At 43.0% G+C, this 144,179-nt stretch overlaps 1 protein-coding gene across 12 annotated transcripts; it reads left to right on the top strand.

Moving 5' to 3' along the window:
* Positions 1-26,768: 26,768 nt before the first annotated feature.
* On the top strand, positions 26,769-143,277 carry TACC1 (transforming acidic coiled-coil containing protein 1). 12 transcript variants are annotated; one of them, XM_032329009.1, is made up of 14 exons: positions 26,769-27,049; positions 83,298-83,484; positions 84,438-84,553; positions 109,798-110,899; positions 114,491-114,551; positions 117,516-117,723; positions 120,229-120,281; positions 128,165-128,290; positions 129,877-129,953; positions 131,334-131,377; positions 133,218-133,378; positions 134,392-134,498; positions 137,291-137,411; positions 138,490-143,277. In XM_032329009.1, exons 2-14 carry the CDS (start codon positions 83,324-83,326, stop codon positions 138,556-138,558), a joined length of 2,406 nt encoding a protein of 801 aa, XP_032184900.1. In that variant the 5' UTR covers positions 26,769-27,049; positions 83,298-83,323; the 3' UTR covers positions 138,559-143,277. The 12 variants fall into 12 exon arrangements, with proteins under 12 accessions (XP_032184900.1, XP_032184903.1, XP_032184904.1 ...); XM_032329012.1 differs by lacking the exon at positions 26,769-27,049 and adding an exon at positions 53,879-54,070; XM_032329013.1 differs by lacking the exon at positions 26,769-27,049 and adding an exon at positions 53,880-54,070 and having other exon boundaries at positions 117,516-117,636.
* Positions 143,278-144,179: the final 902 nt, after the last annotated feature.

Below are 144,179 nucleotides of genomic sequence, written 5' to 3'. Positions count from 1 at the left end.
GACATTTTGCTTAACATTATACTCCCTAGCTCTAACCACGTCATTCCAAATGGCAAGATTTCATCCTTTTTCATGGCTGAGTAATATTTCTGTGTGTGGGTTTTGTTTTGTTTGGGGTGTGTGTGTGTGTGTGTGTGTGTGTACACACGCGTATAGACTACTTCTTTATCCATTCATCTATCAACACAGGCCACTTCTGTAGTTTGGTTATTGTAAATAATGCTATGATAAACATAGGGGAGATTATATCTTCTCAAGTTGGCATTTTCAGATTCTATGGGTAAATACCCAGTAGTAAAATTACCAGATCATATGGTAGTTCTATTTTTAAGTTTTCGAGGAACTTCCGTATTGTTTCCACAGTGGCCGCTCCAGTTTGCATTCCCACCAACAGTGCATGACGGTTCCTTTTTCTCCACATCCTCGCCAACATTTCTTGTTTCTTGTGTTTTTTATTTTAGCCATTCTGACAGGTACGAGGTGATAGTTCATTGTGGTTTTGACTTGCATTTCCCTGATGATCAGTGATGAAGGGCATCTTTTCATGTGCTTCTTGGCCATCTGGATGTCTTCTTTGAAGAAGTATCTGTTCATGTCTTCTTCCCATTTTTTATATCTTTTTTTTTTATTTTTTAGAGATTTTATTTATTTATTTGACAGACAGAGATCACAAGTAGGCAGAGAGGCAGGCAGAGAGAGAGGAAGGGAAGCAGGCTCCCTACCAAGCAGAAAGCCCAATGTGGGGCTTGATCCCAGGACCCTGGGATCACAACCCCAGCCGAAGGCAGAGGCTTTAACCCACTGAGCCACCCAGGTGCCCTCCTCTTCCCATTTTTAAGTTGGATTATTCAGGGTTTTTTGATATTGAGCTAAGTTCTTCATATGTTTTGGATACTAACTCTTTATTGGATATGCCATTTGCAAATATCTTCCGCCATTCCATAAGTTGTCTTTAGTTTTATTGATTGTTTTCTTTGCTGTCAGAAGCTTTTCATTTTGATCTAATCCTTGTGTTTTATTTTTGTTTTTGCTTTCCTTGCCTCAGGAGACCTATCTAGAAAAATGTTGCTACGACCAATGTCAGAGAAAGTACTGCCTATGCTCTCTTCTATAATTTTATGGTTTTAGGTTTCACATTTAGGTCCTTAATCCATTTTGAGTTTATTTTTGTGTGAGAAAATGGTCCAGTTTCATTCTTTTGCATGTAGCCGTACAGGCATTTTCTTTTTTTAAGGTGCATTATATTCAAAGTAAGCATATATTTGCATTTGGGATTTTATCTCCATTTAAATGGATTCCTCACGATAACATCTGATGTAATTATTTTACAGCAGTGTACCTGGGAATGAAACTGTGGTTTTCAGTCTTCCAGCTAGCCTTCCCAGCAGAGTGGATTTAGACAGAGGACGCAGAGTGACTTAAGTTATTTGTAACAAGATCCCATTTCTCTGGCATCAGGAGGTTTTCAGTAAGGGAAACTACACCTTTTTGACTCTGAAAATAATTACCTTGTAAAAATTAGAAACCCTGAGAGACTTGAGCATGAAAGTTCTGCTAAGTAGCAAAGTAGCAAAGTAGGGGGAAAAAAAAGAAAAAGAAAAAATTGGGTTCCAGGGAACACTTCCATCTCATCGTTGCCAGATTCCTGGCTCTACATTCCCAGTGAATTCAGAGAGGTAGGTTTCTACAAAGACAGCTTTACAGAGAAGTATAAACACTTAGCAATTCCTGCCGAGGGAGTCATGAGAAGATTAATCCAACATCGTTCCTTCTTTCTTCCAGTTCCAATAAGAAGGCAGTTGGGCACCATGAGGAATTAGGTTATGCGCATCATTCTGCTGCTGTCAACCGAAAGCCAGCTTGCCTCAGGCTGGTTGGGCAGAGGAGAGATGATAAGTTTGACTTCCACTCACTAGAAGCCATATCGTCAGTGATGACAAGAAAGAAAACTGCTCATTCCCTTTCCAGGTTCTTCTCTGTCCAGTTGACTCAACCAGACATGGCTTTGGATGGGGCAGCTGCAATTTCAAGTTTAAAAATGGAAAGGACAGCACTGACTCTCCTCAGACCATGGTTGTTTGTTGTTTTTTTTAAAAAAATATTTTATTTATTTATTTGACAGACAGCGAGATCACAAGTAAGCAGAGAGGCAAGCAGAGAGAGAGGGGGAAGCAGGCTCCCCAGCGAGCAGAGAGCCTGACGCGGGATTCAATCCTAGGACCCTGAGATCATGACTTGAGCTGAAGGCAGAGGCTTTAACCCACTGAGCCACCCAGGTGCCCCACACCATGGTTGTTAACTTTCATTTATGGTGCATTTCAGTGAGCCTTACGTGGTGGTTATGTGTGTCTTAACTCCCATGGGGAATAATTTTGCTTAAAGCCCAGAAACACACAGAGTCTGTGCAAAATAAAACAAGCAAAACAAAAACCAACCAAACAAACAAAAAAACCCCAAACCCCCAAAATAAAAATACCGTACAGACCATTGATCAGTTTTCATCATAGTGTAACATCATGTGCACCTACAGTGACCCATGAAGCATCTTTCATTTTCTAGGGAACTAGGGCTCTGAACCAATGAGGCCAAGGTACATGGTCACTTGCAAGTGGGAATGCTTTACGCATCCTTGGGTAGCCATGCTCGGCTGACCTGGGTCTGGAGTCTGATGTGCCTGAGATAAGCACCTCCAGAGACTAAGCATCAACCTGGAAGGAAGTTTTGCACTGCATCCAGGCATCCCCCAGTAGACTGCAGGGTAGTCCAGGCCCCTTGAACGTGCTCATTTGAACTGCTGCTTTCCTTTTGTCCTCCATCTTACACTTGGCCTACTACCAGGGACAGGTCCGACAGGAGAACCGCACACCACTCTCTGTACGACTAATGTTCACTAGATAATTGCATTAGTCAGAGTAGGCTAAGTTGTGCTGGGATAACAAATGAACCACCAGATGCCAACATTGAAGACAAACAAGATTCATTTCTTGCGTATGTCCCTCGTAGGTCAAGGGTGGGGTTGTGTGTGCTGGAAAAATTCAGCTCCAGACATCACTCAAGGATCCAGGCTGAGGGAGGCTCTCTCCTCTGTAGCTGCAACACCTAGCACACAGGACCCCTTTGGTCTCCTCACCAGGGAGAAAGAGGCTGAACCTCTGACCTGCCCCCAGCGCTTCCACACTTTGGCCAGAGAGTGAGACATGTCACCACAGCTAACATCCTGTGGCCCTCAACCAGCCGCATAACTGTCTAACCACAGAGGACTGGGCAGTCCAGCCTTCCCTGCGCCTAGAGAGGAGAGCAGACATTGGCGAACATGCTAGTAATATTTACCACGATGTTTATGCTTTGCTCAGCCATGAATAATGTATGCGTGTATGTATGTAATGACTAAACAAGCGCCAGGCACCCGGAACAGTGAGGTGTTTTCATAAATCCCAAAAAGTTGGCTTCTGAACTTCAAGCTGGAATAGGCCAAATTCAGAGGGTTTTTTTTCTCCCAACTGAAGAGGTCAAAGACCAAAAATATTTTGAGGAGCGCTGTTTGAGATGGCCAGGCTGAACAGCAGCCACGAGAAAAAGCCAAAGTGGGGGCCCCACCACACTGAAAGGCCTCCGGCTAATTAATCCCGTGGCGGTGTGTGATTCCATCCAGCCGCGGGCCTGCGGGTTCAGCCTTCGTCCGCACTCAGAACTCATCTTGAGCGTGGCAGGCTGTGCCAGTTCGGAGATGCCAGAGTTTAACTTACTGGAACAGAAACCACATCAAAAAGCCAGTCACATGACAGCGCCAAGGAACTCAAACCCCACATCAGAACACTTTGGCGAGTGTAGAAGTCCTGAAATGAAATGTGTGTTCTTCACTGGAATTAAGAACATGTGGGCCCAGGCCTAAGTATAGCCCACCCTTGAAGTGTTTTTAATTAGGAATAGAGACACTGGGGCGTTAGTGGCCCAAATCAACCAGGCTCTGAGATGAAGGCTACACTTCGTGTGTCTAGTCTAGAGAACTTAAATGACCTGCTGACAGTAGGTATTCAGAAGGGCTTTTCTTCATGATGGTAATATGTTGTGTGGTAGGGATAAAACTCGGTTGAATTTACTCTGCCGGTTCTCTCAAGGACATGGGCACGTACGTAGTCAGGGGCTGCTTTAACTTCTGGGCGGTGAGCAGGAAAAGCTGGTCATTTTCAGGAGCTGAGAATCACCATCCGGTGTTAGTTATCAGCTAAACAATAATAATTTATACCATCCATTATATGGCTGCTCAGTTCTATTTTAAATATTTAATTTATTTATTTATTTGACAGAGAGAGAGAGAGTCAGAGATCCCAAGTAGGCAGAGAGGCAGGCAGAGAGAGAGGGGGAAGCAGGCTCCCCGCTGAGCAGAGAGCCCAATGCAGGCCTCGATCCCAGAACCCTGAGATCATGACCTGAGCCAAAGGCAGAGGCTTAACCCACTGAGCCACCCAGGTGCCCTGGCTGCTCAGTTCTAAGACATTGTCTGAAGAACTTCATGCACATAATTTCGTACATTATCTCTCATGCAAATGAGGAGACTGAGGTTTTTTTAAATTAACATATAATGTATTATTTGCTTCAGGGGTACAGGTCTGTGATTCATCAGTCTTAAACAATTCACAGCACTCACCATAGCATACACTCTCCCCAATGTCCATCACCCAGCCACCCCATCCCCATCCCCCTCCACTCTAGCAAGCCTCAATTTGTTTCCTGAGATTAAGAGTCTTTTATGGTTTATCTCCTTCTCTGGTTTCATCCCATTTCATTTTCTTCCTCTCTTCCCCCATGATCTTCTGCCTTGTTTATCAAATTCCACATGTCAGCAATATCATATGATAATTATCTTTCTGTGACTGATTTATTTCAACTTGCATAATACCCTCTAGTTCCATCCACATCATTGCAAGCGGCAAGATGTCATTTCTTGATGGCTGCATAATATTCCTCTGTGTGTGTGTGTGTGTGTATGTATCACATCTTCTTTATCCATTCATCTGATGATGAACATCTGGGCTCTTTCCATAGTTTGGCTATTGTGAACATTGCTGTTATAAACATTGGGATGCACGTGCCCCTTCAGATCACTACATTTATATCTTTAGGGTAAACACCCAGTATTGTGATTGCTGGGTCATGGGGCAGTTCTATTTTCAACGTTTTGAGGAACCTCCATGCTTTTTTTCCAGAATGGCTACACCAGCTTGCATTCCCACCAACAGTGTAGGAGGGTTCCCCTTTCTCCGCATCCTCGCCAACATCTGTCATTTCCTGACTTGTTCATTTTAGCCATTCTGACTGGTGTGAGGTGTGATATCTCATTGTGGATTTGACTTGTATTTCCCTGACGTCGAGTGATGTTGAACACTTTTTCATGTGTCTGTTGGCCATTTGGATGTCCTGTTTGCAGAAATGTCTGTTCATGTCCTCTGCCCATTGCTTGATTGGATTATTTGTTCTTTGGGTAGAGTTTGTTAAGTTCTTTATAGGTTTTGGATACTAGTCCTTTATCTGATATGTCATTAAAGAGACTGAGGTTTAAAAAATCAAGGAACTTGTTCAGAATCACAAATTTAAGAAGTGGAACTGGGTTCTATCAGATATGTCTGATTCCAAAGTCCACATATGTTTCAAAATAATTTCCTTTTAACACAACTAATAGCAAAATTTAAAAATACAAAACATGATGGGGTACCTGGATAGCTTAGTCTTAGTGTCTGCCGTTGGCTCAGGTCATGATCTCAGGATCCTGGGATCGAGGCCTGCATCAGGCTCCCTGCTCAGCAGGGAGTCTACTTCTCCCTCTGCCACTCCCCCTGTTTGTGCTCTCTCTCCCTGTGTGTCAAATAAATAAATAAAATCTTTTTAAAAAATTTTTAAAAATGAAGAAGGAATGAAAGAAATATCCTTCGTAATCCACTACCCACAGGTATCCGCTGTCACGATTTGGAGTATGAATGTATATCTTGGACTTTTCTTATTCAGATGTTATTTACGAGTGACTCGAACTTGCTTCAGCTACCCTTGTTCTTGGCCTGCAATTACCTTCAACACCTTTACGCCAACATTAGCTGGACTCATTCCCCAAAGAACACAATCCGACACCAAAAAGAATTGTCAGTCAATGCTATTTTACCACAGGGTTTATGACACCATGGAGGAAAGTCCCCTCAGCCCACACAGCAAAATTATCCCCGACTCACAATTTTAAACTAGTCACCCTCTCTGCCTCTGCGCCTTCATGTAGCTCTTCCTTTTCTCCTGAGAAACAAATTCTCATCATCTCACTTTTTCTAATTTGCTGCCTCTCCCGTCTCCATGCTTGGGAAAACAACGTGTTCTTCTCAGGATCCTTTCTTTTTTAACAGTAGCGGTTAAGATCATCAGTAGTGAAAAATTTAACTCTTGTCTCTCTCACACATATTTCCTGACAAAAGCGGGTTTGTACTATTTAGTAACACACTTTGTTTTCCTTCTTAAGGGTATGTGTTATGGGAGAAATCTTAAAGTTCTGTTTGTGATTATTTTACTTGATTAATGTGAAAGGCAAAGCAGGTGTCAGCCTGTACACTGGGAAATTTCTGGTAGAATACTGTTGCAATCATATTGTTTGAGTCATAAAAGTCATTCTGAGTATATTTAGGTTAATTTTCAATATATTTTAGTTTAGAGTACGCTGTCATAAAAGAGACATTTTTTACAAGGTCATCGGAACCAAAACAGATAAACATTTTATTTCTGCTATTAGTCAAACCATTTTATTCAAAAAGACAAAGCAATGGTGCCAGTAAGGGTTAAACTCTATTTTTCCCCATATTGTCCTGCATATATTCTTCTGTCTGTGCTTTTGGATTAAAAAAGCCATTAAGAGAAAAGCCTGAGCCTCGTCTCTGATGGAGGAGCTTTGAGGAGGTGCACAGTGAGAGCAGAGGAGCTGCTGATGGCTGAGAATCCCTTGTGTGAGAAAGCTGAGCCCCAGGCTGGGGGGCGGAGCTGCTGGGAGGCATTCTCTTCTCCTAAATTAGTGGCCTTCAGACATTTTTGATCACATATTATGTGGTGAATTAAAGATGGCCACAAAAATACCCAACGATAAATTTAACCGAGGAGGTGAAAGACTTGTACTCTGAAACTATGAGCCATTGATGAAAGAAATTGAAAACGACACAAATAAATAGAAAGATCCACTGTGCTGGGATTGAAAGAACACTATCAAAATGTCCATTCTTCCCAAAGCAATCCTCAGATTCAGTGCAATCCCTATGAAAATACTAAGAGTATTTTTCCCAAAACTAGAACATTTACTCCTAAATTTTATATGGAACTGCAGAAGACCCTAAATAGCCAATTATAAAATAAGTCATGGGGATGAAAAATGTAGCATAGCAAATATAGCTAATAATATTGTAATAATTTTATAAGATGACAGATGGTAACTAAATTTATAAGCAATTCATAATGTATGTAGGTAATTGTGGAATCACTATGTTGTATACCTGAAACCAATGTAATATTTTATGTCAATGATACTTCAATAAGAAATTTTAAAAAGTAGGCTAAACTGATACTTCTTTTTAAAATGGCATCTAATTTTAAAAACCATATTTTTAAAAGATTTTATTTATTTATTTGTCAGAGAGAGAGAGAGCGCACAAGCAGAGGGGAGCCACAGGCAGAGAGAGAAGCAGGTTCCCCACTGAGCAAGGGCCCCCAATGTGGGGCTCGATCCCGGGACTCCAGGATCATGACCTGAGCCAAAGCCAGCCTCTCAACTGACCAAGCCCCCCAGGTGTCCCTAAAAACCATATTTTCTTGCTGTGAAACTGAACATGTAAGTTTTCCATTCTTGAGTGACAGAATACATATTTACAAAGCCAGTCACAAAAAAAAAAAAGAGAATGAAATTTTAAAATTAAGATGGCCATAATTTCTTTGACAGACCATTCACTGAGAGATAGGTTCTATGCCTTTTTCCTTGACTCTTGAATGGACTCCTGAATAGCTTTTTAATCAGTAGAATATGATGGAAGTGACACATTGGTATTTTCTTGCTCTAGGCCTTAAGAGACTGGCAGCTTCTGCCTCCTGTCTTTTAAAACATTTCCTCTAAGGGAGCACCTGGGTGGCTCAGTCAATTAAGCGTCTGTGGTTCAGGTCATGATCCCACCACGGTCCTGGGATGGATCTCCTCATCTCTCCTCACCCGGCTCCCAGCTCAGCAGGGAGTCTGCTTCTCCCTCTGCCCCACCCCTCCCCTCGTGCTCTCTCTCGTGCTCTCACTCTCTCAAATAAATAAAAGCCCAGGTCTATTTGAGCAGATTTGATGGGATTTGGCCAAGCTACAGCTCTCTCTGGGTTGTAATGAATGGTGATTTGATACGATAGGAATAGGGTCTAGGAGCCAGGAAACCTAAGAGTAGTCCTCCCTGTTCACTACTACCTGTGGAAGCTCGCTGAGCTTCAGATACTTTATGGATCAAAGGGAAACATTAATCCCCACCTCACCTACCTCAGATGATTCTGGTAAGGCACAAATGAGATTGTGAATGTAAAAGTGCTTGCCAAAAATAAAATTTCATGCAAATATACCTCACCTACAAATAAAAATAAAACCAGGAAATCGTGTGTGTTCCCAGTTGTGGTTTTGCCTGAGCACCCCCCTGAGTGTCAAATGAAAAAAAGTTCATGTATTGTCGGTCTGAGGCCTCTACACCCCCCCACACCCCCCACCCCCGCCAACCTTGGCTCGGTCTAAGCTGTCCACTTTAATTGTGCAGGAAGTCATATTGAACTGTTGTCCTCAGGAAGCAGGAAAGGGTGGTGGCCATAATCACCGCTAAAAGTTGAAAATGGTACTGACATCACACTTGCTGGTGTCCTTCTAGGAAAATTTGTATCCTGTCTGTCTTTGCTTTCCGTCCAATTAACAAGTCTGTGACCTTCCCTAGCACAGGAATGACCCACAGCCCAATGGGAAGCAGCAGGAAGCTCCAAAGGGCATCTGGGCAGCCATGGAACTGAGGTCCTGCTGAATCCCAGTTCAGGGCAAGGCCGGAGAGAGGAGCCAGGCATGGAGGCTCCCTGAGAAGCTGAGGTCTTCTGCCCGGAATGTTCCTTTGGAAGTAGCCACCCACAGTTATGCACGAGGCCTGTTTTTGGCCCAGTTACCCAGGGAAACCTGCACTCGTTGCTGTCCACCAACAACATAGGGTCATTTGTGGGAGACTGTCCCAGATAGCCCTGCTCGCACAAGCCAGGATATGCAAGGAGATGAGAGACCCCACCGGAGGGAGTTACCTCCAGCCTCAGACCAGGGAATGCGCATGCGCAGGCAACTCTGCCGTGTGGTGACTTGAGAGGTGTCCCGACTCCCAAGATTGATCTCTCGCCCCTCCAAGCCTACCAGGCTGTTGTCTGAAATGCCCACAATTCAAACAGTTCTTTTAGAGGTTACAGGTATTCCCCCTCCCCTCATATCTTAAAGTAGAGTGTTCCTATGAAAACTTTTATAAGCTGAAATGGTGTAAAGCAAAAATAAATAAGTAAATAAATAAAATCAAAAAATAAAATCCACCCCCCCCAAATCCAATCACCGTAGATAAATTTGAACATTCCCAGACCCTGAAAAGAGCCTATCTTAGGCTCTTCTGGTACCTTAGGACACATTTAGGTAATGAATGTATAAATTAAATCAAGATAAGCCCAGATGTTCATAGACATAGTTCGAACTCTGGCTTCTTGATGTTGAGATGTTCAGTGTGACCCCTGGGGAAGGCTCTGAGTGGGGCGGCTCTCCTTGCTCAGGCGGGCACCGCCTCTAACGGCTTGCTGCAAAACACACATTCAATGCTATTTATTATTTCACTTTCCACCTTCATTAACAAAAGCAAAGATGCTCTCGATTTTTTTCACTTAGTGGGAACAGGTCTTTTTCCTAAAAGCAAGGTGGTATGAGGTGAACTTTCTAAAAGCAGGAACACCTGTATCTTCTAAAAGCCCCATTAAATGTCAATATGGCGAGACAATAAGGTAGTTGAGGAAAAAGATTAATGGGAAAAAGATTAAGATTAAGGGATGCCTGATTGGCTCTGTTGGTTAAAGCAGCTGCCTTCACCTTACTTGCATCATGATCCCAGGGTCCTGGGATCGAGTCCTGAATCAGACTCCCTGCTCAGCGGGGAGCCTGCTTCTCCCTCTCTGTACTTTCTGTCTCTCTCTCTCTCTCTCTCGCTGACAAATAAATAAATAAATAAATAAATAAAATCTGACCTCCCCCCAAAAAACTAATGAATCATTTTTTTTCAAGAGCAGAAATCTGTGGCGGCCAGAATGAGGGCCCTAGATATTTGGAGGGGAATGAAGTCTTGAAGATAAATCTTGCCTGTGAGGCCGGGCTCCACGTATTAAAACTTATTTAAAATGCAGCACCGCAGACTATCACATCTCCACACACTTGGTCACATCTGACCTCATGTCTTGACTTCAATAAAGAGGACAAGACAGATGACAGCCTTCGTCTGTCACTGGGACTGCGGATTTTGCTAAATGGTTGTTTATATCTTGGTGCCCCGTTGGAGACTTCTGAGGTTTGAGAGTCCCTGGCTAGAACTGGTTTTCAGAGCCAATCTGTAAAAAACAAAATCTGAGTTTTGTTGATTTCCAGATGGTATCCGTTAACGTTAACACTGCTGCCTCAGGAACGCTTTCGAGCTGATTTTCTCCTCCTAAACAAAATGAAGTTCGGGGCCCAGGGGCAGCTTCTCTCCATTTTGGGCCCCTTCGATTCTTTGCTGCCTGGTCTTTTGCTCTCTCTCTCTGCAATTGCTTTGCCTCTGATTAGTGACCAGAACTGCATTTGGTGACGGTCACGTCATGGCTTTCATTGGCTGTGGCGCCCCTGTTCAGAGACTCTGTATTACCTCATGACATGTGGCACAGTGCACACTTTGAAAGCTAAGAACTGGAAAGTTTCTCTTTTGGCAATGTTTCCGCCAGTCGCCCAAGCAATTTCCACATGCAACACTTTCCATACTCATTAAGCACAGAGTTGAGAGGGTTTGAAATAAAAGACTCTTAGGTTGGCAGGCCTGGCTGAAACCAGTCGTGTCCCCCAAATGCCAGTGTAACCGGTCCGCTCGAAAGATTAGGTCCGAAGCATCGTTCCACATGGGGGACCTCCGGGGGCTCGTGTCTCATTCAGTGGGTAGCCTTAAGAGCAAGTTCCCCCCGCCACACCCACCCCTACCCCCAGACTGACATTTAGCCCAGTTATAAAATCAAGCAGTGAGACGGTCAACTTTTGTAACACCACTGCCTCTGCTACTGAAAAGGAATGCGACCAGCAATGTTGCTGAGAGAAAGACAAGAGTTATTATCACTGGGATGGGTGCCCCGTAGCCAGGGCAGCAGAGCTGAATCTTGGCACTGGAAGCAAAGGGCAGTCACAGACAGTCCCCTGAGGGGCACGCGGCAGGCAACAGGAGAGCCAAGTCAACTTATTTGGGAGTGCGCTGAGCTCTGGTCAAGCCAAGAGAGGCCAGATCACGTAATGAGCAGCCCCTTTCACCTGAGAAGGCCCTCGGAGCAAGTAGCCACCAGGAAGACACAGGAAAGTGAGGGACCCCCCAGGATGCTGAGGACGCCCTCTAAGGCCCTCCTTCTTGTGAGCCATACCGGGCTTTTCCTCTGTGACTCAGATGCTGTCTTAGGGTGAGATGTAGGACGGAGGGTGTTTTTATCCACAAGGACTGAATTCTACTCAGAGGGGACTGTTGAAATTATGGAAGCTTTAAACTAAGTTGGGGGTGCCTGGGTGGCTCAGTCGTTAAGCATCTGCCTTTGGCTCAGGTCATGATCTCAGGGTCCTAGGATCGAGCCCTACATCAGGCTCCCTGGTCAGATGGAAGCTTTCTTCTCCCTTTCCCACTTACCCCTGCTTGTGTCCCCTCTCTCACTGCATCTCTCTCTGTCAAATAAATAAATAAAATCTCAAAAAAAAAAACAAAACCCCTAAGTTGGACAGTTAGTAACTTTTTCTGTCTTCTAAGCAGTGGGTGAGGAGAACTGAGGAGGACCAACAAAGTTACAGACAAAATAAAGTAACTGTAGCTTCTCCCCACAGCCCTGCCGCAGGGTGGATTGCGTCTGCCGGCCTATGACAGGAAAGCTGACAGGAAAGCCGGACTGGCCTCATTGCTCCTCAGCCCACACTGTTCCTACACCTCGACCTGAAAACAGAATTCTCTGGGCTTTAGCTCTGGCTCAGATCCTCCCTGTTGAGGACTGGCCATGACATCGCTCAGTTCACTGCTGAAGACGTGGGCTTTTGGGGCTCTTTTGTCCCTCACTTGTACTCACTGAGACCTGCTCATACATTTGGTGTTGGCTTATCTCCCCTCTGCACGTTCTCTTCCCCAATCTTGTCCCCTAGGGAGTTCTCCGATGTTCTCTTCCACTGTTCGGGGGCAGGGCCAGACCTACAGCTCCGACTGAGCCCACAGCAACGAATTCGAACGCAGAAAGAAATCCTTGAGAAGAGTGGCAAAGCTACACACAGACTGACAAAAGGCAGACTCCTTTAGGCCATCTTCTACAGAAACAGGGTCTGAATTAAGCCAACAAGAGATCTAGAATGAAGGCCACAAAAAGAAAAAGGGCTTATAATGTTTCCAAGGTTGCACTGCTAAGGACAGCGACCCCTCCGTAACCTCACCCTCACTCTACCCCTTCCTGGCGAGTCATCCTTCCTTTTTGTTTGCATATTTTGTTCCCAAGACTCTTAATAAAACTAGAAACAATAGCTAACTTAGTGAGCACTTACTATGCACCGGCTCTATGCTAAGTACTTGTCGCATGAAGCCACATAATATCGTCTGAGGTTGAAAAAATACTTAGGATTGAAAAATAAGCAGCGGAAACTGTTGTGGGGGGTGTGGGAAAGCAGACGGAAGCTGCTGGGTTGGAACACGAACAAGACACATACTCACACACAATAATGCCGGACTCTCCCCCTTTCTAGCTAATTTCCAGACTTTCGTATCCCTTTTGCTGCCAAAATCCTCCACGTTGTGGCCGACACTCAATGCCTCCATCTCCTATTCCCTTAACCGCGGACTTCCGCCCCCACAATTCTATTGAAACCTCTCTTGTCAAGGTCATGATGACTTTCTTCAACCCAAACACAATGGTTTTCTTTCTTAGCCCTCATCCTTTGTGACCTCGTGGCAAAACTTAATGTTGTTAGTTACTTGCCTCCCGCACAGTCTTCCCTACCTTCTTCTTTCCTGCTTGCTTACCTGCTGGGTCCTCAAGCCCACCCCTGATTGTGGGGGTTCTGCCAGGGCTCCTTTCACTTGGGCATCCCTAGCTCCTGGTTTCAACCGGCAGATCTCTGTGTGACTCCCAGATTTGCCTTTCCAGCCCAGACCCTGCCCCTGTACTCCCAAATGCTCCTCTGGTTATCCCACACCCCCACAGCCCTCAAATCAGTTCCTCTTCCAAACGTGCCCATTTCCAAAGGGTGTCCAAGGCAAATGCAAGCCCAAAGCCTACTCCTCCCCCATTTCCATTCTGCACACCCAGACCTGTCTGCTGCTGCTTCTAAACGCCTCTCACTCCGACCCTGTCTCCCCTTCCTTCCTCTTGCCCTTTTTCAGTCTCCTCCCACCTCACACCCCCTTGTTACTTTGGCCTTCTAACCCATCTCAGAGCTTCTACCTCCCCTCGCCCCATTATTTTCCTAAAACATTTCACTGAGGGGCGCCTAGGTGGCTCAGTCAGTTAAGAATCCAACTCTAGATTTCAGCTCAGATCGTGATCTCAGGATCCTGGGATCGAGCCCCAGGTTGGGCTCCCCAACTTAACAGGGAGTCTGCTTCTCCCCTTCTCCCTCTCGTTCTGCCCCACACCTCATTGGCTCTCAGTCTCTCTCTCTCTCTCTCTCTAAAATAAATAAATAAATCTTAAAGCAACATGATTTTTAAAAAAAAAATCTGTTCTAAGGAAGTAATCTGAGATATGTGAGAACAAAGATTCACACACAAGAATATTAAGTGAGAACAACTTAAGTGGCCAAGGAGTGATGGTTGGTAAATACATTATGATGAGGCCACTGCCAGGGAACATGGGGCTGCCATTAAGAATCATGCTTTGGGGACGCCTGGGTGACTCAGTTGGTTAAGTGGCTGCCTTCGGCTCAGGTCATGATCCCGGCGTCCTGGGATCGAGTCCCACATTGGGCTCCGTGCTCGGCAGGGAGCCTGCTTCTCCGTCTGCCTGTGCTTGCTCACACACTCTCTCTCTCTGACAAATAAATAAATAAAATCTTAAAAAAAAAAAAAAAAAAAAGAATCATGCTTTAAGGGCACCTGGCTGGCCAGTCTTGATCTCAGGATCATGAGTTCGAGCCCCATCCTGGGTTGTGAAGATTACTTAAATAAATAAATAAACCTAAAAGGAAAAAAAAGAATCATGCTTCAGATGGATATTGGATGATAATGAAGAAACATTCACCCTGTATGGTTAAATGAAAAAAGCAGGCTATAAACTGGAAAGTACGCCATGACCCCCATCTCAACCCACTCTCCTCCTTGCTCATTACATCCCAGCAACATTCCTCTTCTTTCAGTTCTAGTAACCTCTTTTCTTCCCCAGGGCATTTGCACATGTCAGGGAAAACTGTGAAAGGCTTTGAAAGGAGAGAAAAAAATTCGCGGGTGTCCTGATTAGCTTCCCCGTTCTGGCTTTCTCCCTCTTTCACTTTCTGTGAGCTAGTTTACAACTCTGGAAACTGTAGATAACCGAGGGCAGTGCGAATGATTATTTCAATGTGCCAGTAAATTCCGTCCAGGGGAAGGGCAGCTGGTTTTTCTCCACCCAGTTTGGCACATCTATGTCTATATACTTGGAATTCTCTTGTGGAACAGTTGTAATGTCTTAATGGTTCCCTCATTAATGAATGAGTTAAAAATAATCTTTGGCACATGTTCACTTTATATTTGTTTGATTTACCTTTTATGTATTTTTAATTTTTTAAAAAGATTTTATTTATTCATTTGACAGAGAGAGACACAGCAAGAGAGGCAACACAAGCAGGGGGAGTGGCAGAGGGAGAAGCAGGCTTCCCACTGAGCAGGGACCCTGATGTGGGATTCGATCCCAGGACCCTGGGATCATGACCTGAGCCAAAGGGAGATGCTTAACGACTGAGCCACCTAGGCGCCCCAAGATTTTATTTGTTTATTTGAGAGAGAGCACACATGTGCATGTGTAGGGGGAAGAGGGCAGAGGGAGAGGAAGAAAGAGGCTCCCTGCAGGGAGCCCGACTCGGGGCTCAATCCCAGGACCCCAAGATCATGACCTGAGTTGAAGGCAGATGCTTAATCAACTGAGCCACCCAGGGGCCCCTGATTTACCTTTTTAAAAACTCTATTCCCTAACACACACCTGCCTCTTATGCTCTCACTCATCTCTTCACCTGTCCAACCCCTGCCCATCCTTCAGTTCCAGCATAAATGTCCCAGCTGCAGAGAGACTGCCCTTCTCTAGATCAGGTCTTCCATTTTTCTTTTATGCATCCATGCCTGCGCTTGTCACAAGTTTATAATTATATATCCTGTCTGTTTACACATGTCTGGGAGTCACATTATCTGTGATTTAAATGTTCTGCTTTATGTTTTTATTTTTACAAATTTTCCATAATGAATATGTATACTTTTATAATTTTTAAATGTTATCTTTAATCATTACTTTCAAAAGGAAAAAAAAAAAAAAAAAGAACCAGAGCAACTTTACTGTCAGTTGCCTCTTGCATCTCCAGTGAAGTCTCCCCTCTCCAGCTCCTCTTGCCCACCCAGATTGCTCCCTTACACAAACCCCCGCTGCGATCATATTCTGTTCTACACAATCACACTTTACCGGAGCATTCAGTACCAGCATAATGGGAAGGTAACTGTGTATACGACACTGTTCTAGAAGCTGTGTGAGTGTCTGTGTGTGTGTATGTGACGAGACCCTAAGAAAAGTAAGTTGTGCTTCCTACTCTGGAGGAGTTTCTAAGTCACAGGGTGATGCAGGACAAATTCAACAGCAGTGTGAGATATTCTTTAATGAAGTCTCAAGCTCGAGCTCACTGTGGGCCTTCTATTAGGGTCTCAGCCTTGCACGTTTGTTAGTCTTGTGTGTGGAACTAGAACACAGCCTTCCAGAAGCCAGGACTGTTTTGGCCTCTTTAATATGACCGACAGGACCTGACACAGCCTGGACACATGGCAGACGTTCTTGTCCGCTCGTTCATCTGTTGTCCATGCTAACTAGCTCGGTCAAGTCGTGGTACCTATTTATCTGGGAAATGGAGGCTCTACTGAGAGACCTTCCCCACCACAACAGAATATGTGTCCTGCTACCCAAGTCCAAGTTGTGGCAATGGTATGTGTTTGTGATTGTTTGATTCCTGTTGGGTCTGCTTAAGGAGAAGACAGACACTCACACAGAGGCTGATCAAACTGAGAAGTCTGAGGCTGGGCGGGGGGGTTTCATGAGCTCCTCCAAGCCTGTCCATGGACAGTGGGCAGAGAGAGCCACAGTGGGTGTTTCCTGACAGAGCTTCTGGTACAGCAGCCCAGTGCCCAGATGGCAAGAGCGTCTCCTTTGCTGAACCAGAAGCTGGAGACCAACCACCTTCCCACACCTGGTAGGGATCTCTAGTCTCTGGTCTGGTCAGAAGGGTGTCAACAGTTGGAAAATGACTTGCTTATGAGTCTAGTTCAGGAACACTGAGGGCGGAGCTTCACTGTCATCCTGTTGGTTCACCTCATGCAGAAAACGAGACTTCTCAGGGGCCTCCTTGAGAGTGTCCCCACTCTCCACAGTGGAACCGCTGTTGGAGACAACCCCAGCCCCTTCCATGCTTGCATTTGCAGAACAGCTTGTGACTGAGTAAGGGGACCTGAGGGACAGCGACTGAAGAGAGGGTTACTTTTTAATCAGAGTGGTCTACCAATATGCATACCCTGCTTCCCCCAGGAAGGTTTAGAAACTGGCTTTAAAGTGTTTCTTAACCTTTGACTTCAAACTAGTTTGCTACCTACTACATCCTTCCTCTCCCCCCCCCACCCCCCAAAACCTCCTGGTCTGCACAATCTGATCTTCCTTGTGAAATAAGACACCAACCCCGTGATATCTCTCCATTTCACTTTTTTCTCTCTCAGTTTTGGGAGGCATCCCTTCCCGTTAAGACTGACATCAAAGAAGTCTCTATATCATCCCCCAAATTTTCTATGATGCTGCTTTCAGGAAAGAGTCCTGGGAGGGCGGATCAGGGTCTACACTGGAGTGGCAGTGATTCGGTTCTGGAGAGGAACCACCGGGTGGAGATGCCGGACACAGAAGCCAGAGGGGCTAGGTGGCCACTGAGAAGAGCAGCCAGGGTCTCCAAAAGCAGACTCTGAGGCACAGTTGGAGTCTCAATTCCCTCATGCCCTAAGCACACGGTGGGTCGTCTCTTTCTGAACGTGCAAGTCCAGAGTGCAAGGAGAGCGGCCAGATGTGAGACGGGATGCCAGGGCCATGGTGCTCCCACCAGCAGCCTTTCATCCGAGGCCAGGAAAGGATCAAAAATTGTCATGTAAGTTCTGCAACTTGGCTATGACCATTTCCGCCTCATGTGGGTCGCATTGGGCTGGTTCTCCTGCAGATCTCTGGCGGTCATAGTGGTGTGGTGCCCACAGCCCTCACTGGCCCCCTGCGGGTCTCCCTGCCCGTGGGCTCTGGTGGGGGGGGGGCGGGGGGAGCTGTATACAGCCTGATTCATGCTGCCGGCTCTGCCCAAAGATGCCTGGGGGTGGGGGTGGGGTGGCATTGAAGTCGTTCTAACAGCGTAATTGATCACTTTTATTTCTCCTTTGCTGTGGACTTCCTGTTTACGGGCCCTTCCAGCTTAGACGAAGCCATTTGCAGCCGCACGACGTTTCAAGATTCTCTTCATTCGGGGAGAGCCAAGAGACAGAACTGCAGTCTGCCTGACAGAACAAAAGAAGCCGTGGTTCCAGAGAGCACAGGCTCCACGCAGCGTCTGACTCCCGGGTGCGGGGGTGGCTGCCGACCGCTTTGCCCCGCGATGTGATGATTGCCAGTTATGAAGCCTGTCTGGTGGAGCGGAGGCCAAGCGAGGAGCGGCGACAGCAAAAGGGAGATACAGGACTCCCGGGGACTAAGAACTGTGCAGACAAAACAACCACCACCACCCCCCCGCCCCAATCCCCGGCAATCCTTTGACAGTTCATAGCCAGGAGGATAAACACCACTTAATTTGAGAATGATTTGCCATTTGGAGATGATATTAAAAAAAAAAATTAAATGTCGCTGGAAGAAAAGTTTCCACCGAAATCGCGAGATCCTAGGCTGAGAACGTTTGTGAATTCCCGCTCAGCCGTCTCCCAAGCACTGCTCACAACCGGACCCCCTGGTGTCCAGCCCACGGGCAGGCTGGGTTTGTGTTTTATAACGACCCAGGGGTTCTCAAACCAGGGTGATTGGGTGGCTTCACCGCTCCCTTCCCGGGGGCATTTGGTGAGGTCCGTAGACATTTTCACGGCCGTGGGGGGGGGGGGGCAGGGAGACGTGTGAGTCCTGCGGGCAACCGGGGTGCAGAAGTCCAGGACGCTGTTAAACGTGCTACGATGCCCAGGACAGCCTCTCCCCAGCAGAGCGTTTCCAGTCCGACCTGTGAGCGTCGTGGGGATCGAGAACCCGCGGCCATCGGGGATCTGGAAAGCAAAAAGCAACAGAGACGCGCTGGCTTTCAGTTCTAACTTTCGACTGGGACAAAGACGGGTTCACGCGAGGAATCTATCCTTTCCGGCAACACACACAGAGCTGACATCTCCAGGGCCAGCACTGCCGCCTCCGTGCGACCGGCAGGTCCCGCGGGGCTTCCGATCTGCGCGAAGATGAAGATGCGGGCGCTCACCGCCACCTTCCAGGGCCGGGCCCGCGCGCGCAGACGGCCATGCGTGTGCAGCCACTGCCCCCTCGGGGAAGAAATGCGCAGGGCGGCTCGGCGGGGGTTCTGGTTCCCTGCGGTGGGCCGAGCCCTCCAAGCCCCTTCTTCCCTCTAGAGGTATACACGAAAGAACCCTAATTCTAGGGCTAGGAGGCCTGGCTTCAGGCCCCAGCTCTCACACGGGCAGACCTCCTAACCTCTCAGCCCCATTCACGCTGTTGGGACTTCCCAGGTTAGGAGCAGGGACCAGCTAGAAGGAAGAGATCTTGTGAACACCGTTACCCTTGGAGTATGGCAGTGAGGGCCCCTGCCCTGCGTCTCCTGCTGTGAGGAGCCCAATCACTCTCTTTACTTAACGCGGGACCCCAGGGACATGCTTTTCCTGCTCTGTCCCCACATGCAAACTAATTCAGAGAGAGTAAGCATGCAGATGCTTAGGTAAGAGAAAGAGAAATTAATTCGTTAAGCCCTGTTTCTCAGATAGCATCAGTGCAATAGATTGTTTCGTAAGGAATTCTTTCACAGGGGTGCCTAGGTGGCACAGTGGGTTGGATGACTGACTCTTGGTTTCAGCTCCGGTCATGATCTGGGGGTCCTGGGACTGAGCCTCCCAGCGCTCAACGTGGAGTCTGGTTGAAATTCTCTTTCTCCCTCTCTCTCTGCCCCTCTCACTCAGGTTGTCTCTCTCTCTCTCAAATAAATTTTAAGAATCTTAAAAAAAAAAAAAAAAAGAATTGTTTCCGAGTTTCTGAGCATCTCTCTCTCTCTCTCTCTCTTTTTTTTTTTCTTCTCTTCTTTGTGTTTGGAGATGCTCATGGATTACAGTAGTATTTGCAACTTTTGCACACAGTTTGGGAAGAACGTTTTACAGTGTTGAATAATTCATATTTCTCTTAAATTCCTATATATGTTTGTCTAGCAAGATGCTTGAAGCATACCAATTCTTTACCCGAACAATAATAATGAGAATCATATATTTAATAAGAATATTTAATGTAATTGGGTAAAATTTCCAAAAAATTCTTCAGGTCTATTTAAATAATTCTAATTTTAAAATTTCACACTTACTAATTATAAGATGCATTTGTTTACTTTTAAATAATTTTGAATGTTTTAAAAAGAGAACTTTTTGAAAGCTTATGTGAAAACCATTTTAATTTTTAACTTTTTATATATACCTTCAGCTGTGGTTTTTTATCATTTTTTAAAAGATTTAATTTATTTATTTGACAGAAAGTGAGGGAAAGAGAGAAAACACAAGCAGGGGGAGGGGGAAAGGGAGAAGCAGACTCCCTGCTGAGCAGGGAGCCCTTTACAAGGCTTGATCCCAGGCACCCCTTCAGCTACATTTTTAATGATAATACATTCAAGTTTTGTACACTTTGAGAACAATAACATTTAAAAAATCTTTTATATCATTCATCTCAATAGAACACAAATTATTTAAAAATGATTACATTAGTGATTTCACTTAAATGAAAACAAAGAGTGCATTTCTGTGGAATAAATATATAACAAATTATGAATAATGTATGCCTCTATTTTGTTACTCATTTAAATATCACCAGCCAGCCAACAGAACATTCAAATATGAGAATAATAATTAAATTCAATTGTCTTTTATAGTTTGCTAATTTACAGTCATGAAAACCATACGTTTACACATATTTTTCAAATTTGCCATTTTGAAGGCATTTGTCATGGTAAGAGGAGAGAACATACCTTACATAACAGTTCTTAGTGGTGTGTGGGTCCCCATTTATTTGTTCCCTTACCCCGGGCCCCACTAATGTTAGGGCTGGGCCTGTGTATGAAGATCTTGGGGAGGAGACAGGCGCATGTTCAAAGGCCCTGAAACAGCAGAATGTTTAGCATTCTGGAGGGGCAGAAAGGCCAGCATGGCTGCAGCCTGGAAGGTAAGGTAAGGTTGGAGAAGGAGGCAGGGGCCTTGTTCAGATCCTCCTCTAGTGACAGTGGGAAGCCACTGAAGGGTTTAAGCTGGAGAAGCTGGTTTTAGTGCCATAAAAGAGAAAGATGGCAGCAGCATAGGAATGGAGGCAGGCACTCAATTAGAAAGCTGAAGCTTTAGCTCTAGCAAGACCACAACGACTTTGATCTGAGTTCTCCCCATGAGAAGTGGTCAGACCAGGCATGACCGATTTTAATGGATTGAGTGTTAGAGATGGGGCTAGGAAAGAATGATGTCCAAGTCTTTGGTTTGAGCAACGGGTGCATGGTGGCGGGAAGCCCAGAGCGGGGTATGGGGAAGGAGAAAATACCCTGTATTTGGAACAGAAGTTCTGCTTCTGTTGAAGTGCTTGCATTACTGATAACAGCTAGAGGAGAAACTAACCAAGTAGGAGAAATTTACAAGCGTACCTTCTTACACCCCCCCACAGGGTCTCTTTGGGGCTTATTGGCCAGCTACCATCAGAGCTTTCCCGTTCTAGTTGCCCACCAACCACCCCTGCAAGGTTTTGATGGGATAGCTGAGGTGTTACCTCTAAATTCCTTTCTGGCCCCGAGAAATCCTCTGATTTTAAGGTAACACAAGGGGGACCCAGAAGTCTTTGACTTTTAAAAGAAGACTTTTTAAAGATAGAAGAGGAATCAGTCTGTAATGATAGAAATGTTGGCATGGCAGTGACCGAGTTGGCCACCCTTGCTGGCATCCTTACCCACCAGCCTTGTCTCTGTACATACCTGTGTGTGTCCTCTTTTCAGAACGAGCACGTAGGAGGTGCTGAAAGGTATCTTTCATAGGAATGAGTGATACAAATGCATCATAGAGATTCTTTGCCTTGTTTTTCTCCTTGAGTTTTCTCTTCTTTGCCAGACCCCACATCTGACTGGCTGGGGCATAAGGGAGGCGAGCCCGGAGGGCTCTCCTTCGCAGTGTTGTGCCTCACTTGTCCTTTCATCCCCACAGCACCCTTGCAATCAGTATCACAGGTCTGTGAGCTCTGAGTCAAAAGCCAGGTGTGCTGAGGAACGCTGATTGTTTTTCAGATTTGAGGAAGCTAATTCTGCATATTGTACCTTTTATTAGATCAAATCCACAGTGGGTGGGGGGAGGCACTTTGTAATTGAAATATATAAACCCTTTTGCAGGGAAATGTAAGAACATTCACACTGAGAAGGAAAATGCATCACTACAGGTCAGTTTAGGTCAGGTCTTGCTGCCAAGTGAGTTATGAAATGCTTCTGGTTTTCTGAGTATCAGGGTTTGGAAATGTCGACAAAAGATTCTGGATCTGGGAAATTCTCACTTTTTGGATGAGGCAGCTGAGGTCCAGAGAGACAAAGCAGCATGCCCAAGGTCACTGTACTAAGGTAAGAAGTCCGGATTAGGATAGGGCTGCTCTTTCTCTGGCATAATTCTGGACTGTTTTGTCCTGTCTGCCACCTGATGGAAAGGAGCAAGTGGCAGCCACAACTGGGGCTTAGCTCCTATACCAAGTTTGGAAAGAGTTTTCTTTCTGGAACAGCAATGCCTCCATCTACTGGACACATGCAGAATGACACCTGACCCTCACAGAGACGTGAAGTTTACTGTGCTGCTCCAGGATTCTAAAGAGCAGCTGAACTTTGTCTTCTGTGTCTTCTTTGTCTTCTGTGTGTAAATCCTATTTCAGGGACCAGAAAGCCACTACTTTGTTACCCCTACATAACCCATCCATTAAAATAAAACAACAACGGGGCACCTGGGTGGCTCAATCAGTGAAGCATCCAACTCTCTTGATCTGAGCTCAGGTCTTGATCTCAGGGTCATGAGTTTAAGCCTCACCTTGGGCTCCACTCTGGGCTTTCTCCACTTTCTTTGGTAAACTAAAGAAAAAAATTCTAAAAGTAAAACAAAACGACAACTACAAAACTAATGAGCCCTCTTTCACCCACTTGCCAGGAATTCTGGAGAGAAAGTACCTTGTTACCACACCTGCTTCTCCAGACATTCCCCACACCACACACTCATTGCCCCCCTGGGGTCCGTATCGCACCTGTATTTCCCATGATAGCACCTGGAGCTGCCAACTACATTTGTTTGCTTGCTTGCTTCTTCTGCCGTAATTTCAATTCCTGCACCTTTCAGGGTACTCAATAAGTAGGGGTATTTGAGAGATGAAAAATCATAATGAATTTATTTCAATAGCCCAAGACAACCAAACATTTGCTTATTAGTTCAATGCACACACAGTAATCCTACAGTAATTAGTTCCTAAATCTCAGAGTAATTACACTTTTAAAACCCTTGCCTGAATATGAGTGTTGGTAGGGGACAGAATGGAAAGAGCTTGGGGATATCAGTCCCTAAGAAAGCACATCGTCAAAGAATCACAATAGGCAGAATAATTGGCTCCGGTAAGAATGGGTTCTTGCCTTGAGTCTCCTAAACCTCGAAGTGAGTTAGCCAAGGAAATAAGAAACTGGATGTGAAATACGGATGGCACTTTGCAAATTTGGGTCGACTAAACAGATGTATTTCCTTTTTTCTTTTTTTTTTTTAGGCACATGTATTGTTTTTTGCAATAGCTTTCTTTAGATATCATTCACGTACTGTAAACTCACCTGTTTAGAATGTACGATTCATGGTTTTTAGTATACTCACAAAGTCGTGCACCTGTTGCCACCATCAGTTTTAGAACCTTTTCATCAACCCCCGAAGAAAACCTGTGGTTTTAACTACTAACCCCAACTCCACCACGACCCCAGCCCTCCGCAACCACTTCACTTCCTCTCTGTCTCTGAAGATTTGCTCATTCTGGATATTTCACATAAATAAAATCATATAATAGATGGTGTTTTGTGTCCTATTGTTTTCCCTTAGCATAGCACATTCTAAGTTCACCCATGTTGTAGCATGTGTCAGCACTTATTTCTTCTCATGACCGATATTGTATTGTTACGGCCAGGTCCGTGTTGTTTACCGACTCATCAGTTAATGACCGTTTGGCTTGTTTCCATCAGCAGCTGAGATGCATAGGGCTACTAGAAATATTCATGTATAGGTCTTTGTGTGGACATACATGTTCAGTTCTCTTGGCTATGTACCTAGGAGTAGAACTGTTGCGTCCAATGATACAGAGATGTTCCTTTCTGCCTCCTACCAGATTACAAACATCTCCAGGGCAGAGTTTGAGGTCTTCATCTCCTGCCCCAGTCCTACGTACATAAATTTTCATTAAACATTCATTGACTGGAACGAAGCAGTGAATGTTATTTGCAGTTCTAACATGGAACATGGAACATGGTAGGGAGTTGCGGGACTAGACAGGCAGCATGAATAAAGTGAATCTTCAAAAAACTTAAATCGTGGGGTGCCTGGGTGGCTCAGTGGCTTAAAGCCTCTGCCTTCAGCTCAGGTCCTGATCCCAGGGTTCTGGGATGGAGCCCCGCATTGGGCTCTCTGCTCAGCAGGGAGCCTGCTTCCTCCGCTCTCTCTGCCTGCTTCTCTGCCTACTTGTGATCTCTGTCTGTCAAATAAATAAATAAAATCTTTAAAAAAAAAAAAAAACTTGAATCGTGAACAATCTTTTTTAAAAAAAAATCATGAGCAATCTTGACACTGCCAAGTATAGTTGCAAAAAAACATCTTAGGACCCGAGGATCCCTTTTGTAAAATGAGAGCAACAATACCTTATGGAGTTGTTGTGTTAAAATCATTTTCCATCTGAGAAGGCCTCCAGTAGAGCGGCACACACACTCGGCACTTAACCGACCAATGCTATGGAGCCGGTTAAATTCAGTATGGTCCCTCACCTACAAACCAATCCAGACTCTGGCCTTTTGTGAAACCTTGTCAAGCTTTGAAACCTTTTAACCTTGAAAAGACTGGGTTTTCATTTCACCTTCGACTCTGTCTTTTGCTGCCCATAAAATTGTTATGCCTCTGTCTACATTCATATCAAATCAGTTAGTTTAGCAAGTGGAAAGAGATGTCTGACTAATCTAGTGACTCTTGATCTCAGGATAAGAATTAGAAATGCCACCCCACTGGGGTCACTTTGGGGACACCGTTGGTTACATATCTGACTCTTCGTTTAGGCTTGGGTCTGATCTCAGGGTCATGAGATTGAGCCCCATGTGTGGGTCCAGGCTCAGTGCGGAGTCAGCTTGAGTTGCTCCCTCCCTCCGCCCCTGTGCCCTGCTCTCTCTGTCTCTCTCTTTCTCTTTCAAATAAATAAAGTCTTTTTAAAAAATACCATCGCACCAATTCTGCTTGGCAACATTCCCCTGTCCTTGTGGCAAGTGGTGCCCATGAAGCAGTACACTCCATATCTGGGGAATTAGACTTTTGCCCTCATTTTGGGGGCATGATCAATCTTTTTAGGACGTAGTTTGTCTATTGTTTAGATACCAAATAGACTCAATTTGTCTACGTCTTTTCAGAGTGTGATTTTTGAGATCATTTGGGGACAAAAACCAAGTGAAGGAGCATAGTATATTACATATACTATTATGTTAAGGTATGTTGGAAAAAAATGGGCATCTAGTTAAATAATGATGGGTCAAATTTTGTTGATTGGGATTATCTCCACACTAAACCAATACTGAAAGGACAGAATCTCTAAATTTCAGAACACGAATGCATTTCAATTACTTTCAAGGTTAGGTGCAAAACTCAAGCTAGCAACTGACCTACATCAGTCTTGCTTTACAGCCTAGATAAAAATGTGTTCTCAATACATTAAATCGAAAATCTAAAAATTGCTAGCCTCGGCCTATTATGTATGCAGCATAATCTTTGTAAATGAAGGAGACTTCTAAAACATCTGAAATTTTCTAACCTCACAAACTGGCAAAAAAATTTTGTTCTTATCTGGCTTACACCATTAATTTATTACTCACCTTCTCTTAATAAGCAGAGCAGAGGGGATGTCTTCATTTCCTGTTTGTGAACTAATCCCCAATTAGCACTGTGAGAACTACCAAGTTTTATTACCAGGGTCAACAAGTACCCTAAAAGTTCCCAATTTGTGGTGGCATTTGACAAGGCACAGACATGCCACCCTCCGGGCAATTCCCAACAGCTAAATCTTACTTTAGATGGCTTCTCAGCCCAGGCACCCCCCACCCACTGCCTCCAAGAATCACCACCAGCAATGTTGCAGCCCCATCCCTGAGGGGTTGAGGACGTTGTGTGTGCTTGGAACTGGACCCTGTTTGGGAAAGGTAGGTAGTTCCTGTGTCCCCATCATAGAAAGACCTAGAACTAAAAGCGGGTCTTGGAGACCAGCATTCACCCTCTTACCATATTCCTTGCACCCTGAGCTGTGGGCAGAGATGTGAGCACAGAGGAGGCTGACCTAGACCCACAGTTTAAGGACATTTTCACTATAATCTTTTTACCAGTTATTATTGTTGTTTTTCCATTCCAAGGGAGGGGAAAACATATTCAAAAGGAATATGGGTGTGTATATTTCTTGAAACCCAGAGGTTCAGATGAAAAAAAAATCCATCAAAAATGTTTTGCGAACTTTTGTTCGCAAAACAAATAGCCTTCTTCTTCTTCTTTTTTTTTTTTTAAACTGAACTTTGTAACAGGAGAAATTCTCTCACAAGGAGAGAGTGTTCCTGAGCCAAGTTTAGGCAGAGGAAAATTTTTCCAGCATGTCAGGAACGAAGCTGACGTTCCATTAAGAAAAAAAAAAATGTGCTAAGGGAAAGAGTAAGGGGGAAAGGGGTACCAGAATTCAGACGGAGCTTTAAATTCCAGGCGGGGCGACCAGGGAAGTCCTCCTCCTAAGGGAGATCGCGGCACATTTCTCCCTGGAGCTCCCAGCCCCAGTGGACATTTCCTGTTCTGCCTCTGGAAAGTCAAGCCAAAAATTACAAAACATCCTTTTCCCTCTGACCAAGTGCTTGGTTCGAAGACCATCCCCTTCCCACGGGGACCTCAGCGCCTGCCCTCCCCTTCCTTCCGCGGAACCCCTCCCTGAGCAGCGCCGGCTTCCCAAGGAGGGATGATGGCTCCGCGGTAGCAGGTGGTGCAAACGGCCTCGGGAAACGACCCTGAGGACCCCTCCGGGAGAGGTAGGCACGGGGGACTGGACATTCTGGCGATCGTTTGACATTTACTGAGCAAAAGGAGGCACTTGTCCTTTAAGCCTTGGGCTGAGGGCGTTCTCTTGCCCATGGCTGTGTGCCGTGGGTGGGTGGACGCTCAGGCATAAGGTCAGACATTTCTTTTCCCTCTGTTTCCAAACTGAACTTTAACTCGTGGGCTCCCGGAAGCCCACGTTTTGTTTGAGTTCTGGTATGGAAAGTGTTGTGGCAGAATTCTGACAGTTCCCTGAATTCTGGAGTGTTATTTTTTGTTTTTTCTTTTTGAGTCCCTGGAATGTCAAGGGACATTCAGCTCTGGGGAGACTGACGGAGAGGTGCGGGGAATGCCAGGACCGGACCAAATGTCCTGCTGGCTCCCGGGGCTCTGTCCTCCTCCCTCCCCACCTCCACCAGGGGCACACTCTGGAGTTGGCCCTCCGGATGTGGCACATGCCCCGGTGGCCCTGGAGCACCAGTGCTGTGCGATTCTGGGCAGAGCCCAGGTGCAGTTGGAGACCCAGGTGACAGTGGCAGAGGAAGCCCGTCTGGCCAGGAGGCTGCATGGGGCGCTGGATTTGTTAGGGATGCGCTGCCGGCAGTCGGTGGCTGGCAAGTTGGCCTTGGCACCGCACGTGCTGACATTGGACTGACACCGGGAACTCAGCATGGCTTCGTACAAGGAGTACTCAAAAATTTATGAAACAGTCATAAATGAGGCATTTCAAACGCCCTTAGCTTGAACTCCTGCTCCTTTTACTTATCTGTACCGCACGTAGAGATCCGTAGCCACACGTGTATCGCCTTGCACTGTTGTCTTCACAGGCCAGATCAGTGAGAGGGGCATTGAGCAAATAGTCATAACTTACTAGTGGGTGATCCCAAGACAGCAACGCACTCATGCTGGGCACTGGCTGTGTGCCAGGGTATCATTCTAAGGGCGGTAGGCGTCATTGTCATCATCGTTATTTATAGATGAGGATGTTGATGTTGGAGAAACAACCAGTCCATGGCAGAGATGGGACCGGCCCTGAGGTAGCCTCGGTCTCAAGTCCCCCCAGTCATAGTCTGAAACCAGGCAGAGCGAGTTTGAATCTTGGGTCCAGCAGTGCCTGGTAGAGTGGCTCTGGACAAGTTAAATGTCCTCGGCTTCCTCATCTGTAAAATGGGATAGTAATAACCCCACCTCATAGAAGTGTTGTGAGAGGTAAGTTGTTTTAGATTATTTTACTGAAGCTATTGAACAACGCAAACAAGCTCTTCCCCACGTCTCTAGTGTGTGGTATCAATGTAGAAAGATCTTGTGCAACTGGAAAGCCTCAAGGTTCTGTAGGAGCCAACAAGAGTGCCGTGCTAGGATTTGCACCTTCCACAAGGGACATAGGAATTTACATGCCAGCCTGTCCAGGACTGTAGCTGCCAGCTCACTGGACTCCAGGCTCCCTAAGGGGAAGGTTCATGTAGTAGATGTATTCGTTTCTCTTACAAAATGCTTCTCAAACCGTGGTCTGAGGACATCATTGCTGTTAGAAGCTACCCAGGGTCCTTTTGGGGGAGGAGTTCAACCAGGAGCGTGTGAGTGCTCCAGGAGCCTCCTCTTCCCACGTCCAGCAAAGCAGCTCTGCCTTTACTGACATATGCTGGGGTACCCAGTTGAAAGAAAGTTTTGAAAACCGTTTTCAAAACTACTAAGCTGGAGTAACGTGTCTGGGGTGAAAGTGACTGCTTCTGGAATGGCCTTGTTCACAGCGGGATTTCTACCTTCCCAGCTTAAGCACTCACTTGGCCCTCTCACTCCCTCCTACTTCACAATCATCTCCTGCCCCGGGACACCCAGTGGAGCCCGCCAGCCAGGTGTGGAGATGAACCCTTCCATCTCAGGCAGCCCCTCCTCACGTGCAGGGACCTCAAGGCGCAGAGCCCCCGAGAGCTTACGTTGCAACCTGGCTGCTCTCTGAGTCTTTTCTGAAGGTGCCCTTCTCGACCCTGCTCGCAGTTACGGACGGCATGATCAATAATTGTAATAGCTGTTATGGGTCTTCCTGAATGACAGCAGCTTACTGATTGAGCCAGGCACTGTGCCAAGCACATCACATGGATTAACTCGTGTAATCCCCCACAAAGGCCCTATAAGGCAGTTGGGCACACCCCCCACTCTGCTAATAGGGCACCTAAAGGTAGAGACACGAACTGGCTTGTTCAAGGGCACCCGGCCAGTTACTACTGACAGTGGGATTGGAGCCCCATCCCGAGTCTGAACCACGCTGCCTCGAATATTTTTGCAGCCCTGTTTGACAGAGGTAAGAGGGATATTTGTGGTAAGTGTGTTTTGTTCATAGTTTCGGCAAAGGATGCCCCAGAGAAAAGGCTGGAGGGAACAGAATGACAGGGTCAGGACAGAATGTTCCATGGAAGGAAGGGTACTTCTGTGAAAGAGTGGAGTCAGTTTTGTTCAAGAGATATCACCAATAAACTTCACTTCTTCTCTCAGAGGCGGTATGGTTAATTGGGAAAAAGCAGCTCTGTAGCCAGACTCCCTGGGTTCACATCCCAGTTCTACCACGTATTAGCTAAGTCATCATAGGCAAATTACCCAAGCAATGCTATCCCATGTAGAGGGACGATAGTAACAGTATCTATCTCACAGAGATATTATTACGATACAATGATTTAGTTCACAGAAAGCATTTAGAGCTGTGTCTGGCACATAGTGAACACTCAGCGAATTATGTTATTACGTGTAAAAGAGGTTCTTGGGTTAACCTTAGGTAGTTGGGCAGCCATCTGGAAATAAGTAACTGCTGTTCAAGACTATAAAAGGGACACTAACAATTTCAGCTGTAAGCTCGGGGGTAGAGGGCTGTTCCTGGACCCCAATGAGAAAGGACCAGGGTCCCTGAGAGATAGCTTCGGACCTCCAAGAAAGAGCTGAGATGTACTCCCAGAGATTAAAGAGGTAGAACTGAAACAACTAGTCTTTAGGGTCCCCTTGTCAAATTGGACCCTTTGATTAAAAGAGGTATAATCTATTTGTCTTTGAAGTTATGGAAATTAGTCCCACCTCTGACCTGTTATTCGTTCTTTCTTTCTTTCTTTTTTTTTAAAGATTTTATTTATTTACTTGACAGACAGAGATCACAAGTAGGCAGAGAGGCAGGCAGAGAGAGAGAAAGGGAAGCAGGCTCCCTGCTGGACAGAGAGAGCTCGATGCGGGGCTCAATCCCAGGTCCCTGGGATCAGGACCTGAGCCGAAGGCAGAGGCTTTAACCCACTGAGCCACCCAGGCACCCCAAGACCTGTTGTTATTTCAAAAACAAATTTGCTTGTTTTTTCAGTAAGTAAATGCCATTGGCCAAACCACTTGTATTTTTGGAAGGATGACTTTAGGATTTCAAGCTGAGATACAAAATTTAAGAGCTAAATATAGCAGATTAAAAAAACCAGTAGGGAGATCATGAATTACAAAAGAATTTTGTGGCTTTTTCAAAGAACAAATCTGTGAGCCTGGCTTAAGCCTCTATTAAATTTGCAATGATTTTGAAAGTTGTGCACATCAGTTTGCCAGCCTTTACTGGAAGTAAAAGCAGGAAAGAAATAAATTAATAATTGACATTTACTGAGCACTTACTAGGAGCCAGGCCTTATTGCTAAGTGCTTCATCTGCATTTTCTCATTTGTTTAATCCTCAAAACTGCATATCGAGTGAGGACTCCTATTATCTCCCATTTACAAATGAGGAATGCAAGGTCTAGAGGAGGAGAAATATACACAAACACACATGGCTGGTAAGCACTAAGGTCGGCACTAATTCAAGGCTTGTTGGCCTGTGAGTGCTTTAAGCTTACAGTTTGGTTCTAGAAGATCTCCCTGACTTAGTCCATTTCTGTCTGTTTGAAACATGCCATGTTTGGAAGAGGATGGAGGGGGTGGAAGCCCCACAACATGAGGTCTGAGAGCAGCACTCAGGTGCTCTGGAGAACAGCGGGCCGAATATACAAAGGGCACTGATACTGGGGCGGGGAGTGGGGGGAGCGCCGTGGTGGGCCTGGATCTAAGCAAGCATTCCATCAGGCAGGGCCCGGTGTGGGGAAACCCGGAGTGGGTTGCCGTCTTAACCCCTCTCCATGCTCTCCCAGAGGCCCTGTGTCCAGGGATTCCTCCCTCCTCTTCTGCAAGGATCTCTGTCGCTTTCTGTCAAGAGAGAGAAAGTCCCAGCTGCGGCCTCCCACTGAGCCCTGCTCTGCACCTCATACCCTCAGTACCCTGTGTCTAAAATTAATCTTAGTTTGGGGACGTCTGGCTGGCTTAGTCGGTTAAGCGTCTGCCCTCCCCTCACGTTATGATCTCAGGGTCCTGGGATTGAGTTTGCAGTGGGCTCCTTGCTCAGCATGGAGTCTGCTTCTCCCTCTGCTTGTGCTCTCTTCTCTGACAAATAAATAAATAAAATCTTAAAAATAAAATAAAATATAGGGCTCCTGGGTGGCTCAGTGGGTTAAAGCCTCTGCCTTCGGCTCGGGTCACGATCTCAGGGTCCTGGGATTGAGCCCCACATGGGGCTCTCTGCTCAGCAGGAAGCCTGCTTTCCCCCCCCCCCTCTGCCTGCCTCTCTGCCTGCTTGTGATCTCTGTCTGTTAAATAAATAAATAAAATCTTTTAAAAAAGAAAATAAAAAATAAATAAAATAAATCCTAGTTCTTGTCCATCAGAACTCCCTTTGAGCAGTGCATGACTTTTAGCAAACCACCGGGAAGCGACGAATAAATGAACTGAAATGCAGGTTTGGCTCTAGTGGGAGACATAGATTTTGCAGCGGCAATGAATAGGGGAAGCATTTTGGAAGAGGAAGACCACCCCCAGGCATCCCCTAATTATATTCCACTGTTGTAATCTACCCCATCACTGGAAAGGCTTCTGAGGGTCTGAGGGCCACAGTGCAAGCTTTTCTTGTGTGCTTTTTTTTTTTTTAATTCCGTTAACCAACATATAGTACATCATTAGTTTCAGATATAGTGTTCAGTAATTCATCAGTTACATAGAACACCCAGTGCCCATCATATCACGTGGCCTCCTTTATGCCCATCACTCAATTACCCCATTGCCCCACCTACTTTCCCTCCAGCAGCCTTCAGTTTACTTCCTAGAGTTGAGAGTCTCTCATGGTTTGTCTCCCTCTCTGATGACTTCCCATTCACTTTTCCCTCCCTTCCCCTACGATCCTCTGTGCTGTTTCTTATCCCTTTTGTTCTTTTTTTTTTTTTTTTTAAAGATTTTATTCATCCATCAGAGAGAGAGAGGGGGAGAGAGTGAGCACAGGCAGACAGAATGGCAGGCAGAGGCAGAGGGAGAAGCAGGCTCCCTGCTGAGCAAGGAGCCCGATGTGGGACTCGATCCCAGGACGCCGGGATCACGACCTGAGCCGAAGGCAGCTGCTCAACCAGCTGAGCCACCCAGGCGTCCCTCCCTTTTGTTCTTGATAAAGAAGCTGTTTAACTGAATTCTCAGAAGACATTTTTAGCACCGACTCAACTGGGACAGCTCTACCGGGTGGTGTGAAGTGGGTGATACCCTCCCTCAGTGCCCAGGGCCCTCTCTCTGGGTCCTTTGGTCCTTCCTGGTGGCCTCGCTTGCACCCACCTTCTCAGTTTCTCACAGGCTCGCTCCTCTTCTTGCCTCATCTCCAGTAGGACCTTGGGGCCCTTAACTCACTGAGTAACCTTAAATCACACAGTTCCCCAGAGTGGGTGTGCATACTACGAGATCCCAACTGTTTTGCTGGGAACAAGATGACAACGGAATTTAGGAATCAGCAGTTTGGGGAGGGTTTTTAAGGATTTAGGGATAGAGGTCCTTGTCAGACCCCCGCCCCCACTCCTAAATGACACACTTATAAACCAGTGCTCATGTGGGGTTATGGAACGTCCAAATTAATGATGACGGGTGGGGGTGGGGGCAGGGAGGAAGTCTGTTGTGTATCCCAGGCCACCCAGGGCATAGGGAGAGGAGCGGAGGGGCGGGTACTTTACTCCAGCACTTTCAGGCCTGAAGGGCCCATGAAGATACTCTCTTCCCTCCATTTTGAAAAAGAGGTTGCAAAGAGACAGAAGCAGACAGGAGTCGTTGAAAAGGCAGGCATATTACAGAACAAAATGTCTCAAGGCGGCAGGGGAAGGCTTGGTGTATGTTCTTTGCTCAGTGTGGGGCTCTTCTGGACCCTTGGAACTTTCCATAGTTGGACTCTCTGGCTAATTATTACCATCTGTGTGGTTGCTGGCAGCCACCCCTCTGCTGGGCCTGCCAGTGAGTGGCCGGGCCAGCCCGAGGGCCGTACCAGCTGCTGCCAGCTGCTGAGGGCCCCTGGAGTTTTCTTGAGGAATGAGCAGACGCACCCACTGACCGTGTCCCGGCCATTGGGTGAGTGGTTTGCCTTTCTGCCTGCCTCCTCCCATGATGCCATTGGCTGTCCGGGGCCCACTCACGGTCCCTTTTCCAGCATGCCTGTGACATGTCCACATTTTAAGAGAGCACAGCCTGCTCCTTCCCTTGAAGCAGCCCGTGACCAGCATGTACTGCTCGTCCTTGCACAGATGCAGAGATGCGTCATGGAAAAGAGAGGCCTGCTTCTATTTTAGTAAGTAAACAGCTGTCAGGACTCTAGACACATGTCAGCCTCAGCCTGGTAAGGCATCTAGTCAGCTTCTAGAATCCCAAGCATCAGAGTTGAAAGGGATCTTAAAGACTTCCTAGTCTGAATCCTTCATTTTACAGATGAGGAGACAGAAGGCTCGTGAAGTACGGACTTGCCCACAGCCACGGAGCTAGGATGCTGGGGGGTCCCACAAAGCCTCTCTCTCTGATTCACAAAGCCAGTCTGTTATGTGGACAGCCATGAGAAGGAATTGATATTATGTGGGTGCCAGATAGTTCCACTTGCTCTTATAAATCCACTCTCCACTCTTCACTGTGTCCAGGAGGCTGACGTAAATGGCTTCCTTGCATTTAGGACCAGAGGCCACTGGCAGGAGATCAGAGCAAGGGAAGAGAGTGGTATGAGGAGCTTATTCCCCATGCTCCTCTGCTGTGGGCCGACTGTGTCCCCTGACTGCAGGCCACGGCTCCTGTCAGACGGCCCTCTCTCCCCCCACAGCTCTGTCCCCCTAACCATTGAGGTCTGGGGTGGTGCCGGCGTCTCCCCCACGGTCAACTCTGTGAGAGGACCCTCTCTTGAGGTCTCTCAAAGTATACTCAGTCCTTCGTATACAGTCCCTTCATTAAGCTCTCAAGCGGGGGAGGGTCCTGACTGATGCAGATGGGTGGCTTTGTTTGTTATGGACAGAAAAATCTATCTGAAAGGAAGGTGAAATCTAGGAAGATGGTGTGTAAGTTCCCTGTAGCTGCTATAGCAAATGACCTCACATTCAGTGGCTTCAAACAGCAGAAATGTATTCTTTCACCGGTCTGGAGACCAGAAGTCCAGAATTAGTGTCACTGGGCAGAAATCGAGATGTCAACAGGGCCACCACCGTCTTCCAAAGGCTGTAGGAGAGAATCTGCGCCTCGCCTTCTTCAGCTTCTGGTGGCTTCCACTGTTCCTAGATCATGGCCACATCACTTCAGTATTGGCCTCCATGGTCTCATTGCCTGTTCGTTCTTCTGTGTGTGAAGTCTTCCTCCCTTTGATAAGGACTCCTGTGATTGCATTTAGGGCCCACCCAGATAATCCAAGATAATCTGTCTGTTTAAATATCCTTAATTACCTTTGCCAATAAAAATAACATTTTTCTAATTAAGGTCGGTTACAGGTTCCAGGGTTGGGACCTGATATCTTTGGGATCATTGTTCAGCTTACTACAGAGAGAGACAGAGGTGCTGATGGATCCCTTCAAAACAATTTTGTTTAAAACGTTTTATTTTATGTTTATTTGAGAGAGAGAAAGAGAGTGAGTAAGAGTGAGAGAGAAAACAAGCAGGTGGAGGGGCAGAGGGACAACCAGACTCCGCACTGGACAGAGAGCCTGACCAGGGGCTCCATCCCAGGACCCTGGGATCATGACCTAAGCTGAAGTCAGATGCTTAACCAACTGAAACACCCAGGTGCCCCTAGTTTTGCATTTTACATTTAGGTCTGTGATCCATTTTGAGTTAATTTTGGGAAAGGTATAAGGTCCAGTTCTTCCAGCACCGTTTGTTAAAAGACTATCTTTGCTCCCTTGTCTTGCCTTTGCTCCTTTGACTGTATGTATATGGGTCTATTTGTAGGTGGGTCTATATATGTGCTCTCTGTTCTGTTCCATTAATTTGTCTATTCTTTCACCAATACTACACTGTCTTGAGTATTGCAGATTTATAGTCATTCTTGAAGTTGGGGAGTGTCAGTCCTACAGCTTTGTTCCTGTCCTTCAAAATCATATTGGCCATTCTGGGTCTTGCACATCTCCATTTAAACTTCAGAATCGATTTGTCGATATCCAGATGATTTCCATGGTGGTTCTGCTTATGAATCTCTGCTCTGGTAAGCAATGACTTTCTGTACTTACCTGTCTATGTCTCCAGTCTCGGGTGCAGTGGTTTGCCTGATGTCCTTCCCTCTCCTACAGATCCAAGAAGAGTTGTTGATTTTTCAGTCTGTTCAGCTTTTCACTTGCTGTTAGGACAGAGTAGTAACTTCCAAGCCCTTTACATGCAGTACCAGAAAACTCCAGAACAATTTTAATGGCATGCATTTATTGATACCCCTATGTCTTGATAAAAGCATTGGTCAATCATTGGGAGACAAATATTGCTGAAGATACCTTTCAGCAACCATTCCTATACCTATACCCTAATTCCCTTATCTTTGGGTCTGGCTGCTGGATATCACCGTGACATTTCTGTTCTGAAGCCGGGTGTGGCGTCCAGGCAAAACGTTGTGGGAAACAAAATATCAGCAGATGTGATGGGGACATGCAAGTTGTAGAAAGGCTTAGCCTAGGAGCATTTAGTACATGGAAGTTGTTTGACTCAAGGATTTAAAACCTAGAGCACAAAAACTGAAAGAAATTACCTACTTCCATCATAGATAAAGAAAATGCGACCCGGAGAGGGGAATTTCCCTACCCACAGCTGGCGAATGAGAGATCCGGGACTAAAACAGAGGTCATCGGACTCCGTCTTAGGGCTTCTCCGCTATGCTACCCTCTCCTCTCTTCTCACATCTTTTTACCAACTACCCATCTCTGGGCAATCTTTGACTATTCTTTGTAGGATTTCTGCCCTGAGTAGTTCCATTTGCTCCAAGTTGGTTGACAGCAGGAATGAACAAGACATCAAGTCTATTACAACCCAGAATAAGAAAACAATGCTGAGAATTGTGTCTGATTTCAGTGCTGCTCAGAGAGGCAGTCCACAACAAGATGAAGAGCTGGTCTCAGAATGGAAACCAACACACCGCTTCCTACATTGAGAAGGTCTTGCTGTGAAAAACAAACCAGCTGAACTGAACAGTGCCCTTAGTGATATGGTTGGTTTATAGTCTACTACAAGCTCCTTAGCTCATCACAGACAATGTGATAACCACTGGCGATGAGCACTGGCTAGAGGACAGCAGTAAAAGCATGGCTTCACTGCTGCTTAGGCACACCTGTTCCCCAAACAGGTCAATGATGATAGACAAAGACATCAGAGAAGGTAATAGTTCCTTTGTCCAGAATGCATTTCATCGTACAGTCCAGATCTAGGACCATTTTTAAGGGGAATAATGACATTCCAGAAGTCATCCAACAATGCCTGATTTATGGAGCATAAATTTTGTGTGAATAAAAGAGAAGCTATTTTTTTTTAAAGATTTTATTTATTTACTTGACAGAGATCATAAGCAGGCTGAGAGGCAGGTAGAGAGAGAGAGAGAGGCTGAAGCAGGCTCTCCACCAAGCAGAGAGCCCGATGCGGGGCTCGATCCCAGGACCCCGGGATCATGACCCGAGCTGAAGGCAGAGGCTTTAACCCACTGAACCACCCAGGCGCCCCAAGAGAAGCTACTTTTAAAGTGCTAACACAGTGCACAGCATAGTAAAGCACTATATAAATAAATAAATAATTTTATTACTACTGTATCATCATCTGGTACCAGGTGCCTATGTTAAGTGAGAAATGTGAAGAATCTAGAGGTTTCCAGCTTGAAGTAAAGAAAACTTGGAAGGAACACGAGTCCCTATGTTCAAAGAGCTTTCATGTCGAAGAAATAGACCCATTTGTTCATTTTTTTTCATTTGTTCATTCAACTGGTAGATCTTTTTGAGTGGTCACTGTATTTCCAGACTGTTTTCCAGGTACTTGAGAAGATTGTGTGGGCAAGAATAATGAGATTCTGGGCCTCGTGGGTGGGGATGGTTATAAGACCATACGTAAAAATAAAAATAATTTCAGAAGAAACCAAGACAAGGTAAGAGGATGGAGTGGGGATTGAGAGATAACTTTTCCAGACTGGGTAGTTAGAAGTCCCCTCACTGAGGTGGTGATGTTTGAGTTGGGTCCTGAAAGACAACAAAGGCAGCCACATGGAGATAGATCTAGGGTAGGAGGGATCTAGGAAGAGGATCAACAAACATCACTCAAGGTGGTAAGGACTCTTGGCAGGCAGACGTTAGCTAAATAGAAGAAAGTTAGTTTTAACAATATAAGGGAGAGTTTTTAAAAACAACCTTTTCATTTTACAACAGTTTTAGATTTACAGAAAAATTATGAAGATAGTATGGAGTGCTTTACTATAACCCACTTGCAGAATCCCCTGTAATTAACATTTAATATTTGTGTGGTACATATGTCACAATTAATGAACCAGTACTATTATTATTAAATAAAGTCCATACTTTATTTAATTTCTTTAGTTTTTACCTAATGTCCACTTTCTGTTCCAGGAACCCATCCATAGTGCCATATTTCATTTAGTAGTTATAATTCCTTTGGTTACTTTCAGTTTGACAGTTTCTCAGACTTTCCTTGTTTTTGACAACCCGGAAAGTTTTGAGGACTGTTATTCCCATATTTTATAAAATGTCTCAGGTGGAATTTGTTTTATGTTGTTCTCATTATTACACTGTGGTTGTGGATTCTTAGGTGGAAGACCACAGAAATAAAGTACTGTTTCCTTGCATCAAATCAAGGATACCTACTGTCTGGGACACCTGGGTGGCTCAGTTGGTTAAGCGTCTTCCTTCAGCTCAGGTCATGATCCCAGAGTCCTGGGGTTGAGTCCACCATCAGCTCCTTCCTCAGCGGGAAGCCTGCTCCTCCCTCTGCTTGCTGCTCCTCCTGCTCATGCACTCATGCTCTCTCTCTCTCTCTCTCTCTGACAACTAAATAAATAAAATCTTAAAAAAAAAAATACATACTGTCAATGTGATTTACCACTACTGGTGTTTACCTTGATCACATGGTTGAAGCAGTCTTTGTCAGATTTTTCCACTAGAAAGTGACTCTTGAGGCACCTGGGTGGCTCAGTGGTTTAAAGCCTCTGCCTTCGGCTCGGGTCATGATCTCAGGGTCCTGGGATCGAGCCCCCATCAGGCTCTCTCCTCAGTGGGGAGCCTGCTTCCCTTTCTCTCTCTCTGCCTACTTGTGATCTCTCTCTGTCAAATAAATAAATAAAATCTTTAAAAAAAAAAAAAAAAGGAAAGTGACTCTTTTTTTTCCTATTTCCATGTGGCACTCTTTGGAAGGAAGTCACTATGTGCTGCCCATGCCTCAGGAGTGGAAGTTGAGAATTGCCTCATTGAGATTGGAGTACCTACATAAGTTATTAGAAATTTTTCTTTAGGGAACATTTGCTCTTCATTTATTTATTTGTTAAATCATTTACTTAGATTGTAGAAACTTATGCATAATTATTTCATACTTCAGGTTATAATCCAACACTAATTTGTTAATTTCATATCTCAGCTTGTTCCAGCTTTGGCCATCGGGAGCTCTTCCAGCTGGTTTCTTTGTCCCTATGTTATACCTCTATCAGTGTGGGTTTTGGTGGTGTGTTTGCTTCTTTCTTGAGCACTTCTTTACTTTCTGGCACTATAAGATGCTCATCTTGTATATTTCTTGCCCCAGTCCTAGAATCACCCATTTCTCCAAGTACAGGTAGTCCCGGTTCCTTTTATTGGAGAAAGGGATTGAAAATCAAGCTCTGTATGTTTGTATGTTTGTTACTACTATGTATGTTTGTTACTACTGACGGATTTTTGTTTTTACACCCTCTTGGCTGATAGAGCAAGATACATGTGACTATACTAACTTGGATATATACACATATTTATAAATATTTCTATGTGTAACCATCTGAATCTATATTGAAAAAAACATGGATTCATAGTGATATCTTTAACTCTAATCTATTACCACATGGCTCTTTCTAGACCTCCATTTGCTTACCTGTAACTTCCCACTTCAACCAAGAAACCTGGCTTCCACCATCTGCCATCAATTTACTTCATTGTTCAATTGCAATTTACATGTATAGTGTTATTAGAATTATGAATGTGTGCTTCTGTGGGAAACAACTTTATCAGCCAGAATACAGTGCTTCTGTGTATTTGATGGCTGTTAGACTTACGGACTCCACTTATTTCCAAAGTTACTTAGGTCAGCACCTTTCCTCCCTCAACACCTTCAAGTAAAGGTGTTTTGTATATTTGTAATACAATTGGATTGTTTTGTCAGTCTGCATTCCATCCTGGGATCTCCTGACCTCCTAAGTGATTTTTCTTTTATACATGAAGGTTCACTTTGATGCTGTAAAATTCTATGGGTCTTGACAAATGTGTAGTGTCATGTTTCTGCCATTACAGTATTGTAAAGAATAGCTTATGCCCAGGGTACCTGGCTGGCTCAGTCAGTAGAGCATGCAACTCTTAGTTTTGAGGTCATGAGTTCGAGCCCCATTAATGAGCCCCATTAATTAAGTTTACTTAATTTAAAAAAAAGAAGAAGAAGAAGAATAGCTCGTGCCCTAAAAAAAAACAAAAAACAAAACAAAACAAAAAACATGAAACCGTGTTTCATGTATTAAGGTTTATTGAGGTATAACACTCGGACAGGAGAGAAAGCAAGATTGGGCAGGAGAGCCTTCAGACTGCTGTTCTGACTAAGTCTCCGCCAAGCCACTGAGGAGCTCCAAAGCAAACATTGTCCACTAAGAGGAGTACCATTTTGGGCAGAAGTGGTCAGGTCTTTATACTATCGCTTTGCTCAGCCATTCTCTGGGACCCAGAGAAGACTGAAAAGCTGAGGCGGACCCTGAAGTCACTAACAGCTGGAGGTTATCAGCTAACCACGTTCCTTGAAGCTGGGTTGCTAAGTCCTTTCTTGGAAAGGGATCTGAGTGCTGCAATTCTTCGCCTGCCAAAAATATCTCTGAAAATTGCAAGCAGAGGTTGGCTGATCATTGGTCATGATTCTCAAGCAGAAGATTCCTGAATCAGGTGGGATTTGGAATCAGATGATCACTGGCCCCTTTCAGCTCTTGGGCCCTATGACTCCTTCCTTCAGCGTGCTTTGATGCACGCAATGTGGGTATTGTGTTTCTCCCATTCATTCTACCTTGCTCAAGCCTCTGTTTCCCTTCTTGCATTTCTTATGCTGTGTTCCATCCTAGAGGTAGGATTGGTGTCTTCCTCCTGGGGACTATTCATGGGGAAGAGCCACTAGTGCCACCCATACTTTTGGATTCCCAAATGCTCAAGAAAATGGTTATAGTATCAATGGCCATGTGGATCACAGAGTTGAATGCAGATAAAAAAAACTTTTGAGCCCAGGCAAGAAAGTTGAAAAATTCAAAGCTGAGACTACTCAAAGCAAATCCTGGTCTGATACCACCCCTCCCCAGAGCACAGAAAAAGGTAAACAAGAGCACTCCCTGCTGATCAGTGCACATACTACATCTGGCCAGGGGTCCTATTTTATATTCTTCCATCCTCACTCCCACGGGAGCCCTGGATTTTCACCCACAGGTTCAGAATCATTGCAGTGCAGATCTGGTCTTTCTCTGTAGGAAGGTGGAAGACTCAGAGACTGCTTGAGGAAAAGGTGGCTCTGAAGTTTGGTTCTACCTGCGTTTAAGCTTCTTTGTATTCTTTTGTGAAAAGCCTGTTTTATTCTTGTAACTTGGCAGCTCCGGCTGGCTCACAAATGTCCTAAGATAAATAATTAAGGTCCCGACATGCCCTCGAAGGACACTCTTAACTTCTAAGCCAAAGAACATTTTATATTTACTTTGTCTCGCTTTAGAGATTTCCTTGGAATGTTTGCTTCTGCTTTGCAGCATTTTTAGGCTCCATATATCCTGGTGGTTTGCCCAGTCAGAAAACAGTAGCAGTTTTTTTTTAATATTTATGCTGTTATTTTGGTACAATGAACCATCATATTGATTTTTAATTCCAAATTTAATGCACACAAGTTAAAGCACTTCCTTGAACCCAGACCCTCAAGACTCTTGCCAACTTTCTTTCCTTTTTTTTCTATCTGCTTTTTCATTTCTTGGTGCAATGACTAACGTTGGAGCCTGCTGGGTCAGAGAGTAGAAATACAGCATACTTACCCTACTCTCCAACCCTCAGCACTAGTCAGTGGGGTTGGAATCCATGTTTAAGTACCCAGAGGTTGGGGCACCTGGCTGCCTCAGTCGGTAAAGCATGTGATTCTTGATCTCAGGGTTGTGAGTTTGAGCCTCACGTTAGATGTAGAGATTACTTAAAAACAAATACCGAAAGGTTTCTCCAGGTCTCTACCCCTGAGTTAGCTGAGACCCAAAAAAAGTACCAAGAGTTAATGTTCTAAGACGCTCAAGGTTACTGGGTCCAGGATGTTTGAATTACGGGCAGGTTCTGTCTCTGAAGACAATGTCAGGGCACAAAAAAATATCCTGCTTTTAAAACAAAATCAATAGAAAGCACACAAAGGGCATAGTCCCAGAACCATTATGTAGGAATAGAAATGACAAGTAAATGAAATAAAAACAAAAGAAGGTGTTTTTTTAGTTTTTTTTTTTTTTAAGTGCTTTCATTGTTCTCCTGGAGAATACAGATTGAAACTGTGAACTTGGCAGCTGTTCCCTCAGTAGGAGGGCAGAATCACAGGTCTGAAGCACAAACTTTATTCTGGAAACTGCCCACTTATTATGGATGACAGTTGTATCACCTTGAATCAGGGAACAAAGACTGTGTGTGTGTGTGTGTGTGTGTGTGTGCATGCACGTCAGAAGTCAGCTTTGCTAGTGCAAAGTGTAAGAGAACTGTGATACACAAAATGGGAGAACTGTAGAGGAATTTCTGAGAATTAGCCTTAGGCAAAAGGCATTTGGCTGGAAACTTGCACTGAAAACCTACCTTGTAAATAAGCATGTGACTTTCACCTGACTTAATTTTCTTCAGTCCCAAGGGCTCCAGTCAGAGCAAATGTCCTGGTCTGGGTTGCTGGCATGTTCACTCTTCAGGGTAAACTGAGAATAAATTCAAAGACATCACCAAAGGTAATTTCTTTCTTTGACACTGAGTATAACTGGGATGGTTTTCGAAGTGAAACATTCATATTTTCTAATCAAAGTAATAGATATGTAATCTTTGTATTTGGATTAAGTGTGAATGAAGGAAGTAAGAAGCGAGGAAAGAACAAAGGACTGGGCAGGGTGGGGAAATCTGAGTCCTGGTTGCAGGTTTGGCACTGTCTCTGTAACCTTGGGCAAGTCTCAAATGTATCAGGGCCTCGGTTCTCTCATATTAATAAAAGAAGCTGAAACTAGATGACCTCTGAGATCCTTTCCAGCTCTGTTCTAGAAATCAGTCTTAGTTTTAACTTTTTTGTTGAGTTTAGGCCGTGCCGTAACAATGATATGAGGTGGAATTAGGGTCAACAGGGTCATTGTGAGGCTGGAGGAAGGTGTCAGGCAACTCATGCCTTCCGCAACATTGTTGCAAAGGTGGATTCAGAGTAAGATAGACATCAAGGTAGGTGTCTGTATGTTTTTGTTGAATGAATGAGTGAATGAATAAATGAATGCATAGATAAATGAATCTCTCAGGGCAGGATTGAGGAAGAGAATGGAAACATTTGGTTGGAGGAAGTTTATTTGGGATAAAGCACAGATTTGCATGGGTGGCAGTGATGGCTGGGGCAGGTTTTATGGACACATTCAGCAGAAGCTACACTTCAGCCCTACAAAGCATTAGGCTTAGGGGCTAATTTACACAAACTTTTTTTTTTTTTTAAGATTTTATTTATTTATTTGACAGAGATCACAAGTAGGCAGAGAAGCAGGCAGAGAGAGAGGAGGAAGCAGGCTCCCTGCTGAGCAGAGAGCCCTAGGATCATGACCTGAGCCAAAGGTAGAGGCTTTAATCCACTGAGTCACCCAGGCGCCCCCACAAACTCTTTTTTTAATTAAGATTTTATTGATTTATTTGAGAGAGAAGAAGAGATGGGGGAGGAGCAGAGGGAAATGGATAAGCAGACACCCCACTGAGCATTGAGCCATTCTCAGGGCTCCATCTCACAACCCTGAGATCATAACCTGAGCTGAAACCAAGAGTTGGATACTTAACCAACTGAGCCACCAAGATGCCCCTAATTTACACACACTCTTTATCTAGAAAGCAGGTGGAATGATTGCTGGTAGGGTCACTCAGCATTACCATTCTTCCAGTACAGATGGTTCGACTACAGGGTAGTAGGACTTTTTTTCCTCCATAATTTAATGACCAGAATATAATTAGGATATGCTTGGCAGAAATCTGAAATATTGGTGGTTAAGCAATATGTAAGTTTATTTTTTCTCTTGTATAAAAGGTCTGTAGGACAGACTTAGGGGCTCCGTGGTATCAGGAATTCAGGCTCTTTCAACATCAGGAAGTATGGCCACGTGAACCAAGCTATCCCATCTACATACATTCCAGCCAGCAGGGAAAAGAAAGAGCCAAAAAGGGCTCACCACCTATCTTAGTCTCTTTGGGCTGCTATAACAAAATAACAAAATATCATAGACTGAGTAGCTTGTACATTTATTTCTCACAGTTTTGGAGGCTGAAAGTCCAAGAGCAAGGTGTCGGCAAAAGGTGAGGCTCTCTTCCGGAGTCATTAGCCAGTGCTTTCTAGCTGTTGTCCTCAAATGGTGGAAGGGACAAGGAATCTCTCTGAGCCTCTTTTATAAGGGCACCAATCTCATTCATGAGGGCTCTACCCTCATGAGTTAAGCACCCCCCCCAAAGTTTCCATCTCCTAATATCATCACTGTTGGGGATTATTCAACCTATGAATTTGAGGGAGACACAAATGTTCAGCCCATAGTACCCCCCATTAATGATACTTCATGTAAGTTGAACTTGGCACTTTCATCTTTATCGAATTGACCCAAACTTAGTTACATGGCCATACCTATATGCAACAGAGACTGGGAAATGTAGTTATTATATTTTTTTAAAGATTTTATTTATTTATTTGACAGACAGAGATCACAAGTAGGCAGAGAGGCAGGCAGAGAGGAGGAAGCAGACTCCCTGCCGAGCAGAGAGCCCGATGGGGGGCTCAATCCCAGGACTCTGGGATCATGACCTGAGCAGAAGGCAGGGGCTTTAACCCACTGAGCCACCCAGGCGCCCCTGTAGTTATTATTCTTAATGGCTAAAAGTCAGGGTTGTTTTTTATTTGTTTGTTTTACTAAGAGAGAAGAGAAGAACACATATTAGGGGATATTAGTCTCTGTCACTTTAAGATATTACAGATTTAGTGCAATTATGCTTCCATTGCTCAATGCCCTTAAAATTGTCTTCAGGGCACATAGGAAATTATTTTCAGTATTCTAGATGAGTGTTCATCCTGTGGAGGTGGAATTGATTTTTGAAACTCGGTCACACAAGACTACTGTGATGAGTAAGGTGGGTGATAAAGCTGAGAATTACCATCCCATAAGAAAAATATATGGGCTTCTACCTCTGGATATTATGGACCATTCTGGGTATTATGACCATCCTTGCAGAAACTAACTCTAAAACCTGGATATCATATATAAGTGACTACCAGAAGGTACTGAAGAGGAAACGGAAATAGATTCTGGTGTGGCATGAGCTTGAGTAATTTTGGTTGATCTATCTTAAAGTTTGTTATTCTTTCATTTAACATACCATTTGGTAGTTAAGTCCATCTGTTAACTTTTTTTCAGAAATTTGCACTTTTCATCTCTAGAATTTGCCTGAAGAAGTACATTATTAACTTTAAATGGGCTATGATAAGTTAAGGATGTATTTTGTAATTTATAGGTCAACTGCTAAAATAAGAATGCAAACACTATAGCTAAAAGGCCATCAATAAAACAAAAATGGAAGAATTTATGAAATATTAAAGTAGTATTTTTAAAAAGTCAAGAAATGGGAAATGGAGAAGCAAAGAGAAAAGTAGGAAACAAAAATATAAAATCATAGAACCGGGGCACCTGGGTGACTCAGTCGGCTAAGTGCCTGCCTTTGGCTCAGGTCATGATCCCAGGGTCCTGGGATCAAGCCCTTAGTTCGGCTCTCTGCTCAGCAGGGAGCCTCTTTCTCTCTCTGCCTGCCACTCCCCTTGCTTGTGGTCTCTCTGTCAAATAAATAAATAAAATCTCTAAAATAAAATAAAGTAAAATGATAGATCCCAACCCAACTATATCAATAATTACACTGAATGTTAATAACCTAAACACTCCAATCAAAAGACTAAAATTGATGATTCTTCTTAAATGGATTGAAAATGCCAAATGTAACACCTCAGTGAAAAGGATATATAGATGACAAATAAACATATGAAAGATGTGCTACATCATATGTCATCAGGAGTCTACAAATTAAAAGAAAGAGATACCACTGCATGCCTATCAGAATGGCGAAAATTCAGAACACTGGTGACGCTAAATGCTGGTGAGGATGTGGAACAACAGGAGCTCTCATCCATTGCTGATAGGAGTGCAAAATGGTCCAGCCCCTTTGGAAGATAGTTTGGTAGTTCCTTACAAATAAATGATATGATCCAGCAAAAACATTCCTTGGTATTTACCCAGATTAGTTAAAAACTTTTTTTTTTAAAGATTTTATTTATTTATATGACAGATAGAGATCACAAGTAGGCTGAGAGGCAGGCAGAGAGAGAGAGGAGGAAGCAGGCTCCCTGCGGAGCAGAGAGCCTGATGTGGGGCTCGTTCCCAGGACCCTGGGATCATGACCGGAGCTGAAGGCAGAGGTTTAACCCACTAAAAAACTTTTATACAAACAAAAATCCTCACATGATGTTTATATCAACTGTATTCATAATTGCCAAAGATCCCCTGAGTAACCAAGATGTCCTTTAGTAGGGGAATGGATAAACTGTGGTACCTCCAGGCAAGGAATATTATTCAGGGCTGAAAAGAGTTATCAAGCCATCAAAAAGACATGGAGGAACCTTAAATGCATATTACTAAATAAGACAAGCCAGTCTGAAAGACTACATACTGTTCGACCCTATTATGATGTTCCAGAAAAGGCAAAACTACAAAAACAGTAAAAATATCTGATTGCCAGGGAAAGGGGTAGTAGGATGAATAGGCAGAACACAACAGGTTTTTAGAGGAGTGAAAGTATTCTGTATGATGCTACAATGGTGGATACATGTTATTATATGTTTGTTAAAACTCATGGAATGTACAATACCAAGTGTGAATCCTACTGTAAACTATGGGCTTTGGATGACGATGATGTCAGTGTTGGTTGTAACATATGTAGCACTCTGGTGTGGGATATTGATATTGGGGACGGTGTGTGTGTTTGGGGGCAAGGGGGTACAAGGGAACTCTCTACACTTCCTGCTCAGTTTAACTATGGACCTAAAATTGCTTTAAAAAATAAAATCTATTTAAAAAAACAAATAGACATACTTTAAATATAAAGACTGAGACAGATTAAAAAAAATAGATGGCTAGAAAATGATTTATCATGTCAATAGTAAGTATGAGAAGGCTGGAGTGGCTATATTAGTATCAAACAAAAGAGATTTCTAAACAAAATGTATTACCAAAGATAAAGAAGGGCACTTCAGAATAATGAAAGTTTTAGTTAGTCAAGGTGACATAAAAATCACAAATTTGTCTGTGCTCAATAACAGCTTCAAAATATATGAAGCAAAAATTGACAGAATTAAAGGAAGAAATATGTAATCATAGCTGGAAAATGTAATGTCTCCCAGAAATTGATAGAGTAAACAAACAAAAATCAGCAAAGACAGAAAATACTATCAACCACATTGACTTAGTTGACATTTATAGAACAATTCACCCAAGAACAGCAAAAATGTATATTCTTTTCAAGTGTACATGATATGTTTACCAGGATAGACATATTCTAGACGATGAACAAGTCTCAGTACATTTTTTTAAAAAGATTCTAGTGTCAGTAAATTTTAAATTTGTTCTTTGACCAAAATTAAATTAAATTAGAAACAAGAACAGTAAGATAACTGGGAAAATCATAAATATTTGGAAATGAAGCACTTTACATATTCAATAAGTTAAAGAAGAAATGATAAGAAATTAGAAAATATTTTGTTCTGAATAATAATAAAAGTTTGCAGGATATGTTAATTCGTCCCTAGAGGGAAATAAGTCATAGCTCTGAATGCCTATGAGATAAAAGAATGCTCTTAAGTCAATTTTTCACCTTTCCATCTAAGTTTCCACCTTTAAAAATTAGAAAAAGGAGCAAATTAAACACAAAACAATCAGAAGGAAAGAAATAATGATGATAAGACAGAAGTCAAGGAAATAGAGAACAGGGAAAAATTAATAAAACTTAAAGCTGGTCATTTGAAAAACAATAATAAAATTAATAAATCTCAATCGCAGCTGACCAAGGAAGAAAGAAAAAAAGAAAGAAATTGCCATATCAGTAATGAAAGAGAGGACTCCATTATAGATCCTTCAAACATTAAAAGAAGAACACTCCATCATTATTATTTTTTTAATTTTTAAAGATTTATTTATTTATCTGAGGGGAGGGTTAAAAGGAGAGAATCTTCATGCAGAAGCCCACTGAGCACAGAGTCTGACTCAAGGATGATCTCACTACCCATGAGATCATGACCTGAGCCAAAACCAAGAGTCAGATGCCCAACCAACTGAGGTGCTACCCAGGTCCTCCAAATACTCCATTATTAGTAATCTGAGCATCTTTTGCCATTAAAGTGACCATTTAGGTGAAATGGACCCATTCTGGACAAGATATAAATTACAAAGCTGACTCAAGAAGAAACAGAATGGTTGGATAGTCTTATGACAAAGAAAGGAAATTTGGAATTTAACATTCTGACAAAAAAACTTCTGGGTCAGATGGTTTCACTGGTGAATTCTATTAAACATTTAAAGAAGAAATAATACCAATCCTACAAAAACTCTTCCAGAAAATAAAGGAGGAGGAAATACTTTCCAACGTGTTTTGTGATTTACTATTATCTTGCTTTCAAAATAAAATGAAAACATGTTAAGAAAGAAAACTACAGATCAACATGCCTCATGAATATAGATGCAAAAATCCTCAACAATGTATTATCAAATCAAATCTAGGAGCATATCAAAAGATTATATGCCACAATCAAGGGACAATGCAAGTTTGGCTTGACATCTGAAAATCAATCAATGTAATTCAACAAATTAATAGAATATAGGAGGAAAATAATATGATTTTGATAAGTACAGAAATGTAATTTTTTTGAAATTGAGTACCTTTTATCATTTAAAAAATTTGGCAAATTATAAATAAAAGCAAACTTCCCAAATTGATTAATGCAATCTACAAAAGATGACAGCTAGTGTCATGCTACAATGTGAACAATTCAATGCTTTCTACCTAAGATCAGGGAAAAGGCCAAGATGTTAGCTCTAACCACTTTTATTAATATTGCATGGAAGTGCCTAGTCAGAGCTAGGCACTGGTATATAGAGATAAAGAAAGAAGTAAAACTAACTTTATTTGCAACTGACATACAGAAAACCCTAAGGAATCCACAAAAAAACTATCAGAAATAGTAATGAATTTAGCAAGGTTGCAGGATACAATATACAATAATCAATTTTATTTCTCCATTTAAAATAGCATAAAGGAATTAAATAACATTTTCCTTGTGGAAGGAAAAAAAAAACAGCATAAAGGGGTGCCTGGGTGGCTCCTTCAGTTAAGCATCTGCCTTTGGCTCAGGTCATGATCCCAGAGTCCTGGGATGAAGCCCCACATGGGGCTCCCTGCTCAACAGGGTGTTTGTTTTTCCCTCTCATTCTGCCTCTCTCCACCGCTCATGCTTTCTCTCTCTCTCTTTCAAATGAATAAATAGAATCTGTTAAAAAAAAAAAAACTTAAAAATAGCATAAAAACCTTTAGGAGTAAATTTAGCAAACAAAGTACAAGACCTAGAGGCTGAAAACTATAACATTACGGGAAATTCAAGATCTCCATAAACAAGGCTATTCCAAGTTCATGGATTAGAAGCCTCAATGTTGTTAAACTATCAGTCCTCCTTAAATTAGTCAATAGATTTAGTGTAATTCCTATGGAAATCCAGACAAGGTGTTTTGTTGTTGTTTTTTTTCAAAGAAATTTACAAATTTATTTTAAAGTTTATATGAGAAGACAACCGAGAATAACTAAAACTAGAAAGAAGAGAACAGTGTTGGAACACTTACGCTACCTAATTTCAAGAAAAATATGTGGCTCTTGGGGCGCTTTGGTGGCTCAGTGGGTTAAGCCTCTGCCTTTGGCTCAGGTCATGATCATTATCTCTGCTCAGTGGGGAGCCTGCTTCCCCTTCTCTCTCTGCCTGCCTCTCTGCCTACTTGTAATCTCTGTCAAATAAATAAATAAAATCTTAAAAAGAAAGAAAGAAGAAAGAAAGAAAGAAATGTGGCTCTTGCAGAAAGACTATGCGGCCCTTACTAACAATATGGAGTAAACCTAATTTTATCCTTTTGGCTTATAAATTAGCATTTCAGTAACTTCCAAAAATGGAAAGGTGGTGCAGCTCTGAGATAAGCATGTGATTTCCCAGGATGGCTACTATGAAGGGTAACACTCATTTGGTATGATTGCTGAGGAGGGAAATCCATGTTGAATATGAGCTTTGTGATCAAGACAGAACTGGGTTTAAATACTGGACACACTACTTACCTCTCTAAACTCCAGTTTCTTCATCTTAAAATGGGGTGCACAGTATAAAAATTAAGGAAATACAGTAGAGGCTAAGCTCTGTGTTATAACTCCTGAGCTAACCTACCTGGCTTCTACGCCTAGCTCCTGCCGTTTTGTAGCTATGTGGCCTTAGGAATGTTTAACCTTCCCCTGCTTCACTTTACTCATTTGTAAACTGAGGATACTAAAGTGCCTTTAAACATTGTAATGGACATTAAATGAGTGAATAAATCTACAGCACTCCAAACAGTCTGACATATAAAAAGTACTCAAAAATCTGTTACCTACTGTTATTATCATTTCCCTGTATTATGAGGACTAAGTGCGGTTACTTTCATCAAGCCCCAAGCAAAGCCCCCGGTATCTACTAAATGCTGGCTCTCATCCTTCTGTGGAGCCTAAGAAGCATTCTAAGGGTAGGGTTTGACATTGATGAGTGTATTTCACAACATAGGGGGCAATCATAAATTTCCATTTCTTAAATTTTCTTTCTTTGCTCTTTTTTTCAATGTTTAAAGAAATGCCTACCGAATTATAATGCAAAATGGAAACCTTAACACTGGACATCAAATACTACCCTTCCAAGACTCCATCCCAGGCCATAGATCTCCTTTGATCCCAGTTGGCCATCATGTTTAGCAGTCTGCGGCCCGGGGGCTGCAAAATGCCAGCTGCCTCCCTCCTCTCCTCTTCCCTTTCTTCTCCGTCTCTGGGTGTTTTAGGCAGAAACTGCAGGAAACCATAAAACAGTCAGAAGGCTCTCTTCTCCCTTTATTCCATATCAAATATAACAGCAAATGGTGTCCAGCTGCTATCCTCCTGCCCTCCCCTTGAAGGACAACTCCTCAGCTGTGTGAACAGTTCTGAGCCCCAGAACTGGTCTTACTCTCTTGGTCAGTGGGTCAGATGACAGCACGGTCATCCACAACTTATCGCAGGCCTTTGAGGGCACAACTGCAGAACCACACAGAGGGAGAGGAAACACTTCCATCTGTTTAATAATTTTCCTAAGAGAAGGACTCGGATTGCAATGGTAACCCTTCTAATTCTTCATTAGCGATGCTGAACTTTTAAATGTTGCGTTCCAACTGAAATATAAAAAGCCAGAAGGATTTTAAACCAAGAGACATTAAGCAGAGGATTTGTAGATATCCCAGAGCCTATTTCTCTGTGGGAGATCTGCAGCCAGCTCAGAGATAGGGAAACAGAACTTGGCTTTGCTTCCATGTGAAGGGCCGGTCATAATACACTGGGGGAAGAGGGCTCTTTGGGTCTCTCAGGTCTATCCTGGGCATTTTCCCTGAAAAGCAGGGAAGTTTCCTAAGTTTACTTCCCAAAAGATAAGACTGCACCTTCACTGTCTCCACTTCCCTGGGTCTGGAGCCCCAGCTGCCCATCTCTGTTCCAATCAAGGCGGCAAAACCAGTAAACACATCATCTACGCAGAGATGCTCTTTGGCCCCCTCTAGACAAACTTTCTCATTATTTTGTAGACTCTTTTCCGCTTCATTGTCTTGCTTTCTCTGCATCACAATGGGATGTGGGCTTCACTTTTCCTTTTCTTTTAAACAAAAGTGATGTTTGGTAATGTTACCCTGTGCCTTTCTCCCCTAATAATAATAAAACTTTCCCCAACAGCCCACCTTATCTATCCAGTAGAAAGAAAATTTCCTCCTCTTTCCCTTCCCCTCCTGTTTTCCCCTTGGAAGGATCCACTGGGAATAAAGACCTTTCTCACTAGGAGAGGCTGAGTGCTCCTCTTAAAGGGACCATGGCTCTGACTGGGTTATGTTTGCATTATCAATGGCACTTCAATCACATTGCCAAACTATTCCAGACAGAACATGTGGAGAATGTAAGCTTTTTAAAAATCATCTGCCAAGAGTCAACTTTGCTTCAGCTATTTGAAATCCTTCCCACACGATCTCAATTCCCAGTCTCACTACACTTTTACTAATTAATGTTTATTTTCCCATTCCCAAATACTCTGTCTGTATATGCCTGCAATGTGGCAGCATCAAAACCTCCTGGCTGGGTTAGAGTGAAGATAATGTATAAACAGGAAGTCAAAATTCGACATAGAAAAGGATCCATTGTAAAAAGAAGTCTCCCTTATGAGTTTTCCCACCCTTTCTGGAAACATTAAAATGTAGGCACATACGTCTTTATTGCCTAAAGCTTCCAGTCAAGAACAAAGTTAATATTGAACACAATTCTGTGTGCTTTGCCACAGTCCTATTCATTCATATTGTGTATAAGGCAGGATACAGGCACTGTTCCAGGTACTAAGCTTGCATAGAGCTTATGACAAGAATTATAGAACTCATATTCTAGTGGAAAGACAGGCAAGTAAAGAAATAATTACAAAATAAGATCGGTAAGTGCTGTGTTAGAGGAATTAACACATGGTGTGGGAACACTGGGGAGGAAAACCATAACGTGCATTTATCAACAATTATTAGTGTCAATGATGCACCAGGCAGTGTTGGGGGAACGGGGAAACAAAACAATTCCCTGTCTTTGCAGAGTTTATATTCTAATGGAAGAAACAGGCAGTTAACAAAAAAGATGTACTATCTGGATGCAGGATAGTGTTACAGAAGGAAGGTCTGAGTTGGTCTGATGGCTAAATAGGTGTTAGCAGAAAAGGGCATTCCAATCTTTGTTGAAAAACAAGCAGAACAAAACACTGGGACGGGGGCACCTGCGTGGTTCAGTGGGTTAAAGCCTCTGCATTCGGCTGGGGTCATGATCCCGGGGTCCTCGGATCGAGCCCCACGTCGGGCTCTCTGCTCAGCGGGGAGCCTGCTTCCTCCTCTCTCTCTGCCTGCCTCTCTGCCTACCTGTGATCTCTCTCTCTCTGCCAAATAAATAAATAAAATCTTAAAAAAAAAAAAAAACTGGGACGGAGGAGAGATGGCTGGAGAGGAGGGATGTAGGAGATGGGGGTGGGTGAGCGAGGGCATGAAATATTCTGCAAAGGGAATTATTAGGTACATCATCAGTGGATCACAGGTGCGACGGGACGATGGGGGCATTTTCCACTAAGAGTTTGGAAGAGAAGTTATTCCAAACTGAAGGTCAGAACCAGAGGGAGCTTAGAGATAAAAATGAACATAGCTCCTCATCTTAGAGATGAAGAAGACTCGCGGAGGGTGAAGTAATTGTGCGCGCGCGCACACACACACACACACACACACACACACCACCCCCACCCCCCCTCACCCGCCCCCTACTGGTGCTTCCCTGCAGAGCCACCCCCGCCCCCCTCGCCTGGAGCAGGGACTCCCCCGGCGCCGCCGACTGCCCCGGAGCCGGGCGGGCAGACGCCGACGGCTTGCGGTCCCCGGGGCCCGCGAGGTGCGCCCAGGCCTCCCGCCCCCTCCACCTGTCTTCATTCGCCGCCAAGGGACTTCTCTGCTGGGAGTGCGGGGCCCGCATCCCCCCCGGAAGCGTCGCGGGGGCGCTCAGCATCTCCCGGGGCGGGAGTCCCGGCCGCCGTGCAGGCCGAGCCCTGCAATTGGCGGCGAAGTTGGCTGCGCCTCGAGCAACGCCCTTTAGCCGGCTTTCCCCGCGGCCGGGACCCTGAGGCCCCGCTCCCCGCCACCCGCCCGCCCCACAGCCCCACCACGCCACCGCCCCACCCTTCCTCCCCCGCCCTGCCGCCTCCTCCCCGCCCAGGGTCCGGTCCGGCCGGCGCGCCGCGAAGCACGGGCGGGCGCAGCCAGGGCGCCGAGCTCCGAGCTATGGGAGGCGCGCACTCTCAGAGCCCGCGGGGCCGCGAGCCGGCAGGGGACAAGCCCCCGACAGCCCGAGAGAGCGCGTGAGTCCCGAGCCCTCCCCGGGGTCGCCGTTGGGGGTTTGCGTGCCAGCCCGGGATGCGAGCGCACGGCGCCTGCCCCTGAGGGTTGGGAAGCTGGGGCTCCCGCCCGCGCCCGCGGGGACCGGGGGCTTCGGGGTGGGCCTGGTGGGACGTCCCGCCCTGAGCCTGGCCCTGCGGGGTCCCGGGGCGCCCGGCCACGACCCCACCGCGACACAGTCGCGCCCAGGCGGGGCCGCTGCTCTGCGCCTGTTCACGCTGCGCGGGTGGGAGAAGGGGACACCGAATTTTCCCGAATTCGTCCAAGCAGGAAAACACACGTGTCCTAAAGGGTTCCAAAGTATTCTCGAGACAGCTATTTGCAGCGGGGTGGAGATAATCAGAAAGGAGCTCGAGGCTCCGATGACCTGGCCAGTCAGTGCGGGCCTTCGGAGTCCAGGAATTCGGATGCAGTGCTTGCTGCTCCTAAGAACTCCCTCTCTTGTTCGCTCATGATGATCTCAGAAAAAAGGGCTGTATTGTAGCAGCAGCAATTAGGCTTTTGTTCTGGGACAAAAACAATTGGGGACACCAAGTAACTGAAATGCAAGCTGCGAAGGAACATTTTTAGAGAACGTGATTTAGAGCAAGTTAGCTGCCCGGTTGGAAAGGTGGCCATGCTTCTCGCCAGAGAGGATGCACTGAGAGCGCCTTGGGAACCCAACAATCATTAAGCTTTTAATTTAAAATAATTTTAGAACGCGTCTGTATCTTGGAGGTGAGGTCATGTTGAGGAATCCATACTGTATTTTAATTCAGCCAATGATGAAGTTTTTTTCATTTGAGAAAGATACACTTAGGCTTCCCATGTGTAGCCTGGGCCCTGGGAGGGCTTTTTGGTCGTTCTTTGGTTATCTTTTTGGTGATCTTTCCGAGGCAAAGTAGCTTTCTGAATTTCCATATGACAGACATGTTAGTTATGCCTCCTGATGTTTATGGTCACCGAACTTAGTTCAGGAAGCTTATTAATCATATAGATAGCTGAGAATTATCCAGCGTGTAAAATGTGCAAAACACTTACTCTGTTATTTAATCCCCAAGAACATCCAGTTAGTTTCTCTCATTGCCCTCATTTTACTGATGAGAAAACTGAAGGGCAGAGAGATTAAGTGACTTGTCCAAGGTCACACAGCTAGAAAGTGATGAGCTCAGGTTGGCTGACTCTAGAACCCTTGCAGCTGTCTTCCACAGGAGAGTTAAGGCTATCTTAGGAAGCCAACTTTTGTCTCAGCTGGCAGAATACATATCACTTTTTTTCTTTAATTCTTCCTGAATAAGGGAGAAACCTGAATTAGCCATGCTTAGTACCTACAAAGAGGAAATTGACAAAGTCAATTTAACCTTTTAAAAAGCAAACACAAGCAGCAGTGTAAGATTGAGATGAAGTTAAGAGTTCTGGAAGCATAGAGCCCTGGGTTTAATTCTAGGCTCTGCTCCTAGAATTATCTAGGAGCAATTATCTGTTTCTTAACTTCTCTGTGTCTGTTTCCTTATTTGTAAAATGGGAGTGAAAACAACGTCTGCTTCACATGCTGTTCTGAAGATGACATAAAATCAGGTATATATGAAAGACAAGTTATCTCTAAGCAATATAAATATCTCTAAGTTTATCTCTAAGCAATATATTGTTTTAGCCAAGGATAAAAGTTTAATCTTTGTGAACATGTTTACTGTGTAATTTGAAAGTAAATATTGGAATCATTCACTGCTAGCATGTTGAATTCCGTGCTTCCCTTGTAAGGTTCAGTGGCTAGGGTGAGGAATTTGATTGTTAGATTAGCCAGTGACTTAGCAATAGATAGAGAAGATCTCTCTTCCAGTGAGGTTCTTACGTGGACCTTAGATATTTAGCAAAGCTGGCCTAAATATGATCAACATAAAACCCATTTTTGCTCTTCACCTGGGAATACAGCCCAGAGACGTCCTTCTCTACTTAACTGAATACATTAAGAAGCACATAAACTCTTGTAGGCAGTGACAGGATTATTAGGTCCCAGATTGTGCAGACCACACTGCAAACCACTTGGTGTGCACCAGGTCAAAGACTAGAAATATGAGACTCCATTCCTGTAATATGAAAAGCTAAAAGTATGCCCTTTATCCAAGCCCTGCCTTATTTAGCTATAGAAGCCACAAGTCTCTACAGGGTCTGAGAGAGTGGGGGATTCATTGTTAATGTCACCCAGCCGCAGATTTCCTGCCGGACATGTGGCTGTCCTGGATAACACTGACCTCAAGGAAGTCTCCTACTCAAGCCTTTTCAGTTGCATTTTCAACATCTATTGTTCCTTAAAAAAATAAATAAATACATGAAAATCCCAGAAGGAAAGCGTTACTACGGGCCTTTGTCTTTCGAGGGAGAAACTATGTTTCAGGATGGTCACCATTAATATTGCAGAATAATTTCATCAAGTATTAAAATTAACCAGATAAACCCCTAATAGCAGAACTCTGTCATGAAATATAAAGAAGTATGGATGTACATGAAAAGAAATGTCTGGCTTTTGTTTGTTTGTTTGTTTGCTTGTTTGTTTTACCGAGTTCCTGTGCACAATCTGGCTGAAGAAATGCCCAATTTTAAGATTATGCTCATTACAATTAAAAATTGTAGCTGTCTACCTTCCCCAAACCCAAGGAAACAAAATTGCTGGCTTTGGTAAGAAGCAGGGGAGATTTTGCTTCATTTCTTCAGGGAGGCTGCACGATGTGGTGATTAGGAACAGAACCTGTCAAACGAGGCAGACCTGGGTGGGCATCCCAGCTAGCTCGCCTACTAGCTTAGCTTGGGAAGCCTCGGAAAACAATCACTTAATTCTTCTGTGGGGCAGAATTTCTACATCTTTAACATGCCAGTAATCGTGGGGCACCTGCGTCATTCGGTCTGTTGAGGATCCACTCTTGATTTTGGCTCAGGTGGTGATCTCAGGGTTGTGAGGTCAAGCCCAGAGTCAGCTTGAGATTCTCTCCCTCTGCAACAACCTCCCCCCCCCCCCAGCACCTTGTGTGGATGCATGCGCTCTCCAATAAATCTTTAAAAAATAAATAATTAAATAAGTAAAATGCCAGTAGCTGTTAACTACTTTTTGAAGTAGTATATATCAGTGCAGCACATAGTACTTGCTAAGAGCCCCTACCTGAGTTATTATAATGTTTCTATGTAAATGCACCTATAAACCAGAGGTTATGGCTGGGCTCTTTGGGATATACATTTTTGAAGAAGGCAGGGTCTTTTCTGAAGGGAAGGTTGACGTGTGTCCTAGTTCAGCAAGGCCTCTTAGAAAAGAAGCAAGTTCTCTTGAGTTAATCTTTTTTTTTGTCTCAGTTAATTTACATTTTCCAGAAAGAGCACTATTCAGAGGACAGATGTGTGTTTGGGAATATGGCCGTTTGGTGCGATGTTTGAAACCTCTGATTCCTTAGGTGGTTGGTTTTGGCAGATTTGTGGAGAGATTTGAAGAATGACATAAACAGAGCCTGTTATTCATTAGGGAATCCAGCGTGTGACTAATTCATCTACAGCTTGTTGAACTTGTCTGCCTGGAATGCAAGATATGCACCTGCTGTCAATCCTTACTGAATTTCTAGACCAATCTTTGTTTGCATTTGGACATCATCATGGGATAGGACAGTGGCACTGTTAGGAGGAGTTTCTAAGGTCTGGAGTGGTTTTGCCATGGGCCTTCCTGATCACATGAATTAATTATAGGTTCTACAAGGTTCTAGTGAATTGCAAAATCAGCAACAATTAAACTCAAGTGCCTCTTGATGGGCAAGTCACCGTGGGACAGATGTTCCTGACCTGAAAAGGAAGCTCTGGCTTTGAGGTTTTAGAAACACAGGACTCAAAATAAGTATATTTGGGAAATAATATTTCTGAAAACCATTGCAATTTTTCTTGTCATTAAAAATATTTAAGTTCCCGGGGCGCCTCGGTGGCTCAGTGGGTTAAGCCTCTGCCTACGGCTCAGGTCATGATCTCAGGGTCCTGGGATCAAGTCCTGCATTGGGCTCTCTGCTTGGCAGGGAGCCTGCTTCCTCCTCTCTCTCTCTCTCTCTCTGCCTGCCTCTCTGCCTACTTGTGATCTCTCTCTGTCGAATAAATAAATAAAATCTTTAAAAAAAAATATTTAAGTTCCCAATTGCTATAGATATTTTTTAAATACCCATGTTTAAATGGCCCCATTCCCTGTGAGGCCAGCACAAAAGGAAATGGTCAGAATTGGAAAAACAAGGGGATTATTTGTGTGTATATGTTGAGTTTAGTGATCACAACTTCTAGACCCTGGGGGTAATTCAGATAGTAACAAGGTTAATAAGGGAAGAAAAATCTTCTGAAAAATCATTAAAAGATAAAGTAGTTGGTCTATCAAGGATTGAAACTCTAAGGAGGTTCAGGTATAGTTTTGTTCCACAATTTCTTCCCTCTTTCAATTCTGTGACCAACTGTGCCCCACCCCCACTTCCACCCCACAGCTTCTCCCAGCTGGTACATGTTTGTACTAAAAATCGAGAAGAGAAGGGGCACCTGGGTGGCTCATTTGGTTAAGCATCCAACTCTTGAGTTTGGCTCAGCTTGTGAACTTGGGGATCCAGCCCCGAGTTCGGCTCTAAGCCCAGCCAGGAGGTGTAATGTCCGAGTTGGTTTGTAGACAGTGGGCTGCAGGGTGCAAGAATTTGTTAACCCAAGGTCAGGAGATGAACTGGTCTCATTCAAATGGCCACAGGACGTGGAGGCCCATCCTCTGAGGAAGCTCACTTAGGCTCTCGTGGGATTTTTTCTTTTTCTTATGGTGAAATACACGTAACATAAAATTGACCATTTAAATCATTTTTAAGTTTACACTTAAAATGAAGTGGCATTTTCACAGTGTTGTGTGTGACCATCACAAACACCCATTTCCAGGCCTTTCTTGGCATCCCAGACAGAAACTCTGCACCCATTAAGCAATAACTGCTCATCCTCCCCTCTTCTAGCCACTGGTAACCTTTATTCTGCTTTCTGTCTCTATTGCCTATTCTGGGTCCCTCCTATAACTGGAAGCATACAGTATTTGTTCTTTGGTGTCTGGCCTACTTAACTCAGCATCATGTCCTCAAGGCTCGTCCTTGTTGTAACATGTATCGGACCCAGAAATCTATAAAGAAAATAAATCATTCATAATTTCATTACCCAGAGATGACTGTTAATATCTTGGTACATATTACTCTCTCTTTTTTTCCCAGTAAATATATTTTTCAAAAGTGGGGTTACATTGTGTAACCCCACTTAACTTTATTAATATTTCTCTGTATCATTATACTGAGAGGGTACATTATCTACATGTACCATAGTTTATTCAATTTTTTCCTAAATGGTTGACATTTAGGTTGATAACTGTTCTTGCCCATGTAAATAACACAGTTAGTAAATATCCTTATAATTCATTGTACATCTTTGATTAATGACTTAGGATACTTTCCTAGAAGTTTAATTATAGGATCAAAGAATGTGAACATTCTGAATGTTTTGTTATATGTTATATATATTACTGTATATTGTCAAATTATTGCCCCCAATCTAGTATTGATTACACTCCTTCCCCCTCCTCAGCAGTATAACATCCTTTCCAATGCTAGGCACTATCATTTTGAATCTTTGCCAGTTTGATAAGAAAAAAATATATAATCTTGATTTAATTTTTGTGTCCATTATCAGTGAGAGTGGACTTTTTTCCATATGTTATTAGCCAACTGTAATTTTTAATTTATTTCTATTAACCAATTTGTACTGAAGTACTAATTTTTTTCATATTTAATTGTGAGGGTTCTTTATATGATGAGGTCAGCTAACATCTATTGAGTGCTTGCTGTGTGTTAGGAGAATGTTAATGTCTTAACATATATTAACTTACATGATTCTCAAAATAGTCCTATAAAGTAAGTACGATTTTAAATTCCTCTTTTATACATGAGAGATTTAACAATTTGCCCGAGGTCTCACAGCTAATGAGTGATATAATTGAAATTTAAACCTAGACAGCCTGAATCCAGAGATTTATATGCCTAGCTGTTATGTCATACAAATCTAATAACCCTTGTCCAGCATTTTTTTGTTGTTTTGAAGAGGAGGGTTTTTTTGATCTTTTTTCTTTTTTAAAGATTTTTATTTATTTATTTGACAAAGATCACATGTAGGCAGAGAGGCAGGCAGAGAGATAGGAAGGGAAGCAAGCTCCCCGCTGAGCAGAGAGCCCAATGCAGGGCTCGATTCCAGGACCCTGAGATCATGACCTGAGCTGAAGGCAGAGGCTTAACCCACTGAGCCACCCAGGCGCCCCTGGAAGGGGAGGTATTTTTAAAGATTTGTTTGTGTATTTATTTGAGAGAGAGCATGCACTCGTGCGTGGGGGTGGGGGAAGAAAGAGAGAGAGAGCGCGAGAGAGTCTCGGAAAATACTCCCTGCTGAGCACAAAGCCCAACACAGGGTCTCACAACCCTGAGATCATGACCTGAGCCTTAAACCAAGAGTCTGATGCTTAACCAGCTGAACCACCCAGGTGCCTCATGGGCAAGGTATTTTCTGAATTAACTTTTTATTTTAGAACAGTTTTAGATTTACAGAAAAATTCAACAGACTTACTGAGAGTTCCTATAGATCCCACACAGAGTCTCCCTATTATCAGTATCTCATATTAGTATAGTATTTGTTATAATTCATGAAACCATAGCTGATATATTAACTGAAATCTATCTTTATACAGATTTACTTAGTTCTTATTTGATATCCTTTTTCTTTTTTTATATAAGTTATTTTTATTGTGTGAAAATGTCATAATTCACGATGACATAATTCGTGATTATTCAGTTAACTGTCTGCCTTCCTTTTAGGTCATGATCCCAGGATCCTGGGATCGAGTCTTTGGTCAAGCTTCTTGCTCACCAGGGGGCCTGCTTCTCCCTTGGCCTGATGTTCCCCCCGCTGTGCGCTCGCTCGAGCTCTCTCTCTCTGACAAATAAATAAAATCTTTAAAATGAGTGAACGAATGAATGCAGCCTGAACTTACAGTCTTTTTCTATTGCAGAATCCCATCCAGAATACCACATTACGTTTAGTAGTCCTGTTACTTTTTAATATAAATAAACCTATCATGTTTTCCTGTAGGGTTTCTTCCACTGCTTTTATGCCTACTAAGTTCTTCCCTATCCCAAGATGAGATAACTATTTTCTTCTTGTAGTTTTCTTTTTAATAAGCCATTAACTCTATCTGAAATTTCTAGACTCATTAGTGAAGGTAAGGCTTTAATGTTTTTGTTGTTTGTTGTTTTCAAAAAAGCTAGCCAGTTACTCCAGTACTAGTCTTAAGTAGAGACAGTCCCTGATTTACTATGGTTTGACTTAGGATTTTTCAAGTTGATGGTGGTGCAAAAGTCACATATGTCCAGGAGAAACCATACTTGATTTACTATGGTTTGACTTAGGATTCTTCAAGTTGATGGTGGTGTAAAAGTCACATATGTCCAGGAGAAACCATACTTGATTTACTATGGTTTGACTTAGGATTTTTCAAGTTGATGGTGGTGTAATAGTCACATATGTCCAGTAGAAACCATACTTCGAGTTTTGAGTTTTGGTGCTTTCCCAGGCCTGCCTTAGGCAAGATGATCCTCTGTGATGATGCTGGGTTGCATCAGGGAGCCCCAGGCCTCGATCAGCCCCACGATCACGAGGGTACACTATGCCTATGCGGACCACCCTTCTGGTTCTCTCCGTCAGTCCACTGTTCATTCAGTCACAGGAGATGTTCAATGCTTTATTATGAAGTAAGCTTTGTGTTAGGGGATTTTGCCCAACTGTAGGCTAATGTGAGTGTTCGGAGCACATTTAAGGTTGACTAGGCTAAGCTGTGCTGTTCCATAGTTTAGGCATATGCATTTTTGACTTAATGATGCTTTCAACTTATAATGGGTTCTTCAGGACGTAACCCTGTTGTAAATTGAGGAAAACCTGCATTAAATAATCCCTCCTTTCCTACAGGTTGTAATACCATTTTAAAAATTGAGTATTAGGGGCGCCTGGGTGGCTCAGTCGGTTAAGCATCTGCCTTTGGCTCAGGTCATGATCCCAGAGTCCTGGGATCGAGCCCCACATCAGGCTCTCTGCTCAGTGGGAGCCTGCTTCCCCCTCTTCTCCCTGCCTATGCTCTCTCTTGCGATTTCTGTCACCATCTCTCTCTCTCTCTCAAATAAGTAAATAAAAATAAAATATTTTTTTAAATTGAGTATTATAATCTCTCGCTCCTTCCGTTTAACACTTGTTGGTTTTTCTCTTTCCATTCTTATCCATTCAACAAATATTAACTGACTACCTTCTTGTGTTCAGGCCCTGTGAATATTATTTATTATTTATGTAGGAATTTACATGAGCAGAGAAACGCATTTTTAAATATTTAAAATCTGAGTATTCATTCATAATTTGGGAGGCGAGACATTTGCCAGAGAGTCAGAGGAGAGTGGAGATGACTTTGGGAATGGAGGCGGGTGGGGGGCATATGTGGAACTTGGGAAAAAAGAATATTCACAATTGAGCTTTTTTCATAGATTTTACACTGATGTAGGTCAATCTGTGGTTCATTTGAAGGTTTCATTTTATTTTGTTATTTTTCTTTAAGATTTTATTTATTTATCTGACAGAGAGGGAGATCACAAGTAGGCAGAGAGGTAGGAGAGAGAAGGGGAAGCAGGCTCCTTGCTGAGCCGAGAGCCCTATGCGGGGCTCCATCCCAGGACCCTGAGATTATGACCTGATCCGAAGGCAGAGGCTCAACCCGCTGAGCCACCCAGGTGCCCCTGAAGGTTTCATTTTAAAAAGTTTATCTTCCTGTTTGGAAACAGTAGTGCCTTCAGATCCTCTCAGGTCATCTGCATGCTGTCACACACTTTCCTTGGACAGTCTAGACTTTATATTTCATGGTAATATGATATAAAGTCCTTGTGGGTTTCTATAAGGAATGGCAAATGATTAACCACTATTCTCTACTCATCCTTGATCTGCCAGCTCTTCTACCTGTAGAGACTTGGTAAATCCAGAGAGTAAGAGCATTTCTCACACTGACATTTCTTCATTTTCAGAATTCTCAATGCTAAGGATACTGTGGAGAATATATATATATTTATTGCCTGGACATAGTACAATTTTGCTTTGACCAATCTTGTGGTGTGCCTGCTGCAAATGCTATTAATAACAATTGTAGGCAAAAGAAATCATATTTGACTTGCTTAAATTTAGGGGTATTGCTCAGAAACTTTGGAGTCATATCTATTTTCTGAAAGCAGGCTAGTTCTGTTTCTAATTTAACTCACACATTTGTCTCCTACCATAAGTCCCCATAAAAGCCCAACAGCGTGGTATGTCACTGGTAAGGATGAGAGCCGATAGGAATCTTACAAAGATGCTGTACTCTTGAGCACCAGCTCTTAAAACTCCTTTGGAGATCACTTGATAATATGATAAAATGTCATGTAAACCTATGAAAAATGTCGACTTTTTCCAAATGAAAATACACATATATACAATATATAAAAGTTAGGAGTGTCAGGGATCCTGAAGCAAATGCATTATCTTGTTTAACCCTTTCCTAGACCTGGGGCACCTGGGTGGCTCAGTCAGTTGAGTGTCTAGGTTTGACCTGACTTCGTGACCTGAGCTGAAACTCTTGGTTTCAGCTCAGGTCATGATCTCCGTGTTATGGGGTCGTGATCTCAGGGTCGTGGGATCGAGCCCCATGTTGGGGTCTGTGCTTAGGGAGGGTCTGCTTGAGATTCTCTCTCTCCCTCTGCCCTTTCCCCTGCTTTCATGTACTCTGCCTTTAAAATAAATAAATGTTTGAAAAAAATATCCTTTCCTATACCCTATGAAGTAGATATTATTATCTCAATTTTACAGTGAGATAAACCGAGGCCTAGACAAAGTTAAGAAACCTGGAGGAGGTTAAGAGCCAGTAAATTGTGGAGCTGGGATTCAGTCTAATGCACCTCGCTGAAGCAGAAGAAACAAAATTACCAGTCATTTCCAGTGTCAGTTGGCCACATAGGCAACTCATTAACCAGCAGAGGCTTCCGTTTATCTGCTAGAAAATAAGTTTTTATGGCTTGGTCTCTGGTGATAACATAGTTTCAGCAAAGTAAATGTTTGAGAAACGCTGTCCTGCCCATCCTGTAGATAAATACCCATTTACTCTATTGCATTTACACAGAGCAGATAGAATGCTTTTCCTGGGTTTCTCCGCAGAATTATTTTTGTCTGTGAGTCTTGCTTTCCTAACAACTGCAAAATGTTATGTTTCTATGGCTACATCAAAATTGTTCTTAAATAGGGGTTTGAGAAAACAAAACTAGGAAGGCTTAGACATGAAGTAGTGATGGGAAGATGACTGACATTTTACCTGAGAGACATCACCTTTTAAGCATTTCTGAGTCCAGTCCCTTCCCCCATTCCTTACTTTGCCTTCGCAAACTCGCACATCCACTGGTTCCACGTGTGTGCAGCCACGGTTCCTGGTACAAGTCCAGTGGCCGGTAGTGATGACATTTGGGAACACAAGTCAAGTTCTGAAGAACATGGGCCACCTTTACAGTTGATACCTGAAGTGGTTGTTGGACAGTTCCCTTGAGGACAAGATTAGGACCAAGAGATGTGTCCAAATTTCAAAAGTAGCTGACAACAGCCGTGGGGGAGGGGAGCGGCAGGGAAGAGAGGGAGAGGTAGGAAGGTGTGGAGAGGGCCTCTTTCACCTGCTTCTTGCCAGGTAGAAGGCGCTGTTCTCAAGTCCTCCCACCAGGGGGCGCCATCCACCATCCGCTTAGTTCTTGGCGGCGGCTGGTTTGAGGTGAGATGGTTTCTTCAGGAGACTCCTTTGCTGCGGGGGATAAAATGAGAGTCATCTGATACCAACTTACAGTACATGTCAGAGAAAGGAACACAGGGACTGAGGGAGGATGAAATTGAATTCTTCCATACTTCTTTTACCTTCTGCTGGGTGGGATCCTGACTCTCCTGGGCGTGCATTCTTCACTCCAAACCCCATGGTTCTGAGCCTATTTTTTTGTGGCTTCTGAGAATTTGGAAGTCTTCCCTCTCCTTCATATATCGTTCATTGGTATGCAAGGGATGAATTGCAGGAGAAACACCCTGTTTTTGACACGGGGCGGGGGGGACTCATGGTGACTTTTTGTATTCATGGAAATACAAACCTTGAAGAAACTCTCTTTAAAAACTGTTTGTTGGGGCGCGTGGGTGGCTCAGAGGGTTAAAGCTTCTGCCTTCGGCTCAGGTCATGATCCCAGGGTCCTGGGATTGAGCCCCGCATCGGGCTCTCTGCTCAGCAGGGAGCCTGCTTCCTCCTCTCTCTCTGCCTGCCTCTCTGCCTACTTGTGATTTCTGCCTGTCAAATAAATAAATAAAATCTTAAAAACAAAAAAACAAATAAAAACTGTTTGTTGATTGAATGTGAGACAGAACTTTCTGGTGCCCCCTGGCGGTTGCTGTAGCTCCTGGCTGGCAAATCTGTAGAGCAGGTTTCATTTGCAGAGAGCGAAGGGGACCCTAGTGCTCCCCTCACCCAGCAAGATGCCCATTCTTCTCCTCCTCCTCCTCCTCTTTTGTTTTTTGGTGTTTTATTTTTAAAATTAATTATTTTTATTAACATACAATGTATTATTTGCCCCAGGGGTACAGGTTTGTGAATCGTCAGGCTTACACACTTCACAGCACTCACCATAGCACATACCCTCCCCAAGGTCCATAACCCAACCACCCTCTCCCTACACCATCCTTCCCTCAGCAACCCTCAGTTTGTTTCATGAGATTAAGAGTCTCTTACGGTTTGTCTCCTCCTGATCCCATCTTGTTTGATTTTTTCCTTACCAACCCCCAAACCCCCCCACTCTGCCTCTCACATTCCTCATATCAGGAAGATCATATGATAATTGTCTTTCTGATTCACTTATTGGCTCAGCATAATACCCTCTAGTTCCATCCAGGTCGTTGCAAATGGCCAGATTTCATTTCTTTTGATGGCTGCATAGTATTCAATTGTATATATACACCACATCTTCTTTATCCATTCATCTGTTGATGGACATCTAGGTTCTTTCCATAGTTTGGCTGTTGTAGACATTGCTGCTATAAACATTCCAGGATGCCTGTCCTTCTAAGAAGTGGGGTTAGCCCAGCTTTTGAAGAATGTATTTCAGAGCCCAAAACCCAAACAAAACCAAATCCAAGCTTGACTGGCGCTTTCAGTATCTCTTTTTCTCAGTCTTTGTTTCCCTAGGCCTACACTTTTTAATTTCTCCTTGTGTTTCTCACTTTGCAGTCCTTTCCCGGTTTTATGGTCTTTTTCTTTTAAGTGGAAGTTGTTTTTATACCCCTGATGATTGTCTTATTTGATTGATTCCATATCCCTATATGAATGAATGGTCAGTGGGGCTGGGGCTTGTGTCAGGACTGAGGTGTATGAGAAGTGCATATGCCTGTGTATGCGTGTGGCGGGGGGGGCTACGTGTGCCCGTGTGTATGTATATGTGTGTGTGTCTGTGTGTGTACCAAACGGGTGTGAGGAGGTGTGGATGGTGGGTGGCGCCCCCTGGTGGGAGGACTGGAGAACAGCGCCTCCTGGAGGGGTGTGGTGTGTGTGTGACAATGAGTGGGAGTAATTGTGTGTGTGTGTGTGTGTGTGTGTGTGTGTGATTCTGTCGTATGTATCTGTGTATGGTGTGCGTGTATGTGGGTCTCTGTGTGTGACTGTATGTGTGCAGTGTGTGTGAGGTGTGTGTATGTGGGGTGTGGGTGTGCGCATGTGTGTGTGTACACACAAACATGGGCCTGTGTGGCTGGCGCTGATTTTCCCACACATCCTTCCAGAGCTGTGACAGTCGCAGACATAGAGATGTCAGATGACTGTGGTTTCCCCTGCTGAGCTGAAGAGCTGTATTCAGGGCTGTCTGTGTCTTGAATAGAGTATGTATGAATACTCTGGCTGACAGTAGCAAATTCCAGATTTCTCATGTTCTGTACAAAGCAGAGAGGTTTTTTGATGCTACATTATTTATCAGCATGAAAATTGCTCCCCAGGAGCAGAATAATCTTGAGGGGAGCAGAGACTTGGGCTCACATTCCTCTTTTGCCATCAGTAACGTCACCGTGCTCGGGTTTCCCTCCCTTCCTCCCTTCCTCCCTCTTTTCTTCCTCTCCCCCATACTTTTCCCCTTCACACATTTGAAAACCCTCTATGGAAGCTGAATCATGGGGTTTCCTTTTTTGGTCATACTTGAGCTTTCCTCCACTTTCGTCAGGCAGAGGCTGGGGATGTGTGAAACAAATCAGTGCCTTGCATTATGCTGTTTATAATGTCCCTGCTCTGTATGTCGATTTCAGAGAGAATAAGCAGTTCCTTTGGCCTGCCTTGCCCATGCTGAGAGGCACTCAGTAGATGGTTTTGAATGAGTTAATTTTATGAAAGTGTAGATACTAAAGATAATTCTGAATATCTTATTTGAGGGGGGGGGAATCAACCCCCATAGGGAGAAAAGACAGATTCCAGCACGAGGACACTTTAATAATATCTGAGCGTTAGGGAGTTTCTTTAAATGTGGCCCTTGGTGGTGCTGGTGAGGGAAAATGAATCCTGGGAACATCTGAGGCCAATTTTTACCAAGCAGATGTATCAGGAGTCCTGGAATGAGGCTGAAGAATGTTACCACACAGACTCCTCATATCCTTTCCTGGCATCCACTAGCCTGGGAAATATGTCTACCAGCTGTCATTACTTGAGGCTTACAGAGCTTCTTAAATAAAGGGATTATTGAACCAAGAGGCCAATGACTAATGAAAATGCCCATCAAGTTGGCTAATCCCAGTGCAGAGTCACATTTGTGCACATACTGTCTGCTGACATCACTCTAGGATTCCTGCTGAATACACTGCAGTTACCATGGTAAAGGCCATCTCTCCTACAGTGGCTCCTGTGGGCAGCTTTCAGCATGTCTCCCTCCCTCTGGTTGCTGGCTTTTCTTCCGAATCCTGTCAGAGGGCCCAGGTTTGATACAGGTAACAGGAGAGATAGTGGTGACCAAGTTTAGAGAGGTTGTCAGGAGACGTAAGTTGGATGGGCTTGGGTTATGTGCCTTTTGCAGAACCAAATGTGGGTGGGCTGTGGTTGGGGGGGGGCGGTCAGGGGACTGGCTGTGGAATGTGGTGTTTAGTCAGGCCTGACTCACTCTCCCACTCCTGCTTCAGGAGCGGGAGACCCAAACCACAGGCCCTGAGCGTGGGAGGGAGTGGCTGCTCAAAGAAAATGGGACTTTTGCTCAGAGAATGGGTTCATGAGTCTAGGCAGATGGTACAGGTGTCATCTCGGAGCACTGTTGTGAGGTTGGTCCTGGTTATGCAGTGGGCTCCCGGGTCCTGTTGAGGTAGTTCAGAATATTTCGAATGAAAGGAAATGGTAAGTGCAATTCAGTCCACAAATACCATTTTGTGGAGGAAATATGGAATTTGCTGTTGATCAAAAAGCTTTTTTGTCTTTAGTTTGGAAGTTAGAGACCTATACCCTGTGTAGAGAGGGAGGGTCTGCAATGTGGCTGTTTTGCACTGGAGAGTACACAGAGGCTGTACCACCTTTACCCCCTCCCCCACCCCCAAGTTTCTAATTTGGCAGGTTCAGAGTGGGTCTTGATAATTTGCATTGCTAATTCCCAGGCAGTGCTGATGCTGCTGGTCCCAGGACCAGGAGGAACTACTGATTTAAGGCAAAGGACTTAAACACTCCATTTACCAAAGAAAGAAGGAAAGGGAGTCAGCCACTGGTTCAATAAATACATTAATGGGTGTTCAGACTTCCTTTAGCAATCAAATGTGTTCAAAGAAAACCAACAATGTCATTTCCAACCAATTGCCATTATTTCAGATGCATGGTTGGTTAAGGTTGAGGGACAAGGCTATCTCATACACCGTCATTTAAAAAGGTAAATTAGTGCAGCCTTTCTGGAGGGCTGTTTTGCTATATTCATCCAAATATTAAAATGTGTTTTGACACTACAGTCCCATATCTAGGGTTTTAACTCTTAAGAAATCATCGTCTGTGTGAAAAAATACATGTGTGGCGTTGTTTGTCACAGTTGCACTTATAATGAGGAACAGTAAACCCCCTGAAGATCCCTCCATGGGGAACAAATGGTGTAAATGTTGGTAGACAAGGGAAGGCTTGCTGCTGCAACTGAGGGAGAGAGCAGAACATGGGCTCAACGGGGTCAGGAAGGGCACTGGTTTCATAACCTAGTCCCCACTTCCTCCCCTGGGGAGTGGAGTTCCAGCTGCAAAGTGGAGAAGTTAGGGATTAAGTCCTCACCTCTAGCACAGGGTGGTATGATATTTAAATCACAATGTGTAAAAGTGTCTGTCTGTCTGCCTGTCTGTCTATCCATGCTTGTAAGTACATGCTTGTGTATTTTTAAGAGGAGTATTTGGAAGTTTGTGTCTATTCATTCAGTCGTCAAGTATTATCCGCAGACAGAGCAAGGTAGACAAGATGCTTTTGTTCATGGAGCCACTTCTAGTCAGGAATGACAGAGAATAATTAGAAAAATAGAAATAATTTGATGCCATATGTGCCTTGAAAAAGCTAAGAACAGGGTATATTGTTCACCAACATTTTAACGGTGGCGGTTTATCAAAAGCACAATTATGGGTGAGTTTTTCTTTCATCTTTGTTTTTTTGTGTGTCATCAAAAACTCACCTTTTTAAGACCATGTTCCGGCAGGCCCCCCACCATCCCCCTGGAAACCTGTGCCTTTCCTCCTCCACCAACAATATCTGGACAGTTCAGCCCCTCACTCGCTTTGCTTTGGCTACACTTATCTGAAGCAGAGGCTCCTTTTTCATCTGCCAGGACGCTGTTACCCTGACACTTCCCACATCCATCCCTTGGGCCTCAGCCTGTCCCCTCCCTGATTTATTTCCACTAGCCCCCCACCCCCCTTGGCCTTGACCTTGGCCCCTGTGCTGTTGTGATAAAGCACACTTCACAGTTTGTAAGTTACATATTTATTTCTTTTTCCTAAACTCACTAATGCCTAAGCTTATGTGGGCAAGGACTGGATTTGTTTTGTCATTTCTAAACTCTGTGGAATGATTGAATGAAATAATGAACATATGTATTATTTTCCCTTAAAGGTATTTAAAATACTTTTTAGACAAAGCACAATGTTATTTGTATAAAGAAATTCTTGGGGCACCTAGGTGGCTCAGTTGTTAAGCATCTGCTTTCGGTTCAGGTCATGATCCCAGGGTCCTGGGATCGAGCACTGGGCTCCCTGTTCTGCAGGAAGCCTGCTTTTCTGTCTCCCACTCCCTCTGCTTATGTTCCCTCTCTCACTGTGTCTCTCTCTGTCAGATAAATAAATAAATAAAATCTTTAAAAAAAAAAAAGAAATTCTTTGTTTTATAAAACAGTTCAAGTTGCTTTTGAGGATGACATGATGGGCTCGATGCTAGTCATGGAACTACTTAAAAAAATAAAATGAGGCGATTGTTGTTGGGGTAGCGTGGAGTTTTATCTCTATCCCACATACCAAGTGTGTATATCTGTTAGGGTTGGGGAGAAAGCCTAGAATTTATATTTCCCGCCAGAAAGATGTAAGTCCCAGTCAGGCAAATGTTGGTGCCTGACAGCACCTTGGGCAATCTCTAATGCCTCAGGGACTCAGGTGACCATCTGGAAACAAGGATATTCAGCTCAGTGACTTTGGCAAAGGTCCTTTCCATCTAAAAACTTCTGTAGTTCTGTGAGATCTTGGGCAGATGATTAGGTTTAGAGTCACTGACTTATTATCTGTTCAGAAAATGATTTGAAGCAAATACATTCTACTCAGTGGTTATCTGTGCCTTGGCAAAAGGAAGTAGAAAATCCGTACAGTCTTACCACAGCTTACATGATGAGGTACTGAGAAGAACAGTAAGGATGACCAGACTTATGGCTCTTCTGTAAGATAATACAACAAAATGACTGACTGACTATGAGTCTGCATGAAAACAGTTTCTAAAAAAATATTTTATGGGTGAGTACCGGAAATAACTCCGGTTGGAGTTCAAGCCAAAGAACAACAGTGATTAATTTCTTTATAAAATGTTGGTCAATTATGATTTCAGCCTTTGAATTGGCAAAATACTCATATTTATGATATAGTAGTTCTGGATTTGTCATATCATTTCCAAGAAATACTCAAGAAGAATTCAAGCAGAGACTATATCCTTCATACAATATCCAAATCCATTCTGCCTGGAAGACCGAGTGTTGACTTCCATTTCCCTTTAGCTTTTCATCCACACCTGTCATGTTTAAAGACATGACTCCCTAATTTCCGGAAAGGTGGTATTACAACTCAGATCATCACGGGAGAGGGAAGGGTGGGCCCAGTCTTGTATTCAGGGTAGTTTGACCACCTCATCCACATGGCAGGCTCAAGTCTCATGGCTGGACAATTTTCTGGCTTTAAGAAAAAAGACACCACTGTGATATAGGATGCATTTTGGAAAGAACCCAAATGTCATCTTTCTCACAATGATGTGGAATGACATTGAAGGCAGGTTCTTCCCACATTGCCATCTAAGGGAATTGAAGATGCTAAACACCCCAAAACAAGTTGTATTGTAAGGAGGAGGTGAGGTTGCTTATCACCAGGAGACTCAGTAGGGAGTAGCACAAAGATGGCCTTCTGTTCCTTTTACATAACAGGTCTCAGGTGTGTTGGTCTAGGGCAGCAGGCCACTCTGGTCCAGATGTCAGTCCAGAAGTCAGGCGTGGCTCCGTCCGTCTGTTCTGCCATCTCCCAAGTGTGGTCCTCGTCCACACAGTAGAAGCTGGTTCAGCATCAGCCCACAACACGGGGCAAGCACAGCCGTTTTCTTTTTAAGGACATCACCCCAAAGTCATACTTGCCACCTGGCTCACTTCTCCCGGGCCAGAACTAAGTCACAAGACCACTCCTGCCTGCAGAAAGGGCAGGGAAATGGGGCCTCTGCTCAGTGGCCATGTGCCCAGTGGAAACTCAGGGGGCTCTTTTACCAGAAGAAATAAGGAAATAATGGCTGTGGGAGGAAGTTAGACGCTGCTGGCATGGCTGTGGAAGTCCAAAGGATAAGGGTGCAGAAGGTGCATGATGCTAGAGAAGTATTACAGGTTTTTTTTTTTTTTTTTTTTTAATTTAACATTTAATGTGTTATTAGCCCCAGGGGTACAGGTCTGGGAATCACCAGGTTTACACACTTCACAGCACTCATCATAGCACATGCCCTCCCCAGTGTCCATAACCCCACCCCCCTCTCCCCACCCCCTTTCCCCTGAGTATTACAGATTTACTTTTTATCATAATTAAAATGTGTGTGTGTGTGTGTGTGTGTGTATTTACACTTGTACAGAAGCAATAGAACCATGAGTTAGGTTCCACACATTGTATAGAAGATAACTTTTGACCCCTTTATCGAACTTCCAAAAGTTAAAATTTTTCAATGCCTTTTGGAAGCTAGAGGAGGGCAATGTGATTCCTTCCTTCAATAGATGAATATTTTCACTTACCAAGTTGAGGCTTTGCTGGACTCTCCAGAGACACGAGGCTTTCTTTCACCCTCTGGGCAGAGTTGAATTTACCATGATTTAATGCAGCTTAAATCATGATTTAATGATTTAATGCAGCTTAAACTTCAGGACCCCTCACTTGGGTAGGTCCCCTGCAGGGTCTCCAGAAGGGCCCTCGCATTGTATTCACAAGGTCCTTTTTTTTTTTTTTTTAAGATTTTATTTGTTTATTTGACAGACAGAGATCACAAGTAGGCAGAGAGGCAGGCAGAGAGTGAGAGAGGGAAGCAGGCTCCCTGCTGAGCAGAGAGCCCGATGCGGGACTCGATCCCAGGACCCCGAGATCATGACCTGAGCCAAAGGCAGCGGCTTAACCCACTGAGCCACCCAGGCGCCCACAAGGTCCTTTTGTATTTTTCTTAAAAAGAGCTCCCCAGATTCTTTTTTTTTTTTTTTTTTTTTTTAAAGATTTTATTTATTTATTTGACAGAGAGAAATCACAAGTAGATGGAGAGGCAGGCAGAGAGAGAGAGAGAGGGAAGCAGGCTCTCTGCTAAGCAGAGAACCCGATGCGGGACTCGATCCCAGGACTCTGAGATCATGACCTGAGCCGAAGGCAGCGGCTTAACCCACTGAGCCACCCAGGCGCCCCAGAGCTCCCCAGATTCTTAAGCTTCCTGCTGCACAGAACCAGGCCTTGGCAACACTATCCACCATGGAGCCCTACCACTGTTCCCACTTTTTCCCAGATGGGAAAATGCCCCCACCTATCACCATAGTTCTCCTTTACCTACCAGAGATAAACCCCTTCCCCTTTACCCACTAGAGATAAACCCCCAGTGGATGCCAAAACTCATCCCAGTGGGTTCCTAAACCACAGATAGTACCAAACCCTATATATACTGTGTTTCTTCCTATACATACCTATGACTTGGTTTAATTTATCAATTAGGTGCAGTAAGACATTAGCAATGATAATTAACCATAAAATAAGTTATTATAATACCATACTGTAATGGAAGTTATGTGAATGCGGTCTTTCAAAATGTCTTATTGTATGTACTACACTCACCCTTTTTCTTGTGATGATGTGAGATGACAAAATGCCTTTGTGATGAAAAGAAGCAAGGTGAATGACGTCCACCTTGGGACCCATCGTAAGGCCGCTACTGACCTTCTAACAGTGTCGAAGGAGAATCGTCTGCATCTAGACCCTGGCTGACCGCAGGTAACTGTCAGATCAGGGGGGACTCCTGGAGTCCGGTGTACCTCATCAACATGGTTTCTTGAAAGGAAAGTACCCCAAAAGGAGAACACCCCAAAGAGACACATGTTAAAACAAATGCTTTTGCCCCTCCCACATAAAGTGCACTTTTGATATCCTGGCCCACTTTGGTGTGTCCTTGAAGATGCTCAGGTGTGAAGGTGGGCAGTCCCTGGGGAAGATCTCCTTTTTGATGGCACCTTGGCTCCCCAGGCAAACGCCTCCTTGTAATGAGGGTGTCACTTAGATTAGACCCACAGATTGCCCACTAGGACCGGTATCTGCACTGTGCTGTGTGTCTCTCAAACTTGCCGCTTCTTGTGTTCATCTCCGGCAGGTTTGTGTTCTCCTTGTAAGGGCCCTTCTGGTAGAACTTCCCTTTAACTGTTGGAGGAAGAGAATCTTTTGGTTCTACTTTCAGATTCAGAAATTAATCTTTAATCGGCCTAAGGCATTATTTCTGGAGTGGAACTTGATGGTATATGGGGTTGAGGTGGGGAGAGATGGGTGCAAATACACACACACACACACACACACATAGTTTTGCATGTAATTTCAGAGAGGTCACAATCTTCTGAAACTCCTCTTGCTAAGCCCCTACTCTAGACATTGAAAATGTAGTCAACTTGACCTTTTTTTTTTTAAAGGTCATACTAATACCTTCCTTATAATAATACCCTCCAATTCTGTGGGACCAGAGGTAGGAATTAAAGGAGATAATTCATGTGAAGAGCACTTAGATTAGTGTCTGACACATAGCAAGCAGTTATAATTGCTAATTTCTGCTGGGGTTTCGATGATCTTCATGATTTTCATGAGTTCCTTGGGTAATAACAATATTAGCTCTTGGTTGCTATTATTTTCCCCAGCCTGTCTTTTGCCTTTTAATTTGAAGGCAAACATTTAGTAGCTTTACTCTTCTTCTGTAGCCAAATCTGTAATCTTTATTTTGAGTGTGATTTCGTTAATTACTTGAAAGATTGGGCAGTCATCCTTCTGACGGAGCTTGGACAGATTCTGTTGTTTTTGGATTGTTTTCTCCCTGTGGTGTGATTTTTATGATTTAGCATTCTAACCCATCTGGAATTTATCTTGGTATACACTCTGGGTTAGAGGTTTAACTTGATCTTTTTCTCCATTGCCAACGACTTATTCCCCAACCACTTATTAAATAATCCTCCCCACTGTATTACAACATCATCTTTATCATATAATATATTCATATATTTTGTATCTTTTTCTTGGCTTTCCATTCTGTTTCACAGAGCAAGGATATGCCTATTTTGTCATCAATATGTCTTAATATCGTGTGGACCTAATCCCCTTCTTGACTCTCTTTTTTTAAAAGAATTTAAAATATGCTCACCTGTTTATTTTTTAAATAAACTTTTGGAAAATATCGACAAATCCCAAGAAAAAACATCCTAGGAATTTTGATTGAAATTGCATTAGATTTATTTATTTTTTTGCATTAGATTTATTAGTTAATTGGGTAGTATTGCCATCTTAAATATTTAGTTTTACCAATTTGGAACATTGTAATGTCCTTCCGTTTATTTAGCTAGTTGGTTAGCTTACATTAGGGATGCAAATGAGCAATGTGTTAACATTCGGAGTTTAAAAAAATTTTTTTAAATACTTAAAAAAGAGAGTTTCCCTTCTCCCCACTTCATACGGTAACAGAGAAGTAAAAGGACATATTTTCCTTCACTTTTCACACACATGTGGTTTCAGAACCCAAATATGGCAGTTGAACTTTTGCTCTAAAAAGATAAAGGCTGGAAGTAGCAGAAGGCTGCATGCCCTGTCACGGAGTTTGCTACTTACTTTCCCATCTTTTTCTCTTAGAAACTGTGATTATCAGTCACAAAGAATTACTGTCATGCAATTCCCGCCAAGTGCGGATTTAGGTAGAGTGGATATCCCAATTATCTTGGAATTTGTGGTTTTATTCTTTCTCTGGGTGGACACTCCTCCCACAAGCCCTCCTCCCTAACCACCCCACAAGCTCTGCTGTCCTTTCCAACTGTCATCCCAATCTGTTATCGTCCGACTTCTTAGTGACAGTATTTCATCAATTGAAAATGGAGACATGTATTTACAAGTAGAATGGGTAGAATATTTGCTATCAAGGTGATATCAGAAAACCTGGGTCACGGGGTCAGTATTGCTCTAGTGTTCCAGGAGTATTATTTGGGGAGACTTATTTTGGAGGTAGGATAGAGGAGAGGGAATGAAATGGCTACAGGAGAAGTAGTCGTATTCTATTTCAATTTCCTAAATTCCTTCATCCTCTTTAACTCAAGTCTTAGCGTCTACCTACTCTCTAACTATGAGGTAATGTAGATCTCTCAAATTTGGAATAATATTCATTATTAGAAACTTCAACTTGTAAACAATTGAGCAAGGGTTCCAGATGGTTTTCTTGTCTGAGGCTTAACATGTTAAGCTGCCTGATTCAGAGGGCCCACTTTTTTAAATGCCTAATCTGCTGAAAAGGAATATAAGATCAATAGAAGAATACAGGGGGGGCGCCTGGGTGGCTCAGTGGTTTAAGCCGCTGCCTTCGGCTCAGGTCATGATCTCAGGGTCCTGGGATCGGGTCCCGCATCCGGCTCTCTGCTCAGCAGGGAGCCTGCTTCCCTCTCTCTCTCTGCCTGCCTCTCCATCTACTTGTAATTTCTCTCTGTCAAATAAATAAATAAAATCTTAAAAAAAAGAATACAGGGGCGGCCTGGGTGGCTCAGTCAGTTAAAAATCTGCCTTTGGCTCATGTCATGATCCCAGTGTCCTGGGATCGAGACCCACACTGGGCTCCCTGTTTGGCAGTGAGTCTGTTTCTTCCTCTCCCTCTGCCCCTCTACCTGTTTGTGCACTCTCTCTCTCAAATAAATAAAAAAAGATCTTTAAGAAAAATAAAGCACAAGGTGTGTTAAATCAATAACAATAATTTTACAAGATGGTCTACCTATTTAACAGGCTCTGTAATTTCAATAATGCTGTTTAGCCAGAAAAACCACTTGTATCTCCTGGAATAGAAAATATTTCTAAATTTAAAGATAGTTCAGTGCTTTAATTGGATCTTTTGTTTTTATTTTTGGCTTGTTTTCAACTTTGGATTTGTGGTTGTTGGTGGGAAGAATTAGGAATAATATTGGGGTTATTTTCCTCACTTAGAATGAACAGACTGACCTGTCTCTGTTTCTGTCCTTCATACTCAACAACTCTTTGGCTAATACTTCTACATCCCAGGGTAGAGCTAAACTGAACTTTCTCATAAAGCCAATAAACATACAGTCATGCTGTCTGACGGGGATGGGAGAGAACTTCATAAGAAGTTTAAGAACCGGCTTCTTAAATGACACTAGGTCAGTGTAAACATCACAGAATAGATTTTTTTTTTTCCCACCTCCACTGAAAGCTGACACAGTATAACTCTGCTACATGGCAGTTCTGCTATAAGTCTGATTGTGACCTAGGCAGAATGGCATACTTTCTGGGAAAGTCAAACTTTACTTTTGTGATACAAAACAGAATAGATCAGAGGGTCGACCTGACAGGAATTATTCACCAAAGCAAAGCCTTGACAAGGGTCTCTTGGCAGGCCCTTGGTGGGAAGCTTGGCCAAGTCTCTAAAGATGCAATCTAAATCTTTTAATTTTAATCTTTCTGGAGCTCAAAAAGAGTATTAACCATGGATATAAATCTGGCTCTTCTCTTAAAAAATTAGAAAGGAAGTTCTCTTTGTGGTATAATTTTAAGTGAAAATGCATCATATAAATTCTGATTTGGGTGTGTTTGGGTAGTGGAGGAAAGATTGTAATTCTACAGATGATTGTAGCCTGTAAGTAAGAATACAATCTGATCTTGCAAGTTTCAGAATGTAACGTTAACATATTTGAATATGTCAGATGCTCTTGTTTGCCATGTTGTCTTGTGCAGACATCAGCACAGTTGTTGCCTGGTTAGACTGAGGTCAGTCTGGAAAGCAGGACTCCTGCTGGCATTGGGGGTGCAGGGGAGATAGGTATTCTTGGCTGCGGCTTTCATGCCAGGTGAGCAGGAAGCAGGGACTGCAGCAGTGGTATATTGAGAGGAGTGTCCAGCTGATGGAATGGCAGGCTACCCAGTGGCTGCAAGGACATTCTGCTTTCTTACAGTGTGATAATGCACCAAAGGTACTGACAGACTAGCCTTCTAGATTCAGCTCCGGCGGCAGTTAGCTGTAAGACGTTAGGCAGGTGGTTGCCCTTTCTGCTTCAGCTACCTCACCTGCAAACTGAGAATGAGAAGACCTGCCCCACTACCGGAGAGAATGATTATAAGGATCAGATGCAACTTTATTGATATAAAGTACTGTCAAGTCATTATGTCTTGAGGACCTTGCAAGGACCTCTAGTGAGTAAGGAGAGAGCATTCAAGGATCAGGTTGATGGAGTAACCGGGTGCGGGGAATTCCCCACCATGTCTTGGAACCCTCATCCCATGAGCAGATGGCTCTCAAAAAGAAGGGTTGGGGAGTGGGGGGCGTTCTGCAGGCGTTCCACTGAGACACATCGACTGAGTTGCTGTTCTCCAGGCCAGTACTTTGCCTACTTGCTTCAAAGCTGCCCAGCCACTTTGGTGATATCATCCATCTGGCATGTAATCTTAGTTGAATTCGATGTATCTCTTGCTCACCAGATTCCTAGATTGTGAGAGAAGACGGATACATTGACGGGTTTGTCTACCTGCCTGCCTGACCTTCCGGTTTTCTCTGCGGCTACTTCAGCCCCGATGCTCTCTTACCATCCGGGCCCTCCCCTCCACTCCCATCATCTCAGAGCAGATGCTTTCTCGTTTTACTGGCTGTGGGAAACTCGGTTGCCTTAGCAGTAGGTTTTCCTGTCCTTCCCCTGTAAAAGTGTTTGCATCATGCTTGGATTGCTTACAGCTCCGATGCTTCCTGAACAAGTGGAGTGAAAGCTAAGGACACAAATTCCGGTTCTGCTTCTTTACCCTCTGGAGCAGGGGCCGTCTGCTTTCTCTAGGTGGTTTGGGGCAGGGAAATGCAGTTCTCTGGGTCTCCCAGTCTTGACTCTTACCCTCCCGTCTCCCAGGTTGTTACCAGAATATTCTTTCTAAATGGAAATGTTACTCACTTGCTCAAAGCCTGATGACTCCCCTCTGTCCATCTAGGTTCCCTGGGCCACCAGGCACACCAATGGCTTTGTTTTGATCCAGCACCATGTTGGCCTCCTCAAGGTTTAAAACGATTTAAATTAGTAAGAACATTAAACATTGGAAGATGTCTTATGAAATCCACAATCTGAGTTCTCTTGGAAGATGGTTAAATGGCAATGCTGGGCATCAGGAACTGGGTAGGGCTGCCCCTTCGCCACAGCAGGCTTCTCCAGATGGCACAGCTATCACCATGGCCTCATCACTGCCTTGCGTTATCTAGGGAGGTTCTGGTGTTTGCTCCCCCCACTACAGGATGAAGTTCAACTTGAGTTAAACTTTTTACCAGGTAAATGGGATCCTTACCAATTAGGCTCCAACTACATCTGCCCCCAACGCCTACCCATTCCTACAGGCTTTACTAGAATAGCTATGCTATGAAATGGTTAGTTGTTTGCCTGTTTGAGTTTGCTTACTCTTTCATTTTATTTTGTTATTTTTTTAAAAAGATTTTATTTATTTATTTGACAGACAGAGATCACAGGTAGGCAGAGAGAGAGGAAGGGAAGCAGGCTCCCTGCCGAGCAGAGAGCCTGGGCTTGATCCCACCCTGGGTTCATGACCTTAGCCGAAGGCAGAGGCTTTAACCCACTGAGCCACCCAGGCGCCCCTTGTTATTTTTTTTAATATAGAGACCCATCTTGCAGATCCCTCTGGAACATCCATTATAGGCAAAGGATGTGCCTGGCTTGGCTACACCACAATTAAGGACTGTTTCAAAGGAGTTACATTTCAGATTTTCAGGGTGTGTTGATCCAAAGCTTCTGTGAAAGACAAGAAGCAGAGGAGGGAAGAGAACAGAGGGGGCCCTTTCTGGGTTTTCGGTCATTTCCAAAACAAATACGTCTCGTTTGGTTATGTGGTCATGTGTTTGCAGCCATTCTGCTCTGTGATGCTGAGGACATAGCAGCAAAATGGTTTACCTTGGTTAGGATATCTATTTTCAAACATTTCCCATTCTTTCCCAGAATGACAGGAAAATCGATATGTCAGTTAGCCTCATTACTTGAACTTCTAAACAATGAAATAAATGCAAACTATTGAGTACTTACTTCCTTTATTGTTGTTCACATTAAGTCCAGGAGCTTGTCAAGGAGCAGTGTTCAGCAACCTGGGCATTTGCTTCTCCAGTTTCAAGAAATTGCTGTATAGGTCCAGCTTTATCTTTCTGGGGCCATTACTTGCTCCAAGTTCTACTCTGTGCTAGTTCCAAAACTTGATTTCCCCTGGAGGAGTCAGGCTTTAGGAATTTATGTCATCCTAGCCAAATTCATAAGATCTACTACTAAACTAGAATATTCCTCTTCTGTTCATTTACTGAACCACCTCCTAAGTATGTGGCCCTGTCCTAATGTCTGGAGAAATAAAAATAAATCACAAATATGATGTGGTCCCTGCAATTTAAAAAGACTATGTTTTTATCATTGAAAATTTGGCAAAGAGAAAAGATGAACCAATGGTCCCTGCAATTTAAAAACTTATGGTACGGAAGTGAGAACAGCTATGTAAACAAATACATTATATATCGTGTGTGAAGTGTAGGGTGACTTTACATCTTGGGGACATCCTGGTTTAAGCCTGCTGTCTGGTATAACTATTAATAATGCCCCCTTTCAAAACCATCTAAGGGCCACAATAAAGGTTTCTATTAACGTTTGGGGTATAGAGATGGTAGATGGGGGTAGAAATCAGCTTGTTTTTCCAGAGCAGACCCTTGAGCTGGGTCATGAAGGAAATTTGGACAGTCAAAGTCCGGGAGCTCCAGGTGGGGGATAAGGGGGAGGGGAATGTGCAAAACTCTGCAGGCAAAAGGGAAATTGTTCCGGAAGCAGCAATTAGTCAGTCCAAGCTAGTTATTGTTTTCCAAATTTATCCCGTGGAAAAATTTCCCCAAGATACTTGGTAAAAATACAGATTACCAGGTCCTGCTGGTAATCTGGATTAGTATTTTTAAAGAAGCACCCCCAGATGATTCTGGGCTATATCAAAAGTTCAGAACCAATTCTATACTGTTTATGGCAAGGAATACAAAGGGCTGGGAGTAAAGAGGAGCAGGAACAGCAAGACCAGAGCATAAGTCACCTATCAGTTAGGTGGGGTGACCCCAGGTGGGAAAACCCTCAGAGGTAGAACCAGTTGGAAGACATTTACAGTAAACTTATGAAAAATGGACAGTGTGGGATCTATATGTTAGCTACAATGGGGATGCAGAGGATTGAAAAGATTTGAGAACTACTCAGGAAGAAGAAAGAACAGGATCCAGGTTATGCCAGTTACTGATTTATATTGGGTAATATGATTTCCAGGTTACAGAACACTTGTGTGAAATTCAGGAATCTAGGGAACCTTACCACCTGAGTGTTTAAATGGTGAGCCATAAACCTAAAAATACAAAAAATTGGATAATATTGTGATGTATTTCATGTGGACGCAAAAAAAAAAAAAAGACTCCTGCTTGCTTCCCATTGTTGTTGCCTCTAGAACAGTCATGACAGTTGTGTTTCTCTCTGGGAAGGAGCTGGGTGAATTCTAAAGCATCCTGACACCCCCAACCCTTTTATCTAGACTTCAGGCAAACCTCTGCCCTTCTGTTATGGTAAGATGACTTGCCATGGCTTATCTTGCCTTCTTTTTGCTTCTGTGTTTGTTATCGAATATGTGATACAGTCCTGACTCCTCGCCAGTGCCAACCCCTTTCAGGGGAGATGGGCGGCCTCCTGCAGTTTCAGCATGACTTTGTTCCTAAATTCTGGAGCTGCTCTCTCTGTGAGAAGCTGAAGTCACCTCACAGTTTCACCGCAACTCTGGGAAATTCCAATAGTACAAGAAATGCCCTACCCAGGCCAGGAGATGGTGAAGTCTGGTGTTTGTGGTTTGTGGAGCCGGCTTCCTTGGTGCACTGGAAATTCTGAGGCGAGCGATCCCTATATGGAAAATGAAGAAAAGGCGAGGAGAGCTCTGCCATGTTCCTCAGCCTTCCAACATAAAGAGGGTTGTTATTTTGAAGGCTGCCTTCACAAGGCCTGCTGGCATACTTCTGAAGCAGCAGACGAAGTCAGAAATCAGAGGCTTAGAAGTTATGAAGAGAAAGCCTCAAAAAAGGAGAATGGGAAACCGACAGGCTATAATTTCACAGGGTAATTGAGCCTGAGACCTTTACCAGAGACCTGGCCCCAGAGCGCCCACGACTGCGGTGTGGGGAGGGACAAAACATCTACAGTTCCAGCGCTTGGCTACTCTTGTAGCGTTGCTGAGGAATTTCCAAATCCTGGGAGCGACAGGGTCGGAGGTGAAGAGGCTGAAATCTTCCACGCTGTCAGTGTGAGGGAGAGAGAGAAACCTCAGACAACAGCGGCCTCAAAGTTTGTGTGTGTGTGTCTGTGCGCGCGCGCGTGTGTGTTTTTAAATACGGGGCTTCACTTTTGTGCGGTTCAATGTTACAACGCCATTAAGTCACAGTAGCAAGACGAAAAAATAAGAAGGGAAGGAGGAAAAGTCCAGCGTGCGCGGACCCAGAAAAAGGATCTTCCCGGCTCCTGCAGCTGACAGGGCTGTTGGGGGCGCCTGGGTGCTCTGCCCGCCAGAGTCGCAGCCCGGCAGCCCCCTTCCCGCAGTCCGGGCGCGACCAGAGTGGCGCCGCGGCGGGGGGATCGGGCGGGCCCGCCGAGGACTTCAAAGGCCCGGCGCTACCGCCGCCCCCGCCCGCGCGCGCTAATAGTACGGTCCAAGGGGGCGGCTCCTGGGGCGCGGCTCCCGCGGCAGCTGATGCGCGCCCCGCCGGCCGGGAGGCGGGAGCCAGAGACCCCGAGACCCGAGCCGCCCGGCGCCGCGGGCCGGGCCCTGAGGAGGCCCCAGGAGAGGCATCTTCCCCGCGGGAGTCGCCGGCGCGGGGGTGGCCGCGGCCGCACCGTTCGAGGAGGAGGACGAGGAGGAAGCGGCGTTGCCTGCCGGCGGAGAGGAAGCGCTCCACCCGGGCCCCCGACGGCGCTCGTTTAACCACATCCGCGCCTCCGCTGGAAACGCTTACAGGCGTCTGTCACCCGTTCCCTCCATTTTGAAAGGGAAAAAAGGCTCTCCCCCTTCCCCTACTCCTAGGAGCTGGAGCCAGAGGAGCCGCGCTCATGGCGTTCAGCCCTTGGCAGATCCTGTCCCCAGTGCAGTGGGCGAAATGGACCTGGTCCGCGGTGCGCGGCGGGGGCGCCGGAGAGGACGAGGCCGGAGGGCCAGAGGGCGACCCCGAGGAGGAGGACTCGCAAGCCGAGACCAAATCCTTGAGTTTCAGGCAAGTACACGCATCCCTGCCGAGATGCCGACGTGCTGCCCTCCATCCATCTGCGGCTCATTCTGTGTGCGTGTGTGTGGTCGCTCAGCCGCGTAACCATTATCATCGCAACGCTGCGTCCCTACCCGTAGCAGGGGCCCCGCTGTGCATTCGAAAGTTCAGGATGTTCTGTCCGGTGTTCCCTTTCCCCCGTTTCAGTATGAGCTCGATTCAGAACCTAACCCGGCATCTGCAGTCTTTCCGCATCCCGGTCTGCTTCAGTCACTTTCTCTCAAGCTTTGAGCCCCGCGCCCCCGCCCCTACACACACACAGTGTCACTGATCACACCCGTAGAACTTGGGGCCCCTCTCTGTGGGGAAGAAGTCGCTCCCAGGCCGTCCTGGTGTCCCTGTGTGTCCCGAAAATGCAGCCTTGGTAAAGAAGGTCGCGTGATGACAGGCCCCTGGCAGCTGGTGAGAAATGGTGGTCCTTGCTGAGCTGTCACCGAGTGACTGAGGAAGGCAGGTGACCGTGTTCTCAGCTTGGGGCCGAGTGAGTTCCAGACAGGTAGAGGCCTGCCTGAGAAAAAGGGATCGTGGCGAGAGCTGACTTAATTTTTAGGAGGGGGCAATCTTAATTTTTTAAGCCTATGAGTAGGGGCTCTTGTTAGAAAAGGAGTCTGTTGAAAAGCGTTTTTGGGGGGATATCAGAAGAAAGGATGACCTCGGAAATAAATCGTGATGGAGAAAAGCTCCGGAGGATGGAGGAATATCAGGCAGACAGGATGCCAGGCAAAAGGCCCAGAAGGGCCCAGCAAGAAAACCCCATGGTGAGCTCCCACAGGCCAGTCCCTGCTGGGACTAGTGGGGTTGTAAAGTTAGGCAAAAATGCTGGACTCTGTCCATATGTAGACCGTAAAGGGTGTCGGAAATACCGTTGAAAGTGGTAATTCCTCATTTTTCCCCCTTGGCAGCTCGGATTCTGAAGGTAATTTTGAGACCCCTGAAGCTGAAACACCAATCAGATCGCCTCTCAAGGAATCCTGTGATTCATCCCTAGGATTGGCAGGACCTGGGGCCAAAACCCAAGGTAAAGAAAGACTTTCATTTTCTGCCTCTTTTGTTTAAAGTTTTGAAGATGTAAATGAGGAAAGCAGGAGTGTTAACTTCGGGCTATTTAAAAAGCTTTGGATTAAGTACTTACTAGGAAAGTTGTTTTAAAGCTCCTGGCTTTTTTGAAATGTTTTTGTTTGCTTTTTAGGAATGTGGTGGTCAGAGGCTTTCTTTTTAAGTAGTTTGTATATTTATATTTGCAAGATAAAATTGTCACTATCAGATATTCCTGCTGCGCCCTTCCCCCCAGCCTCCCCCAAACCAAAAATATGTACGGTAATGCAGAGGTGGAGGGAGGTATGTTTAAGTTGGCTTTGGCTATTTCTGAAGCTAAATCACTTTCTCCAGGGGTGTGTGTATGGCTGGGGACAAAATTTATAGGTAAGAGTTGATTTCTTTAGATAGAAAGGAATCTTCAAAATTGTTGACCTTCCCCCTCATCTACACAGGAATGGTGGTGAGCTTCTCAGTCTACCTAAAAAAACCTGGCACAGAGATTGTCTCCTAGCCCCCTCAGAGCTCAACCTTGAGCCTGCCCTTCGTCTACAAAAGCTTCTGTTGTTCCATTTAATTAGTAGAAACCTTTCTTGTCACTCAGCCAGTTTCGAGTAAAATTTCACCTGTCCTGATAGAATCTGTTTATCCACTTAATAGAGTGCGCTGTGATTCAGCAGTGAAAAAGTCTTGCTGTCACTAAGCTAACATTATGGAGGGAGATGGACCTTTTAAAGGTTAAGCAAGATATTTATGTCAGCTTAAGTATCATGGAGAAAAATAAAGCAGTGGAAGGAGGGGGAGAGAACCCTTTCCGCAGAGTGAATGGTATCTGCAAAGGCCTGAAGCAGGACCATCCTGGGATGGGGCGGGGCAGAGTGAATGGTATCTGCAAAGGCCTGAAGCAGGACCATCCTGGGATGGGGTGAGGCCCGGTGGTGGGAGGGTTTTGAGGACCAGGAAGGAGACTAGTGTGGCTTGAGTGGAGTGACTAGGGAGGGAACCGTAGGAGAGCTGAAGTTAGCCAGATAAAGGGAAGTCTGGAACATTTTGTAATGGCTTAAAATGACAGAAATGTATTCTCTCACAGATTTGGAGGCTGGAAGTCCAAAATCAAGGTGTCAGCAGAGCCACAGAGCCATGTTCCTTCCAAAGGTTCTAGGGAAAAATCCTTTCTTGTCTCCTTTAGCTTCTGGTGGTTGCTAGTAATTCTTGGTGTTCCTTGGCTTGTGGCAGCATAACTTCAGTCTCTGTCTCCATTACATGACAGGCTTTTGCTCTGTGTTTCTGTGCCTTCACATGACATTTTTTAAGGACACCAGTCAGTGGATATAGGGATCCTCCTAATCCTGTATGACCTCATCTTAGCTTGATTACATCTGCAAAGGTACTATTTCCAAATAAGGTCACATTCACAGGTATGGGGAGTTAGGAGCTCAACATATCTTTTTTTTTTTCTTTTAAAGAGAGATCGAGTGCTTGAGGTGGGAAGGGACAGAGGGAGAGAGAGAATCTTAAGCAGGCTCCACGTCAGCACAGAGCTCCACACAGGGCTTGATCTCACCACCCTGAGATTATGACCTGCGCCGAAATCAGGAGTTGGACAGTTAACCAACTGAGCCACCCAGGAGCCCCTCAACATATCTTTTTGAGGGACACAGTTTAACCCACAACAGAGGGCTTTGAGCAGAGACATCATGCGTTGACGTCCCTTTTCAAAGAGTTAAGTAGTTGCTGTCTGGAGAAGGGACTCGAGCACGTATGTCCTTGTTGAGTGCTTTCTCTTTTCCATTATCTGTCACTGTCACCCTACGATGGTGGATAGAGCCAGCTTTCAGTTATTCTCTTAACTAGTTTTTGACCTAATGATGACTTTTTTTCTAGCAGTTACCGTATTTTATGGCTTCGTGACTTCCTCACAGGTTGCTTAGGGAAGTCAGGTGCTTTGTGATAGACTTCGTTGTGGAGCTGGAATTATTGGTGAAATGATCCCTGCTTTTTGTGAGTTGATTTTGCTTTGAATCGGGAACTTTCTCCTGCTTTTCCCCTGCTGAAAGTTTAGCCATATCCTCAACTCATCCCCGTTGCTTTTCACCATTGTTTTTGGAAGAGACTACATGGGCAAGTTTATGTACTGGAGCACTCGAGTGTGGCACTGAGCTTTACAGCACAGAAGATGCGCTTCTTCATAGCTTCCCTTTTCCTCTCTTAAGATAGGCAGATCAGAAAGGAGATTTGAAAGCTGGAAAGAACTATTTTGAAGCTTTCCCATCAAATTTAAATAATGCTCACCAGACTTGTTAAGTAGCTATTTGAAAGTCTCTTTGAATTGCCCTCAGCTTGGGTGGCCCCTTCCTCACCATTCTGTCAGCTGGTAGTCTGATTCATCTTGACAAATTCTTTGCTAATTGCATAGAGGCCTGTATGGCTTAGGCCCCCAGAGCCATAGAGACCCAATGGTTTGGTCCTTCCTGTGCCACTGACTCTTTTTTTTTTTTTTTTTTTTAAATATGTTTTGGTAGCTTCTAGCTCATACTCAATTTCTTACTCTCTCTAAAAGGTTTTCTTTTAGAGAGTCTTGGACCAGGGAAGCTCTGTGGAGTAGTAGATGGGGATTGAAGGCCATGTCTTTGGCAGGAGGTGGGGGGAGGGTGTACAATCTGGGAAATTACCACTCCGTATTAAGAAAACTTTCAATTTAGGATCTTTAAGTAATAGGATGATTGCATATTAGCCTGGTAGTATCCTGCCTTTGAGAACTTCTGCCCAACTTGTAAAAGGAGACTTAGTCCAGAGTCTTGCTGATGGCCTTGTTACACATGCACAGTAAATACAAAAATATTACCAAAGCACAGGTCTGACCAGGAACAGTATTAGTGGACAAAAATTCCTCGAGACTTATTTCATGTTGAAGTCTTAATTTCTAGGCTTGGATGGTCCTCTTTCTCCTGAAATTGTTAATTGTTTGGCTCCTGATAAAGTTAGTCTTTCATATTTCTGTGGTTTCAGGATGTGGTCCTTCATATTTCTGTGGTTTCAGGACGTGGTAGGGCAGCAGGTAGTTTATATAAGACTGTATCTTCTGGAGGGATGATTTATGAATTGTTAGTCAGGGATTGAAGTTAACATATGTAAAAGATCCTGGTTTTCTATATATAATGGTCCTCTAATGTATGGGCTGTATCCTATATCCCATACCCGTGGCCCACCAAACTCCATCAGATTCTTTGAACACAGGGAAACATTTGAAGTTGATTTTCTACGTCTATTTGAAGTTAATTTTCTTTTTCTTTTTTTTTTTTTATTTTTTAAGATTTTATTTATTTATTTGACAGAGATCACAATTAGGCAGAGAGGCAGGCAGAGAGAGTGGGGGAAGCAGGCTCCCTGCTGAGCAGAGAGCCCGATGTGGGGCTTGATCCCAGGACGCTGGGATCATGACCTGAGCCGAAGGCAGAGGCTTTAACCCACTGAGCCACTCAGGCGCCCCTAATTTTCTTTTTATTGGAAGTTTTTTGGGGGGAACTTACTCTGTATAATGCTTCTGGAGACAGAGTTATAGGCCATTCTAGATATTAAAAGGTAGATGACGTTGCGGAGATTTTTTTTAAGCCACAGATAGAAGCTGGTTTCAGACTAACTGCTAAAATAAAACTTGAACCAAAGAGGTTCCTTGAAAATACTAGAGTAGTGGCTGTAATATTTGGGCTGGAAATTCTTTGTTTTCTATCTGTCTTCCTCCCCAACAAAGACTGTTTAAGCTGCTGCTATTACTGTTCCTTCTCTTTGTCTGGGGTTGTGTCAGTGAGGAGACATCACCTGTGAGAGGATTTCTGAAGAAGGTTCAATCTCAGGTTCATACCCTCCCCCGTCCCCCCCCCTCCGCCTTTTTTTGGTGGACTGTGGTTTTGTCCATCATTTTAGATTTTAAAAGTGAATGTCCTCTGCTACTAGAAGTCTCCTTACCACACATAGACCTTCATTTATAGATTGTTACCTTTTTTTGAGAAAGAAAATCTTAATTCGTGCTGAAGCTCTCATATGCCCTTGGAACAACTAGTTAAATCTACCCTGTTTGATGTGTTAATTAGATGCCTCAGTATTTCAAAGACATAGGATAGTTCTCCTGAAATAGAAGGAAAGATAAACAGGATCAATCTGCTGGTATTTACTGCTGGAGGCCTGGGGGTAATGTGAAGTTGTTTGTTGACACACTTTGGTAGTCTAGATCAGGAATTGGGCTGTGGCTCATAGACCAAATGTGGCCTGCTTCCTGCTGTGGCCAATTATTGTTATGCCTGGGAGCTGAGAATTATTTTTACATTTTTAAATGGTTGAAAAAAATTGGCTGTGTGAAAATTATATGAAATTCAAATTTTAGGGCCCATAAATAAAGTGTTATGGGAATGCAGCCACACTTGCTCATTTAGGTGTTGTCTCTTATAGCTCTTTTTACACTAAATTAGCAAGGTGTTTCTGTTTGTCTTTAGGTAGGCTCCACAACCACTGTGGGGCTCGAACTCACAATCCTGAGATTCAGTCATATGCTCTATTGAGCCAGCCAGGAGCCCCTGAAATAGCAAGGCTGAGTACTTGGAACAGAGAATGGCCTGCAAAATCCTAAAATATTAACTGTTTGGCTCTTGACAAAAATGTTTGCTGACCTAGATCCACACTTAAGATAATTTTGATAAAAATCTAAAGCCTAAGTAATTTGGGATAACTTTATAAAGAAAGCGGCAAGGCAGTTGCCTGGATGGCTCAGTCGTTAAGCTTCTACCTTAGGTCATGATCTCAGAGTCCTGGGATCTAGCCCCATCAGGTTCCCTGCTCATGGGAAATCCTGCTTCTTCCTTTCCCACTCCCCTGCTTATGTTCTCTCTCTGTGCTATCGCTGTCAAATAAATAAATACAATCTTAAATAAAAGGAAAGCGGCAAGGCTATCCATGATTAATTAATGATGAAGCATGGTGCCAGGTGCCATTAGCGTGGGCCTGTATGGTCAGGTAAGGCTTTAAGGTAAGACTGGTTTAGGCTGACTGGCTATTAGCCTCCCTTGTAAAACCACAGATGTCATTGGTCTGTCAGTGTACCTGATTTTCAATTAACTAAAAGATCCAAGGAGTTATGAATAAAGGAAATTAGGAAAGAATGAAGAGTTTGGGAATCATTTAATATAAGTACAAATATATAGATCTTAAATTTTTACCCTTTAAGTGTTTCTTAATTGTTTTAATTTAATGGTTTTAATTTCATTTAATGGTTTTAATTGGGTGTTTCAGAATTTATTTGATGGGTGGTGTGGTGTATTGTTAGTATATATTGTAGGATTGAAATGGTATATTTATTGGATTGTTTCAGACTATGCATATATTAAGACCTAGAATGCAAATCTTGTTAAAATGGGAGCCTTAGGTTTTTGATTCTAAGGCTTTGGGTTACATGTATAAGAAAATAGTATGCAGACATTTTTCATTAAGTATTTATTGAAGTGTTCCAGTCGAATCCATGAGTATGGCTCTCCTAAGAATTTAGTTTAACATCCTCTCCCTGTCCCTAAGGGATGGCTTTAGTAGAATTTCCTAGAAATAATGGGAGTAATAAGGAACCTTAATGTTACCTAGTCTAATAGTTCAACCCCATGGCTCCTTCAACAATACCTGAAACCATCCCAATCTTTTTATTTTTTATTTTTTTATGTAATTGGCCCTTTCACAGTTGAATTTAAATTTTTGTATTATAGTCCTGTAAGATGTTTAAAGCTTGAAAACTTCAGCAGCATGGTACAATTCTTTGTTTCTCCTCCCAGATAACGTTTTTAGGGACCAGGGCCATGTTTCTTTGTTGCTTTATTTATATGAGTGTAATGAGCCATGTGGAGCTTCTGTGTGGTGCTCTACCCAAAGAGAAAGTTTTCTTGGGGAAAATAAAAAACTCAGGGGTGGGGAAAAATCTGCCTGCTGAAAGTAAACATTTTAATAACTACAAAGTATTTTTCTTTCAAAATGAACAGTGAATTCAAGATCTTCTTGAGAAATGTTGTAAGGATTAAACTCATTTCAGACTTGTACTCCCCATTTTGGGGCTTACCAGAGCATCATACAAAGCGAGCTAGCTTACTTTGACAATTTGTGGTGGTTGAAGGCATCGGGTGTACGTGTCCAGCTGAGGACAACCCTTCCAAAATGGTGTTGCTGCCATTAGATGCTCCACTTAAAAAGAAATGGATGTGGTCTAAAGCCATTTAAATATTTAGGTGAAAGACTTCATGTAGTGTCTTTTTCAAGTGGGGAGTAACACCCTTCATAGGAAGTCCTGGCAGCATAAACCATTTTGTTGCAATCTCCTAACCTCAGGTCAGTGATGGGAAGATCCTGGTTTATCACCCCAGAACAAAACAGCTATTTTGGTGGGGATGTGATAAATGAGGGTTGCCGAACTGCCTGAAAACTGTTAGCATTGGGTTTGTTGCTTGTAAATTTCGATCTCACCCTCACCTTTGCTTGTATGTGAACCTAATTTTATGAGTTTCCACAAACATGATCAGATCTCCAGGGGTTAGATTGTTAATGGCCAAGTGGGTATTTCATTATTTCACAAATGAAAAAATGTAACCTGGCAGTTCTGTTTGGCAGATAAACATTTTCCTAGCCAGTCCAGGTACACTCTTTCCCATGTCATTGCCAGAATATAACAGTATATTGTTGATCTCCAGCTTTCCCATCATAAGACTCTCCCCTAGCAGACCGCCTGGCTTTCTGCGTCAGCTGATATTTAGTGGATTGGAAGCAAGTAGGCTTTTTTTTTTTCTTTTCAGCATCTTACTTGATATTTAGAACATTGATGCTATGAGATAGGATGCATGTGATCTCCATTCCAAAGATTGGGAAATCAAGGCTAGCGTCTTTACTGCTCATAGTAGAGTGGGGTCTTAAATTCAACTTTTAAGATTGCACCTCGAGAGCTTTATTGGACATATTATACAGCTTATCTCCCCAGGGCATCTGTGATTCTCTCTCTTAACTGATTAAAGAGAAAACTTATCAGAGGAAATAAAGGTTCTTAAAATGTTGCCAGGATAAGAGTGTATGATGGGGAGAGAACATCCTTCAAAAGTGAAAGTTAAGTGAATCCTGTTAAGTGAAAGTAACTTAAAAAAAAAGTTCAATTGGGGATATATATTTCACATTTATTAATTTGGCACATATAATACGTGAAATAAAAAAAATGTACTTCAGGAATTTTGAATTTCAGGAGTTAGTAGCAAAATTTAGACAGAGTCAGCAACAGGAAAGAAAAAAAATGTTACTGGGTAAGCAGCTCTGTTGAAAACATTTTGCACCCTTAATGCTTCGCTTCAACTCATCAGTGAGAAATTAAGAGGAAGGGGACATATTCTCCAGTAGCTTTTGGTTTCTCTCTCCCACCTGTCAGTTGTGTGTGGGTGAGAAGAGGTACGTGCAGAGATGTTTGCAGCCTCCTGGGACTCTGTACCTATTTTCGGATAGAAAGAGGAGTTTCTAAGAGGCCTGTATTAGTTACCCATTGCTGCATAACAAATTACTCCAAAACTTATTAGCAGCTTAGAACAATAAATATTATTTCACGTAGTTTTCATATGCCTGAAATCTGGGGAGCAGCTTTGCTGGGCAGTCTGGCTTAGGGTTATTTGTGAGAAGGCACAGTATTGGCTGGGACTGTAGTCATCTAAGAGCTTGACTGGGGCTGGAAGAACTTATCCTCAGGTAGCTCACTCCTGCCTGGCAGGTACTTTATCATGTGCACGGACCTCTCTGTCTATGGGGTTGCTTGAGTATTCTGGCATGGCAGCTGACTAGCCACAGAGTGAGCGATCCAAGAGCAAGATGGGAATTGTAATGTCTTTTATGACTTAGCCTCAGAAGTCACAGTTATTTCCACAATATGTTTTTGGTTCCACGGGTCAGTCCAATGGCATGATTGCCAGGAGATGGGATTCATCTCACCTGGTAAATGGCACCCTCACTGGGGGCCATCTTGGAGGCTGACTAGCATAAGACTCTTTTCTATTTCTTAAAAAAAAACTTATACCAAAGGGTATGATTTCAAAGACTTCAGACTTTTTTATTATTCTCTTCCCCGGGGGCCTCTTGGTTACTTTACCCACCCCTTCCTTTTGCCCCTTTTCTTAGACTGCAGGAGCAGAAGAGACCAGAGAAATAACATGGTCTTCAACCAGGGTCCCTGACCTGTTGTGGAGGCATCTGATGTGTCTGGTGAATCGGCTGCTGTTGCTCTGTCTGGAGGCTCATTTCTCTTTTCCTTTATCCTGCATCAGCCCCCAGCTCCTGTGTGGGCGGTTGCTACTTTGTGAGAGAGGCAGTTGGTATTTTGAATTCTCCAGTAATTATTTCTGAAGAGATGTACATTCTGGTTGTTTGGCAGCAATGGGGTGAAGTTACACAATTTCACATCTCTCAGAGGAGTCCCATCTGTTAGCACGTGCTCTTTCTCTCTGCTCCTCCTGCTGCAGGAGTTGAGGATGGAGGAAAAGTCCTACAGGGAGGGCCTTCCACAGTTTCTGTCTGTGGTGGGGGATTTCTAATGTATTTGAAATGTAACCTTGAACAAATCCAGATGCCTCTGAAACTCCAGGGCATCTCAGGAGCAAGAAGAGAAGACATGTTGATTGTTGGATGGGTTTCTGGGAAGAAGGTTTGGCTGCCTGGTGGTCAGACACTCATGTTTGGTGGGCCCCTCCCTCTTATGAAATTGTCATCTTGGCCTTCCGAGTAGAGTTTGGATCTCTTTAAGTAAAACAGCATAACAAGGGGCGCCTGGGTGGCTCAGTGGGTTAAGCCGCTGCCTTCGGCTCAGGTCATGATCTCAGGGTCCTGGGATCGAGTCCCGCGTCGGGCTCTCTGCTCGGCAGGGAGCCTGCTTCCCTCTCTCTCTCTCTCTGCCTGCCTCTCCATCTACTTGTGATTTCTCTCTGTCAAATAAATAAATAAAATCTTTAAAAAAAAAAAAAAAAACAGCATAACAAGCTGGTTTGGAAATTTGAAATATTTTCTTTATCCTTAGTATAAGCTTTTTCAGCTTATTAAGTGGCTTTCCAGATTATTCTTTAACTATGGAGTCATATTTTGCAGTAAGCCTCATCAGGAGTTAGAAGCTTATCTCAGAAGAAATGGCATCTGGCGCCTTATCTCTTGCAAAAAAACTACTAAACTTGCCCCTGCCCCCTTCTGCAGTTCCTGAGTAGTGTTTTACTTGGTAATTAAAAAAAAATTTTTTTTTTTTTTTTTCCTGGAGGATGGGGAAGAGGAAGTTTGGACAGTTTATTTGTTGCTGTCTGGGTTTGGTCAGGGGTGGGTGTGGGTGTGGGAGAGGGTGTTGGGTGTTGATTTTTTTTGCTTTAAGCAGTGACATCTTAAAATTATGGCATAGCTAAGAGGATGTTCTGCATTTTCCTGCCTTGACTCACTCACTTGGAATCCCCTCCTTATTCTCATGCTTCTGGGTGACCTGGGGCCCCAGTAGCTGTCAGGGGAATGTGAGTTCTACCGCCTATACCCTGAGGTTCTACCCAGCGTTCCTGGAAAAGGCCTGCTTGTATTGTTATCCCTCCCGCAGGCAATATAGATCTCGTCCACTTCTACTCCTTTTTAAGGCTTGTGCCCTTGACTAAGTGGCTAAGAATGTACGTATATAAAATACATTTCAGCTTTGAGGTAATCAGAGGGACTGACTGGGAATTCAGATGTAAAGCTGGGGAAAAAAAAAACCTCGAATTTTGGACACATGCCTAAATGCTAATATGTACCTTATTAACAGTCTCCTCAGGTCAGACCACTTTAGCAGGAAGGGGTTGGCACAAGTGCCAGAATCACACTTACTTCCCTCCTAAAGCTTGGATTCAAACAGGGGAGGTGGGGGTGGGAGGGCAGGACCAAGCCATACATTTGAGGGAGGAGAGCTCTTCAAAGGGAAAGGGTCGAATGAAGAACAAATGTGGATCCTTTACAGCTGTTAGTTTAGAGCTGCACAGCTTTACCACTACTTACATGTACTTTTTCTGTATGTAAAAGATAATCAGTTGAGAAGGAAGTCTTTTATGTGTCACACACTGGCCCCGCATGGGGGGGCACTGATGGAATATCAGCTCTGCTTTGGGTGCTCTGGTTTGCTGTGGGGACTAGGGCCTAAGACCCCCACTGAGCGTAGTCTGGGGGAAGCTAGCCGGCTCCGTTTCCCAGGCTTCTTGGCCTCCTTGGCTTCTCCAGGAGTTTTAGCAGCAAAGAGATAGTTTTAACAGGGGAATGTGTGAGGGAGGTCTTAAAAGAAGTCAAATGTTAAAAATTAGCATTGAAAAAAACAACTTCTCCTCCCCAAACAAGAACAAAGCTTAGAGCTTGCTCATTGTCTTGTCTCTAGGCTGGTTCTTAAATTCTCTGTATCTGTTGTAGGAGAGAGGAGTGATGTCATTTTTTTCACCTTTTTCCATAAATAGACTCTATCTAGCACATTATAGGCTTCCTCAAGAGAAATTTAAAATCCCAAATTGATGTGATGGTGAGACCTACACCTCTCTGAAATACGTGTTCCTACAAGTGATATATATAAGAGACTATTTAAAGCATTTTCTGAAATGTAAGTCTGTGGTGTAGTAGAACATTTTAGTAGGAATTGGAGGACAGTGCTTCCGCTCTGAGCCTTTGAGCCATATCCCTTTTTTATTTTTTAACAGTTTTATTGAACTCTAATTCACATGCCATACAATTCACCCATTTTAAGGGTCTAGGATTCAATGATGTTTAGTATTTAGTATATTAACAGAGTTGTACAACTATTGCCTCCCTCCAATTTTTAGGACATTTCATCACCCCCAAAGAAACTCTGAACCCATTGACAGTCCTTTGCCATTCCACCCTCTAGTCCTAGGCATCTGGTAATCTAATTTGTGTATCAGTAGAGTTGCTTATTCTTGACATTTTATATAACTAGAACTATACAGTCTGTAGTTTTTTGTGATTGCCTCTGTTCATGTCCATGTTGTAGCATATATCAGTACTTCATTCGTTTTTATTGTCAGTTAGTACTCCTGCATGGATATGCCATATTTTGTTCAGTTGATGGATGTTAGGGTTATTTCCACTTTGGGGCTATTATGATTCATGCTGCTACGAACACTTCCTGTTCAGGTTTATGTGTGGACATGTGTTTTCATTTCTCTTGGGTATGTATCTAGTGGAATTGCTGGGTCATATGTTAACTCTATTTCTAACACTTTGAGGAACTGTCAAACTTTACCCCAAAGTGGCTGCACCATTTTACATTCCTACCAAGAGTGTATGAGGGTTTCAGTTTCTCCACATCCTCAGCAACACTTGTTATCTGTCTGTTTGATTTTAGCCATCTTAGTAGGTATGATAAGTGACATCTCCTGGTTTTGATTTGCATTTCCCTAATATCTAAGAGTGTTGAGCATCTTTTCTGTACTCGTTGGCTGTTTGTGAATCTTCTTTAGCAAAATGTTTATATAGATTCTTTGCCTACTTTTTAACTGGGTTATTTATCTTTTTATATTGATTTGTAAGAGTACTTTAGAGTCCCCTGTTAGATATGTGATTGTAAATATTTCCTCCCATTCTGGAGGTTGTCTTTTCACTTTTCTGGGGGGTGGAGGGTAGAAGGAGAGGAAGAGAGAAAATCTTAAGCAGGCTCTATGCCCAACACTGAGTGATCTCAGGACCTGAGCGGAAATAAGAGTTGGGCACTTAACTGACTGAGCCACCCAGGAGCCCCTCTTTTCACTTTTTTTTTTTTTTTAAGATTTTATATTTTTATTTGACACAGATTACAAGTAGGCAGAGCAGCAGGCAGAGAGAGAGGGGGAAGCAGGCTCCCTTCTGAGCAGAGAGCCCAACATGGGGCTCATCCCAGGACCCTGAGATCATGACCTGAGCCGAGGACAGAGGCTTAACCCACTAAGCCACCCAGGTGCCCCTCTTTTCACTTTTTTGATGGCATCATTTGATGTGTAAAAGTTTTTAATTTTGATGAAGTTGGGTTTCCTACTTTTTCTTTTGTCCCTTGACAAAATGTCCAAGAACGCTTTGCCTTTTAACCCACAGTCACAAAGATTTATTCCTATATTTTCTTCTAAGAGTTTATAGTTTGAGCTCTTATATTTAGGTCTGTGATTGATTCTGAGTTAATTTTTATATATGCTGTGGGGAGATGGTGCAGCTTCTTTCTTTTGCATGTAGATGTCCAGCCAGTTGTCCCAGCATCATTTGTTAAAGACTGTTTGAATTAATTTTGTGCCCTTGTACAAACCTTGTCAGAAGTCAATTGATCATAGATGTAAGGCATGGACTCCGAACTTTTAATTGTTTTATTGATCTATATACTTTTCCTTGTGTTTATCCTACACTGTCTTGATTATGGTAGCTTTGTAGTAAGTTTTGAAATCAGAAAATAAGAGTCCTCCAACTTTGTTTTTTTGATTATTTTAGTTATTCTGGGTTCTTCACATGTTGAATTTTAGGATCATCTTATTAATTTTTGCAAAGAAGCCATTTGGGGTTTTCATATAGATTGTATTCAATCTGTAGATAAATTTGGGGAATACTGTCATGTTAAGAGTATCAAATTTTCCAATCCATGAATATAGGATGTCTTTCTACTATTATTATTTTTAGTTTCTTCAAATGATGTTTTATAGTTTTTAGAATACAAGTCTTGCCCTTCTTCTGTTATTTTTAAGTGTTTTATTCTTTTTGGTACTATGATAAATAGAATTGTTTTTTTAATTTCTTTTGGAATTTTTTTATTGCATGTGTATAAAAATACAATTGATTTTTGCACATTGATCTTGTATTTTGCAAATCTGCTTCAATTCATTTATTAGTTATAATCATTGCACATTTCATCTGCAGAGGCAGTTTTTCCTTTTTCCTTTCCAACCTAGATGCCCTTAATTTCTTTTCCTTACCTAACTGACCTGGCTAGGACTTCTCGTACAGTTTTGAATAGAAATAGCAAAAGCTGATATTCTTGTGTTGTTCTTGATCTTAAGGGGAAAGCATCAATCTTTTTACCATTAAGTAAGATACAGATTTTCATGACTGCTCTTTATGAAGTTGAGGAAGTTCCCTTCTATGCATAGTTTGTTTGGTGTTTTTGGTCATGAAAGGATTTTGGGTTTTGTCAAATTCTTTTTCTGTATATTTTGAGATGATCATGTGGGTTTTGTCTTCCATTCTGTTGCTATGGTATATTACCCTAGATGATTTTCAGATGTTAAACCAACCTTGCATTCTTCAGATAAATCCCACTGTTTATGATGCTTAATCTTTCTTATGTGTTGGTGGATTCAGTTTGATAGTATTTTGTTGAGGATTTTTGCTTCTGTTTTCAATAGGAGATATTGGTCTATAGTTTCTTTTTCTCGTGATAGCTTTGGGTTTGGTTTTCAGGGTAATACTGGCCTGATAGAATGAATTTAGGAAGTCTTTTCCCCTCATATTTTTCATAAGAGTTTGTGAAGAATTGATATTAACTCATATTTTTTTTAAGGTTTTATTTATTTGAGAGAGAGAGAGAGCATGAGCTGGGAGAGGGGCAGAGGGAGAAGCAGATTCCCTGCTGAGCAGGGATCCTGATGCAGGGCTTGATCCCAGGACCATGAGATCATGACCTGAGCCAAAGGCAGACACTTAACCAACTGAGCCAACCAAGCACCCGATATTAATTCTTTAAATATTTGGTAGAATTCACCAATCTGATCCAAGTCTTTGTGTGTGGGGGGGTGGGGGAAGTTTTTAATTTATCAATTTAGTCTCTATCTGTGTTTTAGAACTATTCAGATTTTCCATTTCCTCTTAAGTCAGTTTCAGTAATTAGTGTCTTTCTAGGAATTGATCTACTTAGATTATCTAAGTTATCTAACTTGTTAACCTACAGTGTCTCATTTTTAAGTGGAATTAATAAGCCCTGCTGTGCCTTTTTCACAGGGTTGATTTGAGGATCCATTTGGGTAATATTTTGAGGATCAGATAAGTGAAGTATTTTTTTGTTGTTGTTGTTCTAAACTCTTAGTTCTAGGGAAACACTACTACTGTCTGAAGTTTAGTGTTTATACTGTGCTCCTCTTCTGTCATTACATTTCAGGGGATTGATTGTTGCCCTTGTTACAAAAGGAATATGAACTAAGTTTGGGTTTGAGGGGGAATTGAAGTGATTTGGGGACCTATTTCTGCCTGTGCCCTGGGGAGTGGTAGAACAAATACATGAGTGCCACATTAGGAAATCAGTTGTGGGCTCTGACCCATTCTGCTCTGAGCCAGCACTGAGAACAGCTTTTACTTTCCTCTCTGAGGAAATGCTAAGCTTGGTCCAGTTGCTGATTTCCTAAGCACTCCTGTAATCCATATCTTAGATGCCCTGTATTTGTTCATCCCACCTCCTCCCAGCTTGCGTCTAAGTCAGTAATGAAGGTTCTCTTAGGGGCGCCTGTTGGTTAAGTGTTCACCTCTTGATTTTGGCTCAGGTCATGATCTCAGTGTTGTGGATTGGGCCCCATGTCAGGCTAGTGTGCTGGACATGGAACACATAAGATTCTCCCTCTCCCTCTCTTTCTGCACCCTCTCTTCCCCTCCCCAAAAAGGGTTCTCTTAAAACACAACTTAGTCAGCTTTTAAAAATAAATGATTATTTCATATGATGCTGTAGAAAGTTCTCCTCTTTTGCTGAGTATGAAGGCAAATTCAAAGAAAGAATCACTCCTTTAGAAAGCGAAGAGAAGTTGGTGATATGAGAAACTGACTCCCTTTAAGTCAGAAGTCCAGCAGCACTAGTGTTTTCTGTATAAAACATGTGATGTGGCGACCATATGAGAAGGTGGTAGTTTTTCCCCTCGCTGTTCAGCACGTGATTGTTCTCTGAAGGGGCTTTGAGTGTGGCTCTTGTTTCCTTAACAGGATTATCAGCTCCATGCACCTATTTTGTGGTCTCTTTATGCCTAGTACAGTGTATGCTGCAGGTCATGAGGGCCGGTTCATGGTTGGTTAGATGATTATCTTAGAAAATATTTTGTGATTTGATTTTAGGGCTTCAAGTCCTGATGAAGCATATGGTTTAAATTAATTAGAGAGTGGTGACATTGAATATCTGGTTTGGATCTTTAGAATATCTTAGTACTGCGGCTTATAGTCAGTTGCTGTTGTACATTTATAAAACTTCACTGTCATTGCTGGGCCTTCCAAGTTTGTTTTATTCTCTGCATATCTTTTATGTGGCCATGAATACCTAAGACCCACATTTTGGGCTCGAATAGAGAAATTCAGGCCAGGGTCTTGGTAACCAAAGGTTCTACTCTATAGTTGTATAGATTGAGGTTTCCCAATTATAAGATATATTACAACATGGGAGATTGTACAACTATCCAGTGAGGATAGACTCGAGCAGTAGGTAGGAATAGTTTCTTGTATTTGAGATGTGTATCCCAACATGGCCATATGAATTCTTCTTCTCACATCTGAGCACTCAGATGCATAGCACTCGTACTTTATTCCTAGAGACTGTTCCTCTGCTTCCTGACTCTCAGATGCCCACCCTCAGTGGATTTGATAACATAATTAATATATTTGTGTCACACCATAGCATTTGAAACCCCATCCTGGACCCTTTCTTCCTTGACTTGTGATCCCACTTGGAGTTTCCTGTGAATGAAGAGAAATTAGATAATGGGGATAGCTCTGGAATTAATTGGGGGACTGTCTTCATGATTGAGCCATGGCCTGCCTGCTCCAAACTAGAATTTAGCTGCCATCCCCTCTCTCCCTCCACCTTCCTTTGTGCAACCTTGAGCATGAGTGTGTGTGTGTGTGTGTGTGTGTGTTCACCATTCTGAGCCATGATTTCTTCATCTGTGAGATGGGATTAAAAAAATAGGTTACAGGATTGTTGTGAGAATTAAATAAAGTAATATATCTAGAGAGTCAAGCAGTTACAACAATACTGTAGTTTAGAAAAACTTTTCAGAACACTTCAAAAATAGCCTTTTACAATGAGTTCTACACTTCTGTCTTGAGGAGAAGGATAGGGGAGCTAGTTGGGGTTGGAAATAGGAATCCTTTGGGGAAATGGAGACAAAAGAGAAATGGGTAAAAGGGGATTAAGTTTGGGTAAGAAGAAATTTTTGTGCTTAAAAAAGGATTCTAAGCTTCAAAATATAAGTTTTATGTCTTTATATGTTTAATTTGAATAACCATTTAACTGTTTCTTCAAACACTGTCCTTCCCCTTTCTTTTTCCATATAAATGTGTCTTGGAGATCCTATCCTGTTAGCACATACAGATCTACTTTTTGACTTAACACCCAGTGGTATTTTGGTATAATGTTGCATATTTAGTGATCTTTCAGTCCTTTGTGATACCTTATAATTGCCCAAAATCAATGTGTAGGAACCAACCCTTCAGTGAATATTTTCTTCCTTTTACATATGTATGTATGGCCCTCTTTGTGAGCATAATTAAAATAAATTCCTAGCAGTGGCATTGACGAATTAAAGAATCTATTCACTTTGGATTCTGATAGGTATTGCTAAATACTCTGAAAGATCCCACAATAGACCTACCCACGAAATGTATGAGCGCGCCTATTGGCCCCCTTATCTAGCAGCTGCTACTGGGAATTATCAATATTTTAATTTTTACAAATTGGATGGGTTGGAAAATGGTATCCTGCTTATTAATTGTGTGAAAGTGAGCATATTTTTCAAAAAAGTTTTGGCCATTTTAAAAAAAATTGCTTGAGGGGGCACCTGGGTGGCTCAGTTGATTAAAAAAAATTGCTTGCTTGCTTGTAGCCATTATCATATAGAACTTAATCTCAGTGGTTCAGTGGAAAGCACCAGGGATGGTGGATTTTTTTTGTTGTTGTTTTTGTTTTGTTTTGTTTTGTTTTGTTTAGTGGGAAATGGGGAGGAGGATTTATGGTCTGGTTGCTCACCAAAACTGCTTGCTGCTTCCCATTTGGAGATTCCTTAATACAGGAGATTCTGTCTGTGTGTCCTCTTTAATCCTCCTTTTAATTGTGTAAGTTTTTGTTTGTAAAATGCTCAGTCACCATGCCTGACACTGTAGTCAGTGCTGCTTCCTCCTTTTTCTTCCATTTCATTGTTTCTTGCAGGACACCAGGCCTTGTGGGTGGCCGCTTCTCTGCTGTCTACTGGGGCTTCATAACACCTGACCTCCAAATGCCGCCAGCTGAGACCAGGGTCACTGGGCAGGCTAGTGGTGTGCATCCCCCTTCAAATCAATGTTCTCTTAATATTCAGCAGTTATTAGAGAAGAGCTCCATGTAAGTCTGCAGACTTAGGCCAAATCTGCAGGTTTAGGCCAAAGACCCCAAATTTGGAGGGTCTCTTGACTTGATGCTGCACTCTGCACAATAAAACCAGGACCACTGTCCAGAGAAAGAAAATACTTACTCAAGTCTGTTCCTGGGGTTTGATTCTCTTTCCCAGGATAATCTGCCGAGTCTCCCTTCCTGCCACACCTGGGTACTGGCGAGACCATTTCCCCCACCCACTCCCACTTGATGTTTAATGTCCCTTCAGTCCAGGGAAGGGACTTAATGTCCCTTTAAGTCTCCTCATCCAGTCTTGATGTCAACATCAATGAAGTAAGGGAACTGAATTGGGTTTAAGCAAAACCTATTTGAATTTATGTTTTAGTGAATGTTCCCTCAAAGATTTAGTCCACACTTTAAAGTGCTTAGAACAGCACTTGCAGCACATCCCTTTTGAACATTCTCAGAGGTGACAAGCTTTATTCTTAGATGTTAAGATTTTTTTCCCTTAGTAGCTGAACAGTTTTTAAACCTCACTGTAGTGATTGAAGGCGAATTAAAGTTATGACTATAAAGTAATGAGAGGAGCACTTTTGAGGACCCTAAAAGTGGTTCAGAAATAACAGTCTTCAAGAGCAGTGATTCCTAAATGCCAGGCTGTGAAGAAGGCTTTGGATTTTCTCCCCTGGAGAATGCTCTGACGTCACTTTTCTTTGCATTTCAGGGGCTTTGTGGACCCTTTGAAAATTTATCTACGAACCCTTCCTGACTTTCTATAAACGTCGTTCATTTTCATGTATTGGTCCTCAGATTTTGTTTTAAGGCCTTAAGTCAGACCTTCTATCTTCAACTTGGGTGTGAGAGAGTGAATTTTGAGGTTAGAAAGAGGCCAGTGTATATGTCTGTGTGATACAGGAGGCCTGTTCAAATTTTGGCAGCTTCTTCACTTTACACATCAGGTATTTGGGAATGCAGGAAGGGGACCTTCTGTAGCTAAGGGAGAGGAACTGATGGGCAGATCTAAAAAGAGCTTCCAAACGGTGTTTCACCAAAAAATTAAAATCTGAGGGGGGAAAAGGCAAGCATATTTGAGAATAGTGTCAAACCAGAAGTGTTTAATATCCACTGTTTTCCAAATGGTTCTGTTCTGTCTCCTCTTAAATGGGATCGTACTTATGAAAGCACCTAGCTGAGTAGGTTCTCCATGTATCTTAGTGAATATGCTTCTGAGCTTCAAAAACACTTCGTCTTAATAGTGTTTCCCCTCTTCTGAGGCTTTCAAGCTTTTTCATAAACTTGTCTTCTAACTCAGTGTATCTTCAACATGTGGAGTGCAAACCACAATGTCTGAAGACTGTTACCTTGTCTTCAAAATTTCGGTATTCTGTGCCTTTTCTTTTGAAAATACTAGAAAATGGAGGGAAAATCTTTTACATTAGAATAGTCTATATCCTGAATAAGGATAAAAATGTCCTTGCTTTAAAGCACCTCTGGGCGATTCACACAGCCTTTTAGATTTAGGTGAGGCTGATAATTGAAAGGAAGGGTTGTGTTAAAAGCAACAAATGTGGCAGAAGTGGAAATGTTGGTCTATTTTTGGATTTCCTCTGTTTGCTTTGCATTCATCTACTGATCTAATCTCTAACCGCCTGTGTTCAGAAAACTGCCAGGCAATGCTGTGCTTGTTGGAATCGTCCACACTCATCAGACTTTTCTCAGGGAGAGAGCATTTCAGCACCCTGGAGGAAGATTTTTAAGGAATATATACAGGGTTTTTGTAAGAATAGAAGGATGAATAGAGGTCAGGCAGTTACCTAACCATGTTTCCGAATGAAAAGCAAGCATGGACAGCTGTGACTGAAACTCTTAACTGATGGAAGATTGAGAACCGGAGCCTGCTGGGAGAGGCGTTGTACTTCTGTGCTGTGGTACTTGAAGTTTAGGTTCTGTTTTCGGGCATCACTAGGTCTATAGGCTCAGCTGGTACTGGGATACTTGGTGGATTCGGATTTAGTAAGGTTCAGATCTTACTCAGACATATCTTTTTGAGTTCTTTGGTTTGTTTTCTTTTCTTTTCTTTTTTTTTTTAAGATTTTATTTATTTGAGAGAGACAGTGAGAGAAAGCATGAGTGAGGAGAAGGTCAGAGGGAGAAGCAGACTCCCCAAGGAGCTGGGAGCCCGATTCGGGACTCGATCCTGGGACTCCGGGATCATGACCTGAGCCAAAGGCAGTCGTCCAACCAACTGAGCCACCCAGGCGTCCCTTTGGTTTGTTTTCTTGTTTGACATTCTCGCAACTCCCCAAACTGACTTATTAGTAAGTCAGTGAGCAATCCTTTTCCACCTGCTGTGTCCCACCTGGAAGTACTTTCTAGGGGGGACTGAAGATACTGGACCAAGGTGGGGTCCTCAGTGACTGGGTGCATGACTGGGCATGTTAATTTGCCTGGCACCTGCATGGTGTCGTCTTGGCAGAGTTCCTCTACCTGTCTGCTCAGGCTGAATTTAGATGAGGAGCTTTGCTTTCCTAGCAGTCCTACCAGTGGGTGGCAAGCTTTATCAGGCAGCCCACAAAGCTCCTTAATCCCTAGAGCTGTAGGGATGGGGCTGGGCCAGGCAGCCTTGGAACTTCTGTTTTAACATTGAGATCCTGCTCCTTTGTCATTCCTCCTCCTCTAGCTTTCAGGCTGCCTGCCCTGTCCCCTCACTCTGTGAGGTAGGTATGCTCCCTCTTATTGGCAAAAGCAGCTGGTGGAGATGGGGACAAGGGGCATGGTCTAGAAGGAGTGCACAGATGTGGGGGAAAGTGGAAAGGCCCTGCCCTTTTCTAATAGAGAAGATTAGGGCAGAAACCAAAAGCTAGGAGAGAGGTAAGTGAAAGGTGGCTCTTAGAGGTTTCCCCTTGGTCTTTTGGGGGGCGTGGGGTTGATGGTGAGGTTCCAAGAAATGGGCAGGTATTGGTCACACTACTCTCCTGTCTGTAGCCTTGCCCTCCCCTCACGGTTCTCAGGTCTGTAGAAAGGACAGAGGATTGAGGGTGTGGAGACCCAGGGATCCCATGAGGGAGACTAATGGTGAATATTTACAAGTCAATGGCAAGGTGAAGACATTAGGAGAGAAAAGAAGCAGATTTTTATTGTGATCAGCTCCCAACATCACACAGAAAAGTAGAACTTCCATATTGCCAGTGCCGAGATGAAACAATTACCAAGATTTTCTCGAACTTGCTTCCAACATTCCCTTTTTTCCCCTTCTTCTTTTGTTGCTTAAATATCTTTAAAGCAAATTCCAGGAATCATGTCATACATGTTTCAGTATGTATCCGTAAAACATTTTTGGACAATTTTATATAAAACTATGATGCCATTATTAATAATACTACTCTTAGTTCACAACGATGGTTAAAACTCAGTTTTTTAAAATTGGGACATAATTGACCTTAATTTCAGGTGTATAACATAATGATTTAATATTTCTATATTTTGCAAAGTGATCACCACAGTAAGTCCAGTTAACATCTGTCACCATACATAGTTTCAAGTTTATTTTTTTATGATGAGAACTTTTAAGATCTCTCTTAGCAGCTTTCAAATATGCAGTACCGTGCTATTAATTGTAGTCACCATACCGTACATTACAACCCCATGACTTAAAGCATTTTATAAATGGAAGCTTGTATCTTTTGACTCATTTTACTCACCTTCCACCTCTGGCAACCACCAATCTGCTCTCTGTATCTACGAGCTTGTTTTTGTCTTGAAGTTTTATTTTAAATTGGATTAATCACTTCTAGATATGCTTTTTTAAAAATAAAAGATACCGGCTATAAAAAAAAATTAGCTTTGGGGTGCCTGGGTGGCTGAATCAGTTAAGCATCTGCTTTTGGCTCAGGTCATGGTCCCAGGGTCCTAGGACTGAGACCCACATCGGGCTCCCTGCTCAGCAGGAGCCTGCTTCTCCCTCTGCCCTTCCCCACCATGCTCTGTCTCTCCCTCTCTCTCTTCCAAATAAATAAATATCTTAAAAAAAAAAATAAAAACAAGTAAAAATAAATTAGAAATTCAGATTTAAAATATGCTGAGGTCAACGATGAAAAAGTGTAAAATGGAAATAACTTGTAATTATGTGGTATTCCATGTGACTTTTATTTTATTTTATTTTTTTAAAGATTTTATTTATTTATTTGACAGAGATCACACGTAGGCAGAGAAGCAGGCAGAGAGAGGGGGGGAGGCTCGATCCCAGGACCCTGAGATCATGACCTTAGCTGAAGGCAGAGCCTTTAACCCACTGAGCCACCCTTAAAATGTGACTTTTAAGGGAATCACATCTACCTCCATGGCTTCAATTGTATCAAGTATTGTTTGTATCCCAGATCTCTCTGAGCTTATTGCCTACACAGCATCTCTACTTCAAAGGCCCAAACAGTTCTCAGCGTGTCCAAGCCAAACTCCTGGCCCCATTCCGACAGCTCCCAGACTCTTCTACTAGTACTTTTTGAATGTCAGTGAATGGTAATACATCTTGTCTTTCCATAAGTTAAAAACTTAACGAATCATCTTTGATACCTTCATCAACTTTAGTCCTATGGCCAGCCAAGGACTGAACATTACCAGTTTTACCCCATTTTCTTTCTCAAATATTCTGTATTTCTCTTTCTATTCATTACCCTCACCAAAGCCCCAGAATTTTGACCCCTTGCAGTTCTTCTCCATGTTGCATTTGCTCTGTGCTCAGATATGCCACAGTGGGTTACACCTAGATGAAAACATCTCATTATTATTTGTATCACTTGGGTAAAAGAAATAGAACTATTTATTAAAAGACTAGATTGTGAGAAGTGATATATATTATAGTTGTAAAGATTCAAAACATCAGTTTTTAAAATAATGGGATTTATGAAATCGAAAAATACAAAATAACTAAATTAGAGTCTAAATAAGTGTATTTCACTTGTGTTTGGGTTATATATTATTGAGATTATATTTGGGTTATATATTATTGAGATTTATACAAGTAAGTAGTGACCAATGAAGTTTTGAAACACTTAGTACCTGAAAATATACTTTAGCTGAACTGTCCTGGAAGCTCCTCCTGAAAGGAGCAGAAGGAAATTTGTGTTTCAAAGTTGAGTTATTAAGAGTGTCTCACAATTTGTCAAATTTCTTAATTTTGCAGGTGTAAAATTTAGAAAAAGTATGTGAAGGTGGTGCCTCATGAGTTTCAATCTTTTGATGGAAAAATAAAATACTGCAGTGTTTAAAAGCATCATTTTAAAAACTCTCAGGTGCCTTTGTGGCTATCTCAGTTGAATATTCACTGTTTCAAGACAGATTTCTTGTTTTTTGTGTTCTCAGATTCTCCAACACCAACTTGGCATCAGTAGTTCAGTGAATCCTGGCACTAACTATCCATAGTTTGCACAGGCCCCACAGATTACATGCTCATTCCCACAAGACTGTGTGCCTCCCCCTCCCCCAACTTGCAATGTCAGTTGCAAATCAAGTTTCAGTACTTCCAATGAACTGGCTTTAAATTTGGGATTTCCACAGCATCCTCATTAGGCATGGTGATTTGCTTAGAAATGACTCACAGAACTCAGGGTGCAAAGGACAAAGTGAGGTGAAGGTGCAGCATGTCCATGTCCGCGCTCTCTGGTACCACCTTTCCAGCACTTTGAGGAGGTCATTAACCTGGAAGCCCCAGACCCTGTTGTTCAGGGGTTTTTATGTAGGTTTTATTTTGTGGGCATGTTTGATTAAATCATTAGCTGTTGGTGATTAGACTTCACTTCCGGCTTGTCTCCTCCCCTGAGAAGAGGATGGCGTGGGCCTGAAAGTTCCAACCCCATTATCCTGGCTTGGCCTTTCCTGTGACCCCCCCTTATCCTGAAGCTACCTAGGGGCTGAAGGAGAAGGGGGAGAGAAAACCCTAAAGAGGCTCCATGCCCAGCACAAAGCCCTGTGTGGGGCTCAATCTCACAACCTAACGTCACAACTCATGATGTGATACTTAACCAACTGAGCCACCAAGGTGCCCCTTTACTTTCTATTTTTTTAAAAAAATTCTTCTGAAGTATGTTAAAACAATTCCCAGATACCACATGTTGAAAGCTTCTTAAGTACAGCATTAATAATAGTTAAATGTCTATTTGAAAACCAAACTCATAGTGGACCTTAGTAGAATATCTGAAGCGTATGTGAAGAAGAGTTTGTGAGCCACTGCCGACCTAATTCCAATCATAAAGGAGTCGTGTGAAAATATATCTGAGCGCTTTAAAAAACTCTTCCCGTGGTGTTCAGCTTTTTTTGATCCTGGATTAGGATTGGGGTTAGGAAGTAGGATTAGAGGGTCCCCTCAGAGTTCTCCTTAAAATCATGAGATACCATGATCGTACCAGTTTATTCAGTTTTTGCCCCTGCTATTCTGTTGTTACTTCAGGTATCTAAGTCAGAAAAGCACGTTCTTAGTTTGTGCTTTAAAGAAATACCCTCATGGACACCTTCCTAATTGCAGCTTTTCTTCTAATAAAACCCAAGTTAAAGAGGATCTTTATTTATATTCACAAGTGCTTTGCGAGAATACCTGGCCCAGCTTAGTGACAGAGCTTTTAAAGAAAATAACTTTATTATTATATGATTTGTGTTTTAGCAAAAAAAGGACTATTTGTTGTTATTTTTAAATAACATCAGTGTTTTTAAGTTTTATTAAATTCAGCTGATTTTTCTTTTTTTGAATAAGCTCTATGCCCAGCACGGGCTTTAAACTCACAACCTTGGGATCGAGAGTCCCATGCATGCCCTATCAACTAAGCCAGACAGGCACCCCAAGACTATTTGTTTTTTAAACCATTTCTCTATCTGATTTTTCAAATTAGATTTTTTTTTTTTAATTTCAAGGGTTTTTGTGTGTGTGTGTGTGGTTTTTGTGTTGTTTTGTTTTTTTAAACACACACATTTTTATTTATTTATTTGAGAGAGAGATAGCAGGAGAGAAGGAAAGGGAGAAGTAGACTCCCTGCTGAGCAAGGAGCCAGGCATGGGGCTTGATCCCAGGACTCTGGAATCACGACCAGAGCCAAAGGCAGATGCCCAGCTGACTGACCCACCCAGGAGCCCCATATTCTTTTAGTTTTTTAAGTCTACAAAGAAGTTCCTCTGACCAGGCCATGAGTAGGCCATGGTGGGTTTTTCATTAATTTTGAAACAGTTCAGTACTTTAAACAATATTCTGGGGGAAGAGGGAGTACTTGTTTTTGACATCCAAAGATGAAAATCTTCCTGTGTAGCATTTGGACCCTGAAGCTGTCAGGGGCCAGCTCTGACCCATCTACCTTAGCTGGCAGTATCTAACATTCTTTCCATTCCAGTCCAGTCATTTTAAACTATGGAATAGTCTCTCAGTCTATTTAGCTCTTTCTTCAATAGATCTATTTGCTATAATTACTGTTTATATAACTGGGATAAAACACATACACAATTTAGGCTAGGAACATTGATTTTAGAGTGTAGCACTGGCTGTTCCCTTTAGGGCTGCTCCGCTGACCTTAACTTCATAAAAGCAAAGAGGGATGGGGCGCCTGGGTGGATCAGTCATTGAGCGTCTGCCTTCGGCTCATCATGATCCCAGGGTCCGGGGATTAAGCCCTGCATTGGGCTCCCTGCTCCCCCAGGAAGCTGGTTCTCCCTCTCCCACTCTCCCTGCTTGTGTTCCCTCTCTCTCTGTATTTCTCCCTATCAAATAAATAAAATCTTAAAATAAATAAATAAATAGATGCAAAGAGAGAGGAGTTTGCTGCTTGTCTCTGTGGTTTCAGCTGGAAGAGATTATTTATCCATGTCAAAAAGATAAGTCTTTAATAGATGGCTTTTTTGTTTTGTTTTAGAATCACAAGAAGCTGATGAACAGCTGGTAGCAGAAGTGGTTGAAAAATGTTCATCTGAGACTTGCTCTAGAACCTCAGAAAATGAGGTAGTACAGCAGGCTGGTGATTCTTACGCAATCAAGGATTTCAAAGAAGAACCCGAACATGAGAGTAGCAAAATTTCAGTAGTGAGGCCATTTTCAATAGAAAACAAGAATGTCACGGATATCCCAGCAGCTCTAGGAACAAAGGCCACTTATGGCTGTGTAACTGTGGTCTTGGGTGAGGCTTTGCCCTCCAGCGTACCAGAAGCCATCCTGGACAAGGCAATGACAGAAGGCACCATGGGGGTTGCACTGGAGGCTTCCACAGAGGTTGACCTAAAGGCTGGCAGCTCCTCTCCAGAGCCAGTTACCAACAGAAGCAGGCTAAGAAAACCCAAACCCGTCTCTCTGAGGAAGAAGACAATTGGCGAATTCTTAGAGACTGATACTGCCCTGGAAGGCACGTCTCTCCCCCAGGCATCCTATCAGTTCTGTCCCAGTGAGATGGATGGGAACACAAATCCTTTGCTAGGAGGTACCAGGATCCAGAGATCTCCCCCTGATATTAAGGAAACAGCAAGCGCTCACTGCAGTGACACCAACGATTCAGGAGTTGAGTTGTTGGAGGAGTCAAGGAACTCACCTCTGAAACTAGAGTTTGATTTCACAGAAGACATGGAAAATGTAGAGACCAGGAAAGGCCTTCCAAGGAAGCTTGGCAGGAAACTGGGTAGCAAACTGCCTCCCAAGGTACAGAAAGATAGCGTTAGTAAGCCGGTGGGCGCCAAAGGTGCGGACCCACTTGCAGAGCCCACTGTACACAGTGCTCCTCCTTCCCAGGCATCAGCTAAGCTGGATCCCAGCCAGTGGGACCACCACAACGTCATTCCCTTTGGGGGCCACTCTACTCTGCAGAGCTCACCCCCTCTCTCCTCTAAGGGCTCCTACCACTTTGATGAATCCATGGATCCCTTTAAACCAACTACAACATTAGCAAGCAGTGACTTTTGTTCTCCTGCCGGTAATCTTACTAATGAAATCTTAGAATCACCCAAGAAGGCAAAGTCGCGTTTAATAACGTGAGTGACAACGGGTATGGGTGTTGTGTTCTGTGTACTCTCTGAGTTTGGCAGCCCGCTGCTCTGGTTGGCCAACGGAAGTTACCTTTGAGGTGCCTCAGGGCAGACACACAGCTCATAGCTTTGTGCGGCAGTCCACACTATTTTGCTTAAGTCCAGTGTATGGTCAGAAATATCAGAGGTTTCCTTTTCAGGTGTCTGCCTTGTTTCTGAACCCTCAGCTTATTCAGCTCCACACCTTGGGTACTTATCTCCTATTTAAAAAAAAAATAGTGTACGATAGGTAGAGATTTGATGGTTTTCAGAAATCCTATCTGGGCTGTCAGGAATTACTTTACAGAATTCAACGGTCAGTGCTAGCCACCACCTTCAGATTCTCTATGGATAAAACAAAAATTCCAAGCCTCCAGATTACCTGTCTATTATCAGTAACATGTGCAGAATGGTCCCAAAAGGTCTTCTAGAAGTCTTTCACTTTAAACAGGAAGCTATGATTTTTGTTGGAAACAAACCTACTGCTAAAAGTTGGTAAGAATTCATATGTCTCCAAGTTTAGCTTCTGGCTCCATCAGTAAGGCAGTAAATGTCCAATGAGAATCAAGAACATTTTAAACATTCATGTCAATCTGACTGAATTAGTCTTTTGTTGTGTGTTGTCTCCCTCCCCTTCCCCCGCTTTCTGGGACCATTCCGTAACCACTTTTGCAAGGTCCTTGGAGTTCTCGGAGTGATCAAGCTGTATTCCGTGTAAAGTTTCAGTTTAAATTTGCTACAAGGTTATCTGTTCTCAGAACTTGAGTTGATGACAATATATCCCTTTGTGACCCTGTGACGCTTTACTAAAAATGAGATATAGAGAAGGACCAGTGACATGGAGGATGAAATGTGAAAAGAGAGGATGAGAAGAACCATTATTTCCAGCTGTCACCATAGATGGGTCAGGGAAGTAATGGTAAGCATTAGTGTGGCCTGATGGAACATGCTAGATGGCATGGTGAATTGTATTAGAAAAGTTTAAAGAGCAGAAAGCATCAGGACCAAGAAGCTTGAGCCATGAGAATCAGTTCCTCGGCATCCCCAGAATGTCTAAAGTGAATGAACTGTCAGTAGTAGTTCTTGATCTGTTCTTTGATGATATATGAGCAGTTAAATGGTTGCTGGGAAATATTGATTGGGCAACCTCAGGGTCTCCTCTGTGACTGAGGTTAGTTACCGCTGTCTACTCAGTGCTTTGGGTATTTGTTGGCCCCATCATTGCCTTGGTGCTTCGTAATGTGGGATGTCTGAAATATGGGGGGGTTTCTGGCTAACAAGGTTGATAAGGAGTCATCGGGGGACCTCCCTTCCAGTTGCTTGTCAAAGCTGCGTAGCCAGTGCATTCGTGTCAGATCACATTAAATCTGAAACAAAAGGGAGGGGAGTTTATCCTACACCTGATTTGCAGTAGCGAGAAGTACCCTTTTAAGTCCTGCCCCCTTCACCCAGAAGCATTTCCTCCTGTTCTGTTCTTGGTGAGTGAGCTTGTTGATTTACCATACCTTATAGATTTTTTTTTTAAACTCTTAACACAGTCAACTCTTGTCTCCCTGTTCTTTCTGTAAGAGAGCATGTTCTGCCTCTTGTGTAACTGGGGTTTTGTTTAGAGAATCCCTTCATCGGTAGGAAAGGCTGGAGTGTGCCAGTGGAAGTAGGATCAAGTGGAAAGTTAGAAGTTCTGCTAGCAGGTTACTTGGTGGGGCTTTTTAAAAGATGCATGCAATTAGCATCTCAGATTCTTCTGTAAAGTGGAGACCTTGTACCGTCTACAACTGGTATTTTATGACTCAAATAAGATGAATTATATAAAGTCACCATAAGCTTCTTAGGGATACACATCTACAGTAGTTATAATCTGACCCATTGTCAACTATTGTATGCACCCTTGCCTTTAATCTGGATGGCGAGACATTTACGAGTAAATGTTCTCAGTAGTGAAATGTTGGTTTTAAATATTGATAAATATTTGGAAGTTCACTTTTCATCTATAACTTCGAATATGAGGCATTTCTGAGTGTTTCTACTCCTCTTATCTGTCAGAGGTTCCTGATAATCATTTGCTCACCAATGATAACATTCATTGAGTATGACATTTTTATTTGTATCCCACCGCATAGAAAGAATTTTGCAGCCTTTACATCTGCCTGACTACAGATAAATATTTCAGGCTTTACATGATTTTTTTCTCCATCTGTCTGTCTCTTTTCTGTCTCTAATTTTGTTGGTGCATCAGGACTACTGAACAAGTGAAATTTCTCTGTTTTCTGTTGTAAGTACTCCTGCTGTTTCTGTTTGTCCCTGGGACCGGTGGCAGTTCCGCTCCCCAGACCATCCCTAGACCATCTCTCCATAGCATGTTGCCTTGTCTCTGAGTTTGACCTTCTGATGATTTTTTGCATTTCATTTGCCACTTCATGAGTCAGCTTAGCCTTGCAATTTGTACCTAAAGGAGTGGCGCTCAGCCTTCCACCTTAGGTGCAAGAGCTTTGCTCCCTGGCTTGGCACACCTCATGTGGCACTTTGATAATGAGCGCTGGCTTGGCCATCATCCTGACAGTGGTCTGAGGGACAGCTCTGCTGTTGTTCGAAGTAATTGACTTTTTTGATAGGATAAGGTTGCTGGCTTGGAGCAGGGGATACATTTTAGAGGCAATTCCAGTTTGGTGGTTTGGTGGCAGGGGTGGCATTTAGTAAGATCATTAGTTTAAAAAAAAAAAAATCCAGAAACTAGGTGGTGATCGTGCACATTCTGATAGCTTTATGTGCTCCTCCCTTTCCCTCCCCCCAGAAGAAGAAAAAGAACGTAAATTTATTCATTTATTTTCTCAGAGTGACTTTTTTTGCTAGAAATTTTAAGTTCATTGAAACAGAACAGAATGGGAACCAGTCTTCAGGTCATAAATTGTGTGCCAGTTAAAAAATAACAGGTGGTTGGCGTTTTCCCCACGTCCAATCTTTGCACAAATACCTGACATTCATTTTCCATCTTACTGCTTAATAGGAATGGTAACCATTTACACAGATATTTTTATTTTTGTACTTTTCATTGACCATAGTTCTTCTCTGTTAGCACACAGGTCTGGAACTGTCTTATCAGACATCTGTGGTTTTTAGTGCAATAAAGAACTTTTTTAAAGAATCTGGTTCAGTGTGGTAATTTTTCCAATGAATGTCAAAGCCAAGTGAGTAAGGATCAGATGAACAGAATGTCTCTAGGTGCTAAGGGTACCTCTGAAAGGCTTGGTGGTGTGTAAGCAGAAACTGTAGGGGGTCAGAGTACTGGTATTAAACGTCCCACAGAAGCACATGAGGAGGTCTTTTCCAAGAATGAGCTGAGCTATAGTTCCTTGCTTGCCCTGCCTCCCAGGAGAAGATTCAGAGACGTGAAAGGTGTTCCCCTCTCTAATGTGTAGATGTAGAACGTGTGTGGTGCTGTATGCTTTGGCTTCTCTGCACACATTGCTTTATCTGCTCCATCTCATAGCTTGGAATTTGTCAATGGGATTCCAAAATGGCCTGTTTTTGTTTTTTGTTTTTTGTTTTTTTCCTTTCCAGGAGTGGCTGTAAGGTGAAGAAATATGAAACACAGTCTCTTGCTTTGGATGGGTGTTCTCAGGTGAGTCTTTGCCCATCACCAATGTCTCTTAGACCATGGGTCCCACAAACTGGAATTGTGTCCTGGGGGGCATGGGGAGCTGAGGGATTAATGAAGAGTTTCCAATGGGTGTCTGAGTATCTGACTTTGAGGAAACCAATTTCTAGATCCTTAACTTGCTCAAGTGACCTGAGAAGGCTCCTGAGAACAGGGGAGCCGCCTCACATTAACCCTTTTCCTACTTCTTCTGGATAGTTTCCTCTCATTCTAAATCTTACTAAGGTGCATTTTCACTGGGTATGAAACATCTGGGACACAAAACAAAGGGCAGATTTCAAATATTGGTACATGTTTTAAGAAAATGATTGACTCTAATAACTGGCTAATAATTTTTTTAAAAAGATTTTATTTATTTGACAGAGATCACAAGCAGGCAGAGAGGCAGGCAGAGAGAGAGAGGAGGAAGCAGGCTCCCTGCTGAGGAGAGAGCCCGATGTGGGACTCGATCCCAGAACCCTGAGATCATGACCTGAGCTGAAGGCAGAGGCTTAACCCACTGAGCCACCCAGGCGCCCTGGCTAATAATTTTTTTTAAGTTAGACAGTTTCCCAATTCATTGCTTTTAGCGAAGTAGGAAAATCTGAGTTGTGATCTGATAGATCATTAAAAATGATCTTTGACACAATTTATATGTCAATTATATCTCAGTAAAACAATTATTTTTTTCTTAAAGATTTTATTTGAGAGAGTACAAACGAGGGTAGGGACAGAGGGACAGACTCCCCACTGAGCAAGGATCCCAGGAGCAGGGCTCTATCCCAGGACCATGAGACCTTGACCTGAGGCAAAGTCAGATGCTTAAGGAGCTGAGCCACCCAGGAGCCCCCCTCAAAATAATTTTCGATGATAGAATTTTCTGGTACATAACTTGGAAAGGGGTTCCAAAATTAAGAGACATTTCTATTACAAAACTTTTTTCTGTCTCATTTATTTGTATAAATAGGCTTAACTAAGACTTCTTATTGATTTATAGTTATAAAAATGAAAAACAGAATTAAAATTCACAGGGATCCTTGTTTTTTCTAACAAATATTTGTCCATGGCTCTATGAATTGGGAAACAAAAAATAAACAAAAATCCAGACCCATTTGATTGTGATGAGACCCTTTTAAAAATGTTATTTCAGCATAACTGTGATTACAGGAATACATTCATTGGTTAATAAAATACATTTTAAATTTGACTTATTTTACATAGTTTGTACCAGCAACTTGGTACATGGCTGAAGATTAAGAAAAAATGATTTGCTTTCTCATTTATTTTTTCACCCATTACAAATATGTAAAGTATCCACTTTCAAATGCAGCTAAAGCAGGCAATAAGAACTGTGAAAATTTAACATTTGGTTTAATTCAGAAAAATAACATGTATCACACAGCAAAAGTTTTTTTTTAGTTTTTAATTTTTAAAAATTTATGATTTTATATATTTATTTATTTGACAGAGAGAGAGAGAGAGAGAGAGACAAGCAAAGGGAGTGGGAGATGGAGAAGCAGGCTTCCCACTAAGCTGGGAGCCTGATGTGGGGCTCTGACGATCATGACTTGAGCTGAAACCTAAACAACTGAGCCACCCAGGCACCCCTACACTGCAAAAGTTTTTAAATAATTGGTACAACAAAATGTAATCATTACTTGTTTTTAGCAAAAATTTTTGTATTTGATAGCACTTATGAAAAGTTGTAATAATTTTAGGATAAGTTATGCCTTAGTTGATTACAGTGATAAACTCTGCAGAAGAAGAAATGTTAATACTTAGAGACTTATGGTCATAAAAGTTATTTTAATTTTTAACTTTTAACTGAGAAAAATTATAGGGAGAACTTTAAAAGACTTTCAAACACACGAATGCTTTTTTTAAGGATAATTTTTTGGTAGAAGTAGAAGGGAAATGAAAATTCAGAGAAGAAAAGCAATGATGCAAATTTCTGACTATTAAAACTTTTTTTTTTAAAGATTTTATTTATTTATTTGACAGAGAGATCACAAGTAGGCAGAGAGGCAGGCAGAGAGAGAGAGAGAGGAGGAAGCAGGCTCCCTGCTGAGCAAAGAGCCTGATGCGGGACTCGATCCCAGGACCCTGAGATCATGACCTGAGCCGAAGGCAGCGGTTTAACCCATTGAGCCACCCGGGCGCCCTGACTACTAAAACTATTAAAGAATGTGTGTACATGTTTGATTTTAAATAGATGATAAAGCATCATCAAATCACTAGAGTAACTAGATTGAATTAAGCAAGGCCAGTTTTTAAAGTATAGCAAGTGTTACATCTTTTGCAATTTTTTATATTTTTGCTGAAAAGTTTTTGACTGTCACCTGAAAATACAGTGGGATACATTGGTATTCCAAGACAATTCAGGGGGTATATGAGCAAAATATTTGAAAACGACTATGGACTACTTAAAACTTGCTTATAAATCTAGGCTGGAAAAGGTTAATTTTTCAGACCTCATGTGTGAATAACAGAAGCTAGGTTCTAGAAAAAGCATAGTATTCTTTTTTTCTTTTTTAAGATTTTATTTATTTATTTGACAGAGAGAGAAACAGCAGGAGAGGGAACACAAGCAGGAGGAGTTGGAGAGGAAGAAGCAGGCTTCCTGCTGAGCAGGGAGTCCGATGCGGGGCTCGATCCCAGGACTCTGGGATCTAATAAGAACTAATTAGACTAACTTATGCTGAGCTGAAGGCAGACGCTTAACGACTGATTTTACCTGATTTTACTGATTTACCTGATTTTACTGATTCTACCCAGGCACCCCAAAAGCATAGTATTCTATGATTGAAAGACCCCAGCTTCCTCCTTGATTGGTAGCAAAATCTGTGGTTAAGTCTTAATCAGACACAGGTGTGGAATGGTGGCTGAGATGTCACCTTTCCCACTGTTGATCCTCCTAAACAGTAGCACCTGATCTGTTGCATTTCCCAGGATGAAGGAGCAGTGATTTCCCAGATTTCAGACATTTCTAATAGGGATGGCCACGCTACTGATGAGGAGAAACTGGCGTCCACTTCATCTGGTCAGAAATCGGCTGGGGCCGAGGTGAAAGGTGAGCCAGAGGAAGACCTGGAGTACTTTGAATGTTCCAATGTTCCTGTGTCTACCATAAATCATGCGTTTTCATCCTCAGAAGCAGGTATGGAAGTGTATGTTCATCTTTCTAATGTACCTAAGCCTAGAAATGCCTGAAAGCCTAATGCAGGAGGCGCTTTAAAGAGACTATAGAGAATTCGGTCTCTTGGAAGATAGATGGAGGTTGCTGATCTATGCTTGTCTCCTGTACTTAGAAAAGAGGCGCAGGAGAGTGTCTTGTCGAAGTGCCAGAGACCTAGGGATGAGTGTGGCAGAATGCGCGGGAGACACTGATGTATGAGACTATTTACATTTTGAGTAATTTATTGTATGGGACCGCATCTCAAAATATAGTGGCCTGTAGCCATGTTGTGGTGGTGGTGGTTCAGCGTAGAGAAATAACAGTAACATGTATAGTGCCTTCCCATGTACAGGCACTAAGTTCTAAGTGCTTTACATTTATTAACTGGTTACACCTTGGTCACTATTTTTTTTCCCCCATTTTCCAGAGAAGGAAGGTGAGACATAGAAGTTAAGTCAGCCACCTAAAGTCACTTGACTAGCAAATTGTAGAACAATGATTTGAACCTCAACCATCAGGCTCACAGTCTTACAACCACAGTGCTTAACTTGGAAAGAGATTCCTTTCATGACTAGAGTATTATACATTTTCCTGTTCACCAATGCGGTAGAATAAAATTGACCAATATACTGAAAAATCCTTAATGTTCTAATAAGAACTAACTAGATTAACCTATGCAGAAGCTTCTTACTGTTGAACTTGTAAGAACATTCTAGAGCTGAGGCCCTTGTCCAGGTCCCAAGTTATATCTGTGGCCTTAAACTTGACTTGTGAGATGTTTAGGACCATGTTCCTGACTACTGTAAACGTTATTAAAAACTCAGATTTTCAGCAATGTAATTTGATCTGGGGACTTTTGTACTTAAGAGTTTTAAAAATCACAACATGTCATCACACCAGGGAAGCAGGTGGAAGTCTAGACTTTGCAAGATTTCTTCCCTCAGCCTCTCCTCACTGCCCACATCTCATCTCCCATCTGTAGAGTAAACGTGCCAGGCACTGTTCCATGTTTCTTCCCAGGCTGCTTTCTGCTCTGCCACCATTCCCAGGGATCATCCTGAGCACGCTTGTACCTATATTATTTCCTACATTTGAAATGCCTTTCTTTGCCATCTTCTATAAAAATTCCATCCATTCTTTCAGGTTTCTGTCAAAACATGACTTGGCTTCTACATACTTTATGTTACCACCACATTTCTTCTTATCACTTGTACTCCATGTATTTAGTATAGCCAGTGTCTTTGATGAACTTCTTGAGGTTAAGGACTATGAGTGATTCATCTTTGAATTTCCTCTGGTATAGGAGCACGTAGATATTTGATGGATTATATTCTTCATCACTAGGAGGAAATTCATCCAATGGAAATTTCCAGAGCTGGGGTTCCATTAGCCACAGTGCTGTCCTCAGAGTTAGTGAAGAGCTAGTGCTTCAGCCTAAGTGACTGATGAGCTGTGTCTTGGGAGCAAACAGAAACTGTGGTCATGCAGGGGTGGTAGGCGTTGCGGAGGTGGTAAGGGAGATCTGGCCCTGTAAGGGGAATCAGACAGAGTCTGCTTCCTGGGGAGAATCTCCTTTGTGCCAGGTCTTGCGAGATACATACATAGATGTGCCCCAGGGACGGAGAATCTCTCCCAGGGGTGGGAAGGAACCTGCCGTGTTGGTAAATGCTCAGCAGTTCTCTGAATTTAGGACAAGTGGGAAAACGAAGTCATACTGAGGAATCTGGACTTGATCCTGTAGATAAAGGGGAGCCACTGAAGGTTTGTAAGCAGAGTGGTGATGGTCACATTTGTGTTGTAAATAATTCACTGTTGATAGTACACTAAAGTAGTAATTCATTGTTGCTACATGGATTGTAGCTTTAAAATCGTGTGCTTTTTCATATTTTAAATTTTTATTCAATAAGTGCATATTCCTTTAATTAGAAAAAGCATGGTTTTTTGTTTTGTTTTGTTTTTCTTAAATGTTGCCTTTGGTGGTTATAGAGTGGAAGGTAGACTGGAGACAAGTTTGAAAGCGTATGGGGAGGAGAAGGAATTTAGTTTTTCAGGCACTGGAATTTAGAGCTTATTGTTTTATCTTCTACATTAATTAGTCTGTGCTGGAATTTAAATTCACTCAGACCTGCTTATAAAAATAACATTCACTTTGTGGTTTCTTCTTTCTGACCTAGTCCCGTGGTTAAACTTACTTACAAAACTTTTCACGGACACAAGGGGGCAGCCTTGCTATTCTTTCCACCTAAAGATGGTGATCCTGTGTATGGCTGGCAAACGGCACACACCCCTTCTGAGTTTTTCGGACTTTTAATACAGACAACACATCCGTCAGCAAAGTGCCAGTGCTCCTTTGAAAATCTGGAAATGCTGTTCATGGGTTCATAGATGTCCCTCTGGGCCTGCACTGGGATCTCCAGAATCTTTTCACCAGGAAACACAGGAACTGACTTCTTGGGATAACTGTAAAAATGACTCTCTGTGTTGTAGGCATAGAGAAAGAGACCTGCCAGAAGATGGAAAAAGATGGATCTGCCATGACCGTAAGTTACTCCTGTTGGGGGCTGGGGAAATGTGGGGCTCAGGTTTGTTTTTTGTTCCTTTTAGTATTTATTTAAAAACTCACATTAAGTCTTTAAATAAATAACTTCTAGTCATTGTTTGGTGATGGACTGAGATATGAATAAAAGTTTCTTCACTCGAGGAGCTCATAGTCTATCCCGAGATCTATCCAGTAGCCCATGAGGCCACTGAGTACCTGACCAGTAGCTAGTCTGAATTGAGATGTCTTGTAAATGTCAAGTATGACTAGTCTTTAAAGACTTAGGACCAAAAAAAAAGGAAAATAAAATGTTCTGAACGTTTTATATTCATTACATGTTGTGATGATCATATCTTACATATATTAGGTTAACTGAACTATATTATTAAAATCAATTTCACTCGTGTATCTTTTTACCTTTTTTTTTTTTTTTTTTTTTTTTAGATTTTATTTATTTATTTGACAGACAGAGATCACAGGCAGGCAGAGAGGAGAAAGCTGGCTCCCTGCTGAGCAGAGAGCCGGATACCGGGCTCGATCCCAGGATCCTGGGATCATGACCTAAGCCGAAGGCAGAGACTTTAACCCAATGAGCCACGCAGGCGCCCCTCTTTTTACTTTTTAAATGGCTACGGAAACATTTAAAATTACCAATGGCTTGCATTGTTTTTCTTTTGAATAGCACGGGTAGTGGATACAAAATGGAAACTAATGATACTGTATGACTGTTATAATCTAATGTGTTGCGGAGGCTGCGGGAGCCAGGGCTGACCACCTGCGCAGCAGGTGTCTGGGAAGCTGGATTTGAGCTCATTAAAAGCAAAATTATGTTACGCCTTTTTAGACTTACAAAAATAGTATAAAGAATTCCTGTAAATCTTTCACCCATATTCCTTGAATGTTAACATTTTATAAAATCACAGTACAGTTATCAAAATCAGTGAATACTGGGGTACAGTATTATCTAGGCTATAAGCCATATTTGAATTATGTTGGTTGTCCCAGTAATGTCCTCTTCTGGTGTAGTATCCAGCCCAGGACCTCACGTTGCGTTTAGTTCTCAGGTTCTCAGTCACCTGTAATCTGTGATAGTTCTTCAGTCTTCCTTTGTCTTTCCTGAACTTGACACCTTTGAAGAATACAGGTTAGTGTTTTGTAGAATATGCTTCATTTTGAGTTCATCCAGTGTTTCTCATAATTAAATTCAGTTTATGCATTTTGGGCACAAAGCCATCAAAAGTGACTTTATGGATCCCCCCCTTATTCCATAATTAGTGGAATTAACTGATCACTTGGTTAAGGTAGTGTTGTCTTAGGTTCCCCATTTGAACTTAGTTGTAAAGAGAGAGTGGGGTTTGTAAGATAAAGCAGTGAGGGGTGTTCTGGGCAGCAGAGTTGGCCTGCACAAAGGCAGGGAGTGAGAAGCATGGGCTCTATAAGGAGGTACACGTGTTAGTCATCTCATGTGATTGCAGGGTAGTCTACATAGAGTAGCTGAGGGCCACATAATCAGGGGGCATTGATATGGTGCCAGGAGGTTTGGAATTCATGGTAGAAGCAGTAGGAAACTATTGTGGGGTTTTAAGTAAGGAACACGATGGGTAAGAGTTCAAAGGATGGGGTGGAGGCCGAGAGATTTATCAGGTAGAGCCATCACTCTTTGGTGACTTGGGAGGTGTGCATGGTAGCTGGGGTGGAGTGGTGGTGAGAGAAAGTTGGTGAAAACCACCCAAGGTTCCTTTCTTGAATATCTGAGTGGTCAGTGCTACTGATAAGCCACCCCATAAACCTGGGGTGCCCAGGAGCTCCTCTCTACCCCTTATTCCCACAAGCAGAATCTGTGGTTTTGATGTCCAAAAACCATATATTATAAACCCACTGACGTTTCTCCAGCCTGTGGCCACCCCCAGTCTTTTTGAATGTGGTGGTTTTCTAACCAGGCTCCCTGTTTCCAGGCTGTTCTCTCATCCTTTCACAAGGTGTTTTATATACCAAACTGATCTTGTTACTCTTTGCTTAAATCTCTTGGTTGGCTTCCCTAGTCTTTAGAATAAGTTCAGCTTCTTCTAGTGGCTGATGTGGCTTTCTGCACTGGGACTCTGCCTTTCTCCCCAGCCTCTGCTGTCTCCTCTCTTCCTCACACGTCTGACTCTTGCCTTACCATATGCAATTCCTTTCAGTTCTGTGAACCTGCCCCTTGGAGTCACTTCTTGTTCTCCCTTCCCTCCTCCCAACACTATAAGCTTGGTGAAGATAGGGACCATGACTGTCAGTTTGCGGCTACCTTAGCACCTACCACAATAAATTCTGCTTAGTACAGGAATCAGTAAAGTAAGAATACAGAAAGAGGAGCAGAACTGTAGAACTTAATTTTTAGATCTGTGGATTTGAGACCAGTTTCTGATTGGACCAGTTTCTAAGTCCATATTTCTAGAAGGCTATTCTAAGTACATAGCATGAGTTCCATAAATGCCTGGGCTGGCTTTATTTATTATTTTTTTAAAAGATTGGTTGATTGATATTCATTTTTTAAAAAGATTTTATTTATTTATTTGAGAGAGAGAGAGAGCATAAGCAGAGGGAGGGGCAGAGGGACAAGCAGACTCCCCGCTGAGCAGGGAGCCCCAGGTGGGGTTCAGTCCAGGGCCTTGAGATCATGCCCTGAGCCAAAGTCAGACGCTTAACCAAATGAGCCACCCAGATGCCCCAAAATTTATTTCCTTATTTTAGAGAGAGCATGTTTGCGAGTTAGGGAGAGGGAGAGAATCTTTAATCAGACTCCCCACTGAACGTGGAGACCAACTCGGACCTAAATCCCTGGGCCCAAAGTCCCCACCTGAGCTGAAACCAAGAGTCGAAGTCTTAACAAACTAAGCCACCCAGGTTCCCCGGCCTTCAAATCTATTAAAACCAACCCGGGCGCCTGGGTATTACAGTGGGTTAAGCCTCTCATTTTTGGTTTCAGTTCAGGTTGTGATCTCAGGGTTGTGAAATCAAGCTCTGCATTAGACTCCAAGCTCAAAGTGGAGTCTGCTTTAGACACTCTCCCTTTGCCTCTGCCCTTTGCTCTCTCTCTCTCAAATAAATAGAATCTTTAATAATTTTAATCTTTAATAATTTGAGGGCCTTTAGGACACAGGATAGTTGAAGCTGTACGATTAGTTGAAGCTCTGAATGAAGCATCCTTTACCTTAATTCACAGTAAAAATATATTTTGCATCTTGACTAATATGTATATATGAATGACACATCACAACATATGCACGTATATATATAAAACAAATTGCACAAAACGCTCTCCACCTTTCTTCATGTGATTCATTCTGATATTTTTCTTTTCTATTTCATTTTTTAAAAAAGATTTTATTTATTTATTTGAGATAGAGAGCATGAGCAGAGGGAGAAGCAGACTCCCTACTGAGCCAGGAGCCTGACTCAGGGCTCGATCCCAGGACCGTGGGATCATGACCTGAGCCAAAAACAGACACTTGTACTGACTGAGACACCGATGCGCCCCCTCTATTTCATTTTTTAACGCAGATTGCATGTCTTAGTAAATTGTTTTCAGGACTCACTGTTAGGCCAAGACCCATAGTGATTCCCTAGACGACATGAAGAGCAAATGTGAAGGTAGATGGGTGAAGGGGGCGGCTGTGGAAACATGGGCAGAAGGAAGATATACATAAAGCACATAGGGTCTCGGGAGCATTGTCCCCCCACAAGGGCCTCACACATTAGTGATGTTTGTTTCTGGATAAAATCACTCTTTTGGGAGCCAGGTCGTCTAATCCCAGCATAGCTGCTCATGGGCTTCTGCCTGTCTTGCCTCATCTGTGGATGGGAGGGATGCCTGCTGTCCCCACCCACCAGTGGCTGACATTACACACACCGCTGCCAAGAGAGCCTGCTTATGTGCTTGGGGAAGCCAGTGTCTTTAGAAGTTTTGTAAGTACTAAGGGAGTGGTTTCTTGTATTTTCAGTTTGTAAAAATAGCAAAAGCATGATGGGAGCGGGTTGTGCCAAGTGGACCAAGCCTTGGTCTGTGCAGCTGCAGGTCTAGGTGGCTTCCCCAGTATTGTGAACAGGCTGGTTCAGCTTCCAGCTGCCCAGCTGCTTCATCCATAAAGGAGAGCACCTATTGGCCCAGTGGTCATGGGGTGAAAGGCAGTGCTGACGTCAAAAATGGGAGCTCAAAGTGCTAGGCCACTGTCAGGTGGGGTGATGCTGCCAGGAAGTGGGGGGGGAGACTGAACAAGAAAGAAAAATGAGGAATACTTGTCTTTGGAGCCAGCTGCTGAAGAACATATCTTTTGTTGTGATCTTTTAAAAGTAATCCCAATGGAGTTCCCAAAATCAACGAATTTCTACTTCCTAGAATGTGGAATAAGCATCATATAAGGCAATGGCAGTGTTCAAAACGTTGAAAAAGAAATCTGGTTAATCTAGCATTCACTTGTTTAAGCCTCTCTGTTTCTTGGAAGTGCATTCCTGATGCAGTCTCGTTGCCAGCAGGTGGTGGCGGCCACAGCAAAAAGGGATCAAGGCCAGAGTAATCAGTGGTGCGTGGACAGTCTCATCCTGTGTATCAGCTATTGGTCTGCAGCTTTTTCCGTTAGGGGTCAATTTATTTTTATGTTTATTTTTTTAAAAAAGATTTCAATTATTTATTTAACAGAGAGAGAAAGAGATCACAAGTAGGCAAGCAGAGAGAGAGGGAGAAGCACGCTCCTGATGCGGAGCTTAGAGCAGAGAGCCCAATGTGGGCTCGATCCCAGGACCCTGAGATCATGACTTGAGCCAAAGGCAGAGCCTTAAACTGAGGCACCTAGGTGCCCATCCATTTATTATTTTTTTTTTTAGGAAGGCTTAAACTTCTTAAAAGTTGAGTTCTTTTGGTTTTTCCAAGGATGTCTCTGTTAGAGTGCTGTGGCTGGCATGGTGCTACTCAAGTGGGTTCAAGGACAAAACATGGGATGAGCTCAGCTTGCTGTGAGAGACTAATGGGGCTCTTTTTTCCACTGCAAGGACACGAGCAGAGAGGTTTCCTTGGTGGTATCTGTGCTCACTGCCGTCTGCAACCAGGACTGCATTAAGTTCCACTGTCTAGAGACAGGTTCTTTCTTTCTTTCTTTTTTTTTAGGATTTTTATTTATTTATTGACACAGAGAGAGCAAGAGCACACAAGCAGGGGCAGCAGCAGAAGCAGGCTCCCTGGAGACAGGTCTTTCTTGGCCCACAATTGTGAATGCTTTGGGAACAGGGAACAGGATTAGGGGACATGAAACAAGACCATTTGGAAGGCTGGGACTCATTGATTGGGTTAGCATCTTTATTAAACATAATAGATTGCCTGGCCCAGGATGAGATGGTCTGGTCAGTTCTTTGTGATGGTAGATTCTGTAGGCTTTCTCTGCTGTTTGATAAGCAATATAAAGGACTAAAGAAGGTAAAAAGGTAAATCCTAGGGTTCTTGAAAAAGGTGACTAAAATAGGCTATGGCCATAAATTTCTTGTAAGAACTGTTGCATTTTGAGCCATGAGGGGAGCAGCACATGGCCAGGTGGAAGGGAGTGACCAAGGGAGGGCCGCAAGCTGCAGATAGACCTCATCTGGATGCATCCCCCATCTAAGGTCTGAGCACCTGCCTCCGCTCAGAATGCTGCCTCTTCCAGACACATTAAATTGTTGAGTAAGTGGGCAGACAACTCATTTATCCCCTCAACAGATGAATGAGGTACCAACCTCTAGAACAGACTGATATTTTCCTTACTAAGAAAACTTTTTTGGCTTATTTCCCAAAATAAAAATCTTGCTAACTTGAGGGTCACAGGAGGGCTATTTCCTAGAATTGATTGGACTTGTGGATTCTGGTTTCAACTAATAAAAACACAAAAGAGTGATTTTAAAATGTGTTAACTTGGAATCAGAAATTTAACAACAAAGTGAACCAAATGTGTCAGCTTGACCTAGAGCGTTACCTCCCTATAGGCTCTTGCTCATGGGAAGCAAGAGAGTATGAGAAAGTTTCTTGAGGAGAAGCATGGCACAGGACGTTAATGGGCTGATTCAGATGTCTAGAGGTTTATTCATTATCCACAAGACCATTTCTGATGTCCTCCTTTCTGGCTCTGGAATCCTGGGGCGGTTCTGCTGGGTGCCTCTGACCTTACGCAGGCTGCGGTCAAAGTATTGGCCAGAGCAGTGGTCACCTCCAGGCTCAGTTTGGGGTGAAGCCACTCCAAGCTCACTCAGTAGGCTGTCAGCATGTCTCAGAGACATCAATTCCTTGCCACATGGGCCTCTCCACAGAGAGTCCTTCATGATGTGGAAGCTGGAGTCTTTTCGTAAACTAATCTCAAAAGTGACATCCCATGGCTTTTACCGTAGTCCCTTTAGAAGTGAGTCCCCAGGTCCAGCCTAGACTTAAGGCAACCAGATGACATAAGAGGATGAGTACCAGGACGGTGGGTATCATCAGGGGCCATGTTTGATTCAAAAGCGCACAAGTGGCTTTTGAATGATGAATGATGAATCTGCCCTAAGATAGTGTTTCTGGGGGGGACCATGAACTCCTGTCAGCAGGGTGGACTGCTTTCCTGCAGATGCTGCTTGAAACGGGGGCTGATCTTGTGGCTTTCGCATTCTTGTTTCCGTGGCCTGAGCCAAGGTCTTCTGTTTTGGGCCCCTCTACATGAAGCTAAATGCAAAAATTATGTGTGAATTTTTTTTTTTAGCATTTTCTAGGGAAACAGTGAGTTGTAGTGACCATGAAAAGTTTAAAAAACTGCTGGTCTAAGTTGGCTTTGGACTTTCTGTTCTGTCTTGGTTGAAACAAGACACCAGAGAACTGATTAATAATAATCAATCACTAACTTATTGGTGGTACAGACTCTTAAGAGTGTTAAGATTATTGACAGGTCACTTGGGTTGGCATTTTTGATGTTATTAGAACAGCTTTTTTCCTATTTATGCAAAAAAGTTTACTTACACAGATGGGAGGAAGTAGCCCCCAAAATGCCTTGTATGAAAGAGCAGAGAATGAAGTCCACGTTCATGTGACAAAATAGTCACCACTGTGGCTTTCTGGAACCTGAATTTACCATAAAAGCAAGCTGCTACATCAGAAGGACATAGAAAACTTAACAGCCACGAAGAATCCAAAAAAGTGAAAGTGCAGGCATAGATCTGGGCTTTACCTGTGGCCACTTTGTACAGGGACCACTCACGCTGTCCGCCCGACAGCATTGCTGGGTCAGGACCAGACGTCACTGCAGAGCAACTGAAGTTCCTGGTGACCCTGAATCGTTCTGGGGTTAGGGGCAGGGGAGTCAGCCTTCAGATGTGTGCAACATTTCTACTTCCTGAGGCCTGAAAGTTACTAGTCCATTTTAGAAACATTTCCATCCAAAGTGACTAAAGAGGTACATGAAAGTATCAGTATGTTTAAAAGTTGCTATTTCAGTATTTGAAAGTTGATACTTTTTGGGGGGAAAGTTACATGGAATGCATCATCCCCAGAAGCCCCATGAAAAATGAGACATTTTTCCTTTTCATGCATGTGATTCTTTGGTGACTGGTCACTGTGATAATTGCACTTTCTCCTTTTTGGATAAGAAGAAAACTTCACTGGGCCCTCTGTTAAATGGAAGTTAACTTGCTCCCCTCATACCCATATTCATTTGAGTGCTTTTTCCTTTAGGTAGTACTGTAACTAGGTTTTATTTTATTTTATTTTTTTCTTGAAAGCTTCCCCTGCTGTGTTTTTGTCTTCAAACATGTTTTTAAACATTGTAATCAATTGAGTAATGAGGAAGTTATTGAAGGATGCTTGGGGGTGGGAACCTGAAGACTGGAGGTATTAAGTGTAACTTCTTGCCCCCTCAGGGACTGTTGGAATCCTCTTTGGAGAAGGCCCCCGTGTCTGTGGCCTGTGGAGGAGAGAGCCCCCTGGATGGCATCTGCCTCAGTGAATCAGATAAGACAGCTGTGCTCACCCTCATCAGAGAAGAGGTAAAAGTCCTCGTGTTCTGTCCACTTATCACTCCCTGTCTTTGTGAAACCCATGCGCCCACAGGGAGATCCCATCTCTGTTTGGCTTGAGTTATCCCCAGCTGGAAGTTCTTATTTCCTCAGCTTGTGTAGCTCACAGAAAGGGCTCCCTTTAAAACTCTCATTGGTGCAGTAGTCCTAGGGAGAAAGCTAACCACGCTTCTTTATCTCTCGGCCTTTTGAAGTTTTTTAAATGTCGAATTCTGCCAACTCTTCCCACATATGTAACTAAATCAGTGCCTTCGTTTAACAGACTTGCAATAATATAAAATTGCTTCCCACTTTGATCCATTCTTTAATTAAACAGCTCACTCTTAAATTCCTCCTTTCCTGTGTCTCTTGAACAGCCTCTGTTCAAGAGATTACTAAATAGATTACTGCTAGGCCTTTCCTGGGTGATCAAAAAAAAATGAAAGACACAATCATGTGCTCTTAGTCAGTTACTACCCTCTCGCATTATATTTCTGTGCTGTATTTTATGTGTTTGCCTTATGTGTCTCTTGAAGTTTTCATCCCCCCCTTTTTTTTTAAGAAGGGAAAGTCCCTTAGTGCAGCGATGTTATTTTTATAATACAATAAGAGTAGTTAAGAACCTCACAAAATAGCATTAGGTTGATAAGGAGGGATATCAGCTGATCCTATAGTCAAAACTTGGGAGCAGTGGTGAGGAGGTCCTACCAAAATCTTGTCAATGAGAAAAAATGACCTCATCTTCCTCCCAAGAGTGAAACAATGGGATGATGATTGCTTAATGGAGCAGAGCAAGAATGTGCCTTGACACCTGAAGCAGATGGACAGGCTACTAGGTGATTGAGATTCTGATTAAAGGCACCAAAGTAAAGAATGTATCAATTAGGAAGAAAGAAGCATGGAGAAGTATAATAAAAGAACAGTGATGCCCCTCAAGGCTCTGTCCATGCTCATGGAGTTTGAGGTAACGATTTAGTAAGGGCGTCCCAAACAGGGATTTGGGTGCTGGTCTGAGGAGCAAGAACCTGCCTTCAGTAAGGTACAGGTGCATCTGGCTAGAGGCTTTGAACTTCTGAGCCCCTAGTTATGACTCCATTATTGCCAATGCTCAGAAATCTATGTAAAGGAGAATGTGCTGGTCATGCTCTGATGCTGTCATAGTTCTTCTTATCCTAAGTAAAATTAGTATTTGATTAAGGTGAGTCTCTGCCAGGCTGATGGCTCTTCTTTTGGTGTCCTGTCCGAATCAAGATTCTGGGCCTGCAGAGCTGGGAGGCAGACCCTGGACCCTGGACCTGGGTAAAATTCCTAGAGATGGTGATTATCACTTGGAACTTTCCTGGGGGATGTTCTGTTCACCTTTACTTTGGTGGCTACATTTCCACCATCCTATGGGGCAGAGAGGACAGTTTTCCAAATGCTTGTGCGTATTATACACAGATGTTGAGGGTCGATATTCCCAGTGTAGCTTGAATGTCTCGGGATGGATCTGGTTGTGTGTTTTCAGTTTCCAATCTTAAATTCAAACTGTAGTAGATTCAGTAGGTTAACGAAGCTTTATCTCTATTATAATTTAGATAATCACTAAGGAAATTGAAGCAAATGAATGGAAGAAAAAATACGAAGAAACCCGACAAGAAGTCTTGGAGATGAGGTTAGACTAGAGGTTTGGGGGAGGGGTTGGATCTCTTTATTATGCTTTGTTAGATTTAATATAAATGTAGTAATGACAGTATTTGCTTATCACAGAACCAGTTGTTGAGAACTAGACAGCATTGATATTTGCACCTTAATTTGTGATTGGCAATGTCATTTCAAGAGTGTTGCTGACCAGTTATTCAAATACTGTAGCCTCTTGTGGGTTGTCGAGAACATTGCAAGTAAGCAGAACCCACATAATTCTTAGCTTGTGTGAAAAATCCACTTAAACTACAGAATAATAAGATTTATTGACATATTCAGTTATGGAGGCAATATAATTTGTTACGCTTTTTTAAAATCAGTTATGCATGATGGCTTCGAATTTCATAACTACCAAATAGATTATAAAAAGCATGTTAAGGGGAAACAAAATTGGTTGATCTTAAATTGAAATCTTTCTTATTTTTTGCTGTTCATTCCCTAGAAAGGAGAGTTAGAAGCTATGAAATTACTAAAGATAGTATGGAAAAAGAAGAAAAAGCATAATTTATATACTTGTACAGTCAGCACTTTAATGATGAAGGAACATTTTAATTATGCCCAGTCGAATTTGTAGCTCTTGTATTACTTGCTTTGTGAGCATTTACTGGGTGTGAGGTCCCGTGCTGTGTGTAGTGGAGAGGAAGGGACAGCCTCTGCCTTTCGCTTACAGCAGCCATCAGAAGAAACTTGGACCAACGTGATGGATACCACCAGTGACGGGCAGGGGAGCCATCATTTTTCAATGAGGGGTCAAAAGGAAGAGCCCTTATCTCACTGGATAGGGCCAGGGAAACTTCATTGCACTTCGCCAAAAAGAAAGGCTAATGTGATAGGGTGATCTTGAAAGTCTTTGAATAGTTGAAATGCTTTTGGAACTAGGACAGTAAAATAGAACTTGTGACTGACTGTCCAAAAGAGTGGATGGGGGCCAGGAAAGCCTGAACTCAGATCAGACTTTTAGGAAAAACCCCAAGAATGGGAACCCCCTTATTTAGTGAAAGATTGATTTGTCTAGGCAGAATTAATGTATTGCCTTGAGATCATTTACATGAGGTGCAAAAAGAAATTGAGGGCATTTTCTATAGATAGAATAAAATAAATAGAATAAAAGGCTTATTAACATAAAATCTTCAGAAAGATTTTTTTTAAACAATAATGAGTAAATCTTACATTAACATTAAAAGCCCCAAAGCAGATAACTGGGTTATATAAAATTTGTTCATTTGAACATCACTCAGATATTCATTGAACATCCTATATGATGTTCACGTGTTTGTTACTGTGTTTAATTGTTTAGAGCAGGATTTCTCAAATTTCCATTGAAAATTCTCTTCTGATAATTTTTTTTAAGGAAAATTGTGGCTGAATATGAAAAGACCATTGCTCAAATGATTGGTAAGAACATTTTTTTAATTTAAAGGTTTTATTTAATTATTTGAGAGCGAGTATGTGCATACGCATGACGGGGGGAACAGAGGGAGAGGGAGAGAGAGAGAATTTCAAGCAGACTCCCACCGACTGGGAAGCCAGGCTTGGGGCTCAATCTCATGACCCTGAGATCATGACCTAAGCCAAAGTCAGGAGGCGGACACTTAGCTGACTGAGCCACCCAGGCACCCCAGACATTTTTTTTCTGTGGTGTGAGCCATAGGTTCCGTAGATGATTTTCTTTCTTGCTTTCTTTCTTTCTTTTTCTTTTTTTTTTTTTTTAAGATTTTCTTTATTTCTTTGACAGAGAGAGAAAGAGGGAGAGCACAAGCAGGGGGAGAGGCTGAGGGAGAGGGAGAAGCAGGCTCCCTGCAGAGTAGGAGAAGCCCAATAGGGGACCCCATCTCAGGATGCTGGGATCATGACTTAAGCCAAAGGTGGTGGCTTAACCAACTGAGCCACCCAGGCGTCCCTGCATAGATGATCTTCAAATCAGAACACAAGCTTCCACTTGTCCGTCCTTTAGATTCAGTTGATTCTCACTGTTTGCAGTGGTTCTGTCATACAAAGTTGCCACAAACACTGAATTAGCAAATACTGAGCTGTTGCTTTAGGGGAAGTACAGGTGAGGTTCCTGTGGGCCTCAGGTCACAACATCGTTGTCAGTACATAATCTTGTCTCATGTGTATTTCTGTTTAAAGACATTTGATTTAATGCTGATTCATTAACATTGAACTCATGGCCCGCAGTGCTATATAGATCATGCCTGAATGAAGATGATCCCATGAAGGTATTTTCTCCATCACAGCCTTCTAGCTCTTCAAAGCCCTTGACAGCACCTCAGCACCATGTAGACTCGGGGACCATTTTAGGCAACAAAATCACCCACAGGAAGCACAAAAATACAAAATCATGATACTAAATAGCCTGAAAAGGACACTTGTTACAGTATGAAACAAGGAGGCAGCATGTCAGCCGGTTTAGCCTTAGACGAGAATGTACACATCAAGTGACTTGACATTTTCTGCCCCTTTGTGCATGACCAGAAATGTAGCAGAAAGACTGGTTTTGGGTTTACATATAAGTTGTAGCAAGTAGATGAATTCACAAAAACACAGTCCACAAGTAATGAGCGTCAGCCGTCGTTAGGTTCATTGTAGAGACTAGCGAATGCTTGAATTTTGTGAAAACCCCTCTACCTGGCCCCCAGGAGGTTGATGGCCAATCCACATCACAGTACTCCTGGATAGGGTCTTCATTTGGGTGCAGTACTTACTCTGCTGCAAGTTGTACTTTTTCCCTGTATCTAACGCACTGATACCTTTTACAAAATGATGATGGTGCTCCTGCATTGAATTTAGAGAAAACTCTGCAGCCAGTATTGTCAGGACTGACTGACTACCTGAATCTTTCTCTACTTTAGCACTGAAATCATACTTTCTACAGTCCATATCACGTCCTGCCTCCCCAGCATATGGCCTTTGCCACCCCTGTTCCCCTGCTGGGATATTCTCCTCCTGGGTAGCTGCATGGCTCCCACCCTCAGCTTCTTTGCGTCCCTGTTCAAATCCTTCCTCTGAGAGAGCCACTCTATTTGAAAAAAAAAACCCCACCTCTCTTTTTCTGCTTTGGTTTTCCCCCATCACTTGTCACAATCTGAATTTGCCACTAACGTTAAGTCCTTGAGAGGAACTTTGTTATGTCCACTGCTGAGTCCCCCCACCAAGAATATGGCTTAGCTCACAGAGAGCAGCTGATAACCATCTGTTGTGTGAATCTGCCTTTACCTTTGATTGTGGTTCACAGAAGATGAGCAGAGGACAACTATGACCTCTCAGAAAAGCTTCCAGCAACTGACCATGGAGAAGGAGCAGGCCCTGGCTGACCTTAACTCTGTGGAAAGGTCCCTTTCTGATCTCTTCAGGAGATACGAGAACCTGAAAGGTGTTCTGGAAGGGTTCAAGAAGGTAGTATGTCCTTTTCCTCTTGCCTCCTTAGTAGTGTATTTTCTCAGTAATGGAACTTTAAACATACATGCCAAACGTGTGGCTAGCCTATAGGGGATTGGGGTCTGTATTTCATTGGCCTTGTATCTTCTGTTCCAGGGAAGGCTGGTTTTTCTGTCCCCCTTTCTCTTTCTGTGGTGGTTCAGGCATCTGGCCCACCAAGTGGCCTGTCTTGGTCATTCCTCTCCTGGGTCAGGCCACAGCCAGAGTGTGGCATGGAGTGTAGTAGAAGTGGAACCCTCAGACCTTAGGAGAATTCTAGAAATTGTTTTGATAATTTACCAATTTAATTTAAATAAGAAAAGGGAATATTTGCACTGAAAAATTCGGGCTACATATTCTAGAGGAAAATAAGTATTATGTTTTAAATTTACATGTATGAGACTGATGCGCTACCTACTGTGCTAACGAGGCACCTTTAAATTTACATGTAAGTGGGCATATTGATTCACCTTATTTGCATGCCATCAATAAGACACATTTGTAGCAGTGAACATTCTTTTTTTTCTTCATAGTAAAATAAAAATGAAAATGGCCAACTTACCTAAAAGGGGACTGAGATTGACATTCACTTTTGAGCTCTTTCTTTTTATAAGATTTATTTTTTAAGTAATCTCTATAGCCAACATGGGGCTTGAATTCACAACCCCAAGGTCAAGAGTCACGTGGTCTACTGACTAAGCCAGCCAGGCACCCCTGCCATTTACTTTTGAATGACGGCCTCCCTAAACCGGGTGTATTGGTATAACTGAAATTTACTATGTTTTGAAAATTTATACATGAAGAAATTATCTAGAATTTCTTCAGTAAGAATTAGTTGTGCCTGTTTTGAATTATCGTGGAATATAACCTAAAGGCATCTGAATTAATTAGCTTTTCTCATTTTTAAAAAAACTCGGGTACATGATTTGTCACTAGGAGGAGAAAAATAAAATGACCAGTTCCTTTTATTTTAAATTGTCACTTTGGAACAGAATGAAGAAGCCTTGAAAAAATGTGCTCAGGATTACTTAGCCAGAGTTAAACAAGAGGAACAGCGATACCAGGCTCTGAAGATCCACGCAGAAGAAAAACTAGACAAGTGAGAGCTTGCAGTAAATCTGTTTCACGGTTCATGGTGTGGTGGGAAGACTGAAAAAGGCCCAAAAAGCCCTCAACCTTGTTTGGCAGCTCCAGGTTGCATTGGTGTGTGTGCGTGTGTGCATGCATGCCTTTTATTATTTAATTTTTTGAATAGGTAGAATCTTCACATGGTTCAAACATTAAAAAGAATAAAAAGGTACACATTATCTCTCTCTCACCCCATCCCTTTTCCTCTTGCCTCCCCCTCCTCCAGCTTTATGGAGGTATAATGAACATAAATGGTTGTGCAAGTTTAAGGTGTACAACCTGTTGATTTGCTCTGTGTATCGCACAACAGTGGCCTTAACTAACACCTCCAACACACCATGTGATCACCATTTTTTTTTTTTTTTTACTGTGGTAAGACTCTCCCTTTGCTATACAAATGACAGCATACTTTGCTTTTTTTCATTTAACAGTGCATTTTGGAAATCCTTCCATAGCAATCCATGAAGAGCTTCCATATTTTTCTTAACAGCCATATGGTGTGCCAGTGTTGAAATGTGTCATTTCTTTAACCAAACCCCTCTCCTATGGGACACTCAGGTTATTTCCCAGCCACTACAAACAGGGCTGCTATAAGGAACCTTGGATTATTATCATTTGGCATGCATTTGGTGAGCTTTCTGTATGCTGGAAAAGGAATTACTGGGCCAAAGAATAATACAAATTTGTAATTATGATAAGTGTTGTCAAATTGCCCTCATTCGACATTTATCAGTTTATCCCTATGTGAAGTACGAAAGCTTCTCTTCCCCCTACGGCTTAGCCAGCAGACCAAATTTTTTGTTTTCTGCAAATCCAATTGATAAAGGTGGTATTTCAGTTTAGTTGGGGGTTTCTTTTTTTGATAAGCAAATAGAGCATTTATTTTATTCAATGTAGTTTTGATTGTGTTTATCTTATGAGTAAAATTGAACATATTTTAGCAACTGTCTATACCTATACTAGCCTTACCGTGAATGATTCTATTCTTTGCCCAGTTTTCTATTGTCAGTTTATATATATATATATATATATATATATATATATATATATATATATATATATGGTTACATTTATGCACTAAGGAGACCAGCCCTTTGTGATATGAGTTGTAAATTACTTTTCTAATTTGTCTTCTTGCCTTCTCGTGTTTTTTGATGTGCAGGAATTTATTTTTCTGTAGTGAAATTTGTCAGTCATTTCTTTTACTCAGGATTTTCTGTTGTGGTAACAAAGATCTTCTCTGGGCTGAATATGAAATATTCTCCCATGTTTTCCTTCTAACACTTTTATGACTTCATTTATTTTTTTTAACCCTTAAGTCCAGCACATTGGGAATTTGTCCTGAGGAATAGTCTCAAGAATGCTTCCAACTTTATTTTTTAGCTAAAAACTAATACCTACTTGTACATTTTCCTCTCTCTCTTCATGTTTGTAAATCATTTCAAGTTCCCTTCTTCCCTTCTTGCTTCCAGAGGTGCTGCTACCAAAGGTTTATAATGTGTCCTTCCAGTTTTTTCTTTGTGCCTTTTCAAATACTACCCAAAATGGCTTTAGACTTTTTTTTTCATAATATCGGAGTCATAAAATACAAATTTCCTTTTTCACTTAATAGTATATCATGACCATTTTCTATCTCAAAACATGCAGTTCCATCTAGTTATTTTTATTAGGTTGTAGGATTATCCCATTCCTTTACCGATGGGTGTTTAGATAGTTTCACACCTTTTTCCATTGCAAACAATGGAATGTGAATATCCTTGTGTACACAATTGTGCAGAGTGGGAGTATTGCTGTGGATATGTTGCTTCAAGGGAATTGCTGGGTCAGGAGATGTATGCATTTTAAATTAAAATAGTTGCAACCATATTCCCCTCCACAAAGACAGCACCAGCTTTCGTTTCCCCCAGCAGCTGGTGAGTCTGTTTTCTGGCACCTTGGCCATCACAGAATAAGATCATCCTGGTTAATAGGATAAATTTGGTAAATAGCTGATAAATTTAAAAGTTTTTCATTTAAATTTTCATGCTTCTGATGAATGCATTCTTAGCATCCTGTCGTCAATTAATTGGCTATTTATCAATTGACATATAGTTTTTTAAATTTCTTTTGTATCTCATTAATGAAGTTACTTTAAGTTCTAGTGTCATAGATGTCAGTGGTTAGTGTCCTGACTCTCTAGCTATGACAGTCCCACAGATGACCCTGCCTGCTATTGTCCTAAGTTAAAAAAAAAAATCTAAGATTGCTGTAGAAACTGTCACATGATTCCATTTTCTTTTTTTTTTTTTTTTTTTTTTTTAAAGATTTTATTTATTTATTTGAGAGAGAGACAGTGAGAGAGAACATGAGCGAGGAGAAGGTCAGAGAGAGAAGCAGACTCCCCGTGGAACTGGGAGCCCGATGCGGGACTCGATCCCGGGACTCCAGGATCATGACCTGAGCCGAAGGCAGTCGTCCAACCAACTGAGCCACCCAGGCGTCCCCCATTTTCTAACGACATAAATTTTGAACTCACTATGGCCTATCAGATTAATTCCACCACTGGTTTGCACCTTGGAAATATCCTTAGCAGTTGTGTGTCAATTGAATATTTATAAATTTAAATTGAATGGTTTAAGTCACCGATGTTTCCCTTGTGTTGTCATTTCTTTTAGTCTGTGTCTCACAAATGTCAGCGGTTAGCATCTTGACTCCTTAGCTATGGCCGATGACTAACCAGGTGCTTCTTGTCCCTTTATTCTGCAAACAAAACACCACAAACAGAGCCAATGAAGAGATTGCTCAGGTTCGAACAAAAGCAAAGGCTGAGAGCGCAGCTCTCCATGCCGGACTCCGGAAGGAGCAGATGAAAGTGGAGTCCCTGGAAAGAGCCCTTCAGCAGAAGGTACGCAGAGGGGTGTGGTGTGACAATCATAGAGACACTTGGTTTTCCTCATTGGCAGAGGTTAGCTTGTAGTGGATTTGGATGAAAGAGAAGCCTTGTCTTTTTGCCCAGACACTTTGATCCAGCTCCCCTGGGAACTGATTCAGGTGGACACAAACAAGGAGACCGTTAATTCCCAAGCATATGAGTCGGAAACATCCCCAGGAAGGATGCAGAGAGGAAATTGCATTAACTAAAGTTTAGGGGACCAGACACTTCTTAGGCTCTGGGGCTATCTTTTCTTCTTTCTTTCTTTCCTTTTTTTTTTTTTTTTTTTTGGCATAATACGTGAAGGCATCTTGCCCCTTCACTGCAGTTTTACCCTCCCGGGGACACTGGTGGCGTCTAGAGGCATGTTAAGTTGTCACAGCTGGCGCCCCTCAACATGTAACAATGCATAGGACAGTCCCTACTACAAACACTGACCCAGTCCAAAATGTCAGCAGTGCCATCCGTGGTTGAGAAATTCTGCTGCAGGCAGATAAAAATCAGCACAAATATTTCTCACTATATTCATTGATTCTTAGACTTCATTTTTTTGTGTGCCTCTGGTGTTTTTCTTACTGTATCTTCAATTATGTGCTCATGCCTATGGCATCTATTTAGCTGAAGCAAGGGTTTCTATCATGGGGTCTGCTAACCCCTAGACATTGTTCCTTGGCATAGTCAGACTCCAGAATCCCAGGTCCCTGGAGGTGCTGATGGGCTGAGTGAGGTCCCAGGTACCTATGTTTGTAACAAATATCACAGATGATTCCTGTGATAACAAGAAAATTTGATAACTAAGAGGTTCCCGGGCAAGCTGCAGAGGGCCAGTGGTTACCCTCATCCCCTGCTCAACTGAAGCATGACGTTGTGAACTCATGAACATTTTTCAGGGGAGAAGGGTCCCTTTCTTTAAAGGGTCTCTGATGTAGAAATGTTACGAACCACCGAGCTAGGATGTCTAGGCAGAACGTAGCCAGTCTTGGGACTAGTTGTCATTGCCTTGATCTCAGGATGTGGAGTGGCCGACATAACCATGTTGTTTGTCTTTCAGAACCAAGAAATCGAGGAACTAACGAAAATCTGCGATGAGCTGATTGCAAAGCTGGGGAAGACAGACTGAGTTCCCTCGTTAGCTCAGCAGATCTGCATTTGGCTGCTTTTCTATTAACCACAGTTATCTTGCCTTATCCAGGAATAATTGTCCCTTTGCAGAGAAAAAAAAAAAAACTTTAAAAAGCACATGCCTACTGCTGCCTGTCCCGCTTTGCTGCCAACACAACAGCCCTGGAAGGAGCCCTAGAGCATCGCACGGTCCCGGGAGGAATAGCGTCTGAGCATTGTCCGCTGACAGGTTTGGTCAGGCTGCTAAGGTTGGGGTCGTGATTTCTCTATCTTTAGTCCATTTTTAAAAGTCGTCTTTTCTTTTCCAAGCACGTTAAATTTGGGATTTTGTGGCTCCTATTTGGGATCATCTTCTATCCACCAGCTGTCTGAATTTTTTGGTGACCTATTTATTTCATCTTTTAAATTTAGCATTCAGCATTGGTAGTTTTATTTGAGGGAGGAAATAATTTGGCCTATTGTTACTTCTAGTTTATAAAGAAGAAGGGACTAGTACCGGTTTCTACACACACGTACACACACACATATATGCTTATATATATGCTGCTGTTTTTTCCTCTGAAGCAGAGTCAAATAAGAGCTTCTCCACACAAGAGTGTATTTCCATAGATGTAAAACCCTGTTTTGAAATAGAGTCATGGCCCAGAATGCCAACCTCAGAATTTGGGGAATTGAAGGTGCGAAGACCCCAGACTCGGGTTTTACATCTGGGGAAGACTTTTTGCCACAGTGTTTCGTTGCCCTGGTATTTGGACACTCCTCAGCCCTGACATGTGTGGCCCCTTTGGGGTCAGTCCCCAGACTGACGAAGGGCAGCGCTGGCGGGACTCCCTCCAAGCCAAGGTTTGGCAAGTCTGTCCCAGAGCCGTTCCATCTCCTCTGCTTCTGTTTGTTGCTACAAAATCAGCATTGACTCTTCATCATCTTTCTATTTGAAATATGCAAAGAAAATCTACTTGTAAAAGGCTTAGGTGATCTCATTGAGTTAGAAGGTAATTGTAACCCTACTAGTGATTGTTAGGTGAGGAAATAGTTGAGTTTTTATAAGTGCGATGCATTGTTCTTCAGTTTTTTTTTTTTTTTAATGGCAAAAAATCCTTTCAAACTTAATAGAGTGTTTAATAAAATGGGCTATAAAAATCCTGTGAGCCACTCCAAAAATCAGCACATTTTGAATATTGTTAAACAAAGAGCATTTGGATCCTGGAGGAGAGGAGCGCAGGGAACAAAACCATAGTCACAAGACCAAATTCCTCAAGTTCTTCCTGGACATGGGTCAGGGTGTTGGGACTGTTAGCCCTAAGACGGACATTTTCCATGTAACACCAGTGAACTCCCTTCCATTTGGTAGGCAGAACCAAATCCATGCAGTGTTTGAAAGCACTCTTTTGTCTTAATCTTACACCCTGAAAGTCTTCATGGTGATATGCACTATATTCAGTACATGTAAGTTTTCGTACCTTTCTTGTAAAAACTCTTGCATGATCCAACTTCAGCAATGAATTGTGCCTAGTGGAGAACCTCTGTAGATCTTGAAAAATGCATTTTTCTTTAGCAGTGTACTATTCACATGGGTGCAATCGTTAGCCCCAGGGAGGTCCATAATGTCTTTTAAAGCTAGAAGTCACGTCTTGCCAATATGCATTTATCGTAATTGGTGCTTAGGCTGTATTTTAAAGCCTACTGTCTTAATATTTTGTACAAAAAAAGAACAACTGAAATGATCTGTGGTTGGAGAAATGACTTGACAATCATTTGGGCGTTGAAAGCAGTCACTGTGCTTCAGTGTGAGTGTGATACTGGAGTCACAGTATCCGCGATGTACGAGTGTCTCCAGTTGGTGGAACTGATGTCTCTCAGTCCTCCACTACTAGGGAAATTCACTTTGCATTTTGCAGAAAGAAGTGTTGCCAAACCTTTTTGCTGCTGTGTTTTGCTGAGATATCCATGTTTATTTGTTTTATATTGATCTGTTTTAAGCATGAAAGGCTTTTATAGTGGTCTCCATTCTAAATCCATCGTCCTCCATTTAGGCTTCTTATGTATATAAAAAAAGTAGCTGTGTGTTAAAACCAAGGTGACGACAATCCTTCCCTAGCACGCTGGTGGAAGATGCCCCCTAAAAAGACCCCAGTAAGTGAGGTTGCTGTCCAAGGACCACGAAAGGGCCCTGTTTAAGCCAAGTTTGCCACTGGCTTCTCAGCCAACGGCCATTACAAGGGAATGTTCTTCCTTCTCACTTAATAGGTGGATATTCTCCAACAAGAAGAAAAATGTAGCTTGCTCAGCTGGTACATCAAGAGAATATCCTGGGCAGAAAGAAGTATGTTTGTTTTTCTTTAAAAATAAGCAAGAGAAAAAAAAAAACTTACAAAATTCTAAAGAGTAAGAACATAGCCTAGAATTTTGCTTCAAAGCATGTGAGGGCTCTTGAGTTGTTAGGTGGGCGGTAATAAACCCCGTTAACAAGAGTGGGAAGGGAAGGTGAAAGGAAGCTGCTGTCCCAGATAGGTTTGGGGGTATTAGGTGATCAGTCTTGTTGAGACTCTGAACCCAGAGCTATTTCTCAAGTTTTTGACTTCGCCAACGTGTAGATAGATAGTCTTTATCTAAAAGTATTTTAATGGGAAGATTTAGTACAAGACAGACCGAACAGTTTGTCACTTGGTTGGTCAGCCCTCCTGAGATTTACTTTATTTGGAGAAGCTCCTGGAACCCAGTGACCTGTCCAAACCTTTTGTTCTGTAAAACGGTTCTGGAAATATTGAGAAGCCCATTTTTCTCACGTGGTATCTAGCTTCTTCAGACCCAGCCCAAATTAGGAAGTGCAGAAACACATGATGGTGAAAAACTCTGAGACTTTGGCAGCCTTCCAGAATGATATGGAATCTAAGGGGAGATTTACGTTTCATTTTGGAGGCTAGCTCAGGCTGAATTTTCTTTCCAGCCAGTTACCCTTCCTTCCTGTCCCACACTTTGTGCAACCCTCATACAAATACTTAAGACGTTTTTTAGACAGCCCTGCATTAGCACTGTTTATACACAGGGAGCATCAAGTGCCCAGAACATTCCTGGGCTGACTAAGCAGCCAGAGTAAAGCACACATTTTCAGTCAAGGCAGGTAACAGAGGACCCAGTGGTGGCTTTGCAGCTCAGAATAGAGTTTTAAAGAGCTGGCACTGGTAAGTCTGGTGTGCTGTGGACGGAGATGATTCAGCACGCCCTTTTTTGCTGGGGCAGAAGCTCTAATGCTCCCTGTTTATTTCCTCTGGTTCTCCACTACAACTGGTAGCTGTTTCCCAAGTCGTACACGACTGTCGTTCCTCTATAGTCTGTAACCGTGCGAGCTTGCTCTCGGACGATGTGGGTTTCTTATTTTATCCTCTTGTTGGGAAGAGAGAAACTAAGTGTTGAAAGAGTAAATGATTTAGGCAAAGGATTTTAAAGTAAAGATGTATATAGTCTAAAGAATTTAAAAGATATCAGATTATTATTTGCTTATTAAAGAATAAAATATAGTCTGGGAATCCCAGAATGCCAAGCCAAAGGTCTAAGAAGTCATCTTCTTCAAAGATTTAGAAGAAGTAGCATTTTGAGGAGACTTCTTCCAAAAAGGTTTGACTGGCCTCCACATTCCAGTGGCTTTGAAAGAGCAATGTATCTCTCAAACCTTGAGTCTCCCGCCTAGTACAGGTAAAGGAACTGATACACTACACACTTCTCTCTAAGGGTCTCCCTGGCAGATATGTCAATGGCAGCATTTCCAGGGAAGACCCACGCCCTTGTGCCCAGAGCCGGCATTCCGGAGACTAAAGATTGCACTTTCCGTAGTTCTTCGTCCAAATGCGATCCCGTGTCTGTGCCTCTTAGCATGCAGTTAGATTTGGACAAACAAGATTCCTAAGGAATGACTTTATTAACTATATAATATGGTTACAGCTATTACGTATATATATATATTCTGGTTATAGTTCTAACATGGAGGTGTCGCGTGTGACGCTGGCCTGTGGCAGTCCAAGTAATGGTTCCAACTCGTGTGGAGGAGGCCAGGCACAGAGCTGAGGTGTGGCTCGAACTTCCCCTGTATCCACTCTTCACTGTGGGGCCGTGAAGGTGTCACTTTGTCCCCCTCTGCTTGTCAGTGGTATCTGAAACATACACAGAGTGCGTCCCGGCCCCATTGTTAGCAGCTGCTCTGTCAGTAATTTCCACGTGGACGTGGACGGATGTGAACTCCGGGACCGCGCCCAGCCCAGATGCAGGGCCACCTGCGGGTCACCGGCCACGCGCGCGGCTTCCACGCTGTCCTGGTCACCCAGGGGGCGGGATCCAGGCATTCCTTTAAACCTCAGAGGCAGCAGTAAACCTTTCAGTGTTGCTGTTAGCAAGCGTGTTTGCCAGTAGATGCCCATTTGTACTCACGTGCCAACAAGTCAATGTCAGCCGCACACGTGCTTCTGCCGTGTCCCCGCAGGCGCCGAGCCGCGTGCGAGGAGCCTGTCGTCCCAAGGAGCGAACGCTGCACCGACTACTGCTGTCAGGATTGTGTTGTGTGGAATAATCATCTACATAAATTTTATATGCACAGTACTTTCCCTTTTATATGTCAGGTAAATATTTGTAAAAGTTATACTCACACAAATGAAATTATTATAATGATTACTAATATATTTTTTCCATGTTTCATTGCCTGAATAAAAACTGTTTACCACTGTTAGATCTGGGTGTGGGAGTGTTTTTCCCCCTGGTTAGAAGTCATCTTATCCCCAAGTGTGAAAATTTATGACAGCCCTGCTTTTCAGAGCTCCATATTTCAGGCTAAAAATAGAACAGATGACATTTTCATGACACTCATTTTGTGAAATTTTATGCATTTGGTTGGGTGTGTAATTAAAACAAACAAATTTTGGAATTCAGACCTTGCCGTATAAATTTCCATGCCTTCGCATCTGTGCAAACAAAGTTTTTAATTGCGTACTTCTTGGTTTTGCTTAGAGACTGCATGTCTGCCCTGGCATTTTTCAAGTCCTGGGAACCTAAGTCCGTTCAAGCTCTCGGACTTGGTGACAGACACAGGATAAGCCCAGACTGTGCAAACATTGCAGAACAGCCCACAGAAAAGAGTTCACGTTTTGTGTTTCTTCTAGGTTAACACCAGGAAAAACTTTTTCAGTACTGGCCCGGCCACCTCTGTGCCTAAGGGGAGAGGGGCCTGGGCAGGAGACTTCATGAGTTTTATTGCAGGAAAAGATCAATTAAAAGAGTAGCTATGGCTCCACTTCACAGCTTGGTGGGAGACCCACTAAGGAGAGTCAGAGCACCGTTGGCCGCATCGTAAGATGCTGCAGCCTGCAAAGTTCCTAAAAACCGTGTTTCTCACTAGTGTGCTCCCGAACCAGCAGGAGTAGTCCTGGAAAACGACAGAGGAGGTGGTACTGATCATTGCTATGTACACACGGTGGGAGAAATCACATCACTTTCTAAGCACTATTGGGAAGAAGATGATGGAAAGTACCTTCCTACTCTTAAAGTATTATTCTTAGTATGAGACCAAAGGTGATTTTCACACGTTAGCAAATAGGGGACTATGTGATAATTTTAGTGAGTGGCAGGCAGTAT

Source organism: Mustela erminea, chromosome 21 (assembly GCF_009829155.1).
Source record: "Mustela erminea isolate mMusErm1 chromosome 21, mMusErm1.Pri, whole genome shotgun sequence".
Taxonomy (NCBI): Eukaryota; Metazoa; Chordata; class Mammalia; order Carnivora; family Mustelidae; genus Mustela; species Mustela erminea.
The sequence above is the reverse complement of the archived record's forward strand: the minus strand, read 5'-3'. Positions and strand labels throughout refer to the sequence as shown.

What these genes read in the sequence shown, in the direction of transcription:
- TACC1 (XM_032329018.1), top strand. Translation starts at nt 83,324, where the DNA reads ATGGCGTTCAGCCCTTGGCAGATCCTGTCCCCAGTGCAGTGGGCGAAA. An exon ending in CTTTGGATGGGTGTTCTCAG is followed by an intron (nt 114,552 to 117,515) that starts GTGAGTCTTTGC and finishes TGCATTTCCCAG; the next exon opens with GATGAAGGAGCAGTGATTTC. An exon ending in GTTTTCATCCTCAGAAGCAG is followed by an intron (nt 117,724 to 120,228) that starts GTATGGAAGTGT and finishes TCTGTGTTGTAG; the next exon opens with GCATAGAGAAAGAGACCTGC.